This window comes from Dromaius novaehollandiae, chromosome 7, assembly GCF_036370855.1.
Source record: "Dromaius novaehollandiae isolate bDroNov1 chromosome 7, bDroNov1.hap1, whole genome shotgun sequence".
NCBI classification, from domain to species: domain Eukaryota; kingdom Metazoa; phylum Chordata; class Aves; order Casuariiformes; family Dromaiidae; genus Dromaius; species Dromaius novaehollandiae.
In genome coordinates this window covers 21,170,006-21,291,901 of record NC_088104.1, presented here as the reverse complement: position 1 = coordinate 21,291,901, position 121,896 = coordinate 21,170,006, and the positions used below count along the sequence as shown (strand labels likewise).

The window sequence follows — 121,896 nt, the reverse complement described above, 5'->3', positions numbered from 1 at the left end:
CTTTCAACTCCTGTAAACTTTGAGCAGTGATGGTACTGCATGGCAAAGGGTTCTTTGGCTTAATGACACACAGTGCGAAGAACTGCTGCTTTTCTGTTTGTTGTGAGCTTCTACTTGCTACATTAATTTTTATCCTCCCCAATTCTTTTACTGAAAGAGACATTAACTTATCGATCCCCATTTGTGCTCTTTGCGCCACTCATGTCTTTACACAAAGTGAGTGGCTGTACCATTGGCGTTTGAGATGTGTATGCTTTTGCCATTATATCTGTTAGATGTCATCAGGATTCATCAATACAAAGCTGTAGGTCTGAGCATGTCCCATGCTTTGTTTCTCAACATCTTGGGAGGAGGGTATTTTCTCTTACACAGATTTATTTTTTAGATCTGCCTTGCTTGTTTGTTTGTTTCTCTCCAGGTTGTTGCTCCTTTTGGCATGTTCTGTAAATTTTCTACTTTGGCAGGAGTGTCAGCCCACGCAGCACAGCCTTCACATGAGGCTTTTCTTTGTTTGATGAGGGCTGACAACCCGTTTTCCAGGGCAAATAATGAAAGAAGGCTTTTTGTCATGGTAAGCCACCTGCAGGATACACCTATCTTCTGTACAAGATCAACAATTTATGAGAGGAGTTTGTGTGTCATGGTTCTAAAGTACCATATATCCAGCTAACTAGAACCTTGCTAAGTTGTATTTATTCACAGATCATCAGATGATGATTTATTCATCAGATGATCACATCTGATTCACAGATTCACAGCTGATCTTTTGAACTGGCCAGTGAACAGAGTTTAAAAACTTGAGGCTATGATACGTAGGCTGCTCAATTTACTGTGATAATTGTTCATTAGTTTCAATTTATAATAAGATTACTTTGGCAGCTAAAATGCACAAGCTTTACTCTACATGTGAAATTTCAATCCAGTTTTCTGATGGAAATTTCTATTGACCTTATTTCATTCAGTGATGGCAATAACCCACCTTTTGAAATCCACTACCAACATACTATGTTTGATTAGAATAGCTCATCTAATCTAATTCATCCATTAGCAGTCTTCCCAGGAAATCATCAAGGCATAAATATATAAATTTTCTAACAGCGAGAGATGAGAAATGAAGCAGCTTAACAATAACAAAGAAAAGCGTGCCAAGCAAACGTTCATGCTACCTCCCACCGGAGCAGCATGGGCCGGCTGCTGCCTAGGGTACGGCAGGCCAGGACCCAGCACGGTAACGTGGCCGGCAGGGCAGGGCCCTGTCCCACAGCACTGGAGCGAGAGGAGCAGGGCAGGCCTGGAAACAGCAGCCACATTCAGCCAGGAATCTGGATCACCACAGGGATGAGGCAGGTCGGAGGTGAAGCTGGGAAGTCTGTCTGCAGCTCTGGGTCTGGACCAGCGGGGTCCATGGCCAGGCACAGGTATGCCTGCAACACGGCGGGAGCTGTACCTTGGCGAGGGCCAAGCACTGGAGCCTTAGCCTAAGTGCAGCTGCCCGGGAAGTAGGGGCTCAGCCCGGGCTGTGGCGTCCCTGCAGAGCTGTCTGGAAGTGCTTGGCCCAAGGCCATCACCCATAAAAGCCTGGCCCCAAGTGCAGGCAGCCAAACCCGCAGAGGAGGGGGGAAGTGCTCAGGGCTCTGACACTCGGCTGTGATGGGAAGCACACCCATGAGTGGAAGATGACTAGCCAGAGCACTGTGGTTATTGAGATACACAAGTCAGAGTTCATTGCTGGACAACTCTTTTGCTAGCAACTCTGTTGCACGTGAGGCCTAGCAGAGAAAAAAAGTGAAAAATAGGGAGCCATGGGCAAGTTTTTAATATTGCTATGGTTCTCTCATCCCCCTTCAATGAAAAGAGTGCATTGGGCAATCTGGCTGTAATAATATTTTCACTGCATTGAATCACTATACAGAAGATTACTGTAAAGCATCAGTTAAATTAAAACTATATATCTGCATGACGAACGCTTTTACCTATGAATACAACTATCCAGAAATCTAGAACAGGCAGAATCCATTTGCCTTTTTTTCAAGTATTGTTTGTAGTCTGACTTGCAATTAAACAGTGTTTTCTCCTGAATTATTTCTGCTGATTATTAACTTACTTTGTATTTCAATGTTAAATTGAAACATGTTTAACTCTCTTTAAATGAACTACCTTTGTGGTGGTATTTTTAGATGGATCTTTTGATGCCTTTTTAATGGTACATTAAAACTTAATGAACGCTGAGTAAGAGTAGAATCCCTATGGAAGCACATATGGTATCTACATTAATACTGAATGAATGCATAATGATCAGTAAAATTTCTGTGATTTCCACATGAATCAACAGTGATGAGCCACTTAGTGTTACACTCAATTACATCATGTTTAATTTATGTAGCATTGTTTGGACATTATGTTTAAAACGTCTTTAGTAAATCATTGAGACTCTAATTGAGCCTCCATTTCTGTGACAAATTGCACTGTAAACATTAAATTCATTTTTTTACACAACAATTAATTTATGTTGAAGCCTGTTTGCAAAGGGTCAACAATTTGATATATTTTCACTATTACTCCCTGAATAATGGAATCCTAGTATGAAAACAAATTACAGTACCTGTTAAATTATTTCTCTTCCCTTAGTTATGCAGCAGCCGGACATTGGAAAAGCATTAATTCCCTGAGCTCTGGAAACAAGGGCAATACCTCACCTGCTCTGTACGATTGCTGCCAAGCAGTCTTCCACTGAGGGCGCCTCAGGTCAGAACACCTTGCCCATATACACGCAGCAGGCTTGGGAGAGCTCTCCAGAACGCCTGCCTCACCGTGGTGCCACACCACCTCTTGTATATGTGGGAGACCGTATTAGCCCATCTGTGACTCACCTGCACCACACATACAGCACAGCAAACTGGACCAAGAGCTCTAAAAGTGTGACCGTGCCACTGGTTTACCATGCCACCGGTCTGACAGGGGTAGCTGAAAGGGTGGGGAGGGAATATACCCCAAATGCAGACACTGTCTTTTCATTCAGTCTTCGATCTGTTCTCCCAAAACCTGTCTGAGCTTATATCTGATATCCCATATAGGACAAGGAAGCCAACACCTATCCCCTCAGAGTGATCATCTGGCAGCCTGTGCAGATGAAGATAATCTTGCCTTGTTTCCAAAGTACTACAAAAGCCTGAGGGCCCATCTCTCCTGGTCTACCTTGTAATACTCTGAAAATGGGCAGTTGGCTGCCTGCGCCCTGAGATAAAGGCTCTGTGAAAGGCTAATAGCAGCAAGAGGAGTATCTCTAGCTGAAGGTCTCCACTAAAGTCTTCCATAGTAATTGCTGCAGCAACAGAATTTGGACTGAAACAGGGCACAGACTTACCAAAGGAACCTAGGTGAGACTACATCTTTCCAGACTGGCTCTACATCACGACTGGGGCCATGCGGGTATCTGATCACAGTAAAAATAATACAAGTAAATCCACTTTGTATGGGAAAACTGGAAATAAAACAAATACAATTCAAATCCCCCTAGCAACAGCACATGTCCATTTGGCTTTCACATTTCTTGTCAGATAAGCTCCTGACACATCCGTTCAGTGGCCTTTGCTTGAGCTGGCTTTGGAGATGTTCTAAGGTATCTTTCTGCAAAGACTCATTCACAGAAAAAGGTCAGGGTTGCCCGTTTTATTCAATCAGCTCAGTTACCTGAACAACTATCTGAACTGGACTGATTTTTGACAGAGAAGATACGCTCTCCTACTATTCTAGAAGAGATCTCACACTCTCTAGACTCTCTCAGGCTGGTACTTGTCACTGGTACTTCAGGCCCGTAAGGTCTTATCAAGAGTCTTTCTGCCTTTTTCTCCTCCAAATAGCTGCTCAGATTATAGTGAGCTTGAGAGGTCTTGGCTTAGGCAAGTTTTTCATTCTGATAGGGTGTCTAGTCCAGCTGTCTCAACAAGGCGGGGGGGAAGGGGAGAAAACAGGGTTTGGAGACAAAGTCATATCAGCTATTTAAAAAAAATTATTGCTGTATTTTTAGCTTCTGCAAATTTTCTGCAGTAGCTATTCATAAAGAATGAACCAGGCACTGCATCCAGTCAAGTTTACAGAGGAAATATTTATTCCCTGTGAGTATATAAAGTTAACATATTAATTTGCTGCTTTTTTTGATCAGGATCCTATAAGATTATCTGCTAACTTCAAAGGCATCTAGTAAACAGCTGACCAACAACTTTGCTACATCTGTAGACAAAGAACTCTCTAATGATGATGATCATAACAATAGCAGCTCTCATTTCTCTAGATTGCTGAAAAATGCAAATTCAGACCTTTAACAATTGCAGCTCAGGCTTTCATTTCTGACAGCAAAGTGAGAGAGGAAAAAAAATCTTTCCATACTAAGAAGCTGTAAAAGAGGCTATCAGATTCTTTTTTTTTTTTTTTAATTATGATTCACTTCATTCTTATTAGAAGAATTTAATAAATGAAGTAGAAGAGAGGAAAGATACTGATGGAAAACCCTTTCATTTTGTTTTAAAAAGTCCTTTTCTTGGTTTGTGTTGATCATTTTAATGATTCCATTCTCCTGAATCAGGAATTTTATGCTGTGTTAATTTAATTCAGCTTTAATTTGAATTTAGTAAAATATTGGCTAGTTTGCTGGCTATGATGAAAACATGCATACACTACCAAAAACAGAATGTGTTTGATATATAAATATTTTATATGTATTATATATATATATATAAAAATAAAAAAGAAAATCTGAAATACACTTCCATATATGCTTAACTCATTTTAGTGGTGTAATTACTTCTAATTTGTTATGTAGCTATATATATATTTCTAAGCTTGTCATGTAATAATATTTTTTTTAATTAGATGTAATGAGTCCAGATGTAGTCTTTGGAATAACACTAATATAAGAAATAGTACAAGAAAATAATCGAATGTATGCCTTGAGTTACATGATGACTGTACAAACAGAATTCACAGTAAAATAGGTTTCTTTGACTGGTGGTGTGGTTATAGTGATATAGTTCATGTTTCATAACTCTGAAGAAATAATGAAGACATTGTAACTAGAAATGTGTCAATTTGAATAAATTTATTATGAATTGCTTTGGTTTTAAAAGCTCCCAATATGTTATAATAGAAGCCTACATTCTTCCTTGAGAGCCAGCCAAACTATCTTGTAGAAAATTGAATGGGTTTTTAAAGTCTTAACAAATCACTTAACGCTGGGTTTTCCTTTCAAATAAACAAAAGGAAAAATGTTCTGAAGAGACTGGGCTAGTAAAAGAGATTGGAATACACCTTTCTTTTAAAGCTACTTTGAAAGTTGAATGTTTGGGGGCCTCTTATTCCCCACAGAAACTGATGACATTGTGGAAATTGACATCCATTTTTGCCTAAATTTAAGTTGCAATGAAACAGAACCTGGCCTATGCAAAAATTCAACTTGCTTCACCAACTGCTGAACTGGAATTACATTTGGTCTGACTGCAACAAGCAATGGGCTACTTCTAGGTACAGTACAAAACAACTTCTCTAACTACAACCACACAGGTTGGCAGAATGCAAACTGGAATTGAGTTAAGGCATGATCTGACACTCAGACGAAGTATCATAGATATTGTAGCAACCAGGGAGTTTCATGTATCCTTTAATGACACAACCTGGCTTTAGCGAGATTTCTTTCTTTCCTAGCAGCTTGGTATGGCTCTGAGGCCCTGGCTTGACAACATGCTAAAGCTGGCTTGGGGACTTGACCACAGTTGCCACAGCCACAGGATGCAGAGCTCTGAAACTTACTTTGTTGGTTCAAATTTGTTAAGAGATTTTTTTTTGGTGGCTTCAGTTTTTACCATCAGGCTTTCTGCTGGATCAGATAGTCTTTCCTCCCACGTCTTTATCATGTTCTGTGGCTAATTTGACAGAAGTGTGACTGTGTGCCTCTTCTTTATGTGGAATGGGTATGTAATCTTGAGTGATCTAGTAGTACAGAAAATCTAGTAACGAGAAAGAATGCCAACTTTTGAGTCTAACATGGCTTTATAAATACCTGGAATTTCTTTATGAAGAGAGAATTTATCAGTTCAATGGTTCTTCTTGGATAATAGCATGGAAGTTCAAGTAAGTTAGAAGTCTGAAAAATACATTGCTATTATTTTAAAAAGTAAGGTCAAAGAATGTAAAAAAAAATGCATGAGTTGATTTCTCATCTCAGAATTCTCAAACAAGTACAATGGATTGAGCTAAATTCACACAATTGAAGGAGGACATTAAAGGTTGAATTTGAAAGGGTAGAGTGGCTATAATAATCTCCCTAATTTTAGAGGTGATCTTTGTACTCCTGCTTTCTATATGCTTCAGATATATTGGATGTTAAATTTCTTTGAAATCAGGTGCAAATTATTTATGAACTTGTTCAGTAGCCAGCATCTTTTTCAATTCTTCATCCCAAGGGAAAATTTTTGTAAGACTTTTTAAAATAAAGTTTAGAGTGCCACTGTGAGAAAGACAATTGTCTGGAACTATGTTGTATGTTATTATTCATGTCTTGTTTAATGTCGCCTTCATAAATATATAAAAGTGGACTGGAAAGGTTCAGTCTTAGATTTGAATGGTCAGTCTTATGAAATCATTCTATTTCTCGTGGTAAAATCAGCAGTATTAGAAAAAAATCACTTTTAAAATGGAGTGGCTACTAAATGACTTCACAGCACAGCTTTAATAAACATGAAATCAAAGGAAAAGGTACACTTTTTCTCCACGTCATAGGAGAATAAATCACATTTTGGGCCAGATTTAAAGCTGACTCATTGTCAGGAGTACTTCAGTATTAATATCTTTTATCTGTTTTATTTTTAGAAGCAAGGAACCTTCATTATAGCTGCAAAGAAGGATGGCCTGATTGTTAGAGTACTAATTTTGGACTCAGAGTTTACATTTCTTGCTCAGCCACAAATTCCATTAGATCTTGAGAAAATCACTTAGCAAATTAATTGCATTGTCTAATTTTCGACATCTAACTGAGATACTTAAGTCAGAAGGCAGTTCTCCCTAGGTTTCCCATGTAGTCAGAGGAAACAAAGACAAGTTCTTCTGGGACAGTTCTCAGCACTGAAAGCCATATGTGTTTTTAGCTGACCTCTAGAGTCTTCCATCTCTCTTCATGGAAATGTGGGGCCTTTATGTTAAATCACTAATCCAGCTTGGTCTAATGTCTAGAGCTAAGTATTCTGAATACCCATGTAGGGTTAATTTTCAAAGACATTCAGGCACATAAAGATGCAAACATTTACTCATCCGTATGAAGGGAATAAATACATTAAAATGTTAGGTGCACTGATGTTGTGGTAATTAGGTTCATAATAAGTGCTGAGATTGTCATTGTTAGTTAGAAAGGGTTCCTGAATTACAGACATTTGCATTAATAACCTTTTAATATAATAACTTCCAAGTAGTCAGCACTATGCTTTTAAAATATGAACAATAGGTTGCTTTTTCAAAGGTTTATTGAATACTGCATTCCCTGGATATAGATTTCTTGGAAAAACTCTTGAGAAGGAGCAAATGCCCTTTCTCTGTGTGAACTCTGCAGGATTAATTCATTCCAAAGAGTACTAAATGTCCTAAAAGGTGATGTATTAAAATGGTGGCAGATACGTTATCTCATGGTGGTAGTACCTTAGGAATTCCATCTGGCCAGATAAGCCTTTGTTTGTTTTACTTTCCGTTATTTGGGAGGAACATTATGACTCCATCATTAGGGTTCACTGGCGCTTTCCATTTCAGAGCCCATTTTTCAAGGCATTCAACATTTCATATGCACAGGTAGCCTGATTTGGAAATTGCTTTGTTGCATCAGGGCCAGTCCAAGTTTGGGGGTGAAAATATGGGCTGTTATTCTAGTGATTTCAGAAGAGAAAAATTCATCTTCCCCTCACGTGTATGCAGACTTGTATACAATCAGATTTTAATTTTATTATAATTTTTCCCAGAATTAGAGAAAAAATATATGGAGGGATTACTTCCTGTCTTCTTAGATCTGAAATAATGAAAGCTACAAACCCCCAAATTTGCAATGCAATGCGTCTGAAGTTATCAGACTTTAATTTTGTTTTGTAAAGTCACTGAAAGTTTATTGTGAGCTGCATGTTACAGAAGCAAAGAAGAAATTCTGGCACTTAAGTACAGTGCCATTTTAATGTCCAAGGATATCTGAACCATCCACTCTGGGCTGTCAGATAATATGCTGGACCAACAGGAAATGCATGCCCTTCTTTAGGGTGTCTAAACTGGTACTAGATGCCTATGTTTAGGCAACTGAATTGCTCTAGATCAATTTTTCAAAATACAAAATTCATTTTGTCTTTAAATTTCATTTGTCAACTTTACACTGTCTCAGGCAGATACCTGTTGGTAACAAAAGTGGAATCCTATCTTACTGGGGTCTGACCAGATATGTTGTTTACCTTTTCCCAAAATAACTTCACATCTGCCTTCCTCTTTGCTCATATCAGGAGACTCTTACTGTGCTCTGTTACGAGACTACTGCTTTGGCACCCTCTGCGGCAGCTCAGAAAGGACTGAGACTTACGAGTGGCATGGCTGAGTTTGTGAAGTCTCATTTTCACTCTACATTCCTTGTTTTCTTAACTTTTGTATTTTGTTCTCCCCTGCACAAAATGACTCATGTAAAAGGATCTTGAATCTGTCTTCACAACGGCTCACATATTATGGAAACTGAACTTCTATGTTCTGGATGAACACAGGGAGCACTGGATGGCGCAGTCACCTACACTCTCCCCTCCATAATAATGATATGTTTGCGTGCAATATTCTGAACGATGTTCTTTGTATGATATTCTTTGGTGGTGTTCCATAAAAACGGTGGCAAAAGGTATCAGCAGTTCCCTGCTGTTGTGAAACATCACATGTTTTAATTTAATGAGATATTTTATCAGTGACGTGATGTTTCAAGTTATCCACTCTTCATCTTAGTTATTTTGGAGTAACTGATAAAGCATTAATTATCACAAATATTTACAAGGGACTAAGTTGGATTCATGGAAGCTTGTTGCGTTTGAACTACCTAAAAATGCTGGGACTAGAGAAGAATGACACACTGTTGGATCTAATGGTGCTTGTGCACAAGTGTAAGTATTCTGGTGACTTACACACTCAGTATTACCTTCAATGTTTCTCTATGACTTTATGATAGCTTTATCAGGACTGAGTGCAAGTGACTTCAGCTGAGTGCAGACCAAGTGTAGCAAGAGCAGGGAAATGCATTAATTTCCCTCCGCTACAATACCATCATTACAAATATTTGACACTGTTAAGTCAGTTCAAATTCCCTAAGACTTGGCAATGAACTTCCACAAATAACCACAGCAACGTGCAGTTCATCCATCAGAAGACTGCCTCTGGTCTAGTAGATTTAGCCCCATTAGATGAAGACCTAGGCATTGATTAATCCATACATATGTCCATAATCTATCCATAAATATTCACCCTGGACTACAGTAGTTCTCTGTCATCAGGAATGAACTTTATGCCCTAAAGAAGTTCAAGGTTGGCCAATGCAGATCACATCACCCAATATACAGTTCATTATAGATGCTGTCGAATGATCGAGTTCATACAGCCTTTGAGGCAGCAGGAGCCAGTATCTCACACTGCCTGACCTGCATCTCACAGACCTTACATGCCACCCAGTCAACCCTACACTGAACCTAATTATTTGTTTTTAGCTACAAAGACCCCTTTCAGAAATCATAAGCTCTTGTTTTGATTTGATTGGCTCAAAGAGTATCACTCTTATTCTCAAAACCCTGCACAGAATTTCATTCTGTTTTTCTATTAAAGTCCAAGGGAAAATTCCAGCAGGCAGACGTTCCGGTCTGAGGACAAAGCTTTCACAGAGAATCACAAAACTTGCTATGGAAATAGCAATCACTGTTGTCAAAGCTAGTTATAACATCCATCCCTGTATGCACATTTCTTATGAAAGTACACTAAAGTATGCATGCTTTTTGAGGGGAAAAAAAAAATCCAAAACCCAACCCAAAAAACAACAGAAAACACTAGTGCAGTCTGCTTCTTGATAGCAAGTGAAAAAGAGGAAAATTAAGTCACAGGAAGCACCACAGTAGTACTGTGCTGTGGTTTATGCAAATACATGCAGAGGGAGCTTCAGATTAGGTTGAATAGCAGCTTCTGGAAACTACTGAGAGTGGCTGTACTAATTTAATTCCTCAGAAATTTTTCTGTCTCCAATAAAAGACACATTTTAACAGTAATTCCAAACTTATGTTCAGTGTGAGCTATGTTAATACGCAGAACTCCTCATAAAATAACCAGCCGCAAATAATTTTCAAAGAGTTATCCACTACTGCCAAGAAATTAGCTAGTGTATCTCTACTAATGTTCATACGATAAATCTGTCTTTCTTGAAGCACTGCCCAAACAGATGGGTCAGTTTTTAAAGTTAAAAATTGGCTTTTCAAAATGCCCAAGGAGGACCAATGATGTTCACTGTGTTGGGACCATGAAGAAAGTTAATGTGTTCAGCATATTCTAAGCACATTGATTTAGTAAATACATGTAAACTATAAAATGCAAGCCTTTATATTTTGGGGCATGCCTTTTTTACTGGACAAACCATAATTTTTTTTTTAAAGATGATCCTCTGTGTGATTACATTTGATGTAATTTACTTTAGGGTGCTTGTTAGAGAAAATATTGAATTGGGAGAGAAAAGATTTGGGCTGGTTATAGCCTTGTAATGGAGACACTGACTATTTCTGTGCCTTGCTCTATCTAGTACTTCAGTGGTGATAATTCTTTTCTATGTTATTGTGACTATGATATAAAATGATGTAAAGATATGTTATTATTTCTATTAGTGTAACTATCTTTAAAAAATTATAGTGAAGCTTTTTATGATCAAATCATTATACGTACAAAACCCTCTTCAAAAACACCTTGATTAAAATATGGGTGGATGTGTGGAAGGATGAAATAAAACATCAAACAATCCCATCCACCATGGTTTTCAGGAACAATCAGAGATAGTTTGGATTTTTTAAACCTTCATTTTGTCAGTAATAACTGTGAAAGTTTACTCTAATTAAAGGCAGAATCTTGTCACGTTAATCAAATGCTGTGGTTCTAAATAATGCACAGGCTTTTGAGAACTGGAGAGCTTAATTTTTTCTGAAAGTGCAGTGCATACTGAATAGCTTGAATCTGTTGATTTTTTTTGTTAATGTGTATTTTAAATTTTACTTGATAAACATCTGGGCCTGACTAGGATCAATGAAGATTTTAAATTAAAAGAAAAAACAAATCTACTGAGCTGGGGATTGAAGAATGACCAGAAACTTAGTTTTAGGAAAATGTAAGTCTTAGAATGAGGACCTGTGGTGCTGCAGAAGCATAGCAAGTATCAAAAAACAGTCTAGGCAGCTTAGGTGTATTCAAGATAAAAAGGAAGCCAAGTAACAGTTCAACAAATACTTTGATTTCAGGACTTATCAGAAATCCCCTATCCTTCTAATCCCAGAATTTGTAATTGTTCAGAGACTACTGAGAGCTTGTACTGGTTCAAAGAGAGTTTAAAAAGATTACTCTTCAACAGAGTCCAGGTCAAATGCTCTCAGGTATCTCTAGTCAAGCTCAGTCAATCTTTCTTACCCTTTCAGTTGTTTGAAAAGAGAGAGATGGTAGTCGGGTAGTTTCACATTCTCAAATATGCAGTTTCCTATGCTGCACTGCAACAATCACTTAGGTCTTTCTGTGTCTCAGTTTTCTGACTGTGTTTTCTGATACAATGCAACCCCCATACAAGGCACTGTAAGCAACAAGCATCAGGACAGGCTATGAGAAGTCCAAAAAAAAAAAAAAATTTAAGCCAATTCTTTTCTTAAATTTGTTAATTTTCACATTCAACTGAAATTATAATGGCATTCATTATTTTGTTGATCTTCCCTACAAGTGACTCTTCTGCTGTCATGACTCATTAGAATCCTAGCAAAGTTATGTTGAAACATACAAGTACTTAATTTATTTGCTAGTATTCCTACTAAATGTGGTTTTTGCTTGCTTGCCATTTTAAAACAATTACATGACTAAGCTAAAGACATAAAAATGTACCACATATGTGAGGTTACCGCTATGTAACAATTTGCACAGATTGGGTGAAAAGTCAAAATATATTTTCTTCTCAGGGCTGAACTTTTTAATGCTGATCCATATCAGCATACAATTGCCACTTGAGGGTTCTTGTCTGTTCCTCACCATAGTTTTCTACCTAGAACACATACACCATTTTTCCTTCCTTCTATTCTTTTGAAGAAAGTTTAACAAGACAGATTTATGCCAGTGAATCAATTAGACAAAAATCAGTGGTCTGGCCTGTGCAAATGTGTAAAAAGATAGCTATTAGCAAGCAACGAATAAATCTAATCAATCATGAGACACTACAAAATTCCAGATATGTTTGCCAGTCTCTGTAAGAATTCTTAATCAACTCGCTCTCTTCAGCTGTCAGCATAACAGAGAATGAACTGTTTAGAGGACAAGGAATCCTTAGTTTTCATTGAAAATAAATGTCCTGCAAAATCATCTGTAACTCAGCCAAAATTAAAACCGTGCGTGTTGCTTCTATTTTAGAAAAATCTTTCTCCATAATTGAAATTTTGGCTTCTGTGTGAGGATTTCTTCAGTGGGTTCAAGAAAACAGCGAAACACATTTATCCCAAAACATTTTGTATTCTCGATAGCCTAAAATCTCAGTTACTGTCTCTGAGCGCGACGAGTCCTGTCAGAAGGTGTTTACATACGGCTGGGTTCCCCAAGGGCTGGGCTAGGCTTAACTCATTGACTTGCACTGTATTCAGGGACACGCGTGATTTCACCCTCTGCTCGGTGCCATGTAACTGTCCTTCCTACCGTGACTGGCCGTTCGCACCAGGATGGAGAGCGGAGGGACAGCGGCGGAGCTGCCACGCGGCACCTCGGGCTCCCGCGCCCGGGCAGCACCATGGCGCGGGCTGCGCGGAGGAGGCCGAAGTGCCGTGAACCTCCGCGCCTGCCGGTCCGGTGGCAGCTGCGCGCCCAGGCCCTGGCTGCGCTGGCAGCCCAGCGCCTCCACAAGCTGGGCGTTTGGCACACAGCTCTTATTTATTTTCTTCCCCCCATAGCTTTGTTCATTCCTTATTTCTCCAGGGCATAAACATAAATTCCCGGTCGCATGGAGGGATTGGGCAGCTTAGCTAATGATTGGTAAGGCGCTCAGAAAGCTGCGGGTGCCCCTCTTGCTGTGCGCGGTGCTCCACAGGGTAAGAGATGCGCAGGGAGAGGGAAACGTTACCTCTCCTCGCCGGGGCTCAGGGCCGCGCAGGCCGTTACAGCCGTTACGGCCTGCTGCGCGAGCCGCCTGGGAGGGGCGGAAGGGCGGCGCGCGCCCCTCGGGCAGCCCCGGGCCGCCCGCGCAGCCGGCGCGACGCCCCAGGCGGGCCGGTGCCGCCGCCCCAGGCGCGGGCGCAGGAGGGCGCCCCGGGGCCGGCCACCTGCTCGGGCGGGCGGCGAGGGGCCGCCGCGGCGCCCTGCTGCGAGGACGCGGGGCGACGAGGTCGCCCCCTCCCCCCCCCCCGCCCGACGGAGGCAGAGGGAGCCCGCGGCTTCGCCCCCCGCCCGCCCCGCGCTGCCTCGCCGTCGCGGCCCGGCGGCGGCGCCGGGAGGCAGCGCGGAGCCGGCGGGCTCGGCGGCCGCCCGCCCCCGCCGCCCGCGCACGTGCGCCGGGAAGGCGCTCGGTGCCGCTCGCCGCCCGGGCGGCGCTTACGCCCTCCCCGCCGCCTCCCCCCTCCTCCGCAGCGGGAGCGCGAGCAGCCTCCGCCCGGCAGCGCCGTGCCTCCCGTGCGGGCTCCCGCGCAGCCGGCACTTGGCCGCCGCCGATGGCCGCGCCGGTGCCCGGGGCGGCGCGCGGCGCGGGGCGGGCGGCGGAGCCGGCGGGCGGCGGCCCCCAGGGCGCGGCGCGCTGCCCCCGCCCGGCGCCGCCCGCCGCCCAGCCGCCCGGGGGGGCCCTGCCGCCGCCCGACAGGTAAGGCCCGAGCGGGGGCGGCCGCCCGCGACGGCGCCCTGCGCTGCCGTCGAGGTGCGCGACGGCGCCCCGCGGGCTCGGTGCCGGCGCGGCGCGAAGGCGGCTGCGGGGAGGGGGCGCGCGGTCCGCGGCCCGCCGGGGCGGCGGCGGGGCCGGGGGCCGGGCCGGGAGCGGCGAGCGGCGGCGGCGGCCCGGGGCGAAAAGTTGTTTCGCGGGGCGGCAAGTGATGAACTTCGCGTTGAAACACATGGCGCAGCGCGGGGAGGAAAGTTTAGGTCCAAGCTTTTAGCCCCTAAATAATACGTTAAAAAGTTGTTCCGTGGAGTGGTGCCGGTGGAGGGGGTTTTATGTGGAACATCTGCTGTTGCGGATGTGCCTCGCTTTTTTTTTTTTTCCTTCCACCTTTTCATTTTTTTAGTGGTTTCCCAGTTTGAGGGAAAAGAGACGATGTTGCCTGTCCGACCTTGTCAAGCTGCGCCGCTGCCTAGTGCAGGGCTTTCCTGCAGCGCTTGTCAGCTAAGCTGCGGCGCCGTCAGCGGTGCTGCCGTGACCGCTGTGTGCCATCTCCCTTACCTGTTAGGCTATTCTTAAAGGTAGTGGTTGGCTTTTTTTAGTGAAGGAAGCTGTGAGCTAGGCTTTGTATGAAGTGCCTGATCAGTTTTGGTAGACTGAAGTTTAGGAAACGTTAAAATGCTGCACGCAGTATTTTTCACTCCTCCTCAACACTAAATTTCTCCTCAAATGGATGTTCGGTGAGGATTTCCAGGAGGAAAAGCAGCTTCCTTCTGCATCATTACCTTACTCTGAGGTTTCAACACTTTTAGCATACCAATTAGCATGTGAAACCTAGAATGACAATGATGAAGGTAATAAAGTTAAATGTTAACCTTGGAGCCATCAGCTCACACATGGAGAAAAAATTAAAAGTATTTTGGCCGACTGAAATACTTGAGGTGTTTTGGGTGCTGCTCCCTAAATGAAATCCAGTAGACAAAGTGCTGTTTTATATTCTACATATGAGAAAATTGTGCACTGTAATGTACACAGCATCCAAAACGACCACATTATTAATATGGTATTTTAAAACAGTGCCTAACTGAGCTCTTTAGCAAATACGGTGGTGATTATCTTCAGAACTCGTGCAAATGCTGCTTCGTAATATTTGCAACACAGATTTAAGTCGCTGCAGACATCTTATACTGAGACCTTTATTTAATAAAGCAGCTATGGAAGGTCAAGTACAAAAGCAATTAAAGAGATAAATGAGTGGATTGCTTTGCACTGTTTTGGCTTGTCGATCACTTTGACTCCTGATTCGGGGGGAGGGGAGAGTGTGCATTTGATTAACATACAGCTGTGATGTATTTGGGAAGCATTCCTGAAAAATCATATGCATCCACTGTTGTAATATGCATACACAGGAACTGGTTTGAACAGAGGGGCAACAAAATATTTACTAATGTCTTTGAGAGCCAATATAAATATATCCATGCTCTTACTCTGCAAAGACTTGCACATATTCAAACAACTTTATATCCAGAGCTGAATATTTGGATTGCTTTCAAGTAGTATTAAGCACCGTGTGTTAATAGATTCAGGCTACTGATTAAAAAAATAACTGCACAAAAATCTAATTGCTGCAACCGGCAAGTATTGTGGTATTAGTGCATTATAGTTGGTTATTGCAATTTTAACAGCAGTTGTAATTATAACTTGCTATTTGATGTATTTTGTTGAAATAGGAGAAAAAAGAAAGATGCCAATATTTTGGAGATCCCGTCAATTCCAAATCCTTTTCCTGAGCTGTGTTGCTCTCCATTTGCATCAGTTTTGTCAGCCAGCCTGTTGCCCAAGGCAACTTCAAGAAAAAAACAGGTAAGATTTCTAAATTATTATTTGAAAAATACTAAACTGGTTTCACGAAGGCCTGATGAAAGCCTCAGTTACCTATTAAAATATTTTTCTAATAAAAATATACCTTATTTCCATTATTGGGTGAAATTTTCTCTGTAGATCGTCAGTAGTGATGGAAGATGAGGTTTTGAAATCTGTGACTAAAGATGTGACTGTTCTTTCAGAGAGTCTACATGTGACTGTATAACTTGTTCTGATGAAGTGGAACCACAGGCAGGCAGTACCTTGCATCCTTAGATGAAAAATTAATGTATCTTTCTTCCCTTCCTTCCCACCTCCAATTATTGTCATCGGTGCTATTGCACAGAAGGTTTTAACGGTCAGCAAGCAGCTGCTTTTATGTGAAGATCTAATTTTGCTAGTACAGTTGAAGAAAAAAGAAATTATTGGGTAAGGAGCAGATGCTGTATTTTGTATGCATGTGTGTATATAGGTCTACAGCTGATGTTACTATGTTTATATGAAATATAAACAATAAATATATTCAACTATAAGCCAAGGGAAATTCTGAATGGAAAGACAGGCTTAGCAGTATTCTTTCTTAGTTCTGTTCACATGCAGTGTGTTCATTGTCCTGAGCAGGGGTAGAGGTTAAAAAGGGCAAGTTTCCAATTAATGGAAATTACTGTTCTTGAAGATCTGTTTCACTCCTTAAAAGCTGACCTGTCTCATTTCTCTTTTCTTTTTTGAGCCTGTAAAGAATTTTGACAAGGAACACATGTGGGATTAAGGGTACTACCTCCTTCACATTCTTTTTTCTGGTGGTCTGCGAGATCTGTGTTTAAACAGTTTTAAATGTGATATTGGAGGTGTAAGAACTTACAGTGCTGCTGCTTCTTCAGTGTTTAGATTTGCATCCAGAAATTGTGTGGAAGCTGAAGTTTCTTGCAGTTGCATTAACTTTTCTGAATCTGATGAGCTATGGCTGTTCTTCTGCACCTGCTATAAAGAATAGATGCTAGCGGCTTTATTAGCAAATTTCTAGGTGGGTACATTAGTGAGGATTTCCCCCCCCCCCCCCTTCCTGTGGAAAAAGGTACCTATTTGGAAAACTCCACTAAGTTAAGCCTTCTACTTTGCTATATTTTGCATAGTCTCTAAAAATAGCTATGGTGTCTTTCTACTTTGCTATATTTTGCATAGTCTCTAAAAATAGCTATGGTGTCTTTCTGGACTATTACTGTTTTTAGATCTTTCCAGCAAAACTAATTTGAAGTAATTCTGGTCAGTTTGTATCTGAACTCTGCTAATGCAGTGGAGTAGAATCATGCTAATTTCATGCTTAGGGAAGGTAGAAGTATTGATTATCTTTCTTCAGGGGCAGGGAAAACACTGAATTGGTAACATAATCTTTGCAAACCTAAGGGCTAGCAGTCACATTTTAAAATTAGTTTAAATTACTTATTTTGCTTGTTTGAATTGCACTTACTGTTTTAATCTTCATGCTTGCAACTGGAGAACAAATTTCCCAAGCATGATTTAACACACGAATGTCAACTCTTTGCTTTTATGGTCCATTGTGTTTAAAATCACTGACTGATTTGATCAGTTAAGTCAGCTAACTGTAAGCTTCAGTCTCTCAGAAGAAGCTAAAGTTTGTAGCTTCACTGATTTCACTTCTGTGTCTTAATAAAGGCTCTTGTTCTACCCTCTGTGACAACTTCTGCTCCCAATCCTTCCATTTCTTCTGGTTTTCTGTTAAAGAATGTGGTGCTCTTCAGTAAAAGCAGGATCAAAGTTAGTTTAAGAAAAACTGTTTCACCTACTGAAGTGAACTGAAGTAATAATAGTATCAATAGAGGGCCTGATCCAGTTTGCAGAGACCAGAAAAAATTGCGAGGGGTCTTTCTGTTATTTTCAGGAGGCATTTTAACAGGACCGTGTTTTTTGCCCTAAAGTCTTTTTCCTAGCTGTTTATGGCCACTGCTGGAGACATGGTAGCGGGCTAGGTAGATCCTTTGTCAGAGTCAGCATGGCTGTTCTTTTGTTCTTAAAGTTATTAAGGATTAAGGTGAAATGGGCTTAATGGTCTGAGCCAAACTTGTATGTTTTAATATCAGGTTTAAGTCCTCTAATGTTTTTGTAAAATTACTTAGGTTTAAAAAGGAGAATGAGGGAATGTTAAGCAGGTATGCAAAGAAGGGGAGGAATCTGGCTATGACTTCCCATAGTTGGCTATGGAGGCTCTGCTTGGAAATGAGGTATCTCCATGGTACGTTCTTGTTTTGCTTACTTTGTATGAGGTCTGTCTGCAAATACCTAATCCATATACAAACCCTTCTTTGAATATAACCCCGAAGGTAATGGATATTACTGTTGCAGTTTGATAATTTCTTAACTCTTAAGAGAAACAAGCTATACTTAAGCACTCTTTTTTCCTTTTTTTTTTTTTTAAAAGAGTGTTGACAGCTGCCAGAATTTTTTTGTGCTGCATTTTTGATGATCTGCATATGTTTTCAAAGGCTCTTCTAGAGTGCTTTCTTTTTGATTTAGTTTCTTTTTCTGTTGTGCTTTTAACTTCAGGCATAATAAAAAAAAAAATTACAGAATGAGTTTCTATTAAATACAGTGCCCAGTAGATAATTATTATCAAGATAGGTGTTTCTAAAAGAAACAAAAAAGTTTTGCCTCTTCTGTTTTATTTTTATCTACAGAAAACTTTTCTGCTTCCAGGAAAAAAATAAATTGTCAGAAATAGGTACCTTCTATCTGTGACATTACTGCTCATATTCATGGCACTTGTGATGTCTGAAAGGCTGAAGATCTTACTTCAGTACCTTTTTCTGAGTAGAATATTAACAGTATTTTGAACTCTTGGTTTTCTAAGCCGAAGTTCTTACTGTCTTCTGATGATCTTTTATCATAAGCCTCTTGAAACACTGAACATGCTGTTTGAACAGGATGTCTGTTTATGGGGCCAGCTTACTGGAAATGAGTTTATAAAAGCCACTTGGTAGACCATGTGGCAGAATAGTCAGTTGCCTCTGTACTTGGGAAGTAGGACATCAGTGTCTGAACATTGCTCTGTTTGCCTCATCAACACAGCTGTCAGTCTCCTTTTTCCTCCTGCAGCTCAGAAAAGTTTTGTGTTACATCCTCACAGACTCATAATCCTAACATGGAACTAGTGATTTGAACAAACTTTTGTGTAAGAGGCAGCCTTGACTGTTTGTTTTTTTTAATTTAATAAAAGGAGGTGGGGGGAAATTATGGGGATGAAAATGAGAAGTTATAGTATGGAGTCAGTATAATGACAAGTTTTGTTCTCCTAGAGGGAGCACTGGGAGCTGGGAGAAGGGAAAGAAGAAGTAAGCAGTGAGCATATTGAGAGTGTGCAGACTTGCAGCTCAACTGACTTGTTCCCAATGGACGTTTCATGGAGGTGATCCACTGGAGCTCATGTTACAGTATCACACCCATGTTCAGGAAGGTGGAACTTGGAGAAGTATCACAAAGGGGAGTGGGCTTATATATTTAATTTTCTCCACTTTGTGGATTGTATAATTCATTCTGTAAGAAATCATCAAGTTCAATATTCTTGGAAGAAATGTAGGGGGATTGGGTACTTTTGGCATAAATAATATTATACTTATGGATATTCAGATAAACTGGATTATATGCTCCAGGATGAAAGATTTATATCTGAAAAGTCCCCCAAAAGTTCCCCTCATGTCCAACACTGTGCAGTCAAGCAGCTGCATGATGGGAAATGTTGCCTTTCGCTGAAGAATCAATCACTTGCTGTTGTTAAATGTAGTATGTGAACTCATGTGTGGAAAATACAATTATGTTTTGGTGTTTGTGTTCTCAAAGAAGTGACAAAGAACTGAATATATAAAATGCTTAGTGCATTGTTTTAATTTATAAAATGAGTAACTAGTACTTTTGTCTCTAATTACTAACAAAATGGATATTAGTGGAATAATATGCTAATTGTCAGAGAACAGACTCTAATTTTCTTTAGTATAGCTTCCATTTTCTTTAGTCAAATGAACTACATACAGGTTATTGTAGTTTTTAAAGCTTAGTTTTTAACAGTTTTCATGATAATGAAGCAAGAATCATTTGCACTGGAGTGACAGTACTTTCCATGCTCAAGGATTAGCCAAAAAATGTTTCACTACAAAAGTAGTTCAAGGTAATTAGTGCCTTGTTTCTTTAAATCCAATTAGAAGTGCAAAAATAAATCTCAAGTGAATCTCAAGGTGAAGAACACTCAACTCTTTGGAATGTTATCTTTGCTTTTTTGTCTTTGGTGATGTTCTAAACAAGTAGATATTTTTATCATTTAAAATCTAAATATACTCCCACAGTGTTCTTTCCAGGAAATCAGTTGTATAAGGAAACCCGAAATACATATTTGATTGTAGTGGAACTTCTCTTCTTGCCTTAACAAAGATTTTAATGTAAAGCTCTTTGTCAAAGAAGAACTGAGAAGACCTTTATGGCATAGTGCAGACATTTCTGTAAATGTTTATCCTTCAAAATTTATGCTTAATACCGAGCATTGACTGTTATAGTTGGAGTGCCATTTATGTTTGTTACAGCTGTAGTTCAAGGTCTTCTAGCGTACCTACTTGATCATAATTGTACAAATAATCTTATTAGCAGGCATAAATTGCTAAATATCTGATACTTATGACAGATACAAATGACAGATTTTTGATGGAAATACCTGTTTTCTCTTGACTTTTAAACACTGCAAAACTGAAAGGATTTTTATTGAAATTTCAAAATTCATGAATTTCCAAGCAAGTACTTGCTAGTATGTTATTCTGGAATATGCGATTTATAATATTGACTAACCTTGATCATTTAATGCTTTTAGAGCTTATTTTAGGAGTCATGATAAACTTTTGTTTTCTGTTGTTGTGTTAAGTTAAGCTTTATTGTGGGCAAATAAATGAGCGTTTACTAACATAATTACATTGGTATATACAAATCCTGTGTGGACAAGGTCTAACTTGTGGCTGTGTATCCTCTGCATAGCCATTTTCTACTTCCATTTTCAGCTTTTGAAGGACAGGAGCTCTTTCTCATGTTCCTTTTCTGTAGCCTTAGTGGAGCTGTCAAGTGAACGATAATTGAACACACGTTTGTTCTTACAATAAAAAGTATGGCATAGCCTCTAATTTGTTTTGGGCAGTGGAGGGAAAAAATCCATCCTCATAATAAGGGGAGGCAAAGTGGCAGGACCTTTCCATCTCTTCTCCTCTCAGTCTATTCCACCTACCTCACTGTGCACTAACTGTATCTGAACACCCTGAATTGATTAGTTCTGGAAGGTCATGCCTTAGGTACCCATCATTATGTTAATATTTTTGGTTTCAAATGTCTTTATTTGATCTAATGAGGACTAGAAACTTTTGTTTAAATAGCATGACTCTGGGTGTTGTGCTGTTTTTTGACTGCCTCAGGGTTGAAATATCTTTCCCAACCAAAAGATGCATTAGTTAAATTTACTTTATCATTCCAGTCTGCCTGTTTCTTCACAAATTTCTTTCCAGACTTGAGACGATTGCACACCTCCTCATTTATCTGGTCTCAATTTTTTTACATCCAGCTCCTACACATATATCTCTTTCTCTCATGTCTTTCCTCTTTAAATTGCACAAAAAAGACTTTGAGTTTGCGAGAAAGAAGAGAGAGGAAAAAAAGAAACTTTTCTAACAGTCTTTCCAACCAGTTTACAGATAAACAGAAAAAACATCCTGCACAGAACCAACTGGAAGAGCACAAGATTTTTACTTGCAGATTCTAATATGAGTTCAATTACACTGCTTTTTGCAGTGGCTCAGATGGTGGGTTTTTTGCTCTACAAGTAGTTTCCATGCTGTGCTCTTTATTTAAGTGGCTTTTCCCTCCCACCAAGGAAAGATTTATTGCTATTATATTAGATTAAAATTAGAGTCCTATTAATGCTTGCTGTTCTAATGCATGTACCTATATGCTTTGACCAGTCACAATAAAACTATGACAAAAAATCCCAGGTTTACATAGGCGAAAATTGGGAGGCAGAGTTCAACAATTTCTGATTTTTAGCAATAAAGAATGTTACCTGATCCTGGGGCCTAGCAGAAGCTGTCTGAAACATCAACCTGGGGAACTGGTGAAACTTCTGAATAATCACCTTATATGTGTCTTTTTTTTTTTTTTTTTCATTTTACTTTATTTTCTCTACATTAGTTCATTCATTAGTGGCCTTCTTACAGAGAAGACAAATTGATTTCTGTCAGACTTCCCATGAGCCCTGAAAGTTATTACAAATTAACCTTGTACTTTGTTACTGTCCGAAAACAAGCCAAGCAAACAATCCAGACATTCTAACTTTACAAAAATAGCATGTCTTTATTTTTCTTTCTAATGGACAAACAAACAAGGTCACTCTAGCTTTTCTGGTTACTGAGGTATTGCCTCTACAAACTCTTATTTCAATTCATCTACATCAGGCAAACATCAAGCTTAATTTTTTTTCTCTTTGTAGCCATATAAAACTGAAAAAATACCAATGGTGTCAAAGACTCTGGTAGTCTTTTTGTCCGTGTTTGTCAAATAAGAATGTTTTTGGTCATTCTTTTGGTTTTGATTATTCTTTTGGGCTTCATCAGCCTGACAGTCAAAACCATAATATCTTATCTTTTGTATCAGGAATGTTTTTTCAGCACTAGAAGCTGCCTTTTCTATCCCATTTGGGAACTTATATTTGAAAGAAGGAACTTCTGGTACATTGCAGTAGATCAAGTCTTTGTGTAGAAAGCCTCCTCTGTAAATTTGGAAGTCTGGTTCTCTTAAAAAGCAGTGCCTTAGTATTGATCTCTCAAATTCCAAGTTGACTACCTACTATTTTTGTCCCTGGATATCTCTTTGGTGCTATGTAGCTACGAAGTAGCTAAAGCAGTGATAAAAAACAGACTCAATTTCTTTGAATATGCAAGAGACTTCACAGTTGAAGTCAAATGAAAGTGCAGGAAACTTCTGCTCGAAAGTTGCTGAGACACTTCTGACAACTGGGTTTTATTGACTTTGGCTTAAAAGCATTAACCTCTGACCAGTGGAGCCTGAATCTTCATAATTTTCAGGGGGGAAGGAGATGTGATGAATGCTAATGTTGTTCTTGCTTATAATTGTTCCCAGGAATGGGTGCTTTTTTGAAGAATTAGATTGGAGAACTGAGATGTTTAGATCATTTTGTAGCAGCTCCATGACTGCCATAGGCAAGTCCATGATTAGATAAATGCCTTATTGACAGACTTTTTTCCAGGTTTCTTCTGACAGTGTTCTGGTAGTGTTGTCAGTAACTGATACCATTGGGCAGGATGCAAGACTACAGAATTCTAAAAAAAGAATGCTAAAGACATTTCTCTTTATGGATCACTGTCTGAACACTATCAAAGCAGATAATGTTCCCATCTGATTTTGAGGGCCACACAGTCTAGGTTACTAACAAGCAGTGTTTGGTAACATTGGTAGTTTTGTATAATATCTTGGTTTGTTTATTCTAGATTATCATTATTATACATATTGAAAAAAATATGTGGTTTGTTGTTTAAAGGCATTATTAAAACAGAAGACCCCGCTTCCATTGCTTTTTTGAATAGCAATACTACTCCCAAAGTACTGAGAGTTTTTCTATTTCTAGAAAGATTGTTTTTCACAATCTTCAAAGACTCAAATGACTGCATTTTTAAACTTTAATTCTAAACTTGCATGTTTGTGTTTGCATGTGTGTGAGAAATGATGACATCGGTCAACATCCTTTTTTTGTTGCAACAGCAGTTTTCATTTTCAGCCAGATAAAAATGAGGTTGTCCTTTCAGTGTTTGTGTATTTCTTTTGTTTTTCCTCTATTTTTGTTTTTTTGTTTTGTTTTTATAAAAACTTTTGTGTTCCTGTTCTGGTCTGCTTTGTCATCTCATGGACCTGCTGTATTTCATATTCTGCTAATTTTATAACATAAGCAATTTAACTGTTGCTTAATATTGAATGAGATGAAAGTAGTTGGTGATGAATAGTTAAATTACCTGAAATGCTACCAGTTTGGTAAAGCTGGCAACTTAGAAGTTTCTTATTGACTAATCACACGATGATTGTCAAGGTTTACAACTTCTGCCTCATTTGAATTAAAAGCTTTGCAACGAATGGAGAAAGTACCAAATTTTATATATATATATATATATATATATAAATAATATTTTATTGCAAGTTTTATGATATACCAACTGGTATAAGATAACCAGAAATCTTAGGATTTTATCATAATAAAACATTGTTATCCTAGTGTTTGATCTGAGTTTCAGCTCCATTCTTCAGTTAACAGCCAATTGCTATTAGAAGTTTTAGTGTCATTCCTAACGTATCCTTGGGTTCTTGCATTCTGATGTCCTGAAAGTTGTTATTTCTTTTCAAATAAGACCTTGACAGCTGTCAAAACTTAGTTGGGTGATGAAACAAGCCCAGGAATATCCCCATCCTACTACTGGATGTAAATGTTGCCGCAATAAGAATAATTTATATTTTAAGCAAACAAAACATAGCTCCACTTAAATATCAGCATCAAACCTGGTTAGTTTCACCAGCTGAAACTAACTTGATAGTGTGTATAAAATCTTAGTCTTAAATATCTATGAGTGTTAATGCAGTTTTATATTCATTATACAAGTGTATCTTCTTCTCAGCTATTTACAATAGATAGCTGAGAATTTGTTTGTTCTATCATGTGGTTACCCCAGAGCAACTGACACAGTCTATGTGTGGGGTGTGTTAGTTTTTACTTCAGGATCTACTCTTTGCAGTGGTAATCTTTATGCTGTAACTGTGCCAATGCACTTAAGAGAGCTAGGCAGAACTATAATGGAAGACGGCTATGGGAATTATATAGGATATGAGACTAATTACCTGCCTAGTATAGAAAAAGGACACTTCTTTTTTTAGGTTGCCTCCTTCCATTTGTTCTGTGCTTTACTTGCCATTGCTTTCATGACTGAGTTTTCCTTCTGCAAGAAAAAGTATAGGAACTATGAATAAACCTGAGATCTCTCACCCTTCCCACCACCGTATTCCCTACAGTATAGTTAGTCGACATCTGATAACCATGTCTTGTCATCTGCAGATTACTTAAATGAAGATCTTTAGGGTAAGAATAATCTTTTGTTGAATGCCTGTATAGCAGGAACGATGATGCCCAGTCTGTGGAAGGACATCAAAATGGTATGACTGACTAATGATTTTGAGCACTCTTTTGTGTGCAGAGGCAAGAACTGATACCGTTTGTGACTGGGGGTTTCAGGGCTCACAGATTTCAAACTTTTTTAGCAGCTGAACACTTCTATTAAGAAGACAGGATATAACTTTAGTAAGTGGTAAAAACTTGTAATCTTAAGTGTGGGATGACAGTTGACCACTGGCCACATTCTTCTTGCTTGTCTTGGGCATGTTTAAAGCTGTTAGTTCTGAAGGAATTCTTTCCTCCGACTGCCTTCAATTTGGGATTGAAGATAAAGGAAAATCTTCAAGATATCGTATTTAAGTATGCCTGTCATGTTGGAGTCTTGATAGGAGTCAGCTCAAATGAGGAGATTAAAAAAAAAATGCTAATCAGGCCAAAGAAAATTTTGCAAGAAGGGCAGTTGTGGGAGGAGGGATTAAAAGGAAGAGGGAGAAATGAGACCTCTGCTCTAATAACAGCATGAATTTTCTTTGTTTCAGTCACAAGGCATTCATTTGCAGCTAATCAGCTCATATTTTGGCCCAGTAGTGTTCATGATGTTTAATACTTAAGTCTCAAGAGAGAAATGTATATCGGTTATCTTAGGGGTGTGCCTGTGCTTCTAATTAGTATACGGATGGATTGTTCCTGCCTATTTCTGGTATGTAAGCATGTGCTGCATATTGGTATGTCTGTCTGTTTGCTTCTTAACTTGACATAATATCCATCAGCAATACAAGATACAGTAGATTGCCTTATGATCAGAATCAGATTTTTCAGCAAGTGCTTTCTTAGGCTATAAATAGCCTTTTTGTATTAGTTCTGTTATGATAACTCCTATTACTGATTGCATTAAGACCTTGAGTTTGTGAACAGCTGCAAGCACTTGATAATAACACAGAATGGTATCAAATGTTGAGAAAACAGGCTGGAAGTTTGCAAGAATTTCTCATAATCACTAGTATTTACTGCTATACTGAGGGGGAAGCCCATAAAATATGAGGGTTTTCTTATGACTCAGTTGATGGAACTTTGTTATTGGTGTGCTTTTCAATCTGCCTTAAGCCTATTTTGTGAAAATAGGCAGTTGCAAAGTTTTGCAAGGAGTGTATGTAACAAGGATTTAAGATTCTGCAAGTTTGTGAGGAGAATCAGTAAGGATGGAAAGCTGCATTATGCTATCCGATGTTGGGAAATTTAGAGTTGCATTAAAGAACAGTATTTCGCTTTTTCCGTTATCTAAGTTCAGATGTCGCTGCAGTGTTAATCATTTGAGGGAAGATGAATAATCTGGTAAGAGGAGAAGAAAATATTTTTGCCACGCTGGGGTGATTTTTTTATTATTTGGCTTTTCGCTAACATAAACAAGCCCTTCTGTGATTAGCGAGCTGTAGTATTATGATGCAGGAATATTCTCTCCCATTCTGGGAAGCAGACAAGATCGGAAATCCTGACACACTCTGGCACCCAATGTGTACTAGACACCAGGTCTGTCTAGTACAATAATTACTCATTAAGGCTAAAGGGAAAGTGTCCATATCCTGATTTTCGTACTTTAACTTTGTTCCTATAGCTGTAATTTTTGACTGGTATCACTTAATAATACATCTGACTGTTCTCATTAAGCTATATTTTTGAAGTAATTTTTTATTTGAAATTTTCTAATAGGGTTTTTGTATGTGTGTGTGACCTGTCCAGGAGGTAACAGCTATCCTATTTCAGATTGTCTTGGAAAGCTTTTTTACTTCTGCTTTAGATTGGCTTTGTGAAAACAGAATTGTGGTAAGATGTTCATTTTCTGATTAAAACCTGAATTGCTCAGTTAAAGTAGACCTGGGAGAAAGAAAAGTCTTTTGGACTTCTCAAACAGGGAAAAAGACATGCTTTACAGAGTTGAATATTAATGCCCTGGTTTGTGATGTTGAAGATGAAGGATTAAATCCTTTCTTCAATTTGAAACGATCAGGATTGAAACTCCTTGCTTTAAGTTGAGCAGAGCTGTCTCTCTTTAGTGTTTCAGCAACCAACAATTCTGGAAGAAGAAGGGATATTTCACAGCTGAAAACATGAATTTGTAGTATTCTGATGGGCTGTAGTCCAGGATTAGCAACTTTCATAATGGTAAATCACTTTGAGCTTACTGTTTCCAGGTAACTTCAGAGCATGGAGCTTTCAAATGAAGTTTGTGTGTGTTACCTTCTTTGGGCAATGGGATTCATTTTCACCCAAGTGTCCACAAAACTATTTATTAACATGATCCTAGGATAAAATTCTTCTCATTTATGAAAATCAGAAGCAACAAAGAAATGGATGTCCCCTTTTTTCCTTTTTCCTTTTTTCCTTTTTCCTTTTTTCCTTTTTCCTTTTTTCCTTTTTCCTTTTTTCCTTTTTCCTTTTTTCCTTTTTCCTTTTTTCCTTTTCCTTTCTTTTTCTTTTTCCTTTTCTTTTTCTTTTTCTTTTTTTTCTTTTTTCCTTTTTTCCTTTTTTCCTTTTTTCCTTTTTTTTTTCCTTTTTTCCTTTTTTCCTTTTTTCCTTTTTTCCTTTTCCTTTCTTCTTTTTCTTTTCCTTTTTCCTTTTTCTCTTCTCTCTTTTTCTCTTTCTCTTCTCTCTTTTTCTCTTCTCTCTTTTTCTCTTCTCTCTTTTTCTCTTCTCTCTTTTTCTCTTCTCTCTTTTTCTCTTTTCTCTTTTTTCCTTTTCTCTTTTTTCCTTTTCTCTTTTTTCCTTTTCTCTTTTTCCCTTTTCCCTTTTCCCTTTTCCCTTTTCCCTTTTCCCTTTTTTCCTTTTTTCCTTTTTCCTTTTTTCCTTTTTCCTTTTTCCTTTTTCCTTTTTCCTTTTTCCTTTTTTCCTTTTTTCCTTTTTTCCTTTTTTCCTTTTTCCTTTTTCCTTTTTCCTTTTTCCTTTTTTCCTTTTTCCTTTTTCCTTTTTCCTTTTTCCTTTTTCCTTTTTTCCTTTTTCCTTTTTTTTCCTTTTTCCTTTTTTCCTTTTTCCTTTTTTCTTTTTTCCTTTTTTCTTTTTTCCTTTTTTCTTTTTTCCTTTTTTCTTTTTTCCTTTTTTCTTTTTTCCTTTTTTCTTTTTTCCTTTTTTCTTTTTTCCTTTTTCTTTTTTCCTTTTTTCTTTTTTCCTTTTTTCTTTTTCCTTTTTTCTTTTTTCCTTTTTTCTTTTTTCCTTTTTTCTTTTTTCCTTTTTTCCTTTTTCCTTTTTTCCTTTTTCTCTTTTCCTTTTTTCTCTTTTCCTTTTTTCTCTTTTCTTTTCCTTTTTTCTCTTTTCTTTTCCTTTTTTCTCTTTTCTTTTCCTTTTTTCTCTTTTCTTTTCCTTTTTCCTTTTTCCTTTTTTCTTTTTCCTTTTTTCCTTTTTCCCTTTTTCCCTTTTTCCCTTTTTTCCCTTTTTTCCCTTTTTTCCCTTTTTTCCCTTTTTTCCCCTTTTTTCCCCTTTTTTCCCCTTTTTCCCCTTTTTTCCCCTTTTTCCCCTTTTTCCCCTTTTTCCCCTTTTTCCCCTTTTTCCCCTTTTTCCCCTTTTTTCCCCTTTTTTCCCCTTTTTCCCCTTTTTTCCCCTTTTTTCCCTTTTTCCCCTTTTTTCCCCTTTTTTTCCCCTTTTTTCCCCTTTTTTCCCCTTTTTTCCCCTTTTTTCCCTTTTTCTTTTTTCCCCTTAGAACATGATCACAAGTGAGTTGGAAGGATTTTGGAAAAGTGCTCCTTTTCAGTTACTTAGAAAATTTTGTACTTTGTCCTTTGTACTTCTGCTTATGAGGCAATGACCTTATTAAATAATGTTTAAGATTAAACATTAATACATTCTTCAAGTAAGTCAAGTACCCAGTAGGAGTTTTGTAACTTTGTTCTTTTTTTAGTAGGTCGTGAGCAAATAGATAGAAGATTTATAGGTATGAAAGATAATGACCAATCCTGTAATGTTTCTGTTATACTTTGGCACTAGATGGCAAAAACTGATGTAGGGAATGTAAACCTTATGGAAAAATGGATGATACAGTTGCTATGTCAAATCAAGCCCTATAGAAGGCATAAGATTCTGAAGGAATTGGGACTAGTGAATGATAAACTCCTCTTAGTTGGGGTGTTGCTAATCTGGGATGGAGATACCTCAAGTCCTGAATGAGTTTATAAACAGAAACTACTCAGCTTTTCAGGCCTAAAGGGGGAGGATTTGTTGGATAACTGCAAATAAACAACATGTAAGACTATTATTGGGGAGGAGAGGAATGAGTAGCTCTAGGCTTCTTCTAGAGAGGTATTGTGGAAAAGTGGTGAAAAAACACTTCCAACCCGTGTATATGGGGCTTATGCATTGGGTACAAAGCTTGTTTGGCTCTCTGCTGTCCACTTCCAAAACTCTTTCAGCAGTGTTACTGTTTTGAAGTGGGCATTGTGTTTACCCAAGTATCAAAATCATGGCCTGGGAAGTTGCTTGTGCAGACTCCTCTGAATGAGATTGAAGAGGATATCTACTGTTGTGACTCCAAGACAAGGGAAAATGCATTTCTAATTCAGTCCAAGCAGTAGTTTTTCCTGACGGAACAAACAGTGAGGAAAATAGTTCATGGATCTCTCTTGCTTGCTTGACTCTCTGCTATCATTGGTTGATTTCTGTGTACTAGTGACATGAGAGGACCCTCTGTTTCTCAAATGAAACTAGCTCCTTCAGACCTAGGACCTAGTGACCTAGGAGGACATTAAAATTCAAGCCAGTGATTCAGCCATGGGACCAAGAAACTGCTTTGTGTGTCCTTGTCCACTCACTTTCTTCCTGCAACCTGTATTTCTCTTTGCTTTGGCTCCATGTATATTACTGAACACATTTTTCTCTGGTAAATTAAGACCTGATAAAAATTTGTCTTCTAGTACAACCAGCTTGTAAACGTGCTGTCAGAAAATACAGAATCTGAGAATTTCTGTCTGAGAATCTTGTTTTGTGTATGCATAAGGGTCAGTTTGACCCAGTCATATCATACCTATAAATAAGGGAAGAAGGAAGCTGACACTTTGATTAGTTGTTCAGGGATAGCATTAAAACGAACAGGTTCATAGTTCATGTGGTACGTGTACCTTTGGCAGCAAGAGGACAGCAATCCACTGAGAACTAAATGACAAATTTGGAGATGGTTTTTCAGTGCAGGGTTTGGAATCTAAGGTTATCATAGTTTGCCCTTAAACTGCTCTGACATGATGTGTTCTTTGTAATGCATAGCTCATACATGAAAAGGAAGAGCTGAAATTATGAAATGTGCTGTTTCTTTTTTGTGCCACATGATTCTCTTATAATAGAATTTAGTAAGTGGATAATTGTATAGAGAGGCAGAATAAGAGAGATGATCATGGTTCAAACTTCATTGTGAAGACCCTAGATACATATGTTGCTTTACAGATAATGTATTCTATCTTAATGCAACTGTTTCTGCAAAGGAATTAGTTATCAACCCTCTAAGAGGTTGTTGTACTGTATGTTCTGTTGGAGGAATGAGACCTTGTTACATTTCTTTGTATTGGGCTGTGGGAGTAGAGGAACAAGGGTGGTCCTGTTTCAGTTATAAAGAAAATAGTTATTTGGCAGACCTGTGCAACTGCACCTATGTGAAAAATACCCTGTATATGTTTCTGTAGTCACCCTGATAGAATAACTGATTCTTCTTCTAATGGAGACAGACATAACTGACAGAAAGTGTAGATAGTACAACAGGTAACTTACCTGACTTTACGCCACTCTTGTGTAATAATCTTCTGCCTTAGCTTAATGGAAAAACAAGGACAAGAACGAAAAAGCAGAACTTTCCAGCCAGGAGCATCAAAGTTCTTTATTAACCTTAACAAATTTAACTTCTCTAGAATTCCTTTTTCTATCTACAGAGACAAAAGCAGAGTCTGATTTGCCCTTGTTGCCTATAATGCCCACATTCGTGTTGTATCTGGCAGAGCCAGGAATAAAATCAGCTGTTGTGACTGCTTATCCAGTACCTTAAGTACAACACTGACCTTCCTCTATTAGCAGGGTATCTCTATTTCATATGTTGTTACAAAACCCTTAGTTGGAGCTACTAACTTTTACTAAGAGCTTTTCAATTCTTGCCCACATAATTTAGTCACACTTTCTTTAGTAGCATGAAGTATGAAAGGCTTATATTTTGAAGTATCTGAAAAGTATCTACACAGTGTTCCCAGAACTGTAGCTGGTGAACTAGTGACAAAAATAGGAGTGAAAAGCTGCATGAACATACTCATTTTATGGAGCTCTCAAGCAAGTGGGCTGGATCTGTTTTCCTTCCTGTCCACAACCAACAGAACTGTTTGCAAACCTGCTGTGGACAAGCCAGATCTTTTACCTGTAGAGAGTAAACCTTTCAAAGCCTTTGTTTCTCACATTTAGTAATAGAACTCATGTTGACTTTCAGTTGGTGAGACAACTCTTCAGGGTTTGCACTTAGAAGTTGAAAGATGTCTTTTTTTTTTTTTGATTAAATCAGTATTTGTGAAATTTAAGATAGGAAACTATTCCTCAATACCATTTTTAGCATTCCTTGGTGCAGCTGATGGGTACTGTCATTATTATATTTAAATGACTGTGGTGTTTTGCTTAAAATCAAATCAAATCTGAATAATGGCTGTTTGTTACAAAATCAGACATAGTACCTAGGTGTCTGCTTACTTTCCAGACAGGTCTGGCTTGTATATCTGCCTGGAGCAGATAAAATACAGATAGTCTCACTTTGGAAAATAATCCTCTGCTTCACCTTGCAGACAAATAGGTCAATATTATTCATAGAACAGAAAGTTGCACGTGTTCTGCAAGAGACAAGGACCTTCAATACCCATGGAAAAGGTAAAATGGCTTGGGTTATTTTTGTTTCTATCTGAATATAGTCACTAATAAACCAAGATTTACAATTGTTTCCCAAATATTTTTCCATAAGATCCAAAGAAAAAAGATTGTAGAGAGAGCTTTGCTCTGGTGCTGCAGACATGTGCATGTATAACATTATTCCTGGGAGTAAAATGCCTACAGAATCAGTCTGTGGTACCACAGGTTGTTTTCTGAATCTTACAGCAAAATTTTAAAGTCATGTTATAGAATTTTGAAAACATATTCCCATAGGAAATAAAAACTGTGTGCCTGAAAGGTAAAAACCTAATTGCAATCACTTGACATTTATCATAGCTATGTGTAGTAGAAAAGGGTGTTCACTCCTAATGTTACAGAATTAACACTTTAAACTTCATTTCCAGAATAATTTTTTATTCTTCTGATTTCTCGAAACAGTCATAAGGATTTTGGACTTGAGCTTTAGAAGAAAATAAAGTAAATAAGTATAATATCTAATATTTAGAAGAATACATAGTTACTAAGGATTTGTTGCTGCTATAGGCTCAATGTAAAATCAACCAAGGTTAAACCTGCTCATTTATTATAGATCCAAGAAAATGGCTCATATATGCCATATTTTAGCTGGTTTTATGGCTTTATTAATAGCTTCTATTTTAAAGCTAGCTGAACAAGGATCAAATTCCTGTTGCCAAACAAATTCCCTTTATGACTTAGCATCAGTTTCTCATAGCTGTTTTTTTCACCCTATGTGTCATGATCAAGGACAAAAGGTTTTAAAACTGTAGGAAAATATTTGTCTTTACTTCCTATTCCTAGAAGGTATTCTGTTACTCTTTGACAGCTGCAGGTAAAATGCCAACATGTTACAGGCTGTAGTGTTTGTAAAGGAGTCGTAGTTTTTCATTAATGTTGTTTGTTCATCTTGTTCCGCAACAGAATATATTTAAGTCCTACTGATTTTAGGATTTCAGGAAGGTAATTTAGGACAAGAATAGATGCTTTGAATCCATGGAGTCTAAAGCATCTTATTGGTGCCAGTGACTTGTTTTGCCTCTTAAAAAACTCCTGAAACAGCAAATTACATTAAATCACATTATTGTTTATCTTTCGCTTGTCAGTGTATAATTCCTTGTGGCCTGGATTTGAGATTTTTGTTTTCTAGACATTCTGGGATTACTAAAGGATATGTCCATCTTCCAGTTACTCACTGGAGGGAAAAACACTATCAGTAATATGATAAGGTTTATTTTGGCATGGATTATTACAGTATTTGCCAAGTTGGTTATGAATGCTTTCAGAAAATGTACATGAGATATGTGCTAAATAATTTACTTACAGTAACTTTCTGTGAGACTACAGTAGTCTGCATCTATGGTACACCAGTGTTTGAGATATGAATACTTGATACAAGTAAGCTTTGCAGACAATTTACGATCTTCATCTATGGTGAGCAATGTTTCTGATGCTAACTGCTTCATCAAGAGTTGTAAACCAGATTAAAACATCTGTTCTAACATCTGTTTAGTATAACAGGATTCTCGGTACTCATGCTGCTTAAAAACAAGAGAAAACTGTTTTGCCGGCTATTAAGCATGTTAGGAGACATACAACAAGGTTATAGCTTCCCTTATCATGTGCAAAATTTTGCCTTTTTTGAGGGAGAAAGGAAGAAAAAAGCACATTTTTTTCATAGCACCAAATTAATGAAACCAGATTTTTTATGCAAATTCTTGATGCATAAAGTAAATATGAGTGGAGATCATCAACAACTGTAGTTCATGAAGTATTTTTTTTGAAGTTTCAATTGACTATAGCATTTTACATACCTGTTTTTCAGGCCTTTGTTGTGTTGCAAAGATAGAAATCGCATTACTTTACGTAAGAAAGGGATCTTTGCCTCTGCTTTCATAATGGTAGTTAAGAATTATGTAGATTCCATGGATTCAATGCAGCCGTCCTTATGCTCAGTTACCTTCTTGAAATCCTAAGATCAGAAACATTTAAGGATATTTTGTTTGCTGGAAGACTTGAATTTTTCAAAGAGGAAACAAACTTAAACAAACAAACAAACAAACAAATGCTATAACCAGTAAAGGGATAGAATACAGTCTCTATCAATTTGGGACGGGTATTGATAGTGTAGACAGGATTATGAGTGAGTGATATAAATGCATGTTGTTCTGCTTATTACTACATGCAGAAATATCAGTGTGTGCCTTTCCAAGGACAGAAGACAAGTTTTCAAGCTTTGGTTGGTTGATTTCTAGTTAGTCCTACCCGTGTCCTCTGTAATTGGCTTTGAGTAGGACTGAATTCATATAAACAGATTGACATTTACTGCATTCTTACCTTTTTCTCTGCACTGACTCTCAGATACTTGGGTTATGAGAAGTTAGGCTTCAAGGAATACTGCCAAGTATTTTGTTCTGTTTCATGTTAGTGCCTGGGTGAAGGTTGTTGAGCTCTGTGGTAAAACAGACATGAGTTTGTGTTCAAGAAGAGTAACATTACCTACAGTTAAGCCAATAACTCTGCAGAAACGGGTAGGGCATTTATATTAATTTTTGAACTCTCACTTTAGTATAGGGCGATAATGAACTTGCTTAGTGTAAACAAGGTTTTAAATAAACATGACTATATTTATTTTTTTCTTAATATTTTCTTATATCGCTAGTGTAATAGGAGTCTTTGTTTTCTGATAAATGTAGATCTTTTTAATTTCATTAACTGAAATATATGTATATGTAATATAAATATGTATATGTATACATAATTGAATATCTGTTACTGTGCTTTTTTCTCTGTTGTCATTATAATGTACCTTATGGAAGAAATTGATTCTGCTTACAGATTAATGTAGTTTCTAAATATAAAGTGTCATAATTGTATTTCATAATATTGAAATATACCTCTGTAGAAGGCTATGGGTCTGATCCTAATGAAGGATTATTGGGGTCTGCTTCCACACGCTTTGGATTAGTCTTGTATGTGGCATACTTCTTCCTCACCCTCTCTGGCTAACATCTTAACTATCGACAGTTCATCGTATACTTTGGGAATGAAGATAACACTGTACAGTGTTGACCCGCCACTATAGCTTGCCTTTTTTTTGGTTATCTGGCAAGAATGTGGAACTTAGCAAAATCATTTTGCCTGTGTACACTAGGATTGCCTAGCATAACTCTACACAGTGGCAGTATCTATAAACTTAAAAATACACATGGAAGTGAAGTATGGAGGTACTACTGTCTGCTAACCCAGATATATTGATTTCTAAGAAGTTCAAACAAACTATAACTAATTCATTAGTTTGATTTATTTTGTAAATGTGTAGATATTTTTCAAAAATTCATTGCTACATAATGTGTCCAAATCACTGTTAATAGACTTTTTTTGTTACTCAGAGACTTTTAATATACCAGCAGTGTGAAAAATGAAGTTTTACTAAAATATTGCCATGGTATTAAATGGTTCTCCTGAGCAATTTACACAAGACACAGCATATATGTCTTATGGCACAAATCCAGTGGGTCTAAAGTAGTGTATGAATGCATAGTTTTACTGAATTAAAGCTCTGTGGTATTCTTCCAGTATTTCTTCATTATTTCAGTTGGAAGGAAAGCATATCAACACATAATTTTAGTGTCATTGTTTGGTGCAGTTTAGATTATACTGTTGTCTTAATTACAAGATCATATACTACATTTAGTAACTTCCCTTTCAGATTTAGATGTGTACAAGATGCTACTTAATGTGTTCTTATGTGTTTTGTATCCTAATGATTCGGTATCTCTCTTGTTACACTCCACAAAAAATGGTGTTTTAAAAATTTAGTTTGAAGTTTATTTTCTCAGCCCTCATCTTCCCATCCTGTGATTTCTTCCCCCTCTCTCCCCTCAAATCTTCAGCTGCCAAAGTTGTTTTATTTTCAGCTGTTCTTTCATTATCTGTATATTAGGAGATGAAGCTCTTTGTTCTTACAGCCTGTATTTGTACTGGACTCCTTCTGGTATGCACAGAGCAGTACGTGGTGATACGTGGGAGGGGAAAAGTGTGTAACTTTGCTCAGTGTAGCATTCAGAAGGTTAGGAAACTCAGTTTTAACCCAAGTGTGTCTTTTAATGGAGAAAAATAATTCCACTGCAATGGATTGGCCTGTTTTTTTCTTCTCTGTTAAGAGATGAGCATCATGCTCTGTAAAAACTCCAAGGTTTTTCTTTTCTTGACAAACACATGGTGAGTGAGATGGTTTCCTATGCATTCTCTCCTATTTTAAAACACCGATATTTTCACTCTACTACCAAATTGACTGTCAATAGTTATTGGCTTTAGTTCACTTTATAAGCCTGAAAATAAAAATAATGGGGGTGGGAGGAAGAAGCAGCACCTGATGTTGCATTAGATAGACATTGGATTGCACACAGTTGCAAAAATACTCAAATGCATTTATCTTCACTGAGAGTACACTGTATGCCAAATTTAAGTGTCCTGGTTTTGGCTGTGATGTTTATATCTGTGAATGTAGAATTCCTCCTGAAAATATCTCTTGTGTCCATTCAGAAAGTGCTTCTGTTACTTCTGTAGCACTACCTTAATTCTGTCCTGATACAGGAATACTGCAGGAAAGAAAGGCAGCAGGCAAGAAAGGGGCTCCTTTGTAAGGGCTAAAGGGTGTGTGTGCGCATGCGCGCATGTGTAAATTTTGTTTTTGCTTCTCATGGACATTAGAAACCTAGAAATACAATTCAGTTGCAATCTCTTATTTTGATATAGTGCCTTCAAGTCTTATGAACAGTATTTCTTTTAGACACTGAAGGTAAAAATCACCTTTCACTTTTAGTAGTGCAACTTCTATTTTTTGTAATGAATAAGGGCCTAGAAATTGTGTATGTAAAAATGTTATGTTACACTGCACAGTCAAGAGAACTTCACATTCACTCATGAAGTAGTACTTGAGGCTATCATTCCCAATCATTATGTAATTGCTTCTGGCATCACTACTTATGTTCAAAGTCTAGTTTTATTAATTATGGTACTGTAAAAATTGCAATTCTTTTAGTTCTCTCTCCTTCACAAAAGGTAAAATTTTGTATTATTGATGTGATAATCTGACTGTTCTGCCAGTCTCTTCTGAATGCATGTTTTTTCTCATTTTAATTCCAAATATCTCATATGCTGTGTCCAAAATTTGTTCATACTTCTTTTATTTTAAAATCTGATATGAAGTACTTATCATAGTTGATATGTTTTATTCTTAAGTAATATATTTGTAACTAAAGCTGCAAGATCTGATTTAGATTCCAAGGGGTCTTTTAGCAAAGGCAGAAAAATGACTTGCCTAATAGGCATGTGGAATTATGCATATTGAATCCTATTAAAAACAGATTTATATAGAGTAGACATATAATTAGTCCAACACAGAACAAATGTCTTATCTTTTGTATGGGTAACTTTGTACTCCTCTAGAAATATTTTTAGGAAATTAGATTTAAAAGGTCATAATGCCTTCAAAACATTGTTTTACTGTTAGTTTGAAAAGTTCTTCATTCAAGATAAACACCCCAAAAGCTACTAGACTAGTTATGTGATAAACAGAAGAGTACTTACTATGTATATACACCTGATGTTGGACACAAGGTGTAGAAACAACCACATTTGTAGACTTTTTTACAGCAGCTGAGAACTTCATAGAATATTAGGTCACACAGTGTTAAAAGGCCTGGTGTATATATAGGTAGTTCTGTTGGAGCTGAATCACTTCCAGTGATTCTCGAAGAGAAGGCATAGTTTCTTTTAAATGGAATAAATATTGATTAGAAAATGAGGATGTGGTTTAGATTGCTCAAATTTCAGACCGATACAAGCATGCAGTGTGCAAGATTCTCTTGCATCTTTAATCCACCTATTTTTCCAGCCTGAAATCACACACTGCTTTAATCATTCCCCCCACTGCAAAAATGGTCACTTAGGACAATCGTATTGAGAACTAGCAATGACTGTCTGCAAGGCTAAGATCATGAAAGTAATTTATCAGTTTTGCATTTTTGCATTTGGGTTCCCTAAGATGAAAGGTCAATGAGCTAAACAAAGAATTTTATGTGAATTGATACCTTTTATAAAATAACTGGAGGCAGACAAAGTATTCATGTTTGAAACATCTCTTCATGAGGACAGTTTGAAGAGTGGAGTCATTTAAAGATGCGTAAACATCACCTATGCCTTTTGTACAATATCATGAAGAAAAAGTAACATAATGAAAAGATGTGAAGACAGATGGACTCAAGTGTGAAATGGGCTTCAGTGTGTTTGGAAGATTTTAGGAACAAAGTCTTATTTTTAATGGAATATTTTGTTTAGTGACTTTGTCAGGGAGCTTGAGAGAAAATAATGGGAATAAGCAGGTTAAACATAAGATGGGCCTGACCAGGAATTCAGTATAGAATTAGATCTTAGAGTTAAATTACTAGGAAAAAACATCAGGATGTGCCAATATTGGATGTGCAGAGTTTGATAAAAATAGTAAAGGTTTTGAGCCTGAACATGAATTGAGGAAGGTTGATGAGCAAGAGTATTTATGGGAATGGGCAAGGAAGTGAAGTGAACTCAGGAGCCTGACAGTGTATTTTTGAAAGATGTTTATGTTTAAAATTGCCAGAAAGGGGACTGGCTTAATGAAAAGTCTTCCACCTTTGTGTATGTACTAAGATAGCTGCATTTTGTTTGGAGAGGCCTGCTTCCTCTTGATTAATACATAAAAACTTTGTGAAACTATTTTTGCAAGTATCTGTTCTACCTCAATTACTTGTTGGAAGAGGTGTATATAAATTTCATGTTAGCCATGAAGGAATTTGCGAACTGCCTAGGATTCAGTTATTTGTCATACCTTACTTGCAGATACTATGTTATCTGCTCATGGTAGAGGCTGATGTGATGCTAGAGATTCAATTTGTGGATGACAGGAAAGAAGAGTGGCAGACTAGCATTTTCTGACTTTGTGGAAGAGGTCAGGTTAGGTCCAGGAACTGTTTAGGGGAGAGCTACCAGCTACCTCACTGGTGAAGGTGTTCACCAAATAAATCTAGAGCTAATGCCATGCTTTAGAAGGTTTCTGGGACCAATTTTTTGCTTGGAATAGGTACCCTTTATATTCAAGTAGGCTCCTAAAGGTGGATTCTGGTACAATGATCGTATACCATTTGACCAGTCATAGTTACTACTTTTAGAAACATGAAACCAATAAAGCTTCCTGCCATTTTTATTATGTATAAAAATGATCCCACAGCTAATAAATAAAACCAAAACATGACTGATTTCATAAATCCCTATGGTTCTGCTACTGTGTGGGGGAGATTTTTTTTCTGTTCTGTGACACTCCAGTCTCTACAATCAATTGAACTTTACAGAATATTTTGTACATAAAATTGTAAATGATCTTGGTGTGTAAATTGTACCGTGTTATGTTACATAGCTGCTGTGAAATGTAGGTGGGTATATATGTGTGCGTGTATGAGAGAGTGAGTAATAAGTGCAAAGAGCTTTTTTAAGTCTTTTAAAATCTTGATGGTTTGATACACTTGGCCATTACTTGTGCCTTGTATAGTTTGAGAAGGTTTAGTGGCACAATTAATGTTGCACTCTCTCCTCTCTCTCTGTTCAGTTCTTGAACAAATCTTTGATATGTTTTTCAGTTTCTTCTTGCCTTCTTTGAACATCTAACATTCTTCATACAGTAACCAAGGAAATTGGCAGTGTTTAGTGCCCTACTCTGCTCATAATCCTTTTCTGTTGGCAGAAATTCTTTGGAAAAAAACAGCTTTTTCATCAATTGAAGAAAGTGCTTGGCCATTTTCTAGCTCTAGTACTTTAGTTTCCTCTTGAATGAATTAGGCTTCAAGAAGTCAGAACTTGACCTTCAGACTGTGTTATCTAGCCTTGAAGTATATCAAGAGCCATTGCTGAATAGTTGTTTCTACTGGTAGTAAATCCCCTACTTATTATGCTGCATAGCTCTGTACGAAGGGAGAAACTTAACAAACTGTACACAGGATGTTGGTGCTGTTGACAGTCCTATGCTAAAAATCAAAGGTATTTCCCATACTTGTATTATACTGCTTCTGTGTGTTACTTTCAGCATGCTAGGGTACATAAGTAAGTAGATGAAAAATTTGAAGATTTTTATTTTCTTTTGATAAATTGAAGATATGCTAATGTGTACAAAGAAAATTAATCACCTTCCACCAAGGAATTATTTAGACGTAAGCTTTCTTCCTCATTTTCATGCTGTGGATACTGGACTTGCTCCCTACCCTCTCCCCTTGTTTTTCTGCCTTCTAGGTCAGGAACGCAGTCGGGGCCTATCCCAACAAACCACCAGCTGCCATAAGGAGGAAAAAAAAGGTCATGACTACATGATCAAAACTTTTGAACCAATATAAATCTTTCCTAACACTGGAAATTTTACCCTGGTTCTAGTCCATCTTAGTCTCTTTCACTTAGTGGTGTTTTCTTAAAATTTGTTTTCAAAGTTGCCTTTATTCAGTTGCTTTCAATGTTCTATTTATGATTACCTATTTCAGGGCAACTTGGTTTGCATAGTTTTAAGTAGTTACATAAGAAGAGATTTAGTCTGGCACAGTACAGCATATAGTGGCTGTGTAGGAAGCAGTATAAAGCAAGGTGAGTAGTCACACTTCTCAAGATTACACATCCAGTTTACTAAGCCAGAGTTTGTATGTTCTGTTAGCTTAAGAAGCAGAATTTTACTGGAATTAGAGCTCTGAACCCAAACAGACAAGCTGTCTTTTACTTACCTGTATTCTGTCCAGTCACATATTTCATCTCTCCTTTCTGTTTGGCAGGCCCCAGTGGGTGCTGACTAGTAACTAGGACCCAATGCTGACTAGTAACTCTACCACTACATGTACCTGGACATCAAAAATGTTAATTTGATGACTCATCTTTGGTTCCTACTACTTTTTGTTTCTTTGCTAATACCTTTTCCATCTGGCACCCCTGAGATTCTTAAGAAGGACTGAGAAACGGGAGGAAGTTCTCGTTGTGTTCAGCTGACAGCCCTAGTGCTTTTCCTTCATTTTTTACTAGAACCTTCTTTCTTTTTATGTTGCTCAATATGTTTTCTTTGAAGTCTTTTTCATTGTTGCCTGTTTTATAATTTCCACCTCCCACCTTTGCCCTAACATTAACATCATGTTTTCTTTTTAGACTGCTTGGACCGCTTTTCTGAACCAGATAATTCCCCTTCTAGGAGATTAGCAATTAAATGGTATCTAGACTGAATGGCAATTGGAGGCCTCTGCTTGTGTTGTATTAGCTTAACAACCAGAAATAACTAGCTCATCAAATTATTCACTGGCTGCCTACTCAAGCCCTCATTTTTCTTTTGGTCCTACTGATTTTAACTGTTGTTGGACTGGTGTCTGTCACCATCCTGTTGCGCATCTGGTTTGACAAGATTTTTAGGATAATTGTAACAAAAATAAAAAGTACACATTTATGATGATGTGGATACAGTTTATATGTGGTGAAGAGAAGAAGAAACACACAGACCCAGAAAACTTCTGAATGTAGGTTACCATAGCATGTGAAGAGATGAGAATTTACTAGCAACTTCCCTGTTTTTATATATGATTGAAGACTGTTCAGTCTACATACCTCATTTTCTTTTTGGAACAAATTATTAGATGTAAATATCATTCAAATACAGCAATTTTTTAAAATTATACACCTCTCTCTGTATTTCTATTCATCCACTTAAAATTATCTTCTTGTTCAACTTTTTTTAGCGAGTGTCTCATGCATTAGATGACTGTAGCATTTTTGCCTGTAATTGTGGGGCCTAAATTCCATACCCAGGTGGTCCCTGTCTTTTCTGTGTTCCTGTACGGTGTAGATTTTTCAGCAGTTTGTCAACCAGTGCAATAAAGCAACAGTGTCTAATCGAAGGTATTATGTAGTTTGAGAAGACTTACTAGCTTTATTGCTGGATTTACTCTTTATTTGGATTTTATGCCTTGGCTGCAGGGAACACTGCTATGTGAATAAAATGAAAGATGAGTTGAAAGATGCTGAAGGATAAAACATTCTGTCAGAATAACTATTCTATAGCAGTTATGCCTTGCTGTTACATACTACCAGTGACTAGGAGAGTATACCCAGAGATGGTACAGGGCTGGAAGGATACTGTAGTCTGATCCAGCAAAACAGATTTTTGGTCTTATACCAAATGGTAAAGTACTTCAGCATTCTAAAGCAACTATTTATTATGGTGGGTTAACCTACACAACCTTTGTCATGTCTGTTCTGAACATTTCTGGTTCTATTCCAGAAATTCTGTGAAAATTACTAAACTGTATCTCCTTCAGCTTAAATCTAAAACTTGCTTAGTCTTACTGAGTCTGTGTTCTTTTTTCCTCCTTTGACCTCCTTGATAATACAGAGATGATAAAGGCATTTTTACCTTTGAAGCTGTGTTGTAGTTCAACCCAGAATTTCTATAAAATAGTTGACGTGAAAGAATGTTTTAAGAAAAATCATTTGATCTTTTTTTTTTTAAATATACATTTTAGGATTGCTGCAAAGGAAATAGGAAACTAATTGGTCTCTTAATGGTGTTATTCAGAGACTCAGTTTTAGCTTCAGGAAGAGATCTGCTCTACTGAGAAACCAGCAACATGGTGTGAAAAACCTGGTAGAAACAATAGGTACTTCTTTTTATAGCTGATATCTCTTCAGAAACATAGAGTGCAGCCAGAATGTGGCAGTAACAGATTTGCTTTCTCTTGTGCTGGAACACAGCATTCTATTTATCTCTGACAAGCGAAGGATATGTTGGACAAATTGCACTATTAAATACAGAAAGCCTCATTTAAATAATGTTAACACTTTGACACAAATAGGGACAAGCTATTCAAACATAAGGCTGATAACATTCTGCCCTTAACTTCATTGTACACAGAAAACAAAAATTTGTAGTGTCTTTTAGTGGCTTTGTATTTAAATTCTTTTTTAGTCCAGGCTTCACACATGACTTCTTTGGGAAATGCACTAGTACATGGATAATTTCTACTATATTGCTAGTTTAGGGGATAAAGAACACTGGTGCACTGAGAGCTTTTATATTTTCTGTTCATTTTCCTTTTCAAAACTTTTTTTTTTAAATAATGAAATACTGAAGTTCCTCTTGCAAGTCAGATTCTTTGAATCCTCTAGTATGATTTTTGATCCTCTCCCCCTTTTTAAGTCCTGTTCATCTAACTAGATATTTTTCCATCAGTATTATATACATGGTTAGTGCATTTTAAGTGTTGCTATCATATGTGGTAAAATACAAAACTGTGTATTATTATGCAGTACATAAAATATAAAAGCTATATAAAGTTGAGACTTAGCAGACAGTGTGGAAGCAAAGGGTTGAAGATACTGAATTACATGAGTTTAGTAATAGGGCTAATAAGCTGCTCATCTCCACCTATCTAGCTGGTTTTATGAGCACTAAATTAATTTTTGATGAAGAAAAGTAGTGTTGAAAGTACCCTCATATTCACCCTAGCAAAAATCAAGTCAGGTCTGAGTATTTCTCTCTTTAAATTGAAACACAGGGCTTTTAAGCTTCAAAGGGACTAGGTTTGGGGGAAAAATACAGAACACATAGCCACTAGCAAACTGAGTTTCTACCTTGCTAGTTATTTTAGCAATTGTCTGTGGGTTTTGTGAGGAATACTAAGTTAGCTCCCAGTGAGGATAATGGGTCATAGAGCATGTACGTTTAGTCTAAATATCTTCACTATTCTGAATTGTGTTGGTTGGACATACTGAACTATATAAAAGAGCATGGGGATTTTGACACTAAGAGGTGGCGGTGCATAGCTAGAGGGGAGAAGAGCCTACATACAAATGTAGTTGTTCTAAAGTTGGATCATGTTACATTTTCAACTGAGTTTTACAGTTATTTTTCCCTTGTTTAAAGATTTTACCCAAGTTTCACTGGATTTCATTTATGTATTTATTTTTAGTGGATAAGAAGGTGAATCTCTTATCTTCCTAGCTGACATCTATGTTTCTGTGTACTATGTTAGATTAACAAGGGAGTAATGTGCACTGTGTAGTGAGGTTGAGAAGTACCCTCCATTTGATTAGCTGGCCATAAGTAAGTGGTACTTCGAAGACAGGAGTAGGGAGTCTTTTACCCTCCACAGGGCCAAGAGGATTTTCAAATACTTTTGGGTTAGATGTTAATGTACACATTTAGCATTACTCAATAACATAGCAAAACAATCCTGAGACTCACTTTTATCTTGGTCTGTGAGAAGTAAGTTCTCCACTCTGATTTAAAGGTTAGTATGAGTGACAATCTGAATTTATTTAGTTGTAACCAGGTGTTCTAAAAGTGAATCATTCATTCCAAGTTTATTTTAGAGTCTTTCACTCCATTACTATTTAATCTCCATAATAGTTCTTCTTCTGAAGGACTTTGATTTGTATCAACAACTTTTCCAATATGAACTGTATTACCCTGCTGAGATTTTTCAGAAGCATGATGTTTACTGTAAACCATCCTAGTAAGTGCTATGAACAAGATGGGGAAAACTTCACTTTTATGAATGTAAGACTGGATTTTTGCTAGGATGAGAAAGATTAAAGTAATGTTAGTTAGATTCTTACCCATCTGCCTGGGAGCGGTGACTCACAAATTCACAATGCAACACCCCAAAATTAATCTGCCACAATAGCCCTGTGAAGCAGATGGGCTCTTCCTCTTTCTCAGGCCTGAACAGAAGCCTATACTCTATGCACATGAGATGAGGGAATAGACTGAGCCTCAGCCTCCATTTCTGCATATATATTCTTTTTTTAAACTATTTGTTGTTTTTGCTTTTCATTTTCAGTCTCCCTTGTTTTTAAAGTAGCAGTTTTATCTCAACTGTAAAAAGTAGATCTGGGAACATATTCTTCCATATCTTGTATGAATAATTAATGCAAATAAATCATTTAGCTACTCTGCAGTGTGTTTATCTTGTATAAGTGATCCTTTGACTGCTTCATCATCTAGCAAACCTGCTAATTTTCTTTCATTCCTGCTATTCGATAGAATTCTATTATTTGAAATTTTTGTTAATGCTGTTTTGTCTGTTCTTTAAATTTCCTCACAGCTTTCTTAGTTTTTCATACACATCTTAGCAGTTGTATTTGAAATGCCTCTTTACCTGCTTTTGTTTTGAATCTCCATTGTCTGAAAAAATCTCTGGCAAGATAGAATAATTTGAGACTTTGTATTTAAATAAATTGTTCCTTCCCCCCCCCCCCCCCCTTTGCTTTCCTTACAAAATATCTATTCTTTTTAAAGGCCTGATTGTGATTTCTGCTTTTATGGATCCCTTTGCATTTCTTACACCTGGTTTGATCCTTTGTTGTGATAATGGCTGCTGATGGTGATAAATCTTTCACTTCCTAGGTTTAGTGTGCATTTCATTTATTACTGCAATTCTTTCTTAAATTATGTTGCACTTCACAATGTACTTGTTGTTATTCAATTGTGCAATTATAGTAACTTTCTGAGCAAAGTATTATTTATCATATAGTTAAGAATAACTTCACTTTTTCTTCAAAAAAGAGATGTACTATGAGCTAATTGTCCAAAGTGTGGAAGCTGCTTTCTCTAGACCTTTCCTTTTGTTCAGTTTTATACAGAAAACTAAAATGATTTGTAACTGTTTTACTAGTCTTTTTTGCTTCTGCTGACCAATATTGAAAAAACACATGTATCAACTTGAGGATTAATAATGATATTTATATTTTAACTATCTTGTTTTCTTTCAAGCGTTGTTTCTCTTCAGTTACACTGACATCTTTAAGATGATTACATGTCAGCATTGTCCTCATTCTGCCATTTTTTAACATCATAATGTGATTGTCATAACCTTCATTTGAAAGAACTTTGCTAGTATATTTTTGTACATAGCTTAGTATAATTTGGAGATCTGCATAATTTAACCTCCCTTTTTATAATACAACATATTTACACATCTAAAGCACTAGTCATACAAAGAAGTCTAAGTGCTTTACAAATCTTAATGAGTTCAATCTGTTATCCTGCTGTACAGAAGCAGATTTCAATTCCCCTGCCCCATTTTACAAAAGGAACCTGAGGGACTAATATGGACTTTCTCAAAGTCAGGTGGGAAATACATATTTTAAACCTGCAGATCAGGCCTTTTTTAGCCTACGGGTAATCTCAGATTTTTTTTTTTTTGTTACCTGACCCACTTTATTATTTTTTTCAGCTTTCCATTCATGGAATGGTCAGTCTTGTGGTGGATTAAGCAGGACCATTCTAAGAGTTGGGAGGGGGCTGGCTACATGGACTATACAGCATAGACTGTTGTATGCTGGTGCTAAAGAAAATAACCAGAAATTGTTCCATTTGATAATATGCCCATACTGTTACTGTGAATTTAGAATTCAGAACATATTCATAAAATGTTTAACAGAATATTAGTTTGGTTTATCTAGAAAAATTCCTTGTGTTTTGAGGCAACAAATTCATGAATTGCTAGAGAAATCTAGCTTGTCAGTGGTCTTATATTTGAATAAAAGCTGGAAATTGATGTTAATTCTGCTCTTTGAAATGTCATGTTTAAAATGATTTGATTCTGGAAGAAAGATGAGACTTTTCTAGGTCGTGGCAGGAAAAATAGCCAATTTTCCTAGACTTTGCTTTTCCTTTCTTGGCACTTTATTTTCATTGCAAGGCAGAGACATAATTGATTATTATTGATTTTACATCTTCTAATGCTTCTTGTGGGACCATAACTCAATCTATCAATAATAGGTAAGTATATATAAAATTTACACTATTGGTCGCTTGAAAGAATGGTTCCCTCTTACTTCAGGCAACTGCTTCATTCTTTCACATTTGCTGTCCTTTTAATCAGTGACTGGAGTATGAGGTTTTTGTTTTGTTTTTTTTTAACTGATCTCCCAAGTCTTTAATATATGTCTTCACAAAACATACAAGGTTCTTAACTTCTCCCAACAATCTTGATGGTTCTATTGAAAAAGATGACAGGTTCTTTTCAGAAAAATGTGTGGCCAATCTGGCCATTTTGGCTGGTCTTGATCAATTTTCTATTTTGTACCTTGGGAAGAAATCAAAGCATTCTGATCAGATCTTGCATAGAAATCTGAGCTAGAGAATCTTGCTGGCAATAGGATCTTAAAATTCCCCATCTGGAGATTGATAGGGATATAGGCAGTCCATGCATGACAGAGATTTATAGTCACCATTATGGATTTGGGTACCTAAACTATGGAGAGGTCTTAATGAATTCTGTGTTGTTTTGTGCCTGTGCTTTAGTTCTCTGTTTTCATTCCTCACAGAGATATTTACAGGACAAATTTCGGAAAGGTCCTATGTGTTTAACTATTGCAGTGATGGAGAGAATAATTGCTTTACAGTGAATAGCTAGATTTTGTCATTGTGCACTATTTTTTTTTTTTTTTTTGGACAGATATAGTTTTCTGCAAACTGTGAGAATCCTTTCTGCCTGGAAATCTTCCCTTTGGAGGAAATATTGGAAGCTGGCATTTTACCTACAGACTGGGATATCTAAAGGGAAATTTCTGCATTCATGCTTGATAATGAAGACAGTACACTGGCCAACACTTTTTTGTTAATATTTTTTTTGCTAGTCTTAAGTAAACATGTCCTTAAATATTTTTGTGAATGTAGGATTTCCCTGTTTCTCATAAAATGATCCTTAAAAACATTCCGGTTACTGCTAGAAGTCATAAAACAGTTCAAAATGCTAGAAATTTCCAAGTGCTTCCATTGTAGTTCAAATACACTCCAAATTCCATTTCTCTCTGCCAGTATCAATAAGTAAAAAACTTTGTCAGGCAGGGGACAAGGTTGGAAGTTGGAGAACAAATGCTCCAGGCAAATAGCCTGTTAGTTAACACTAAAGACAGAGGTTAGCACTGTATCAAGCAGGATCTCAGGGGAAGTAAGGCACCCTGGAGTGTAAGACTTTCTAAGCCTTGGTTTTGCATACAATAACTGTGCATTTAACATAAATGTGACTGAAATTGTAATATAAGTACAAAATGTGCAATGTTTTATTCATGGGGGAAAAATAATTGTAGAAATGATAAGCTAAAGTTAGATACCTATATCCTTATAAATAAAAGTGGCCTGGTTTTCAGAGGTGCAGATCATCCACTGTCTTCATGGATGTGCAGCTGCTGTAAGAGTCATCTAAATGTCAGGTCATTTTGATGGATACAGGCACCTAAATATGGACTCTATGTGCTGAGCTTAGGCAAAGCAATTTTGCTTTTTCTTTTGGTTCTACCTGGCTTTTTTCACACTTCAGGACTTAGTTTGAAATTTGAAACTCTTCAGGGCAGGGTATGGTCTTTCCATATGTTTGTATAGTTTTTGCAGATTGGAGCTTCCAAAACAGATGGCTTGAAAATTCTGAAGAATCAGACTTGGACACTCTCTCTTAAAAGTCTACGAAATGCATTATTTAATTATTGTAGTGGAGATGATGTTTGAGTATGGCAGGCTCAAGGGAGCACGGTCCAACCTTCTCTTGCTCTTCCCTCCTCCCATACTGATTACCTTATGCTTTCATTTAGTTTTCTCGTTTTACAGACTTTCTGATTTTTTTTCTGATTATTTTTAGTGTCATAGCTAGTGCCTGCTTTCCCTTTTTTGTCTTAAATACTAGATTATATTTGTCCATCTTGATTTTACATTCTGAGTTAAGGTGATTAGTGAAATACAAACAATATACAAACAAATTTATTTTGAAGTAAGATTTCTTAGCAAATTAATTTCTGGAGTGATAAGGATGAATTGCACATACTGACTTTTAATATGTTGAAAAATGGATAGAGGATGCATAGGAAGGACGTACCTCCTTACCTGGCCCCATTGGCAGTGAAAATGCTTAATACCAGTCATGGTCAACTTGGCGCTTTCCTCTTATAAGAAGATCCTGGAGTTACTAATTTCTTATTTCCATTGGCTTAAAATGGAAGTTACTGAGATGTTTATTTTTCTGGCCTTGGGAAGAACTAAAGTCTCTGTATTTATAAACTAAGGCAGGAAAGAAGATTTGAACACTACTGAGGCAACTTTTTCTAACAGTCTACTAACAGGTATAGTCAAGGCAATTACATAGTTTGCTCTAGGACAAAGCTTGAGAGTGTATGCTAATGAAAACAGTAATGACAGCTTGTTCTCAACTAGCAGCTCTTTTCTGGTGTGCTATTTCTGAGACAATTTTTCAAGAAAAAAATGGAAGTGGGTGGGGATGACTGGGCAGCATAAGGAGTAGTGATAGCTGAAAAAAAAAAAGAGAGAAAGAAAGGGAGAGAAAGAAAAAAAGTGGTCTGGTCACTCAGGCATTCTCATCCTTATAGGAGGCCAGTATAACTGCATCTTTAACATAATCCTGCCACCCTTTAACTCTTAGAGCATCTTCTGCTTTTGGTAGGAGGAGTATTTATTGCCACACACTTCCAGGCACTGAGCCTCCTTCATGCAATCCACTTCCCTTAGAACAAATACATTGCCAGCAAATCCTGCCTGAGACTCTGCTTGAAACACAAACCAGAAAGTGCAGACTGAACAGCTTTTTCTAATTAAAAAAACTCTCAAAGGTCACTCTAACCTGATGAGATTTACACTATCATACTTAATTCATTAAACTAAAACTCTAATAAAAGTTCAGAAGGGTCTATTAGGTGACTGCCTCTCTGTTGTCTCTTGCTGTATTTGGATCACTTGAAAGGAACAGAAAAAGGGCACAGCATTTTTGTGTTTTATAAGGTAGCACATGTCATAGCTGTGAGCTGGGGTAATCAGTTGTCCTAGCCTGTGCAGGATTTATTTCCCTATCCTGAGAAAGCCAAGTGAGAAAACTCACAGAGAATACAAACTCTGCTTTTTTTTGTTGTTTGTTTGTTTTGTTTTAGCCATACTGGTTTAGTCCAAGGCCACCTTCAAGGTTTCCCTCTCCCCAAGTCGAATGGCCGCAGGCAGCTCATTATCATGACTTGTGTTGCTGTCTTCAGCATTTTAAACAGTCTATTTCTATTTCTTCGGCAATAAGAGCCTAGTCATCTGCACTGCAACTCTTAACCCTTTTAAAAAGAATTTCTGTAAAAGTCTTCCGTCAAGGGCCTCAGCACGGGCTGTACGTGCTCTTGCTGTAAAACAAGCACAACACCTAACTTGATGAGTACCTGGAGAAAACTGTAGCTGCTAGTACATGCTGGTGATGTCCTCAGCCAGGGCACTGATGTGGGAAAGCTGGATTCTCATCCTGGCTCTACTGCAAGAATGTTGAGAAATACTAGGAAAGTCACTGTACTTCTCTCTGCTTCTTTTCCCCTTCTATAATTTCCCTCTCTTTTCCAGCACTTTACACTGCACTTACTGGAGAGGCTGATGAGACTGTCCCTGCCCCTTAGTACTGCCCAGAGTAGGATATATTTTAAGGTCATGGGGTGCTGTTTTGTCTATTCAACTGTATAACCCATTCACAATGCACCATGCCAGCCACCTCTTCTCATGTTATCTTTGAATCCTTGTAAATACTGCAGGAATGTAAAAAATTAATGCCAGTTTATTCTGAACTGCAGAAGATCATTTTTGTGTGACTGGGGCAGGGGTTTGGTAAGTAAGTTGTTGTGTATGGAACAAGACCATACGGCAAGCAGACTGCTTTGCTACCAGCCTAACTTGTTTAACACTGGGAACACTGCCAAAGAGGATAAATCTTTTAAAACCAACTGTAGAAGTCACCCATTGTTGTTTCACCAGTATTGATCATTTATTTCACTATTGATGTGGTATCCTTTCCTTTTATATTAAATACAAGTACTTGGCTGTAGCATATCATAGGCTTGTGGAGACTTTGGACTGCCTTTCTGCTAGACCTGCCTGCTTTACATAGAAGGCTCTGCTTTGAGGGTGTTCATTCACGAACAAAGAGAGATTTTCACCACTCAGAAGTCTGGTGTTAATGTTTGCTGTATCCTCGCGATTGGTGCTGTTGTAGCAAGGGTGGCTGAACCTCACTGGAAACTCCTGAGCTGTCACTGTTTATGAGCTGACATATTAAAGGAAATCATCATGGATTTCATGCTGATTTAATATGCTGGACCGAATACTGAAATAGAACTGCTGTATATGTAGTTCCCTAGAGAAATGCAATCTCTTGGAAAGGAGTGAGGTCATCAATGCTTTAATCTGTATGTGTTTACAAACGGAGTCCATTTTCCTTGTTCTGGTGTTAAGACAGCATGGGAGAGCTGGCCTGAGCTTTGTTTTTTTGCCTTTTTGTGGGAGGTAAGCAGGCTACAGGAGATGCAGTTGCAAATCCTTGCTGACCTTCTGATCAGCTTTGGCACAAAACAGCAAAGGAGCTGTTCTAACCAATTAGGACAATAATGCATTGTTGACTGTTCACTGGATGCTCGAAATGAGCATTAGTTTAGTGTGACAGCAATTGAGAGCAGACTTAAAATAACATGCTTGTTTGTCTTTAAAGTAGGAACTTATGTCTTGCTGTTTAATGAAGGGTTTACAGTGGTATGGAGGTTTGGTAGGTAAATTTCAGGTGAGGTGTGTAGTGTACACTGGATGTGCGTTCCAGCATAAACTGAGTAAACGAAGAGGACGATTTATGGAATGAATTAAGAACATCCTATCTGGAGGCCCTTTGTCATCAGGATGTTTGTGCTTTGTTGGTAGGGTAATTTAACCTATGTTGAGCTCCCTGCTACTGTGGCTAGACTATTACTAGCCAGTGAACTGCTTTGTGTTGCACACTGACACAGTACACTGCAGGCACTGCTCTACATTCAGACTAACAGTTCTGGTAGAGAAGCAAGATGGTGTGTTGCTCAGTCTAGTGCTACTTCAAACTACTAGAAACTAAATATTGCAGAGTAAGTCCTGTTCTTAGAAATCAATTAATGCATTCATGTCCCTATCTCAAAGACTTTTAACTGGCTTTCAGGTGAAAATGCTTGCTTGGAAATAGAAAATAAGAGTAAAAAAGATGCATTCTGGACTCCATCACTTGCCGTGTTTCTGAGTACGTGGAAGACTTTTATGATAAGTTTAATGTTGCATCAAATTCTCTACACCTACTTCATATGTTTACCTGCCTGTTTTTGTTCACAATAAAATTTCAAACATCTGTTTTATTTTAGGGACTACATCACTATTTCAACGTATAGTACAACAGATGACAGTTGATCCTAGTGCCAGGAGCCTCTGTATTTTTTACTGTTTGTGTTTTGTACATTTTTTTTAAATGAGAAAGGAAAAAGCATAACAGAGAACTGAATTTCTTGACTTGGGAGGAATATGAAATTATTTTCTACTGTTATATCAAAAAAGTTTTTGTGCTGACTTTAATGAGATTAGTCATTGTGCAGAACTTAATGCAGATAGAGCAACAGTGAATTTTATCAGTACTGTCCAAGTCACTGAATGTCTTTGATCCTTCAGAAAACAAAATAAAACAAAAAATATCTAAATTGACATGTCTTCTTTCCAACAGTCCGGACACAATAAAACTTCTTGGTTAAAATTGAAGCATAAACAGATTTAGCTTCAAGAACTTAATGCATACCCATTTCTCAGGACTCTAAAATGTGTACCAATGTTGAAAAATATGAATTTTTAGTGAAATTTGAAAGTTAAAATGTCAAAGGTGTAAGTCACGAAAGTTTATATTGCTTCCTTTCCCCTGCCCTCCACCCAACATCCTTAATACGATAAAGAAACTTGGAAAAACTACTGAGATAAAACATTACAAAAAACTTCGTACAAAGTAGATAATTTTTGTCTATACATTCTCTGCAACATTGTATTTACTTTCCTGGTCCTACATATTATGGTAATTCTTTTCCATGTATGACCTTCTGGTTCTGTGTATGTGTGTCTGTATATCCATATATATTATATATTTTTTTACTCATACCCCTTGTCAAAATTTGAAGTAGCTCTGTAGAATCTCATGTTGTCTATGGAATTATGAGTATCTTGAATTTGATTGCTGTTCTCTGAACTATATCAAATCTTTCCATCATTTTGCATTAATAAAGTTATTGAACTTTACTGTTTATCCTCTGTGGTTTTATATTTAACTTATATAAGGATATGGAGTTTCACTGTATTTATCTACCTCTCCATTACAGCTTCTTTTTAAAGTGGATGCACTAATCTGTCCCATGTCCTGTGACAAAAGATGTCCAGTAGCCAAATTTAGAAGGAATATGCTTTGCTCAGCTGTCTTGTTCTCAATTACATCATTGCTCTAGGGAGAAACAGCTGTCTTTAGTAATGCATCTTACGCGTCTTAGTTCTTGTCTCAGTCATGAAATTGGGAGAGGAATATATTTGGACTAACTGAACTGAAGATTAATGTTATGGTTATTTCAGCTTTTCTATTTATTGCAGATAATTAAAGTGTATAGTGAAGATGATACTAGCAGAGCTCTGGAAGTACCAAGTGATATAACAGCCAGGGATGTATGTCAGCTGTTGATATTGAAGAACCACTATATTGATGACCACAGCTGGACTCTGTTTGAACAACTTACTCACACAGGTTTAGGTAAGACTAATGCCATCCAATGGCATGGCAATAATCTTTTTTTTTATATATATATAGAAGTAAAATTCTAATAGAAAGTCTTGGAAGCAAAGCCTCATCAAGTTTTGTCTCTTCCACAGTAGAGAGAGGAGAAAGTGGTGGGAGGGTTTGTGTGAAGGTTTTAATGTTTTGGAGGTTTTGTTGTTTTTGTTTTAAAAGCCTAGCTGTAAAGTACATTCTGTCAGTGCTCACACACTACTTGACCTGCATCTGTAAGAGTGATTTGGAAGACACCCGTCATTAAGGTTCCTACTGCAAATTCTTTCTGGCTCTTGCTTGCTTTTTCTTTGGTATTTTTTCCTCTTTTGCCTGTATCTCCTACTTATCTCTAGCAAAGGTTGGAATATTTTCATTGCAAATAAAATCTTTGTTATTCCCAACACATCTGACATCAAGGACAGAAAGCGGTCACATAGTGCTATCCTATCTGGACAATAGGGCTCTGTTTTCAGAAACAACATTGGAGTAAGTTGTCAGTATTCTCTTTCAGTACCATCGGTTTGGCTAGATTTATTGTACGCTCTGGGACAGGGCTACTTAAAGCAAAACATAACCATTTTTCTAAACTTCCAGTTATGCATCAATACAATTGTATTGAAGTGATTTTATGCTTAGTATGTCAAGTTGCTAAAAATGAAACTCTGAGCTCCTTCTGTAACATCAATGTTTTCCTAGTGTAGTAAAATTCTCTACTTCTATTACACAGTATAAAAGTTCTAATTTGTGGCTTCAGATTACAAGTATAATTTTGAATTCTGGTCTCTATTCCTTTTTGTAATGTACAGACATAACTTTGCAGTATAAAAGCATGTTAAGGCAAATAATAACTAAAGCATGTTAAATACAGGAGGAAAGGGGATATGTTTGCAGAGACATAAAAAAAAATGCAGAACACAGAAAAGACTGCATTCAGCAAATGATAGTTTAGGTGCCTACTTGCAGGATGTGGTATTTAACTATTACTCTAATTGGACAATCTTGTTTCCTTTTACAGCACTACTTTTCAGTATTCTATTTTATTTGTTTTTGATTGGAGATTATATCAGAAAAATCTTCCAAAAGACAGATAAAAAAGTATCTGTTTTTAATTTCTGATCACTCAAAGTTTCCATATTATTCTTAAACTATGGAACTGTATTAGAGGAGTTACCAAAGCTGATGCTTCTCCTTCTGCAGCATTCTTAGCTGCCAGTGCAGAAGTGTGTGGCTTGAGAAAGAGGAAGTTTTGGGGGTCTTCCTGCATTCTAAAAGTATATAGAAAGCTTCTCTGATGCCCTCTCAGAAGAGACAAGGCTGGTACATGGTTACTCCAATACTGTGGACGCAAAAATAGGGTTGAAAGTTATTTTCATACTACCTCTGTTTATATTCATCTAGGGAATCTGGACTCATGTATTTTTGTAAAATAAGCTTGACTGTGCAGCTCAGACTGTATTATGTTTAACAGCAGTATTTTAAAGATGAACTACAAAAGCTAAAATGGTTTGCTGCCCTTTTCTACTCCTTTATCCTATGAAGGCAGCCACAAATGTTTTTCAAAAAAAATTTTCTTGCTTTGTAACATTTGAAAGATATTTATAACCTTTTGTACTGAATGTATCAGTCGTAAGATGCTTCCAGCTCAGAGTAAGGTCAGAGTTAAATCTGGGTCGAGACTGTAAATGACTGACTGCTACAGAAGAGGAGGTATAAAATGGCTTCAGACAATACTACTATATAAATAGTAGAAGTGTTTTCTGTATTTTATAGTGTGGCTAATGTTTAAATAGTTAAGTAATTACTGAAGAAAACAGTTCTGACAAACTATGCCTGAACAATTGCAGTATTGTTTCTTCAGGTTTATTTATTTGCACACTATACATCCTGTCAAAGAGTGTGTGTCAATCTAAATGATTTCTTGGAGGATTTCAGTATCAAATCATTAGTGAAGATGCTTTTTCATATAATTCTAAAATTCTTAAAATTGGTTGTATGTTCTCTTAGTGTCATACTGTTAAAGAGTTTCTTCAATATATCTTATGAACTATAATGTTAAAAAGCACGTCTGTTTCGTTTAGTAAACAAATTACAACTTTATGTTGTTTCATGCAGGCCTACTGTTTGGTTTTGTCAGTAGGGACATCTGAACTTGCTATGTGTCCTATTTAGATTTGAACCAACAATCTGAAGACCTGAATTCTTCATACAGTCTTCTGATCAGTCCAGCTCTCTTTTGGGTATAATTTTAGAGAAAGACAAAATGTTCATTTTAAAAATAAATGGTTTCTTAGATGACGAGGACTGGAAATCAACTTACTAGCCAAGGAAAGAAGCAACTTGAGATGGCTTATAGTTTCTTTTTGTAATACTTAATAATAATGGATTTATTGTTATGATACTGTTGGATCTTTTTTTGTGTGAAAGGTTTAACATATTGATCCTGATTTCCATTAAGTATATTCTTAAGCACTGGATGAATAACCTGAAAAAATACTTTTCAAATAATGATTTAGTTTTGAACTGTTTGCTATTTATAATTTTGTTGTGTGGTTTATCCATGGAAATCTGGACACTCTTTTTCTGTTCTCAAGTTAAATGAATGAATACTGAAAGGAGAAATACCCTGAGTGTGTGTGTCTGTGTAAATTCCAGTATGATGGTGATTAATAATTCATTCATCAATTAGTGAACATTTTCTTTACTATCTAATAGCTGTCTGAATACTGCTGAATTAGATATGATTGCATGAATCTTAGTGAGCTGAGCACAGTGTTCCGGTTTTAATCAAGACGGACATTAATGACATCACTGGAGTTTGCCCTCATTGCTGCGTAGGGCTATCTGCACGTGAAAGCTTAAAACAAAAAAAAAAAAAAACCCCACACCAAAACAAAACACATTTAATTCCTGTCAGAAATTGCCATAAGCCTATATACCTCTTCATGTCGAACCGTCTGGAAGCCGTGAAACGGCGTGACGTTCCCGCTGCCGCCGGCAGACGCAGAGCGGGGCCGCCGTTACCCGGCCGTTAGGGCCGTTTCCCGGGGGCGGCGGAGGCCCGCGCGCTCTCGCGCAGGCGCCCTGCGGCCGGCGGTGTCGCGCCGCGCTGCGCCACCGGGGGCCGCTGTTGCTCCTCGCAGGCGGCCGCCGCGCTGCTTTCGGCAGGCGCCGGTTCGGCGGTAACGGCCGAGCCGCCGCTGCCGGGGTACGGGCTGGGTTTGTGCGTTGCTGCAGTAAGGGCGTTACTGTAGCGCTCTTAATCACGGTGTATTTCAGGACTGTGTGCTTATGGTACACATCACTTCAGTGCCAAGTTATTTCAAATAAATTCTTGGATGTTTTCAGATGTTGGGTTCCTCCACCTTGTCTGCAGTCACTGGAGGCAACTGCTCTGTGTGTCTAGATTTGCCTACCTGCCATCCTGCTCCCGGTTTCTTTGGTCTGGTGGGGGTGTGCCTGGGTGAGTTGCAGTTAGAGCCCCGTGCTGCCGCCACACGGCCCCTGCGCGGGTCGGGCTGTGAGGAAAGAGCAGTCGTCCCTTGCTCTTTCTCTTTTCCAGGAAAATGCTTTCTTTCACTTCAAAATCTTCCTTTTCTGCAGAGCGATTTTTGAATGTTGGTTATAACCCGCTTTCCATACGCCTCTTCAGCATAATAGACTTGCACGGTGAAACTTTGTTCTGACGTCCCTCGCCAGGTTGGTAACGGTCCCCCGGCCGGGCCCGTCGTTGGGTTTCCATCTCCTCCGGCGTTCAGGCCTGGGTACTTTTGTGAAGCTGCGGGAAGGCTGCTGCTCCCTGAGATGAGAAACCCCACAAAGCACCGCGTACACAGTCGTACCGGACAGTGGATTCCCCCACCACCCTTTTTTTAATGCTTTCCCTGGGTGGCTAGAGAGGAGGCTATTGGAAGTGTGTTTTGTCATGCGCTTCACTATTAAATCTTTCATGTGCTCCAGGTACTTTCCCTAGTTAAGGAAACTTGTTTCGGACTGTGGCAGGTGCTCATCAGAGTAAAGATAGTATCAATAAGGCAAGGATAGAGGGGAAGGCTGGAACTTTCCAGATCTAGCTGGAAGAAAAAAAAATGATCTAGTTAAGAAAAAGGTGAAGCTTTCTCATAACAACTTTTAGTGATTTGACTACAGGACTGTGTTTTGGAGTGCACTAATTCAGTGTTTCAGTTCCTGGGAGAAATAAGTTGAATCAATTGTAAAATGTTCTATTGTGTGACACTTTAAAACAAACAAACAAACAAAAAAAACCACACAGAGAGAAATATCAGCATCCTTACCCATCCATTGGGGTGATGCAGAATGTCTTATTTTTGTTCCAAGAATTCTTGAGGAAATGGTATTTTCTTAAATGTCACAATGCCAACCATTCAGGAGTTTCAAATGTCATCCCAGAGGAGAGCTTTCTCTCTGTAAAACTGGATGGAAAAAAAATGCTTCTTTTGAGTAAGTACTTCAGTTCTTTAGTGTCTCTTTTCCCCTACAATTGAAGAATGTGTTCAGGAGCAGAACAGTCTGCCCACGCTTTACAAATATTTTGAGGTTTTTTTGAATTTTTTTAATCCCTTTATGTTTTTATTTGCTTCATTTGATCCAGTTACAAAATGTACATTTTGTGCAGAACCCCTAACGTCTGTCTTTATGGACTCAAGAATGAATTAAACTCGATGAGAGTTTAACTTTTCCCTACTCAATTATGGTCACAGGAGTGCTTTGTCTTCTGTGAGCAATCAGCTTGATATTTTCACACTGTGGTGGATTTACTGTACAAGCATATTGTCTCTAGGTTTGCTGGCAGGAAGCTTCCTGAAGAACAACTGTATAGGTTTGCAGCTAGAATGAGGCCATTACCCATCAGACTGGACAGTATGGAAGCGGTGATTGATGAAAAAGGTAGCATACAAAGATCAATAAAAGCAAGCTGCAGTTCTAAAGAGGCTTGAATTATTTCAAATTTGAGGTTTGATTTTTGCTGCTTAGTAGGTTGGGCATGCAACCTTTCTAAGGGTTGAAAGTTGGGCTCTCTGCCTAGGCAGGGACACCAGCAAAAATCTTATCATTTATGTTAATTGAATGGTATGCCTAATTTAAGTTGAAAAAAATCTAGTTTTATTGTATACATTACACTACTTTTTATGTGTTATGATATTTTTAAAAGTTCCTAATATCAGGCAGTTACATGAGAACATTAGCGTTCACTTCAAGTATCAAACCCTTACGATAGTGCGGTGGAGTCTAAAAATGTGATCAGAAAATTGCGTGAGTTACAGGGTTTTATAATATGTTTTTAATTGCCATTTTCCATTTAAAAGCATGATCAGAGTAGGATGTTAAAACCCCATAATTTGCAGGGACACCTACTCTTAGCCTGTAATTCATTTGTTGGAGTGTAATTTAAATTTGGAAGTGCTGGTGACCATTTAAATAAAGCCTACATCTTTGTTAAATTCCATCTTGTTCTCGTTAGTTCAAGTCCATAACAAAGTAGAAGTGGCCACCAAAGTTGTATACTTATTTGGTAACATGTTTTTCTTTTTTCATGACATGATGATTTCACAATTTCTGAGGTTTATTAAAAAAAGAAAAAGAAAAGGTAGTATAAATTGTATTGTACAGAAGTTATCCTCAGTCTTCCAGGATTCATGCTTAACTTCTTGCACTATGAATAGTCTCACTGAAATCTAGCATTACTCAGAGTATGCAACACTTAAGCATGCATGACATCTGCAGGAAAGCTCCTAAATTCTTTATCTTTCCTATAAATGCATTTGATATCTTTCAAGACACTGAGCTGCAGGAGGAGTCTAAAGCAGTGAGAATGTTGGTTCTAAACTTGAGTGCTAGAGTATAAATACCTGGATACTTTCTTTTCTTCCCCTCTCCCCTTTGCAAAACCAAGCTATCCATTAGGACTGACTTTGCAGGAGTTTTTTATTTTTTTGTAGCTTACTTTTACTGTTCTTTTTATATATGCTAGTGATTTAACTACTAAAATTCTCAGTTTCCTTGGTATGTGCAAGAGCATTACAACTCTGAAGTGCCCTATCTTCATCTGCTGTTTTAGAGATGCTTCAGAACATAGTAGGGGCTTGGGGAAAAGAAGACAAAGTAATGCTTTTTTATATTGGGACAACTCATGTTTTATGAATGATGCATTAGAAAAAGAAGAGTCAGACAGACATTCCTGACATCCCAGACAGGCTGTGTGCAGGTGAATTGTTGGAGTAGTCTGCTTTCTGCTGCTTTGCATCACTCAGTGGGAACTGCCTGGCTTTTGACTTGTGGTGCATATGATCATGTAATGGAGTAAAGCCTCTGGGTGCCCCTATAGGAAACTGTGTGTACTACCTCAGAAGTTGGGCTCCACTGAAGTGAAACACTAATTTAGCATAACATGAACTGTGTTCAGCTTGCTTGTCTCATGTTTTGTAAATACACATTGCTTTAATTATCTGATCCCTGTGCTTTCATATTTTGCTGTTAATAACTTGAGTGCAGGTTATGTGTCTTCTTTTACAGGAAGAGCTATAGAGGACCATGAATTAGTGATGGAAGTCCAGTCAAACTGGGGAATGGAAGAAGACAACAGACTGTATTTTAGAAAATATTATGCCAAATATGAATTTTTTAAGAATCCAGTGGTAAGTTGCAACACCATCTCTGTGAAGTGGTACAATTGCTGCAATACAAAGTGAAATAGCCTCAATGCAGATGGGCAAGTGTAAAGCTGTAGGTGTAATATGGGTCAGAATGAATAATTGAGAGGGGATATAGGAATATATTGTAGTGTGTGTAGTTTTTGTTTGGTCCCTCTGATTTCTAAACATCCACATTCATACCTTTTGACAGGGGGCAGGGGTGGATTTAACTTGAAATTTGCACACAGACCTATAAGAAAATGAGAAATTTTTGAGGTTGAGTGCTCTAAATGAGGTTTCCATAAACTGACAACAAAATATAAAATGAAGTTGTGTGGGGAGGGGCATCTGTAGCAAAGATGACTTTATTGTTAAGTGAAAACTGAATGTTATGGCCCAGCTGTGCCCAATAGCAGCTTCTCACAGCTGCTGCTAAATGACAGCTGACACAAAAGGCCATAAGCAGCAATAACCTACTAGGAACAAGCAAAAGTGAAGTCAAAGTTGGTGTATGTAAGCAGTGGAAAGAGAGCAGAGACAACTAGTAACTCCTGGATGTTGCCAAAGGTTAATGCTGCTGATTCAAATCTTTGCTGATGGCAAAGGCCATGGAAGAAGTACTGGCTCAGCAGGAGAAGCTCACTATCTGGTTACTCAAATGCACTGTGCATTTGGATCACTCCTAATGCTGTCTCTTCTAATGCCAGCTAGCTTCAGATGTCAGGGAGAGAAATAGCAGAAATGTATGAGGGCTTGAAAGGTGAAAAGTGGAAGGGAACTCATCTATCTGTGAAAAGGACAGAAAGGTAGATATTAAGACACCAAAAGACATAGGAGATCTGATTTTTTTTCCTTGCTCCACATGTGTTTCTCTGGTCAAATCATGTAGATGTTACTGTGTATTGGTTGACTAGTGGGTGGAAACAGCTATGGGCTGTGGTAGATGTGCAGCTGTGAATAACATCAACTGTTGCGGCTAATCAGAGTCCTTATTATTCCTGTTGAGTTATTCTTCTGGGTACTGTGGTCCTTAGAAAAGGTGTAATTAGAAAGCTTTGTCAGAAAAGGGTGAATATTAATTAATCCTACTAATAGTTCAGCATTACTAAAAATGGAGGTCAGTGGGCATTGGATGGTCAAGGGAATATTTAGCTTGGAAATTGTCCAAGCCTTGAGAAAACTTTATTAGTAATGGTCAAACTCTTTGCTGATTCATGTCTGCATAGCTATACTGAGTTCACCAGCTGCAGACCTATCCCATAAATTACCCCTTGAGCTTTCCTTGACAATGAAATTGGCACTTTAAATATGGAATTTTTAGCCACATCATGTTGGCATAGTCACATTTTGGTGATTAATTCATATTCATGTTATATCAAATCAGGAAAAACTGAGAAGAATTGTTCTCTATTAGTGGAAGGTATGAAATATTTTCCTGAGATTCTTGTGTAATAAAAACAATAGAAAACATTATATTTTTCAATGTATTGGTGTATATCCTCCCTACTTTGTAGCATATTGAAGCCCGGGGCAAAGTTTGTATGTCAACAGTAATAGAAATTACTACTAGGAAAACAACACTAACGGCTAGGTACTTTGATTTGACTTGCATTGCTGCATGAAATTCTCTTACTTCCGGAGTCCATTGATGTTTTCTCAAAATTCTAAGTTTTTCAGCAGATAATATTTAAAATAATAATATTAAAAGCACAAATTTAGGAAGAGAAAGATTAAGATAAACTAGAATTATCGGATCACAGAAACAGCAATGTTTTACACAGCATTGAGAATTTTAATTTTATGTCCCAAAGAGATATGAAGTTTTATATTTATTTTTACAGAATTTTGATACAAATTATTATCTTTACAGAGTTTTTTTCCAGATCATATGATGTCTTTTTCAAGTGAGACCAATGCAGCTATAAGCCACTCTGGGATACTACAGGTGTGTAATCTTTACATGAAGATGAGCCAGTATAGATCAGAACTTCCAAATATCTATATTATGTAATGTAGCTCTCTCTCAAATCTGTCATTAGTTTTTGAACGACTCAAAACATGACTAGTAACTTTTTTCCTTGTGAAATGTGAAGTGTTGTCTCCCTTCCAGAAAGTTACTGTATGACCACACTTAGAAAATTGCATACTCTTTCAGGATCCAGGAGAACAGAAAAGAAAAAATTCAGGAAACATGGTTAACACCTTTGTTGGGTATTTCACATGAAAGATTGTGTTTCCTTAAACTGTGGAGTGCTGTATTATCAGCACATACTTAACAGCAGGCCTTGGTAGAATTATTGAGGAACCCGTAAGTGATATGAATGAATATAAAAAAAGAGTTAAACAGTTGAACTTAATAAGTAGAAAATTTAGACTGACTAGTGTGATTTGTTAGTTTGAAGGCTACTGTAGTCTTCCAAAAAAATGGTAGGTCACTCAGTGTTAGTCATCTTTTAAGTGGACACAAGATTCTAATTTACAGTGGGAATAATTTTACGGATGACCATATCAGGGATCATCATCTTACTTCTCAAAGAGGGGAAAAATGAGTAATAAAGGTGGAAATGTACACATCACTCTTGTTTGCTTGTCACTGGAAAAATTAATTAATAGAAGAACTTTCACTGGTCTTAAGACAACAACCTAATGTGTGAATTCTGGGGATAAAGAATGATTGGAAAGGCAATATAATAAGACTTTCATGGTAGAACTAGAAGAAATACAGATATTACAAAATATTTTTTTCCATTTATATCATGAATTCTACCTTAGCATCTACCAGAAGATGAAAAACATTAAAGAACTAACTTCAAAAGCACTTTTCTGTATCAAACAGTTCTATCGTTATAGAAGAGGATGTTGAAGTCAGGAGGTTTAGGTGCCCCAAATATGGCAAAAATGTTCCAAATTGAATTTAATTGACACATACTAGATTCCATAAATCATTTTTTCAAATAAAATTGTTGTAATAAAAATGTTGTAACTTTAAAAGATGCTACACATCTAATGAAAATTAGTTCACTTTTGCTACCTAAATATAGATCATGCAGTTTAATTTAGGCATTTAATTTTGAAAACATTGTCTCTTTTGTTAATAGAATTTAGTATTTTTTCTCTCAAAAGTAATCTGGTAGTTTGAAAAACATAATAAAGACTTTTGCAATGAAGCTGTTTGCCATGTACCCTTGTATAGAAGCTATTCTCCATGTACTGCTAGAAGCTCCTTAAACCTTTGAAATAGAACATATGTGATACGGAGAATATATGCAGAGCTTGTGGGTAAGATTGAGAATCATTCTAAATACATATAGTTACATCTGATTTTGATTGCTTGAAAAATTTGTTACGAACTGTCCTCTGTTGCTGTTTTCTGTTTTATTGTCTGTTTAACTGTATGTGATCTAATAAGACTCACTAGACACAAAGTACAGAATACCCTTGTGGCTTGTGCAGCCATCACGCACATTTCAGCAGGAGCTGTTCAGTAGGTTGTTTACAGTGTGTCGCTATTTCCTTGGAAACTTTCATTAAGACAAGTTAATGGGCTTGCATTATTATTTGTGATGTGCTTGGTCAAGTATCAAGAGAGACATTAGTTTTAACAACTCAGTGCTTACAAGTGATTAAAAAGATCACTTCTGATACTTTTACAGCTTTATGTGGATTGAGCTGTAAGGAAGAAAAATGCTTTTCAAGTGTATTTTTCTTGACTTTCCTTGAAAGAGATAGAATAAGTACTTTGACTGATGTCTTTAAATCAGATCACCAAAACTGCCTAAGAACCAAAAAAATTTACATGTCCCCCATCCATTTAGCGAGTGTTAAGTAAAATCACTGTCTGAAGTATACCAAATCTCTCTTTTTACCAAAGAGAGAGAAGGTTTGATCTCTGCCATGAAGATCTTTAATGTAAAAAAGTAAAGTAGTATATCACTATATTGATTGGGGTATGGCTGTTCTGAGAGACAATACTGTATGCGTACATATAGAGGTAGTCAGTATGGGTCAATTGTCACTGTTTTTTTCTTTTCCAAATTGGATGTTTTAAGATATGTTAAAAATTAATGTAGTACATAGATTTTAATCTGAGGCCTCTCCAGTAGCAAAGAAATATTCTATTATTTTCAGTTTTATATATATTTTTTTCTTTGAGAATTAGTAACTCTCATAGGTGGGCCACAAATTAAATCACTCAGTCTAATTAGATGTGAAACTGATGTTGTCAACTGTAATTTAAGATGGAACTTGTCGCTTGTGTAAAACACGGTCTGTTTATTGGAACAGCACTTACTTTGGATGAATTGATGTACACACCAGATCTGTTGGTATTCTCATTCATAACAGTATTCTCAATGCATAGACTGCACTAGGTAGAAGGGCTCAAATCTGTCAGCCCTGAGCTAGTGGATGAAATTCCAGCCTCCCTGAAGTTGATGAATTTTTTTTTTTAAATGGGTCAAAATTTTATCCTATTTTTTTTTTTGTCTGTGTGTAACATTACTCTGCTTTGCTACTCTGATTTTTTTTGGAACTTTTAGTTGTACTTGTACCAGACTCTTTTTTCACCATGCAGAATATAAGCCACTGTTTTAACAGTCACACACCTTCAAAATAAAGATCAAAATTACTTGGTCAATTATGCTTTTTCTGGTATACTTTAGCAGTAGCCCTATTTCTCCCTTCCTCCTGCCCCCATCCATGCTGTTCAATAGATGTGATTGATATGCAGGTTCTGTAGGTGCACTTGAAGTTCAGAGTACAAGTTTTATTTTGAGCAACTTAGCTGCTGCTTTCTAATAGCTTTTTAAGTATAATATGAATACATTAAAAAAACTATTGTAGATAGCATATGTCCAAGCCATCTTCCAGAGCAATGAAAAAACCTTTCACCTGGTAGAGAATATATTAGAGAAAAGAGCATACATCTTTCGTAGATAAATATAAAAAATAAATGTCATGTGTGCAAAAATTAGACAGGATAGGATTAAAAAGACAAGCCCCATGGATGTTAGGAAAGGTAGAATTATTGATACAGTCTTTCTCTTCTGCTCCCTCCTCTTATATCCTTCTCTACTCCCTTCCCCCCAGTATTCTTAGTTGTTCCCATTCTCTACTTTCAGAGATTTAAGATTCCAGCTGCCTTCGCCTTAACCTCTGTGCCACAGCAAATCCCTTTTTCACTGCCCAGTTTATCATCTGACTCCATTTCAGTTCCTGTTCCATGTTGGTTTGGGCTGAAATTTCCATGCACCGAATTTCAGTCTCATACCAGTCTCCTGGACATGTCCTATCTGGCCTCATTCCCTTTCCTCATCTCCCCCAGTGGGTTTTGCTGGCCTTTCTCCCAGGCTGATTCAGATTGACTGGTATGGAGAAAGAACCAAGAATCGGTATCAGTTCCTGACTGGAATCCCTTGCTGCCACAAAAACTCAGTCACTGGTTCAGAAGAAAATCCTGCTTATGCCCAGTAGCGTTGGGATGGATCATGGCCTGATCTCAATCACATCTTTGAAGAAATTAGCCATCAAATTCAAACTTGATTCATGGAGCCTTAAGAAAATGGCAGCTGCTCCGACTTAACTCTCCAGAACAGAATAGCTCTGCTCAAGAGGCATCCACCTTGGAAAATGCTATTCTCTCCACCTAGTGCAGCCATTGTTTCAGTGCAAATAAATGTTGAAGGTGCAGACAAGTAAGTTGTATATTTGGGAGTGCAACTTTCAGTCTTTATGTTCCATTCAGGATCATCTAGTATTTCTGCTTCTTTTACTATTATAGTAATCCCAGACTGTGGAATGTTCTTCCTGTTCAGTTGGACTTTTGCTTGTTTTTTTTTTTCCCTCCAGTTTGCTTTGTTGTAGTTGGTTTGAAATTGGTTGGTTTTACAGCTATTGAAATCATAATACAGCCATTGGTAGTCATATATTAGTATCTGAAGGACATGGTGGCATTTGACACCACTCTACATATCATGTAGAGTGCATATCATGTAGCATGCATTTCACTGCACTGCACTGTACAAGCTTATTTCTACACATTGCATGACTGGCAACCCCTGTTTGCAGCATACTGTCCTTTAACTCTCTCCTCTTTTACCTACGTCAAGGGCTTTTCTTATTTTTGTCCTACTTCAATTAACTTTTCCCTGTACAAATATGGAAATAAACTTATAATAAACTTTAGTCTTCCATATACTTCCATTAAGAAGTTCTCTTTTCTACCATCTTTAATGGTAGGTTTGTTTAAAGAAGTTTGATTCTCACTCTGAAATATTTTTCATGCTCATTTGCTGTGACAGTTAATGGCTTTGACTACAGCTTGTTCATGCTGTATTTTCTCACATAGTCCTCAGCTGTGTTAGAGAAAATAGGTGGATCTAGGATTACCTTTTTCCTAGTATTATTTCTACTTTATTTAATTGATAACTTGGGTACAACACTGATTGTTGAAGCTGAGCTTTGTATTACTCATCCAGTTTGGCCTGCTGGGTAAGAAATGTGTTTTTCATGAGTGCCCTTTCTGTTGGAAGCTCTCATGGCAGGAATCCTGGGCAAGATACTTGTGCAGGCCAGGAGCCAGCGTTTCATTGCATCTTCAGCAGAGGTACTAAAGCCCAAAGAGATGCTCTTTTTGTTTTACAGATATTGACTCTTTTAGATTATCCTAAAGCTTCTATTTGACTTTGTTTATGGTGTTAAAATACTTTTTCAATGCAGCCTTTTATATTCACTGCCAGTGAACCTGTTAATACATGGCAAATGGTAAGATTAACAGACTGGAACATATACGAGGACCTACCTGTCTACTTCAGTATGGCTGAAATAGCTTAAACTGCGTTTGTACACAGGATGTGACAGCAGCACATGTAGATGGATAAACCTACTCTTGCTGTAATGTAGAACTGCTCAGGTTTGAATAGCAGTGAAGCTCTCATAATGCATTCTTAGTTGTGGGCTAGATATGCCAGGCACTACCCCGTCAGGCGTAGGCAGCCCATATTACTGCACTCAAACCAGCTAAATTTAATTAGCTCGGGATGGTCTGCATGTGCTACAGTCATGTAGCTGACATGCAACAATAAGAGTGAAAATAACGTTATCTTAGTTGGGCTCCATTAATTAGTGGCCAAAGAACTTGGTGTTCGTCCAAGATCATGTTCGCTTTATCATTTGCTGCAGCCAGGCGCCGGCCAGTCTGTCTCCTTGGCGTGGAATCTGCTGCTTCATGTCCTCATCTTTCCCAGCGGGGCAAGCAGTGCTTGTCCTGCGCGGAGATAGAGGTACCTGAGAATGTCAGGAAGGGGCAGTGGATGGGATGAAACTGCAGCAGTGAGAGCTGCAGAAATCAGCAAGCAAACCCCTTGTACCCTACCCACATAGGAGCCTCGATAGTATTCATGGTACTGCAGACCAGTCTGGGGCTGGATTGCTTGACAAGCTCAGTAATAAAGCCTGTGTTCTCAGATGAAAGCAAAAAATCATATATAGGGATGAACACTGTGTGTGTGTATATACAAACATGCGTGTGCAAACACACACACAAATATACACACAGCCTTCTTTGCATTTATAGAAATTGAAGTATGTTGGGTTAGTATTTTTAAATATGAGCCATAGTTCTGAGTAGTTTTATTGGAAGAAGAGGAAGAGAAATTAATGTATTGCATGGAATTAGAATACTCGCTTAACACTGTTGCCAGATTTTAGTAGGTGATTTTGCAGATTGACTGAAACTATATGTGTACCTGGTCTTAGTAAGATAGCAGCTGTGTTGCACTCTGAACAAGGTCTGTTTGAAATGGCTAAACAGAAGCCATCGAATATATATATATATATATATATATATATATATATATATATATATATTTTCAAGGCTATAACTAGCCTTAGTGCGTGAGTTAACTTTTCTGTCTACCTCTGTCGTTCTGCTGATAGGCATTTCCATGGTTTGTGAGGGTACTTACCTGTTTCTTGCAGTTCTGGAGGCAAAATGGCTGATACCTATTTGACTTTTAAGTCCCCTTACCTTCCTACTGGTATAGCTTTTTTCACCTAAATACTCTCTATGACACAAGTGGAGCCAGTAAGTTTCTTGGAGGCAGGCCCAACCTCTCCTGTACTTGAGTCAGCCAAACCTGCTATCTAAGCGCCACTTTAGATCTTAAGACATTTGTTCCCTCCTTTGGGAATGGTAAGATCTTGGTCAGGCCAAGAAGAGAACTTCTGGTCTGTATGGTTTTGTGATTTGTTTGCCGAATTAATTTAAATTCAGGTCTGTTCCCTTGTCTGGCTTGTAACACAGGGAAGGGGATGCTATTTTTTCCTCTGTTTGTAACACTGATTTGCAGTTTACATAAAAATAGGGTCTGAGGCATGGGATCAGAACTTCTGAAACTGGTTTCACTGCTGAAGTCAATGTATTGCATAGCTAATGCTCTCATTTCAAACCATATGTTCCATGTAAATATGTAACTTACTCGGCATACCTTGGAGTTATGTAACGTCCTGCATGCCTTAAATCAGAGGTAATTTTAATGGGATTAGGCATAATGGTAACTGAATCAATGTGGTGTGATAGTGGGTTTAGGGGTTTATTCCCCATAGTCCTGTGTGAGTATGTTAATAAAACAGAAAGCTGATTTCAGATTAAAAAAAAAAAAAGCATATCTGATTTTCTTTCAGATGTTTCTAAACTCCAGCACGTATCCTGAAATTCATGGTTATTTGCATGCAAAGGAGCAGGGAAAAAAGTCATGGAAAAAGCTGTACTTTCTTTTGCGAAGATCTGGTCTTTATTTTTCCACTAAAGGTACATCAAAGGTAAGAAAAAAGGAAAGAAAAAAAAAAAAAAGAGAGAGAGAGAGAGAGAGAGAAATACAAACTTACAGCAAATGTTTATGATTTGCTGTAATATTAACCTAAATTTAAATTTCAACCTATAGTGTTTAAAAGGCACAACTTTTCCATTTGCTATAGATACAATATATAGAGATACTGTGGTATAAAACTGGGAAAACATAGTCTCAGGAAAAGTAGTTTCTTTTTGCCTGATTAGTTTGCTTCATTCTGGTTATATGTAGTTAATATTTTTCCAATGAGTTAGCACTGTATATTTTTAAAATGAGTTTTCAAATGGTAGTTAAAAATTTTGACGTTTTAGCAGGTGCTCTGAAAGATGCACACAATAGTTCATTATCAAAAGTAAACCAAATTAAAAGTAAAGTATAAAAAGACTTTATAGGAACATTTTTAGAGTTCTCAAATTTTATCACAGTTCAGTTTTTCATTTTACTAGTTCAATTTTCTGGTGGCAATACTGTTAATCTGATTATGGCAAAGAACATACGATGCAGGTGAGACATCTTTTATGTAAACCGCTTAAAACAAAGTTTTTTATGTTCTGAATTTTCTGTGTTAACTGCCACGGTGTTCCCTGAGCTGTTTTTGTATCCTTCAGCAGATATCTTTTGTTTGCTTCCTTGACTTTACTAACCTTGGAGGCTGGAGGTAATGCTTAGAAATAGTGCTGTACAGTAATTATTACAGTATGTTGTTTTCTCAGATTCTGAAAATATATTTTATTTTGCTGTTTGAAATGCATAGTGAACTAAAAACTCACAAAGTTACTTTTCAGTCACACTCTAATATTACTGTGGCTTCCATGTAGTGGATGTTTTCCTAGAAATCAAATCACTTGCACTGTGTTTTTTCTCTCTGTGGGAGAAGGATTTCTTTGACTAGTTTGAGGAGTTTTTTCTCTGTATTAGAAAGTGAATTTTGAGTTGCAACATCTAGATTTCATGAGACAACATTATAGTTAAAACTGGTGTATGTAAGACCATACTTTGGAACAGGACAACTACTATACTGTTCTCAGTTTCTTATCTGGAGAGGCTGGCTAAAAATAGTCTAATTGTATTATATCATTCTTCTTTTTAGGAACCAAGGCATCTGCAGTTTTTCTGTGAATTCAGCAATAGCGATATGTACATGTCTTTGACAGGCAAAAAGATATCTGGAGCACCAACAAACTACGGATTCTGCTTTAAGGTACAAGCTTATTATTCTTATATGTATTAAAGCAAGCCACAGATTTTAGGTAAGCATAAGTTTCCTTAAAATTTCTGCAAATAATATTCAGCTGTCTGTTATAAAATAGGAGAATTAGTGGCTTTTATTTCAACAGGTATTATCTTCAAGATATGCATTAATGATAAAAAAATGTGCTGTGGCCTTCTAGCCTAACAAATCAGGAGGAACCAGAGACCTGAAACAGCTTTGTGCAGATGATGAGCAAAGTAGGACCTGTTGGATGACAGCAGTTAGGTTGCTTAAGGTAATTTTTTTTGTGGAGTTAACTTCTTGTTTGAAGTTTACCATATGGAAATACTGATATAGTGAAATAGAGAGGTAACATTAATTGTAGGTTCTCATGCAATACCAATTAATTTTGTATGCTGAAGGCTTCTTTTCCTTCATCTCAGAGAGACGGAATCCGGGAATCATAGTACGGGATGGAACAATATCTTGACGCTTCAATCCTGCAAACACACTTAACATTACACACATGCTTTTTATGTAACTCTGCTGAATTTAGTGAGATTGCTGATGAATAAGGTTGAACGAAGCTACAAGTATATACAAGACTGGGACTTTAAAATGTTTCTAGAATATATCTATTTGTGATAAGATATGAACAGGTCAGTTGGTGTATTGAATGTTTAGAATCTAATGCAGATGTATACATTTAAAAAAAGCAAGAACAGTTTCCTTATTTTAACAGCATCTGTCCCTGTTTTTTAATTGCTTGTAAAGAAAAGCAGTACAAGTGTTATCTTTTACACCTGGAAAAAGTTTACTTGGCTTGAGATTGTCATTTAAAATGCTAACCATGTTATTTTCTGGTTTTAGTATGGGATACAGCTGTATCAGAATTACATGCAGCCTTATCAAGGTAGAAGTGGCTGCAGCCCTCTGAATATAACACCTATGGTATGTCCTACAGTATGTCCATGACTGAATACATTGTTTCTGCCATCATGCTATTTTTAAGTAACTTTTGTCAGTTACACTGCTGACCTGATCCTGCAAATCTCTGTATGTGTGAATGCTTGTTGAAATCTTTAGGGATGTCAGGGTAGACTAGACAGCTAATTAATTAATTTACTTAATTAATACAAATCTGGTAGTTCAGACCAGTTAACAGGCTTTTTCCCGTTGTCAAATCTGCAGTATTTTGAGAGTCCATTGGCTTATTATCACTGTCAAAGAGAATGGAAAGAGGATTTTAAGAGCAGAGCAGCAGAACTATAAATGAATTAAAAAAGAAGCACAGTGTTTAAGGTTGCACATGCTGTAAATTATTAATAAGTGAGCTTTAATAAATGCTTTTCAGTGTACAGTAATACTTCCCTTCTATTTCTTAAGAATGGTTAAGTACCTAAGATGAATTTCAGCTAATATAATACTGCCTGGACTTCAGAGGGACACCATAATTTGGCAGAACTGGATTTTGGAGGAACACCAGCCTGTAACAGAGCATGTTTGTCTCCAGAGTCAGATAGCTGGGATTGGATCAGTTTGTCTGTTTATTTAATACCTTGCCTTTCTCATCTTAGTCCTTTTCGAGTCATTTAACTTCAGTTTTTTTCTTAGGTGACTTATATCTCTTTATGTTTTTTGGTTGGTTAATTTAGGTAAGAATTATTTGTTGCCAGGACTTGTGATGATGATCTTAGCTCTTGCTGTTAAAATGCCTAAAATATGTAACTGCTTTTATGGATATTCATGAGAAAATTAATTTCCATAGTATTGCTAGTAAGCATGGCTTCAATATTGTGCCTAATGCAGTGACTGTGTTCTTACTTGCTGTTATGTGTAGCTGTAACAATAGCCAGCTGCTTCTTTTACAATGGATCTGGGAGCCATTATTGATTTTTTCCTCTCCTCTTATATTGCGATGTGCATTTCAGTTCATGTAGATTTTAACACAGGCTGCACCTATAACCAGTATTAAGCGTGGCACTGCATTATACTTGTGTGTAATTGATGAACTGAACAGCAAATTTGAAAAACTCAAGAATTAAGTACTGAAGTAATCAAATGTACTTCATAGAGGAATCAATTCAGTGCTTCACATTCCTGAATAATTCACAACTATCTCAGCTGCAAGGCGTTCCCTACACTGTCCTAAAGAGACACAAATGTCTCCTCTTATTTTGCCCTTGTTTTTCACTTTTGCAAAGTTCTTGGCAGGTTACAGTTATTCAGGCAGACCTTTAGCTTAGACTACAGTGTCAAGAGTTCCAGTGAACAACAGAATTACCCTCTTCCATTTCTGGTTATCTTAGAGGAATCTATCTGTATCCAAACAGGAACAAAGCAACTCTTTTGGTTTTCTGAATCAGGAAGCTTTGTGAACTCTACAGAAATCTGTGAATCTTACATTGTGGATATTTCTTTAATTTATAGAATGATAAAACGCTTGTAAATTATTTGATATCCCAGTGCCTGTCAGCGTTTAAGCCATTACAATCAGCATCAAACTTAATTGTATAAACCTGTGTTTCTGTATAATATATTGGTGAACTTGAAGGTTGTTTTGTCAAACTTTAATACTTTTTGTTCTATTGTTGTAAACTTGATCTTCACTTGGTGAAAAACAAAAAAACCCCTCTTTTTTAATAGTAGGTCCTATAGTTGTTGAATCTATGTCTGTTCCTTGATAGGATTTTGAAGGAAAATATTAAAATAGATCTTAAAATCTATAGAAATGGATGTTTTTTATGCTTAAATCTGGTAAACTTTGATTGAAAGTTTATGTAGAGAATGTATAAACTTATACCATATTTATAGCAAAATATTTCAAATCTTTATTTATCTGATGGTTCTATTCAAGTATTTTATTATTTTTGTGTCTGTTACTTGGACAGCTTAATATCAGCTTCCTGACTTGTTTTGACATGCAAAGGGATAGTTATAGTCAAATATATAAGTAGTGTTTATGGTAAAGCGATGTATTCATCATTCATCACAATGATGCAGAAAGATGATCTGTCCTGCTAAATTGTAAAATTGAGCTTTGCAGGAATGTACGAGAATTACAAATGTTCCCCAGAGTAAAAACAAATTTGGCTCTGATAGGAAACATTGCAGATATTTGAAACACAATTTAAAAAAAAATAGTTTTCTCAGAAGCTCTGTTTTAAAAGATAGAGCTTTGAAAAAAAACAAATGATTTTTTTTTTCCAGAGAAGCATTTCAGAAAATTCCTTAGTAGCAATGGATTTCTCAGGACACAGAAGCAGAATTATAGAAAATCCAACAGAAGCCCTTTCAGTTGCAGTTGAAGAAGGATTAGCATGGCGGGTATAAACACCTTTTCTTTATCACAATACTATTTCTGATTTTTTTTTCCTTACAAAAAAAGCTTTGAAATCATCTTTTTTCTGCTCTCCCACACAGAGGAGAGGGTGTCTACGGCTCAATTCACACAGTAGTCCTACTGCCATGTCTAACATAGGTATGTGTGAGTTAATTCATTGCAAGAGGAATGCAATAGTTGATAGTTTCAATAAAAGCAACATGATTTTTAAGGATCTTTATTTCTCCAGCTATACACAGATCTCAGTCATGGTTTCATCATAAAATCTCTAGAGATGAAGCTCAGAGACTTATTTTGCAGCATGGACTTGTAGATGGGTAAGTTAATTCTTTACATAACTCTTCTGAGGCACATTTCTAGTCAACAACTGCTATTTTCATGTACTTTTTATTGTGGGGGGAGTGGGGGGAAGGAAGATTTTGCACTTACATAATAGAAATAATTTTTTTTATATATAGGGCTATCTGGGGATCAGTTGGTTGCTGTTTTATATCTTCTCCCAGCAATAAAGCGGTGATCTAACACTTTGATACTGTCACTGACAGATTACTTATGTCTGCTCAGAGCCAGGCATTTGAGCTCTTTATTTGCACAATATTCTCTGTGAACCATCAACTTTGGCACCAGGGCCTTTTGTATCTCTTATTAGTGATGAAAGAATGAAAGCAAGTCTGAAAACATTGCTTAACCTTATTCCAGGATGAACTGTGCAGAGACAGCAATTGAAAAAAGTACACTTTTACTCAGGAAATGAGTAAAAATCTTACTATCCCTTAATGGTAAACAGTAAGCATCAGGGTAAGACTGTTCACTTTTATTTTTCTTCCACTTAAATATTCATTCAGAAAAAAATTACTAAGTATGTATTTCCTGTTCAAATCCTCCTATTTTTCACTTAAATATTTTTATCCTTCCTCATGTAATAAATGTAGACTTGGGCCTCCTTCATTCAAAGAGTTACTCTGTGAAACCTAAAGTTTCTCTTGATCTGTTTCTGGTTAGGTACCTGTAACATTAGACCACTGGTTACATTCCTTCAGTTTTAGATCAAGTATATTGCAATATTATTTCCTACATCTGCAGAAAGAGCTCTTGAAAAAAAAAAGGGGGGGTGTAGGGAAGAAAGGGGAGGCAAAAATAGTCTTACTCAGCAAGTTAGAAAATTTGCACTTTTTTTTTTTTTTTTTTAATTACAGGGGTCCCATTTTTAAGCCTCGCCAATCATTGTGAAACTATTACTGTACTCTGCATTGATTTCTGCATTTGTTACAAGAGAGGGACATGGGATAAATCCAACATGTATTTCTGAGGAGTATGCAGTTCTAGATCTGATGAATTTTCTGGTGTATTTCTGTGGCCACACACAGATACTGTTAAATGAGACCCAGGAAACTTGGGGAATAAAGAGCAAAAACATTTGAAATGAGAAAGTGAAAACCTTGCAAACATTAGCTTAGTACGATGTTTTTTATGTAGTATTCTTGGGCCTATTCATAGATATGCATTGTGGTTTTGGTGAAGATGATCCTCTTGAGAAGACTGTCTAGAACTGATTGGAATATGGTAGTGTAAGGAATCATGTGCTGATAGGCATGTATTCATGAATTGCAATGAAGACATGAATATATTAGAGCATTTGACAAATGCATTGCATTTTGAAGGGCTGAAAGAGTGAATTGTCACCAGAAATACAGAGGTTTTTCATGGGAATGAGAAGATTTAATTCGTTGCTGGGGAGAAAAAAAAACATATTGAGCTTGAGGTGCTTCAAAGATAAAACTGATTCCAAGCCAGAGATCTGCATATATAACAGCAGGTGGTAGGGCCCTCTGTAATAATAGATGAATAATATATGTACCAACAAATAGACTGTTCATAATGGCAAAGGACTATTATATAAAGTATCTACAGTAGTCTTGGTATTTGAATAACCCAATAACAGGTTAGAGCATGCTATGAGGGGATGATGATTTGGGATATACTGTTCTGGTGTGAAACAGCATTTTAAAAGCAGTCTGTGCAGCAACATTGCAGGTTTGATATTTGACCCCCCTAAAGGAATTTGAAGACCTTTCAATGATAAATGATTGACAGGTTTGCAAACCAGTCAGCTTGTGATGAGTTAATGGGGTAATAGCATTACCAAAATTCCCATGTCAAAATGCAATTGGTTCTTCAGAGAATTACGTATACATTTATGAAGGAATAGTTCTTAGGAGTCATCCAGTCTGTCTGAAAAGCTCCCTTCCAACCAGCATTTCTAGGATTCTATGAACTGGAGCCCTTTCTACATAATAAAGTAAGTGAGATTTTAAAGGTTCTTTGGCAAGTAAAGTAGGGCTGTTGTGATAAAGTTAGGAAAGAGTAAAGATCTTTATGTGTGAAGGAGAACAAATCTTGCTTGTCTTTACCGTTAAAACCAAAAAAAAAAGGTAAGAAAGTGGGCTTTAAAGGAATTTATGAATGGGAACAGAGTGGAACATTCACCTGTATTTTCTTTCCTATCCGATGTGATTACTTCGTGTGTTGTTTAATATGGATCCCAGTATTTGGTTGTAGAGACCTCATTTTGGATATCTGGAAAGTGCCACATTCTCACAATGCCATTTTTCTGAATTAAAAAAAAAAATCTGTCTGACCCTAATGACAGATATATGAAAGATTCAGGTTCATGCAAAGGATCTAACTGTGCTCTGAAAAATTTATTTTATGGCCATAGGCGGGGTGAAAGACCACTAGATGGTGAGAGAGAGCTTATTAGGAAAGCCTGAGTGTATGGAGAACTTTGTTCTTAAACTTGCCATGTGCTCTTCCTAGCTATATGCTGAGTTGGCAGCTATTCCCCATGAAAGAGGTAAAAACTGAATCAGAGTTTTGAATTAGTCTGAACAGAGGATTTAATGTTAATGATTAGGGACTCTGAATTTGTTAATTCCAGGTATTTTCTTCCTTTTTTTGTAAGAACAGGACTCTGAAAGCTTTGAGGATAAAAATAGTGTCTAACAGTTTGGATCCATGCCTTAGTCAGTGAAAGGCCACTATAAACCTTTGTTGTCCTCTTTCTTCTGCTGAAATCCTTTCTCATCATATAATAGCAGTGCCTGCATTCCTGATAAGCTGTTGGGGAAAAGTAGGTGGCTAGTTCTCGCTTGGCTGATAACTGCAAATCCATCTTGCCCATTATTTTTTGTATCCTGAAAGAGGCTAACGCTTGCCAATGACTATCCTTACATTTCCCTTCTTTGACATTTGATAGCTGTATCTATTCCACGCCTGCACAGTACAAGCAGTTCAGACTTTCTTCACTATAGAGCTGCACACCAGGTACTTCCCTCTGTCCTGCAGGTTCTTCTCTGCTGATATTCCAAACTCAGTGATTCAGTTAAAGCTGTCTCCTATTGGTATTCATCCGTTGCCCATACCAGATAATCTTGCCAGGATTTTGGCAAAATTCTGTCTGTCAGTAAGCTGGCTGGAACAAATTATCAGTGGACTAGTTACAGTGACACTGTTAGCAGGTGAGAGTGTTTTGATTTGAATAATGATGCCAGAAAATGAACAGCCTGTGGCTCAGTCTCAGTGAGAATTTTGCTGATGTGCAGATGTGAGCATGCATTTATGAATATTGGCCAGATGTGAAAATCATTCTGGAATAATGTATTGCATTACCTTTTTTGTAGACTTTCTGTTGAACTGCCTTGCAAATTGTCCCCAAGAAGATTGTAATTTAGGTAACTGTCAGAGTCCAAGGAAAAGCTTTGTTCAAAGCACAGACTTTGAGGGTGTTTTTCTATCTGTCTGAAGAGAAGCATTGTAATTCTATGCAGTGTAAAAACTAACACCTATGGTGTCATTCATTCTGAGAATGCATATTTTTCACATAATAGACAAGAAGATGAAGAAGAATAAAAAAGTATTTCCAGTGACACATTTTCAAAGAAATAATGATTATGAGCATAATTTTTGTAATTAACATTATTTTTGGTTTTCATTAATACTTATTGTAATGAATTTACAATGGTTTTAACTGAATGTTCACAGAAACTTTCCAGAGTGACCTTATTGTGAAAATTTTCAATTTCTTCTAGGGTATTCTTGGTACGTGATAGTCAAAGTAACCCCAAAACATTTGTATTGTCATTGAGTCATGGATTAAAAATAAAGCATTTTCAAATTGTACCAGTAAGTAAAATTTTCAGTTTTTATATATATTATATATACACAGTTGTAAAATAATATAATCATAATTGTAGAATATTAATGGATTGTTTGCATTTTACTGTTATATGGAATATGGTAGACATAATACCTCTATCACTAAGAATCATAAATATTCTCAGGTAGAACCGAACATTTCTGAGCTTTGCTTTGTGATTTGTTATGAAACTTGACTGGTGTCATGAAATCCTATGTTTTGGTTTACCTAAAAAGTGTCTTGAAACAAGGGACAAATCTATTTCAACTGGAACATAAGCAACCCTGCTGGCATGAAAATCATATTAAAATAAAGGTCATACTGTCTTTTTTCATTTTTTCAATCTGTGCACAATTTCTTTTTAGTCCTCAGTTTAGGTGGACTGCCTAAAACCAAAACGTGTGTGTGTGCTCGTGTTTCTCTCAGTATTTGAAGTCAAACATTTTTTGCTGACCTCCTTTCTTGATTAATGTTTTTGTGGTAAATCCATGTCCAAGTCTGTTTCAGGGGGACAGTTTTTGCTAAAACTGATATGCTTATTTAGCCCAGTTATTTACAGGTAACCTGAAATTTCCTATGTTGAAGTTGTATTTCCATCAGTTTTCATTGATAATATCATCTGATTCTTCTGCCAAAACTGCCAGCTTTTCCCATCGTTTCCACTTCCTCCAAAGGTGGTTTATACTGTTTTCTTTCCAGACTGCTTCTGTTGAGATGAGAAATACTTTAGCATTATGTGTTTTAACCACAGATGCTTTACATAGCTGAGGAGGCCTGTATCTTTTTCTTTTCTCTTCATAAGAGAATCTTCCTTCTGGGCCATATAATACTATAGTCTCTGTGTTTCTTCCTACTGAAGCTTCTAGGCCATTCTGCTAGACTGTTTCTTGGTAGAAATGAGCACTGTGGGATTTTTTCTTTTCTGATGGCATCCTGTGAGCATTCAGCACCATTCTGTATGCCTTATCCAGTGCTTCTAGCTGATTCCCTAAAAACCTTCCTATAGAATAAGACTGAAGGTTATTTGGGAAGAGGAAAGGAATGAGATTAATGGCAGGTAAAAGAATTGCCCAGGATTTTTATTGTGCAAATGATGCAGGATCCTCTAATGCAAAGGTGGTACCTATGCCCTCGATCCTATGTCAGCATCACCATATGCTCTGTGATGAGATCCTGGGTGTAAGAACTTCTGTGTGTTGACTCCTGTTGCTTCTAGTATTTGCTTTGGGATAGATGTTGTGTGGTTTAGAAAACCTTTTGAACTCTGTACAAATACTGTATGATTCTACTTTATTGGGATGTTGTTTAACTCTCAAATTTGAGAGACAGCTTTTTCTTTCCCTATCAGAAAATGGATCCTTTCTTCTCTAAGAGCAGATGGGGCAGGAAGCTGCAGTTATCTTCAGTTTCCTCTGACCTGGATGATTCTCCTCTTCCCTTAAAAAAAAAAAAAAAAAAAAAAAAAAACCACACACACACACACACAAAAAAACCAAAAACCAACAACAACAAAAAAAACTATCCAGTCAATTCTAATGCTCTTCTGCAAACTGTGTTTCCACAGAAATTGGGAAAATGCAAGCAGTGCCTTTTAGGAATTAATCATATACATGGATGCTAAAACTTTGCTCTCTTATGGTAGGATCTTTAGTCAAAAAAAGGAAATCTGTTTTGACATGAATTATATACAGGTTTGGTTCAACTTCTCCATGATTTAGAAGACCTGTATTGCTTCAGTGCAAAACTGGTCATCTTTGAAGGATTTTTTTTTGATGTTCTCTAAAGTAAAGCAATTTATCCTATGCTAGTTACCAGGGGGTGGGGGTGCGTGGGAGTTTATAATGAGAATAACATAATCCAGAGAGAGAGGATGTAAATATGGAAATTGGCAATATCCCAAGCATACGCGTATTGCAACTCCCTGAAGTCAATCGGTTTTCAGTCCCCTTCAGTCCCCTTCTGCACTGCCCAAACTCTGACTTGCTGCATGCTCTGGTTTTGCTAGAACAAGAGTTTTCAAGGAGTTCAAAAATATTTTTGGAGAAAAGAGTTTTGCTTCCAATTCATGCTCATCGTCTCTCTCAATGAAGTTACCATTTGCTAAGAAAGAAGGCATTTTGTGTTAGTGCAATAAGTTGGAAGCTTATTAGTTGGAGATCAAGGTTACGTTTTTGAACTTCAAGTCCTACTGTTCTTCCAAAGTCTCATCTTTTTTCAGCTATCAGGAAGAGAAGATAAACCTTTCTACTCCATGTAAATAAATACATGACACTCTAAAGGTCTCTTTTACAGATTAAAAAAAATCATTCAGCTTCTAAATGAATTATTTTTTTTTTCTTACATTTTAGGTTGCTTCAGATTATACTGCATTTAAATTATCCCTTTACAGATAGGGGATGTACTCTGCCAGTCTGAGTTTCTTGCACATTAACAAGTGCAACATGTTAACATTGGTAACATGTGCAACAGATATTGCAGGTGGGTGGCAGGAAATTGCTTGCAAGAAGTTAAAAGAAAACCTTTGGGATACACTTGGGATCCCACACTGTGAAAATTAGAGAACTCCATAACATAAATATATTCTTCATCCCTATTACTCTGGGCTGATACAAATTAACCTCAGTGTAGTCTATTCTGAGATTAGTTATTCTGTAGTCCAGGTGAAGAAAGAAAGATTGATACGCATGTATTTCTGGGACTGCTCTTTTTCTAGTAAATGGAAGATACTAGGTTCCTGGGCAGCATAACTTCTGTATGAGTTCTTACTTTGCAAAATATTGATCACTTTCTTCAAGGCATGGAATAACTTTAAGGGGTGTAAAAAACAAACAAACAAACCTAAAACTGAAGTCCCAGTCAACAGACATCTGAAATGTCAACTCTTCCTTGTCTTTAGTGTGTTGGCAGGAAAATTGCATGCATAAGAAAAGTCCAATGGCTGATAATCCATTTTCTGGTTTTTGGCTGAAGAACAGGAATTTACACATGCACACACTGATAATTCCTTAACTAGCAGTGTTTGACCTGGATTGACCAAAGTCAATCAAAGTAGTAAAAACTACTTCCAGACATGGTAGAAAGGGGTAGAATAACCAGGCGTCATAAGCAGTCCAAAAGCTGCTTCAGATGAGAAATCTTAATTAAAGATAAGAGAGCTAATTACTCCCTTCCCCTATACCCCAAGTAGGATAGTGGCATCTTTCTCTAGCACAGCATATGGTGCTCTGCGCTAACCCTACTTCAGGAAGTTCTTTTTTCACTACCTACATCTTAAAAACTATCCTTTCCCCCCCTTTTCTCTTTAAAAAAACCTTCCCCTTCTCCTTTATTTACATTAATAGTAATTGGTCACTATTGTGTTGAAGCTTTTTGATATTAGATATATCAGCAGAGGAGGAAATCCATCGAGAAAGTATATGGGCAGAATTAGCAGTGCAATTCAAATTGCATGAGAGTTAATTTTAAGTAACACAGAATAGGGAAATACTTGTTTTAACTTTTCAAGCTTCTGAAAGAGTAATTTTTCAAGGGATATTTTGCAGTTTCTTCTTTCTCTTGTGTGGTTATCTGTGCTAACACATGCATTTGGAGCAGCAGCAGTTCTTTTTTATAACATATTAACTACGTCAAGAATGTTACTTTTTTGGTGGGCAGTTCCTTGTACAGCAAGTACCATTCAGTATGCTAGTGTGTAGCCACATCGCACTCTACAAAATCAGTGATGCAAAATATATCAGTTATACAGACTATTGAATGGAACAAGGGTTGATGAGTAAGTCTATGAGTAGGCTGAAAATTGACAGTTCACTGTTACTCCGTAAAAACTCCATGTTTGTGTAGGCTCCAGCTTTGATTCTAAATCAAAGGCATAAAACAATATTATTAGTCCAGAAAGAATGCTGATATTTGAATACTTACTTAGCTTTCTTTCCTTTTAGGCACTTACCTAACATAGACGGAAAGTTAAAGAATGCATTATTTTTCTGTTGGTTGTTTCTGATCTTGCTGTGAATGATCACTGTATTTCTCCTTCTCTCCCTAGTCATAAGATTATGAATATCTTGGTCTACAAGAAGACTTCTCAAACAAGTCTTTCAATCAGGAAGAAATACCATAGCAAAAGAGGATTTTATTCTATCTTGTTTTTCCATTTTTACAGTTGGAAGATGATGGGAAGCTATTCTATACCCTTGATGATGGTCATACCAGATTTACTGATCTCATCCAGCTAGTGGAGTTCTACCAACTTAATAAAGGAGTACTGCCTTGCAAGTTAAAACACTATTGTGCGCGAATTGCTGTTTAACCAAAGCATCTGTTGTTTCATCAGAGGGAAAGGAAGATACTAGAATACTTTTTCCCATGCAAGGCAATTTCTGTAGTAAAAAGGGAAAAAGAATTACATTGAAAAGATTCTAAATTTCAGCTGCAAAAAGAGTTTATATGCTCCATAGATTAAGTACTTTGCATTGTGATTGTCACTGCAAAATAACTTTATGGTTTTAAAAGAAAGAAGCATTATTTCATATGTAATTATTTAGTGTTGTCTTGGACTTCTCTTCTTTTCAACTGAAAACTTTTTTTTAAATAATATTGTGTAACTACATCTACAAAAATAAAACCGAAGGGAAGTTCTTTGTTCTTAGCTTTAAAATGAATTAGTTGCCTTTTCAAATGTTTCTCATAATTTCTGTTCATCAGATGGAATAACAACTTTTACTTTGGTGAGAATTAGAAGCTAAACTGTGCATTTTATTTGTAAATAAAATGAAAAGTATTTTGCACTATATTTTTGAATGCTACTTTGAGGATTATCACATATAAAAGTGAAAATAATTGAAACTACTTATAACTGATTAGCCATATTGAGTTGTGCTATTACTACTGTAGTATTTTAAAAAGTTTTTTTTCTAATCTAATGAATAGATCTATACCTTTATACAGACCTGGAATGTCATTACTTGGCTATGATATGTATAAACATGCATAATGTATGATGTAGTGCATAACATGGTTTAATGTACACCTACACACACACTCCTCTCTCTCTCTCTCTCTCGCGCGCGCTCTCTCTCTCTCTCTCTGACACACACACACACACACACAGACAGAGCTGTTAAAGACTATTGTTTCAGAGTTGGGGAGAGAGTCAACTTCTATGCCCCTTAAAATAAACAAATAGAGGTGAATGCAGTGAACTTCACGGTTTGCTTAAAACCTTCTTAGAGTGTATCTGCAATCAGTTCTTGGCTTATTTTCTTAATTTAAAACAGAATAACAAGCTTAAACATAGCTACCAGTCAACAAGTCTTTAAAGATTAGTGAAGAGCTAACATTCCAACTAAAGAGAGCTGTTATGGTAGAGTGAATTGAATTTTGGACCATAGCATTAGAAATAGTTTTGGTATCTGTATTTTGAAAGAGAGGTGATACTGTTGCATCTTTGAACAGAGTCAGGTGGAGTGGGGCTTGGATGGAAAGAGGTGTTCCTGTGTTAATGCTTTGCTGGCCAGTAGGTTTGATCTTGTTGTGAGGGTTCAGGACCTGACCCTGGGGAACTACACGCTGGGTAAAGGCTGTAGCGCAAGGTCATGCTTGGAGATGGACCACCTCTCTGAATCCAGCCCCTCTCCCCCGTGCTTTCTCCTTGGAGTCTCTGGCCACCAGATGTATCAGCTGTTCTGCTGCAGGAGTTGTTGGGGAGAAGAGGCAAAGGAGGCCTGGATGAGGGACAGAGTAGGAGGCAGCAGAGGCACAGCAGAGCCCGTGCGCGGCAGCTTACCAGGCCACATAGAGCAAGTCACTGCAGCACAGTTGTGGAATGACGGTAACTGCAGCCTGTACGTTTGGTATCATATGCCTGTGGAAGGCAATCATAATAACATAATACTGTGATACTTAATTTACTAACTTCATCCACACATCACTGACCTTTTCCTCTGGTATGCAAATACAGTTTTTAAAGCTCATTAAAAAAGCAGCTCTTCATAACATGTACCAAAGATGCAACATATGTGGTGCCTGAGCTCATTACATTAGAAATGCCTTGTAAAACTCTCCACAGTCTAATAAATTTAACTCTTAAACCTTGAAAATAATTTCAAATTTTAATCACAAAAAAGTAGATTTAATTAAAACCTCTCCAGATCTAGTTAAACAACTTGATTACTTTTGAGGTCTACTGTTATTTCAGAGATTGGTATAGAATAAGGAGAAACTTTCTCCTCTGCATCCATGTGTTTTTGGTTGTCAACTGACACATTTAATGAGTTGTCTATTGCATTGTATTTCTACTTGGGTATGTTATAGCTTCACCATCATTTCTATTTGTATTTATTTTTTTGCCAGCGCACTTGATAGAAAAGTTAACTGCTCAGTAAGTGAGTACTTTTTCACCTTTAGACCTATTGGAAAAAGAATGAGAATATGTGGATTATGTCATATAGTGGAGAGACATCAACAGTTTTTGCCTGCTGTTTCAACTGTTTTTCACAAGTGAAACTGGAAAACAAAACAACCAAACCCCAAGCAGTGTTTAATGAGCATTTGAAACAGTGTTTAACCGACAAGTATTCAAAGCATCCTTACTCTGTAAAATGTTGCCTTTTTCATTTTATCAGGTCTTTTGATTAAAAATCTAAACTGAAATTTTGCTGACAGTACAAATTTTCCTTTTTTACAACTCTGCATAACTTTCCTGAACTGTACGGTTGTCCATGACCATGCAATAAAAAGCAAAACCGTAAAATTAATAAATCTAGGTTGATGTTTAAATAGCTTACTGGCTACCTCTTTGTTTAAATGTTACTGAAGGAAGAAGCATGAAAGACTTAGTCTTAATTTTTAAACATGCTAAATGGTACAGGTGGTTGATACATGATTTGCAAGATCCTTGGTGGCTACAAGTATTTTCTTGTCAGAAAAATGGAAAAATGGGTATGTTTGATCATAAACTTCCTGGAGGGTGTCAGCAATGCTGTTTAAACAAAATTTCAGCGTGCTACTGTAGCTCCAGAATACATATACTACACTCCCTTGGTGCACATCTTCACAAAGGAAATCGGGTAATTAGGAGTTGTTAACAACAGCTCTGTGAGAAATCAGTATTATTTTGGGCAAGCCAGTCTTTCTCCAAGTTTGCTTCTCTGCAAAATGATGACATTTTTGTATTACCTTAAAGAGGATATAAAGACTGATTTTTTTAAAGTATAATTACTATTAGTGTTGTTTGCAGAGGCTTTTTTTGTACGGAAGGTGGTAAGTGTTCGCTTTTGGGAGGTCAGAATCTACAGTCTTTAACTTCTTGGGGGGAAAAGTAGTTTCTAAGCACCTTTGGTGTGAAGCATCATAATTGACAAGCACTTTGGCTTTTCTTCAGATTTAAAATTTTAGTCTTTTGTGAGTATATCTGTATAGTACAGTGCAGTGTCGGGAAGAGAGAGCTAAGCTTGCCACGCAGAGGTACCAGAAGCCGTGTAACTGTTACAAGCCCATCTTTCTATCTGGGGTAATTAGCCCTGCAGGGGTAGGCTGTGCAAGATGTGAGCTAGTTCAGAGATTGCTATAAAGCTCAGCATTGTATTTGTTGGCATATGGCCTTTGTGCCTTAGTTTCCAATCTTAAAATCTTTTAGGCTCAAAGGAGATTAAAAGTTAATTCACTGGTGTTTCATAATGCATACACATATAGGGCCAGAATTAAGGTCGCACGGGCTGCATTAAATGACATTTTTAGACTTCCGAGTGTTTTTACTTAACAATCTTATTAAGTCACTTAATGAATTTTTTGACATGTAGCAAGTCTTCAGTTCATCAAACTAAATGTTTTGAATGAGAGCTTTAACCCATTAAATAAAAGAGGATTACATATGTAACTAACTACAAGTGGGATCTTTCAAGGATAATTGAATTTCTGTCAAATGTTGTCTGTTACATCCTAGTTTAAGAATTGTAGCATTTTGTGCTTCCCTGGGGGTAGAATTATTCTGTAGTGTGTGAGGCATTAGGGTTTCTATTTTTAAGACACAAACCAGCTTATTTCAAGAGAATGGCCTTTTTTTTTTTTTTTTTTTTTTTGTTAAATCATTTAAACATCATCCTCATCTAAACAGAAGCCACTCGGCCACCAATTAATTTGTCTTTTAACTGTTAAACATATTTAGTGTAATTGGAGCTTAGGTATCAGTCTAGTATTTGTTAGTAAGAAATCTTATGTGATTTTTTACTACCTTCATTATGTTATTTTAGAAAAATACAAGGCAACCAACAACTTACATCAGGTTTTCTATTTGGTTAGTACAATAATTGTTTTTATTACCGTTCTGATATTTCAAACTACTCCTTCTTTAGCACTGTAACTCATTTTATTTATTTTTTTTATTTCACCTGAAGACTTATTTAGCTGAAGGTTTCACTCGAAATCGTCGCAGACGGGACATGCAGCGTTCCTCCAGCGCACTCGCACGCTCTCCGAGGTTAAACACTTACGGCCCATGCATAATCAATGTGTGCGGTAGCCCAATTAATGTTAACTTTAATGAAATGCATGAATATTTAAAGGCGAGCGGCTGTGGCCGGGGAGCGCGCAGTGGTGCCGGGCGGCCTCTGGATGTCAGCAGCGCCCCGCGCAACGCCGCGCCCGGCCCGCGCCGCCGCCGCCTCCGCCCGCCGCCCCGCGCTTTTTCCGCCCATAAATTATTCACTTGCTCTGTACCAATTAGTTCTACCAGTTGCTAGGTTTGTTATCGAGTTAAGCTTCAAGACAAGAACCTGAACTCAATGAGTGATTAAAAATTTATTAGCAGAGATGATTAAATATGCAGATAGTCTGTGAAGCTTGTTCTTGAAACCATTATATTACCTTTTTAATACTAATGATTTGTATAATTAATTTTTTTTAAAAAGCCTGAAAGTCTTAAAAAAAAAATCAGAGTAGGACATAAAAGGGAAGAGATTAAATGCAAAGGAAGCAGTGAACCTGAGTATTAAAACAGCTCGTTCGCGTGCACAGGCAATAAAGTGATTTCCTTATAAGACTAGTTTGTGTTTTTTCCCTCTGCTAAGTTGATTATTTTATTAATCTCTTAAGCAGTCTGGGAAAACTCTACCCACCAGTGAGCCGTATTTCCAAAACAGCACTTTATGCGATTAACGCTGATAATACAGACTATCCCACTAAACTTCACAGCTAAGAAGCAGGTTGCGCTTTCCATATTAAGACGCATTTTCAGGGAGCTTTAAGCGTACGCCGGGTTTTTAGGCGTGCGAGTAATCCCGGAGTTTCCATGGGAACTACTCCAGGTACACGAACGCTCTCCCGAGCGGGCAGCCCCGCTGTCTGACCGCGCGCCCTAACGACGGCCCGGGGCCCCCTTCCTGCCCGGCACCCGCCGCCTCGCGGCGCGGCCGTTAGCGGCGCGCGGGGGTGGTTCCGCCTCTAAGGCCCCGCGGGGGAGGGAGGGGGGCGGCCCGGAGCCGCCCGCGCGGGAGGGTGGGAGATGGCCGCCCTGCCCCGAGGGAGCGTGGCGGGGGTGCCGTGGGGCCGGCTGCGGCGGAGGCAGGCCTGTGCTCCCGCCAAAAGTGGGCATGAATGACTTCTGTGACAATTAAGAGACTAGTTAGTGCGCAGGACAGACCCCTGCGGGCAGAGGGCCCGACTTTATGCATTGTGTTGTCCTAAGAGATGTGAACCCTAAAACACGGGGAAGGAGCTGTGGGTAACTGATGATTGTGCCCAGGTGTGGGTACTGAGGGAGCCCTTACCTGTGTTTGTAGGAAACGCTGGCAGTTCTGCTCAGCTGTGGAGCATGTTCTCGTCTTTGGGCACGTCTGATGCCTTAGACGAGTCTGGTGCCTCAGCGTGAGGGGCAGGAGGCCTGAAGACCTAGCTGCATGCTGATGGCTGCAGTGGGGTGGGAGAGGCCTGGGGGTGAGCTGTGCCGCAGCCCTTCTGCGTGGTGGTCCAGGGGGTGAGTGGCAGCAGCCCTCCAGGCTTGGTCCTGTCCCCCAGGAGGGCTGGGATGGCCTTTGGGGTGGGGGGAGCAGAGGGAGTGCGCTGCTCCAGGGCTGTGCTATGCAGCTGGGAGAGGGCAAGGCAGTGGTGGCTCATGTTTCGCTTCCTTTTCCTTCCAGCTCGCCCTCCCGGCTGTAAGGCCTCGCAGCTCCCGAAGCCTGTGGCCCATAGCTTGCTCTGGATGGACAGGGAATGGGAGGGAGCCTGCTGCAGCAGCGAGGCTCTGTGCAAGGTGAGGGCCTGCCCTAGCTCCTTGCGCTGGGCCTGGGGTCCCTCTTTCAGAGCACCTTGCTGTAAAGGAGGGCTGAGCAGCCCTGGAGGCGCTCCTGTCTCCTCTGTCTCTGGGAAGGGGCAGCAGCTGCCCCTAAGTGGGGGCTGCTCACCCTGGCTAACAGATACAGGAGAGAGGGCAGTTGGTGAGCATGTCCATGATAAATGTGTGTGTTTTGGGTTACACTAGTAGATATGTGCATGGGGTAGACAAATTGTGCATCAGATTGAGTGCAGCACAAATAGTGAGTTAAGCAAAGTAAAACCTGTGACAAAGTGTTTGTTTTTTGGGAGGTTTGGGTGATTTGTGATTGATACATGCTGGTCTCTTTCTGTTATGGTTATAAATTAAAGTGCTTTTGTTTTCCAGTGCTGAACTCTATGCAGTTTACTTACTTCAGGCTCCACATACCAAGTATGGTGTGTGTTTCTAGGCCTAGCCATAGTACACAGCAGAATTAGAGCATAGTCTTTTTTTAGAGTGAGAATTGAAGAAGATATTTGTATCACTGTCATTACTGAATTCGCACAACTAGGATCTCACAGTGGAGAATAAGTCTAAGTAAAAGTAATTGTTCTTTATCCAAAATACCTCTTTGATGGTGTGGAACTAGACTGTGACCTAGGAAGTTCTCAAGTCCTTGAGGCATTCCACTAGTCCACTGGGAGATGCTGTGACTCAGATGTACAACTTTCTTTTCTTGCTTCCTCCTTGCTCTGAGCCAAGTTGAAACACCACTTTTTGTAAACTTATTACAGCTTTTCCTTCCATTATGCCAGCTAGCTACTTGGGGAGAGAGAGGGGGCAAAGCAAAGAGCATTCCCTTGGGTAAGCAAGCTGGTGGAAAAAATTGGGAAGGTATTCCTTGAATAAGGTGCTTCTTCCCCTCCTTCTTGTGGCTGAATCTGAGCAAGACAGTGAGTCCTTACTCTTAATACTTGAATATTGGGTCGGTTGTCATGTTCCCAAGTGGGATCAGAAGTTTGGATTGGTATTTAATGTCAGTAAACAATTTATAATGTAAAGAAAAATTCTTAAATGGAGGAAAAAGAAATGAATAATTTTAAATGCTTTTTACAATGCAATAGGGTGGAGGTGTGAAAAAATATGTATAAAGTTTTGACAGAATTTTCACTAAACTCTCATTCTATTAAATCTTACAAAACTTTGCAATTGCCAAATCTGCAGTCTAAATGTTTAAGTTTTGGGAAATAACTTGTGAGAAAATCTTTTCTGATGATGGATGTGAGGTCAGTTATTCAAAACTAAAATACTGTCTCCCCAGTTACATGGTATAGGGCTGTGGTGCTCAGACCATATGCATAGTTAGTTATTTTTAGGCATGTAAGGAGAATGTAAAGGAGGTGAGATGTGTAGGAGGGTGGAAGGGTAAGGAAAGAATTTTAAAAGAGATATTAACATTTGGAACAACAATAGATTATGCCATTGGAGTGGTTTTCATAACATGTATGCATCATATTCAAAGGGGCTTGCTTCTGTGCCGAACAATTAATGAAGTCCTCACTTCTGAAACGATGCATGCATTTGTTTGTGTGCTGTGCATAATGCTATGGATTTCAGTATGCTTAAGATAATGTGTGTAAGTGTTGGCAGGATCAGAGTCAAAGACGTCAAAAATAACTTGGAGGGCTTGTGGAAATTTGCGAAGTGTAATAAGGTGATACTTCAGTTACTGTTGAAGTGGAAATTGTAGCTGATATTATATTTAATGATGGACTGTGGTCACTGGGTTCACTGTGACTGAACAATACCCATCTCTATTTTTGAGATAAATGAAGAGAAGTAGATGAAGTTGAACTAAAAATTAGGGAGGTTTTTTCTCTTTAGTACTTATGCATTGTTAGTGTTATTTGCACTTATTATCCTGTATTGTATGTGCTTAAAAACACACACAAAACCCCCAAAGCCTTCTTTACAAGAAATTTTTCCAGTAGGAATCATATATTTGAAACAGCCCCGGCCTTGTGAAAATGTAAGATGCATGATACTTCTTTTAAAGAAGTAGTTCCTCATTCCTCACCACTGCAGAGGTGGGAATTAAAATCATAGTGGGAATGTTCTAATTGTTTCTTCCATTTCTAACTATAAATAAAACTAGCAGGCCAATCCAGAGAATCTCAGCAGTATAGGTGGCCCTTAAAAGAATATCGCAGCAGTATGAAATAAAGTAAAGCTGAATTGAGTTACCCCTTTGCTTAAGATATAAAACATACAATAAATGAATTCAAGATTGTCATCTGATGAAATGATATCACCTATTTCTCTGCAGAAATGTGTGTTCTGCTACTTCCATTTTGCCATAAAGCTAAATCACTCTATATGCACTTAGAAATATAGGAAAGAATGATCACACTGTTGCCATCATGTTGATCTAAGAAGCTTTGAGAACTAACTGCTGATATTCTTCTAGGTTTTCATCTTTTTTGCTCCCTAGATTATCTTTTTACTCCACAAATTCATCTTTTTCTCTCTGAAGTATTTCGTTTGTTGGTTATTTATTTTCCTATAATTTGTTCTAGAGAAAAGAGGAAAATATCCTCATTTTCTGAAAGTATTGTTGGTTTGCAGTTCTTTTAAAAAGTTTTTGATGTAATCCTGGAAGCGGTGTGATTTCTATATCTACAGTTAAGAAATCTGGCGCTGAAAAACATGATAATGAATGAATTAATACACATGTACTGTTCAAGATGCCTTCAAAGTCATAACAGTAGGAGAAAAATATATCTGATGTTATGCAGGCTCCTCAGAAAGAAATGTAGTGGAGGAGAAATTTTACTATACTAGGTTGTGCAGATAAAGAAATCAGACTTGAGGTAATTGGACATCTTTATAGAGGAGTGGTTTGCCTTTATAGCAAATCTGCCTGGTTGTGAGTAGTTGAAGATAAGAAAAATGAAACAAACAGAGAGCTCTTGAGGAAGAGAACTGTGATGATGAAGAGGCTGGAGGAACTGACTCCCAAGCAAAAGCTAGGGATCTACTACAGTTTAGCCAAAGGTACTGTGACAGTTTCAGCCCTGAAAAGTTACATTAAAAAGGGAAAGAATAACTGGGGAGATGAAGATGAAACAGAAGGGAGGAGGAGAGAAGAACAACAGCTAGCTATTCAAAAAAAGTCTTAATCTGTTTGACCCATGATTCTGAGGCATTCTTGCAGGGATGTGTATAAATTTGAAAACTATCACCTACTTCTCTCAGTGACCTGTGGAGTCTTATGGAGAAATTGTGAGCTAGTGAAACGCCAATATTTTTACTAAATAACTCTGAACCTATAACTCGGCAGTCTGATGTTGCAGGGCTAGTTTTGTTCTGAGATGTGTGTTGAATCTAATCTTGAGATTTGCCTAATACTCTGTTGCCAGATAAAGAACACTAGCATAATCTGGAGATTAAGTATCTGCCTGGTGAGATGGGAAGAAATGGGGTAGAGGGAATGAGGCGCTCTACGTACCAGAATTAGGAGGATTGACCAAAGACAGCAAGATGGGATAGTGAAGCATCTTATTTCTGCTTTGTAATATGGCACCATTTGGTGATGGTATGTAGCTGTAATAACTAAAATGCAGTTTTGTGACTTTTTCTAGCTAAACTTTCTTATGCTGAAGATGAGACTCTACAGATTTTAAGGACTAGTTATAACAATTGTTGCTTGGACGTTTCATTAGAAGCTACATGACTTTGAAGTGCGAAAGTAGTTAAATACGCTAAAGTTTTAAACTAAACTTCACTGTAATCTCTCTGCTAAGGAGTAGCATTCATGTGATATAAAAAAGTGAAAAGGTGGAAACCAGATAAGTAAGCACTGTGAACTTTTAATAAAAAGAAACCATTCCAGGAGACCTCATTAAGCCAGGACTATATTCTAAAAGTGAATATACATGTTGACAGCTACACCCATAAATTTGAAAACTGCAAACATGTTCAGCATAAAAGCCATTTTAGAAAAAAGCTGTTGCTCTGCCCTTGTACTAATTTAAGAATTGTTCTTTCGTTTTGATTTTTATAGTTTCTCTTCACGTATATAACTAGGACGCTTTAAAAAATACTTTAAAAAATCTTTCATGATGTCACAAACTTTAATGCAGGGATTATTTTTGAAAGTGCGTGCTTTATGTAATGACTTGAAGGGTCAGATAAGCTTAATAATACCTTTGTCTTCCTTTTTAAAGAAATAAAATTACCTGTTCTTAGGCTGTACTTCTGTACAGTATTCTTGCATGGAACCTCTCTTTCCCAGGAACAGTGATAGTTTAAACATCGTGGCTCCAGTGTTAGTCTTTGGGAAGAGGTTCTCTTCTTCTATTAACACTACCTGGGTACATAAAGAAGTCTTTACAGTGAACAGAAGAAGACCTTAGAAGATCTTTTTTTTCAGTGCTATTGTGTTAGAGTACAGTTGAGGTACATGCACATTTAATTTGGTTTCAGTAAAGCAGGGACTTAATATTAGCCCAATATTATGTTTGGAGAAGTGTAGTTGGTACAAAGAAAACTATTATTCTGCCTATGGACAGAGGCTCTGTTGAGGGACCAGCAACAACCAGTGGTGACCTCAGCTTTTTTTTTTTTTTTTCTCATCTGCGTGGCAAGAAGGAGGAGGAACAATTCATTTTGTCCCTTGTGTGGAGTGAAGGGAAAATGATATTCAGAAGTTAGAAAAACTTTAAATGAAATGAGAAATCCTGCCACAAAGAGTGCATGAATACTTCTGACAAATGGCCAGTTGCTGTGTTGTTTCCCTGTGCAAACAAGTGTGAAAATATCCTTGAATTTAAACACTTTGATAGGAAAATATATTCCTCTCACTTTCTGAGTGATGATGTAATAGAGAATTGGAGATGCGTAAAGTACTGTTGATGAAAATCATTAGATGAGCTATGGCAGTTGAGATAATTCAGTAACTTACGAATAGAAACAGTGCTTGTGATACAGATTCTGATATGTTGACCCAACTGTTATTCAACATAGTATATAGGATGAAAATTTTTGGTAGGCAGAGAGTATATTTACTCTGATAATAAATGGAGGACTGAGGTAGAACTATAATGTAAATTCTGTAGGATTTACATTAAAGTCGCTATGTTCAAATGTTGGCAGGATTCCATTTAAGACTTTGACTTACCAGAAAAAAATATAATTTTTTTCTACTGAAAGGTTGTCAGGTATGTTGCACTGCAGAAACAAAACCAGTAGAGAGTCAAATAAGTTGTAAAAGCTATAGAGTTCTGGGACAAAATTGACATAGACTCTTTCTAATGAAGTTAATTGCTGACGTAATTGTACTCTTTCTGGCCTCTTTCAGTGTAACTGAACTTAAGCTTCTTAATCAGGCTCTTTATTAGTGAACGCTAGTGGAAACCATCTGGTAAAGGAGAATCTGTTTGTTCAGAGCACCCCTTTGTGTGAGACCCCTAAGTAGAAATAGATTTTCATTCTCCTGGTAATATATTGGCTGTGTTATTTGTGCGTAGTGGGAAGAGGAATAAGAGTAAATTTCATATCTAAATCAAGTGAGTTAGTCAGCAGTAGTCCTCTGTCTGTCCCAAGGCAGTCCTATTTTCCTGTGTATTGAATTAGACTCCTGCTTTAGTTATATGTTTTGTAACACATTCTGCTCTGGTATTTTTGCCATAAGGAGGTGCAGGAAACAACCCCCAATTTGAGTGCATAAAAATAAAACTCTTTTTTAGGTGACAAATCACATTAAAAACAACTTATGCATCTAAGCCAAAGGATTAATATATGCCTAGGAGGTGATTTGTATAGTAGAAACTCAAGAAAAATGCAAGGCTTCAGGGCGTTGGCACATTCTCTACAGCTGAAACTCTCAAAGTGATAGAGCAACCTACACCATAGACTTCCAACAGGAAATCTTGCCTGTAACTATTCAAGGTTTTTGAACTTGGAACAGAGTCAGTAACAGACCGAGACAAAGACAACCAACAACCAGGGCAAGGAAAGGACTAGTGTGATCCTACGTGGGGATAACACCTGCATTGAAGAAGAAAAAGAAAACAACGTAGGCTACAGTTGGTTAACTGCATTACTCAGACTTATCCACATCTACATTGTCCAGCATTTGTACTGAAAAACATCTTTAGGAAGAGAAAGAGTGATAAAGGCTCATGATATCATGTTGCTAAATGTGGTATAAATGTAGTGACTGACATATACTTGTGTAAGAACTTCAGTTTTCCTCTGCTGACTGAACAGCATTAGAGGTTACTGCTGAGATAAGAGAGAGCAAGAGGTAGCAACACACGAAGCCATGGAAGAAAGGACCACAGAACTAGGTGCCTGATATTGAAGGTGTTTTCCACTTCTAAATTGAGATATCTGCCAGTCTACTCATTGCTGAGCCTGGTGACAGGAGGAAAAGAATTGTGCTTATGCAATACTTTGGGGTCAGATAAGGAGGTGTGTGTTGGGTTTTTTGCTTTTTACTGAAAATCAGCTAAATTGTTTTTGAGATGGCAGACTCAAAATAATTGCACAGAACTTGAACATATAATTACAACTGATATGTTACTGGTACTCAACAGTGAATATTCTTAAGTATAACCTCTGTATACTGTGTACGTAGAAATGGTGAATAGCAGTGTACCAAACGTATCAATGTACTATTAATATATTTAATGGCATTCAGCTGTGACTGTTCTTGCATTTTTTTTTTTTAATGCGAAAGCATATTATGTTTTTGGGTAAATAGCTACATTCTGTTTTTATGCCAGGTAGTGGTGTTATCAGTCAAATAGGTAAACTGTGAGATTTATAGCTGGACAAGCAGATTTTAAATAATGCATTACATCTAGAAGAACACCTTTTTATAAAATGTTAAGTTTTTGCAAAATAAAAGCTGCTTTTGTACTGGAGGAGAAAATAGATGGAGCTGGGCAACTGAGCAGATATGACCATATGGCGGGAGCCAGCATATCATTCCAGGTTCTGCTGTTGCAGCAATAGCAGTAAGACTCCGGTGTTACAAAAATAGTTTCTATATTCAGATCTCAGATCTTCAGACCCAAACTCACAGGACTAATTTCGTTATATAGTCAAACCTGCCTACACGTGTACGGTTCCTTGTTAAACCTTCTTCTGCAGTCAGCATACTTTCATCGTTCAGTTCCTAAATACTTCAGCCTGTAACTGGAGGTATGGGCCCATGCAGCTTGCTTGAAGGACATATTTTTCTTGGATTTGAGGAATGATTTGGATGTATTCTCTTTGAGACATAAAGTTTCACAGGAAAGATCCTACAAGTCCTAATACTTGTCAGAGATGGAAATGCAGGCCGACTGGTTCTCTGAATGATAGAGAAAGCAAAACAGAGCATCAAAGAAAATGAGAATTTGAAACGTAGTCTTTTTCACTCTAAAACAGCTACTTTAATATTAAAAATTTCTCTCGCCCTCCCCCCCCCCCCCCCCCCCCCCCCCATGCTGAGCAGGGTGGAGGAATAAGTTTGATATGTTCATTACTGTTTTTGGTAGTACCTCAAAATGATAACAAGTCAAGCCCGGGGGTAAGAGTGCAGGAAATGGGACCTGCATGGAGAGATCCTCCCTGTGGCAGTTCCACTCTTCTGCAGTCAGTCTGTCGTTAGAGAACTTCCTTACTGCAGGCTGCATCTGGTCCCTTGTTTTTAATTAAGTCATTACGGGGCCATGCATTGTTTTCAACTGTTTAGTCCCATTTGTAGTCTTGACTTCCACCACCACCTCCCAAGCAAAGAGTTTCACAGTTTTGTTTCTCATTACGTGGCTCATTACGTGGAAGAAGTTTTTGGGGGAGGGGTTTCAAATATGCTCTACCAGATGTATACCAGATGTTGTCTAACTTTTAAAATGTGGTTAGTAGTGAGCAGGCAATTCATGGTCACCTTTATCATTTATTACTTTATAGACATGGGTGTAACGTTCCTCATTTGGGAAAGAGTAGTTGAAGAGTCCTGGCATATTTAATCTCTTTCTTTTGGAAGTTTTGTATATTCCTGGTTGTTGTTGTGCTTTTCTGAACTTTTTTTTTTTTTGATGAGGTTATCAGAGCTGCACTTAGAGTGAAAGATCTGTGTGTATTTGGATTTAAAAAGATGCATAATGTTTTGATTTTTGTTCTCATTTTCTTTCTTAACTATTTCTTATGTTCTCTGTGCTGTTCTGACCTCTGCTGAGCATTGAACTGACTTTTTTGGAATGGTAGTATCTAACTTGTGGCCCTTCATTGCCTAAGTGTGCATGTGCATACTTTAGGTTATTTTTTCCAATGCCCATTACTTTGAATTTAATGACACTGATTTTTATCTTTTTATTTTTTATCTGCTGTGAGAGCAGCATGTGTGTATATATGAGAGAGAGATGATGTGGCCCTGCCCGATGTGGACAGTGAGGTTAAAAGAGATCCCTAACAGCAGTTAGAGGCAGACGGAGTGGGTAGGTTATGTTCGTTCTTGTCCAATGAGACTTGAAAAATGTATTTTAGAAGGAAAAAAAATTGAGGATTTCAGTTTTCTGAAGAGTTTTAGTGAGCCAGTAAAGATAAAGCCTGCTGGGCCAGTAAAGATAAAGACTGTTGGGCAACAGCTGGCTAGAACTTGAATGAAGAAGCAAGAGTGGCATGAATGGAACTGCATGGCTGGATTGAAAGTGGAGCATGAGATGTCTTGGTTACTGAGAACTCTGAAAGTAGAAACTTTTTTTCTAATTTGTTTCATAGAATCATTTGTGTACACTTTTACAAATGACCAGTAAATTAAACTTCTAAAAATTGCCATTTGTAACTATTCCAGACTGCCAGTTTGAATGGACTGCAAAGATATCTTTCCATCCACTCCACTTCTCCTGCCACTTTCAGTTAAGATTGGATCCTGATGGAGAGCATCATTTTGTCACATTGTGGCACTTTATAAATAACATAATGCAGTGATGTACAGTGCACTGACAATTGCAGTTTTAGTAGCTATTGGAAAAGCTAAAAATGAACATTTTCTATAATCTGGATCGTTTACTTTGGCTGTCGGGCTTTCTGCACATCTCCGCCTGTATTCCCATAAGATATTAAAAAGGATGTATATATTTTTATTATATTGTGTATACACTTTGGTAGGTGTAAAATAAGTTTACATTTTAAATGCATTTATGCTGCTATCAGAGAAAAGCAAAACAAAATAAATTGATGCCAGGGGAAATGTCAGGCATGCAACACAGATTTGTTAAATAAACATTACTGTGTGGCATTAGCTAATGTTATTACTTTGTGTCCCTAGTGGCTCTTTTTTTGATTATCTGCATTTCTAAAGACTGTGCACATTTTATACACACTAGGAACAGAGCGCAAGGATTCTGCTTACATGAAGGGCCTTGCAAAAAATAAATAAAAATGTCATCGTATTCTTTGCAACTCTCCAGAAATATGTCTATTTTTTTGGTGTAGAAGAGATAATGTGAAGAAAACTGTTGTAAACTTTAATGTTTTTTTTTTTTAACTCTATGGGAACTATACGTAGAAAAATTAAAAAGCAAAATGGAATTCCAAGGATTTTATAATGGGCAAACGCATATCATGCTTTTCCTGAATACCTTCCAAAAGCCATACCAAAACAAAAGGCTCATTTAGAAGTTGTTTAAAGCATTGGACACATGATAGCAGAGATTCTTGTAATTGAGGAAGATTATTTCATACCTTCCACTCAAATCTTTAGAGATAGATGCTTCTTATTCATAAATGTCTGTTGAAGCCAATCTGCAAGGTAGATGTATATACATAGTGTAAATTTGGGAAATCTTACGAAGATGGAAAATGCATTTGTTGTCTCAAATTTTTCTTCTCCATGGCCACTTCAAATTCAATACCCAAGAGCAGAGATTGGGGTATCTGCCTCTAAATCACTGCGTGATTTATTAACACAAGCTGAATTTATTAGCAACGATTCATAACAATGCCAGCTGAGTGCTGGTCTGTTTTTAGATGAGTGGCTGCAGCATTAGATTGGATAGCGTATATTGTAGTATACACTATTGCAGTATTGTAATATTTAATATTGTAGTATTGTAGATAGTGTATATATTTTTATTTGAAGAGTATAAAACAGGTGCTCACTTTCAGGGTTTGTGTAATCAGCATATTTCAAATCTGACTGGGGTAAGTAACAATATCAAAACGAAATGATGTTACCATCTGTTCAATTTATTTCACATACCATGTTGCTGGTCTTAGTCCAAGTCCAAATAGACTTGTATCCATACTACAGCTGACATCAGTTGGTCTGCCTTTTGGCTGTTGCTAGAGGAAGGCAAAGGCCTAGGTAAGAGTACTGATCCACGTGCTCTTGAACGTCGTTAAGACACGTTGGCAAGAGTATTTGGGGGGGAAACATTGCACTGCAATTGCCTTTTTGAGGAAGACAACTTTATTTAAACTCAAAACAGCAGGTAGCTTAGACACGTGCTTACTTGTCCATGTTTGTTTAAGGGAGCATTCTCTGTTTGTTGAATGTTTGACTTTGCAACCTAGATGTTATTTCAGTATAACTTTTTGGTTTCAGTTATAAAATTGGGGAAAAATAGAAATCTCATACTTAAGGAAAAATGTCAACTTCTTTCTTGGCCCATGAGTATATCCTACAATATGAATCTTCACTTAATGGAACAACTCGTACATAAAGAAGTAACTTAGAGAATACCAGTAATCTGTGCTGATGAACAAGAACGTAGAACCTGGGTTTCAAGGGTTTTTAGTTTATATTTCTGACCTCTGTGTGATTTGCCTTTTTTAATTCATGGTCTGACTTTCTCTCCCTTCTACCTTCATCTAGCCATCTCAGTCTTTTAGCTACTGTCTCCTTCTCCTTAAGGCAAGAGGACTGACAAGGCATCAGCTTCAACTCTGACAGACTCCTTTCGTTTTTTTTCTGACTGTTGTATTGTTCCCATCCCTAAAAATCATGTCATTTCAGATGGATACAAAACAAACAACAGTCTTTCTGGTTTCCTCTCTAGAGCCTGTAATACCTTAGGAATTTCCTGCTGCCGAGAAAAACAGCCTGGCTCAGGTGTGACTGTTCCAGACCATGGCATGTTCAGTGCAAATATATTTTCTTAGGATTCTGACTGCTAAAATCTGGCAATGGTCATTTTAGTACATGTAAACTAGATATAATCAAAAGTCCTTTAGCATTGCCATGACAGGTGAAATTTCTGTTTGCGTTAGGGGAACTCTTTTACACAAATTTCGTGTTTCTTTTCCAAAGCATAGAAGGATTAGAGCACTCTCATAACATCATCAGAGACTTTTGTCATGAGAAAATTCATGTGTTTCTCCTAGTAATCTAATTTGGAAATATTCGAAAAATTTTTTTTACCTCTGAATCACAAGATATTCAAGCTATAAATGATCATTCTGAAAAATGTAACTTTAGGAAAATTATGATCTGCTGAGAATATGGTTTTATTGTGGAGAATGAGAGACATGTTTAACCACTAACTTTATTTGTCTGTATTAAATAAGTTATATGTCGTATGCACGGTGGTGACCTGCTGAAGAGAAACCCTCTTTGTTAGGGAATGTGGTATGTCTTGATGGACAGCTGTGTAAAAAGTTCATTGTGCATCATACTGAACCTGTATTAGAGTATTTCAAAATGAAAACTTAAAAACACTCCTGAGCCTGATCCAACTGAAGATGATGGTTGGTATACCATGCATTTCAGTAGGTGCTGGATCAGCTCCTAAATTATTCTTCCTTTGTTACATACAACTGAGAAGGAAAAAATTCAATGAGTTTTGCTGCAGGTAGAAAACTAATTGTCACAACTCTAATTTCTAGGCTAGTGTTCAACTCTCTTTTAAAATATGAACTGTAAAAATAACCCTTCTTTTTTGTTACTGTTAACCCTATTAATGGATTCTATCACCTAGTGGTAGGACTTTAATCCTAGCACCCACCCTTTCCCATAATTTTCCTGAAATCTATCATTTGCAGCATGTGGCAATGGAGACTCTTAAATAGTGACATATTTATCCTTAAGAAGCAGGTTTAGCTGGGGTTCATGCTTGAGTCCGTTTTTCTTATCTTTCTCAAATGGCCAAAGTTAACTGATTTGAAAGGGCCTCATTTTAAATTACATTCATTCAGTGAAAACAGAAATTAACACTTAGAGACATCTATATGCTAATGATTGTAGCTCAGGGAATACCCTTCTAACCTTTTCAAAAGGAGTTGGTAAAAAGCCATTTCACTTGAAAGCAACTTAGTAAAAATGGTAGATTAATTAAATACAATAAAATTTCCCTAAAATCTTTATCCCATTTATCACTTATCATTATTTTTCCTTTTTACATATAGTACCTTAGGTCCAAACTGAATGTTCCAGGATGCATTTATTAAAACTGTTTTGCTGGTGACATCTATTAGATGCTGAAAACAGAGGTTAATAATGTCATGAGTTTTAGGGATGGCATGCAAACAGAGGTGAAAAAGCAGCTTCATCCGTCACCATCCATAAGATACTAAGTGTATGAATTTTGGCAAAAGGGTCAAGAATGGAGTAGGGGAAAGATTTCCCACAACCCTTCAAATGCCAAGCAGTGAACTGAACAAGATCTCAAGCATTCAGACCTTTTAAGTGCTGTATATCTGCATCCATTAGCAAGTTTACTGTAAATGCAAAACATGAGTATTGCTGTATATAGGCATGTTTACTGCAGGCTTTTTCCTGACTCTGTGGGTCAGAACTCCTGAAGAGCAGAAATGGAGTATTGCACATATTAAGCTGTGTGTCCAGACTGGTATTATACCTGGTAGTACCTGCGTCAGTGCTGTATGTATAGCGTATCTTAGATAAGGCCACTGTAGTGGACAAAGGACTTGCAGGTCTTTGCATCTCGCATTCGTGCCTCTGGAAACAGTTGCCCTGTTGTTCTCGTACTGACTACTGTTCGTTTTGTGGTTCTAAGAGGAATAATTTCTACGGAAAAGGCCTAGAAAGCTAATGCCTGAAGTCTCTTTGAAGCCACTTGTCTGATTAGTCTTGTAGATCCTGATATGAAGTCAAACTAGGGTCAAATAAAGTATTAAGCCCTGGAGTAAGATGTGTCTGCCCTAGGCTAGAAGCAATTTGCAACTCATACTTGGTTTAAATTTAATAGCAGTAAAAATCCTATTGAAACAAAATGTGGCAATTATTGCACTTGAAGTTCCAGTAGAGGAGAGACTGGAGGAAGGTCACACATCTGCACTTGGTTTACTGAGAAAAATCTGTGAAAGTGATGTGAAGATCCAAAAGGATCATAAGCTGTAGTAATACTTACTTAAGCAGGTGTGATGGAGCAAATTCCTTTCCACTGAGCAGAAGAGGCCTAGGAAGCTTCCAGGTTGGCTGAGCCATGTGTCTGCAAGCCCTAAGGAGGCAGCTGTAAAAGGCTGCACTTAGCTGTATGTTAAGAGAGCGAAACAAATATGTTAGGCAACCAGACGAGAGAAGATAGGCGGTGATGGTCCCTGAACAGAGAGGGGTGCTTGTGACTCGAGGACTGGAGGGTGAGAGTTTTCTGCAGGAACTGGGGGAGAAAGTTAAAAGACTGGGTGATAGCTGCCTCCTACACAGCAAAGAAAGAGAGGCTGAGAATCTTTTGATGAAGAGCTGCTAACAGGTAATATATGATTAAAAAAGAATAACTGTGCCTTGAAGACACACCAGAAGAGTATGTGGGGTGTGAGAAAATGGCTTTTGCAGGCTTTATTAGCGGCTCAACTGTACCCTAGGTTTTTTAGTGTTGTCAGAAAAGTAATGATCTGCACTGCTGTGTTTTTGTCCCCTGGACTGCAGAAAGACAGTTTTTAAGCAGCTGTTGCCTAATACCACAAAAAGCTAACGTGACCTGGATCAGAGCAGTTACGAACAACAGAATCTTTGTTTTCCCCTGTTCTAAGCAGGAGCTCTTCCCTCTGCTCTTACAATTTCAACTTTCCCTTGGGTTTTAATCAAAATGGTGTCTCTTTCAAAATCCTTCAAAAAGGGGAAAACATCCCATTTGGGCTGGCAGCCTTTAGTTGGGGTGTGTGTGTGTGTGTGTGTGTGTGTGTGTGTGTGTGTGTGTGTGTGTGTGTGTGTAATGCTGAGACATTTACATGGCTAACATGTCTATCAAGTCCCCCCTGCCTCCCCCCAGAAGATAAGACTACTGTTAAAATTGCAGTTCTTTACCTAATTGGTTTTGGAAGCATTACTCATTTCGTTCTGGCAGACACTGAATTCTGAATTGCTTTTCTCCACTGCTTCAGCTCCAGATAAAACATGATGGTTCAATTTATTTTCTTAGTTTAACATGAGATGGGGTTTTTTTGTTGTTGTTTGTTTTTTTGCCAGTTAGTACTGTAGGTTCTAGGTTAGTCTACCTAAATAAAAGCCCTGCTGTCTTGGCTGTTATATGGGGCATTCCAGAACTGTTTGAGCTAGACAGCTGCAGCTGTGTCCTTGTTCTCTTACACTTCTCATATCAGTGTGTTGAGCACAGCAGGGAACTGTAACATACTGCTGCTCTACACTCTGAGGCTGGCTACGGGCTCTCAGTGCTCTTCTTGCAAAAGGTGAACTGAGAAACCAACCATTCGTAACCTAAACTAGTTGATATGTTATAAAGCAATGACAAGAAGCTTGTGCAGTCCATGACTAAACAATATCCACATGTTCAGAGTTCAGCATACTACTTATAATAATTCCTCTGATTTTGTAGCAATGGTTAGTATAACTTTCGATAACCTGAGTATATTATTTGTGATTTGTCAGTACCTTGTAAGCATTAGGGGCTAAACTATATGCAGCCATTTTGGATATTTCAATCATGGTATTTGTGCAAACACATGGAATGAAAGAAATGTAAATTGTTTAAACAACTGAATGAGAAAAGAATGAATTATTTTTAATGCATGGTGTTCTAAGTTAATATAACTATTTTAACTACTTTTTTCTGTGGCTTGAAATGAGGGCTGCTATGCAGTTGTGGTGGTGCTGAGAACCTTCTGTAATGAAGGGTACGTGGCTCCCAAGGTGGTTAGTTGGGGGGGTGGGGGGGGGTGTATATGTGTGACCACTCCAAATGAAAAACCCATTTGTTGATCCTGTGCGCAAAAATAGTGACAAGGTTCGTAAAATACGACAGTGAGGAAAAAGTATTCTCTGAAGAGAGAGCAAATAAAACTGCTGCTTTCACTGTGCCTCCTGTGACATGATCTCTGATACTTGCACAATGTTGATCAAATTCTGCGCATCTATGCACTGATCGTCTTGATTCCTGTAAGTGCAAATACTGTGCTTTGGGCATGCTATCAGACTACAGCTTGGCCCTCAGTTTGTGAACTTTCTGATTGTATGATTTCTATCGGGAACCAAGTGTATTGTGTGTGTTATGTACATCTTTTTGTTTGTTTGTTTTTCTTTAATGGAAAAAACTTGTTTAAACTTCATTGGCCAGATGCTATAGTTGATTACTATAGTGTTGGTGGTTTTATTGCTTAGTTACCTGAGCATCAGTATGACTGTACTTGGTTTTCTTTGTTTCTAGACTTAAATGTGTATATTATGTGTTTTGATTCCCCCACATCCCATTTCTTCTGCTAACAGAGCCAACTACCAAACTAAAATTGGTTCTTTTGGGACACTTCACATCTGCAATGCTTTGATTTTGGTTGACTTTTGCAGAATCCAAGTGTTAGCAGCTTTAAGCTTCTTGTTCATAAACAACTTGTCTGAGAGCTGACTGTTGAAAGACTACTAAGGACCACCGGTTCTTTTCTCTCCTCCTGGGAAACAAGAACAGAATTGATAGGGAGCATGGGGGAGAGAGGGTGTGTGTGCCTCTTTGATCCAAGGCCTGAGTGACTCCTTTTTGCAGATAGGTACTGATTTGGAGAGTGAACTGAATTCCTAAGAGACATCCCTGATGGAGCAGAGCAGGGCTCCTTGCGCAGTTGCAGTGGGAGGTAGGGGAGCTGATGGAAGTCAAGAGCTTCCAGAGCAGCTTTCTGGGTTTATAGATTTTTCTTCTCCTTTACCACACAGCACGTGAGTACTGTGGGTCTGTGACCATGGAGCTTTGAGCTCCCCGGAGGAGGTGGGGTGTGCGACTGATTATAGCTCCGCGCACCCTGAGAAAGGTTCCTCGTGTCTGTCAGTAAATCTGCCCACTTCTGATTCGCAGCTGTCAGTGCGCCAGACTGGGCTGCTTTCTTGGAGGTGTCAAACATTGCTTGGAATCTGTCTTCAGCTTGTGGTTTTTAAAAGCAAAACCACATATAGACCCCTCTGGCGCTGTAATAGAACTGGATTTGTGGGAGTTTAGCAAGCTAAAGAAGATCCTGCAAATTGGACAGGTATAGATTTTAAAAATGGAAAAAAATGGAAAAATCTGACTGAGAAACTCTGCAAATCCTGTTTGTTGAATACATCAGTAATGTTTGGTTTACTATGACATGAAAATATAGTTAGCTGAGACAGTTATCAATCTTTGAGGGTTGTACTCCCTGCAGCAAGATCAAAACTGACTGATGTTGATACCGTTTATGTTAATGAAGATATTTTTAAAGGGATAGCTATATTTCAGCTAGCAATTGTCATGGTTACAAGAACAGGAAGAAAAGCCTATCAGGAACCTTTCGGGTGAAGATAAATATAAAAATTCAATTGCTTAATAGTTTATTATAAAAATAAAACAAGTCTGTCATAATGAGTTCTTATTTTCTGTTGGTGATGCTCTGTTTTACTGTACTAGAACACAGACTCTTGCTTGATAGGAAGAAAAATGTTCAATGGTAGTTAACTGTCAGCTGAAGTTACTAGTTTTTAAAAATTAGCAATTTAATGTAAGGGTTTTGTTCAGGCTTATTTGAACAGTGTCAGTAGAATAAGACTGTATCATATCCACCTGTGTCACTGGCATGGTCTGGAAAATAGTGGTTAATGTACTCCACCTTTGCCCTTTATCTTTTTGAGTTGATATTCAAACTGGTACTTCAGCTGTAATGCTTAGAATCTGCTATGTCTAGGTAGATAGTTAAGCTACTGAAAAAAATAATCTCTTAAATTCACCTCTTTTGGATGCAGCACCTAAGCACTCGTGTGTCCTGTTATACGTAGGTGAAGTGTTAATTGCTCTCTGATAGATTCTTTCATTACTTGAGTTAATTTAGATATGAATGAAAAATTTATCATGGTAATGTTTAACAGTATATAATAATAGTACAAGTTTAACTAGCATCAGATTTCAACTGCATCCAAAGAAACAAAAAAGAAGCTATATGGGTTTTGCTTGATACTGCTTCTAAGCAAGTTTAAGAATTTGGCTTTTTTTCCTATGTGCATCTTGGTTAAAGAAGCATCAATGTTAAATTACACGTAATTTCAGCTGATTCACTCAAAGAGGAAACCAATTAATTCTCTTCACTGTTTCACTCTGTGTAGAACTATAAAATCTAAAAAATTGCCTACTATAAGCTAGTCATTTAGAATATTAGTGGCATGGAAAGCAGCTTGGGCAGGGTGATGTGTGTTGGACCAAAAACTGAGCAAACAGTTATCAAAACAAGGAGGGAAAAGATTTCCTGCATGCATAAGCAATGCATTTGCATTATATAGTGTAAGTGCAGGATGATGCGAGTTTAATGTTAATGGACTTTAAAAAAGATATGTTGCCTGATTAGTTAATTCCTACTTTGTCACTGGCTGATAGAGATTTGCCTTTGCATTACATTTTAGGTATTCTATTGCTATAATAAGAGTACAGCAGAGCCATGTAAGGACAAGGAGAAACACTCTCAGGAGGGAAGAAGGACACAAGGCCAGCTTTGAAGGTTTGGGTCTCCCATGCTGTAACCAGGCACAGAGCCAAACATCCAACTGATACATCCAGTGTTTCACATGTAGGGGTGACAATAGGTTTGTAATCCAGCCACAATAACATTGGTTAATGACACTGAATTAGAGCAATCTCTAGTTTTAATAAGGACTTCATAGAAATGGATCCTTTGCCAAAGTTCAAGGGATTTAGGATTTTCATACAGGAGAATCTGATGAGTCACTTAGAAAAGCACAAACACCCGTAGGTTTTGTTTATAATTGTGCTGTTTATCATTGTGTAATAGTATGGATATTCTTATTAGCTTTGTCTGACTCCATATCATGGATACTTGGATCTTGAGGCCCTTTTGCCAAGCGGTATTTGTATCTTTGGAGTCCTCATTCCCCCCCAATCTTCTCTCTGAATGAACCTTACAGTTACAGGCTTTACATCTAAACCTCTGAGAAGACATGTCATGCTGACACTGCTTGTGGTAAAGCTTGCTTACCAGGAATTAAATGCCTTTAGAGAAGGGGGCAGATTACAGCGAACATAAATTGCCCTTTTTCACTCCATCCTCTTTGATCCAGCCTTTAGTCTCTGTCAACCAGAATGGAATTACTATTTATACAAAGCTTTTGAGACCTGCCTCCTTCCCCCTCTTCCCCCTCTGCCTAACTGATTGCAATTTTATGACTATTTGGAGATTATCTAATGTAGTCCATTCATCTCTCATCTCTCCAAGCCTTCATGACTGAACAGTACAGGACCGAAAGTAGGCACTGGCCATAGGATCTATTAACATAATCCTTTCTGCTATCCATGCAAGCCTTCCGAGATCCACCAGCAAATCAAATATTCACGTCCTTCTTCTGTTTAACCTTAATCCCAGTTGTAATCCTAGCCTAACAGGTAACCTGCCAATGTCTTGGGTGTCCAAAAGTAACCCCACCTCTTAAGACTGCTGATATCTGTCTGCATTCTGCTAGCTCCGTGCTTCACAAGATGAAGTTAAAACCAGAGCTATTTTGGGCTTCTTTTCTCAAAAAAATCCAAGCCTTTAGCCTTGTCCCATCCATGTCTTTAGCCTTCAGGCTGATATAAGCCTTTGTCCAAAGAGGATGGAGAGGAAGAGCATTGCCAGCAGGTTGAGGGAGGTAATCCTCCCCCTCTACTCAGCTCTGGTGAGGCTGCATCTGGAGTGCTGTATCCAGTTCTGGGATCCCCAATACAAGAGAGACATGGAGCTATTGGAGAGAGTCCAGCGAAGGGCTACTAAGATGATGAAGGGACTGGAGCATCTCATGAGGAAAGGCTGAGAGAGCTGGGGCTGTTCAGCCTGGAGAAGAGAAGATGGATACACATATCAATGTGTATAAATATCTGAAGGGAGGATGTAAAGAGGGTGAGGCCAGACTCTTTTCAGTGGTGCCCAGCAATAGGATGAGAAGCAACGGGCACAAACTGGAACACCGGAAGCTCTGTCTGATCATGAGGAAAAACTTCTTTACTATAAGGGTGCCTAAGCACTGGAAGAGGTTGCTCAGAGAGGTTGTGGAGTCTCCATCCTTGGAGATATTCAGAAACTGTCTGGACAAAGTCCTGGGCAATATGCTCTAGGTGACTCTGCAGGGACACTGGACTAGATGATCTCCAGAGGTCCCTTCTGACCTCAACCGTTCTGTGATTCTGTAATACAATCAGCAGTACTGCTTGTAAAAACTGCTTCTAGATGAGCCACTCCAGGATACAGTAATAACCATGAACATGTCTTTGATACTCAAAAGTAATACAGAATATATTTTAATATACTTGCTGTTCTTTCCTTGGTACTAGTTGTATGGAGGAAATCTGATACTATTGTATACATTATGTATTGCAGCATACTCTGCCAAGGATCTGGGAGTTCCCTCTATGGCATATTTAGAAAGTATTATTGACTTTACGTCCCCGGGTGTTACTGGTGAATGACATGTCAATGCATTGATGTCTGCTGTTCATTATTCATAACCTACCATTCCATGGTGCTTAGATCGTACTATCTATGCTGACATATAAAATACACTAAATGGCATTACTATACTTTGGAAGGAGGTGAAAAGAACCATCTCGTGCTAGAACTGAGAGGAAGAAAACAGGACCATACATAGTCACAAAAAGGCACTATAAAGACTACTGGTCTTGTGAACTGTGCTGGTGGCACAGTTTACAGAGAGATGACACCGATATTACCATTTGGTTAGAAAGATCACACAATATAATGTTACTAACAGCATATTTCCTGTTCTAATAATAATGGGAGAAATTGCTCTTCAACATCTCTACAGTATCTTTTGGAAACTTCTTTGTGCTTTTCAGAATAAGCAATGCAGGTTGTAATTTTCTCATCTCGGTGTAGAATCTGGAGAAAATATAGCAACAGATCCACTCAAGCAATGTTTTTTGTGAACAGTCTACAATTAAATATATAAAATGAAAAGAGAATATCGAAGACGATTGAAGCTTCACTACTGTGTAACAGTTTTGAGAACTATTGATGGTTTTGTGTCATTTTACGAAGTGTGGGAACTGGCAGTATGATGCAGACACTTCCAGAAAGGTGATAGATGTTTTTTATTAAAAAAATAAATCCAATATTAAGTATTTTTCTTTGTCCAGTCTTTGCATGTGACTTGTGTTAATTAAAAAAAAAAAAAAGGTCTGCTCAGAGGTTAGTCAATGAGATTTCGTTGTCAAGTCTTATTAAAACTGAACCCTTCCCCCCAAAAACACATTTATGAAATTCCGGTACTTTCTTTACATCTATTTTTGTGCTAACTTTTAAGTCCTTTTCTGAAGTTTTTAGTGCATGCCTCTGAAGAAAACAGTAGTTCCAAATTAACTTTGTTTAAAATGCAATAGAAACCTGGATTGCTGTCATGTTATATGGCTTACCAACTGTAGTTGAAACCTTCCAGGACTTAAAATTCCTAGTTTGGTTGACAGAAAAAGGCCCTATGTATTTGAATGGAAGAGAAATCTCTGGACTGAAACAGTCAGTTCAGTCCTGAGGCTGGAAAGCTTTAGAGGACAGGCTAGTCCTCTGCTCAACTCAGCAGCTGAAGGTGTGTTATTGCATGTTACAGCATTTACCAGGATGCTCAGAGTATTAAGACTCAGGTGTGGTGTTGTATCTTAATATGACTTTATTGGTATGGCCAGTGTGGTAGCAAGTACTCTGTTTATTCTTGAGCTCTGCAATTCTTAAATAAATATTTGTGGCCAAAATGTAACTACTTTTAGGACTTGCTTATATTAAAATTGACTGGATCAGGTAGACTTTGGCATCCCCATAAATGCATGTCAGTATTCATGCTGATGTGATCAAATCTGAATCTAGACAACAATGTTTAATGTGATTGTTTTATTTGAATAGAGAGACGCCAATAGGAATTTTTCTCTCTTCATTTTTGTTTTCTTTCTCAGATTTCCTTTACTACTATTCTACTTGGGACTTACTGAAATACTTGGAAAATGTTTTCCCTTTGTAGCATTTTGGGTAAATGTGCACAGAAAATGATGTGGTAGGGAGGTAAGTGGAAGGAGTCTTGCTTGTTCCCTGCTCTAGTATGTTAGGGTTGTATTAAATGTTTGCAAAATATTTGGTGATCAGGTTTGAAAGAATTTAGCCTATACGTCATCTAACTGTTTTTCCTGTGTACTGCCTGTGGTATTAAAACTAGGAACTCAAATGTTTTTGGCCTACACAGAAAGGCCAAAGAATTATTTTTCCTGTGGAAACCCTCAGCCATTTGGGTTGTAATGACAGGCTATCTTAAAATCGGTTCTCCTTTCCGACCTTCTAGGATGACTTATGGTACCAGATCTGTCTACCTGCTTTCCTTCAGTCAGCTGTAAGGCTTTCTTAAGGGGGAAGATGCTAGTCTTTAGATTCATCCTAGACCATGTTTCTGTATTACTGCGGGCAGGAAGTCCAGTGCTGAATTCCAAAATGTGAAAATAGGTGTGCATTTAGGAGAAAAACTCTGATGCATCGCATAGTATATTTTTGTAACACAAATAAAATATATATATGTTTTTCTTTTCCCAAACCAAAGGAAAGTTCATTGGAAAATACTCCATATATTCGGCGTATGATAGCTAGGAGTGCAAACTTTAATTAGTTTGTAGGGTTTTTTTATTATTATTTTATCTTTGTTCATTATTTTTTGCTTAGTCTCTATGGATGTTCTGCATTTTCATCATCAAATAACTTGCTGGCTATTTTTGTCAAACAAGAACCCTGAAACCATCACACTGGAGTGCTGAGCCTATCTGCCCATTCTGTCAACAGGATGAAAGTGAATCTCAAGCTTTTTTAATTACAAGGATAACATGTTCGCTCATCTAATAATGAAGATGGTTAGCAATTTTAATTTTTAATAATCAATTACTGAAAGTAATTCTCCATTAAACCACAAGAGAGCCATTAAATCTCAAAAGATGGAACATGCTGTATGTAACAGTAGCAAAATTTCTATTTTTAAATATCATTAGGGAATATCTGATTTTCATTTCTCTGCTTTTCTTTTACCTTTTTCCTCATGCAGACCATCTCATTTTCAGCAGGAAGACAGCACATGATCTTATAAATAATAAAAGAAAACCCTTGCAAGACGTGATCCAATGTGTGAAATATGTGCTAAGAATCTAATTTGTTTCAATCCAGCGTATTTTGACTGAATAATAAGGAAAGTGACTAATTAATATCTTAATATGCTGAGGGCTAGGTGGCATGGTGGGCTTGATACACTCGCCTTTCACCTCAGGAGACCTGAGTTCAGATCTTATTAGTATCACAGAGTTTGGTGGTTTCTGCCTCGCTGCTGATATAGCTGCCACTGAAAACCACCACAAGATTCAAGTGGCAGCTTCAGCTCTAAGCACCCTGAGACCTGGAAAGCAGGGATACCGCAGGGACACCGCAGGGACACTGCAGGTCTGAGGTAGACTGGTGTGCTTGTGTGAGGATGCCTGTTCAGTGACAAGCAAGTTGGCAAACACAGATCAACTGTTGCTTCCAGCAGAAATAAAATAACCCCCAAGTACTGAGGACATAGGGAAGAAATAGGTCTTGCCTTAGTTGCAAAACAGCTGTTTTTCTTTCCAGGCCGTGTAAAATTGTGGAGGGCAACCCTCCCAAATCAGAAACAGGTACAATGAATAATCTCAAAATGAGACTTACTGTCTTCAGTGGTGTACTCCCCCCTCCCCGCTCCCCTGTTACAGCGTGCACTTGTCTTGCCAGCAGACAGCAGAGACAATAGTGTGTGTTAGCACTTGCACTAGCCCAGCTTGACCTCGGACCTCCTCACTGAGTTATCCTGTCCCGATACGCCTGTTGGCCCAACATCAGAACAATATGCGGTTGAGGGTCTCTTAATGTTAATTGGCATCAGATCAGTATAGTCAGAACAGATGCAATTGTAGCTCTGATGCCTTGCAACAGCTTACAGCAGAATCTGGTTACATCAACAGAAACTTTATCAGTCTTTTCCGAGGAACCTAGACACCTTAGGAGCCTATGTTTTGTTGGAAGCCAGGTGGAATAAGGCTTAAAATTTTTTTGAAGCCATACCTGCGTACTGCTGACAACATCTGGAAAATTCCGCATTTTGCTCAGAATAAAAACCTGCTGCTGCAGCCATGATAAGTCTGAGTTAGAGACAGAGGGAGGGAATTGTCTTAACATAAGACTAGACTGTTTTTATTGCATTGGATATATCTTGTTCCTAGTTTTTTATTTATTTATATTTAATCTAGGAAAAAGAATGACAGAAAATTGTCCCATCTCTTCCTCCAGAATTTCAGTTTATTGATATAAATTGACTCTTTAGATAAAGTTTCTGTATATCTGAAGGCCTAAGTAAAGTAATAAGATGTCTTTTAGCTTTTTGATTAGTTTGAACAAATTGTATTCTCTCTCTCAAACTCTTTGATAAGACTGATAAGAAAACAACTGATATAGCTGCAGGGTTGGAGGGGGGAAGCAAGTAAGGTTTCGAACACAAAGCCATTCTTCATATCTGAAATAGAAGCAAAGAAACCTTCAAAACTAAATACAGGTTGAGAACAATTGCTCTGAGTTTAACTTGATTATGTTCATCAATTAGGCAATTTGAAAGAAAAGGTGATTGGACCTGTGGAATGAGGGGGAAGTATTAACAAGGGGAGGGGTGACGAGGTCACTAACCTCTATGGCATGGAGAAAGAGATGGATAATTATCATTTGTGGAGGATTGGTGAGGAAATTGTAATATTCCACAAAACTGTTGTTGCTTTCATTTGTCACTAGAGTTGTCACTGTAAAGTTATGAATTTTAGTTCCAGTCTTGTCTCTTACTGTTTCTTTTGGTGGTCTTTACATCAGGGCTGAGAAATTAGAAATGGAATGGTTCTTTTGTGGAAAAAATATTCTGCTGTAAAAACGGGTCTTTAAGTCCTTTTTATGAGTTGCCTATTCACATTCTGGTTCATAGCAGTGGCTTAAATCATGGATAGGTGTGTATGAGATACATAAATGCTTTTCTCATGGTAGCTGTAGCAATGAATCGCCAGCTTTTGTCTTGGTTGCTCTGTGATTGTCTGTGTCCATTTGGTAAAAGTTGCCTTCTGGGTTATTTGCTTCCAGTGATGGGTTTTGCTTTGGACTTAAGGGGGTTGAAGACTAAAAGCAAAATCTGCCATTGTGGATGAGTTTCTTTCCTGTGATCACTGTGTGATCTTCCCCAGTATAATTTGTAATGGCTTAATGAGATTTCAAGGAAGGCTGGTAGATGACAATCTGGGATAAAGATGCGGTGGCCACTTTATGCATCGTGTTAAGTATGCATGTAGTACTTAGCATGTGTGTCCTGGAGGAGTCAGGAAACTCCCAGGAGTCTGGGTTCATGGGGTGCCTGGAAGTTGGCCTTGGACTGGTCAAGGTGTTCTGAGAGCAAGTGAGGTGCTCGCAAACCACCATGTTTGAGAGCCTGTCCTTGTCCCGTGGCACTTTTTGGATGTGTTTTGGAGGCCTGCTGCTTTTGTGGAGTAGGTCTAAAAGTTTCTTATATTTTGTAGCTTGGGGGGACTGCCCTTTTGGCACTGTTGTTTCAGAAATTGTCATTGGAGAGAAACAGGAATAGTCTATTAGAGGGATTAGATCACCTCCTCTTCCAAAATAAACTAAACTTGGAACAGTTGTTCTCAGTTTAGAAGCAACAACTCTCAAAACAATTTCAGGCCTGAAGAAGGACTTGTGTACTTGGAAATTTGTCTGTCTTCGCATTATTACTGAAAATTTATTTTTTTGTAGTTTGACTGAAGCTAAGCTATCAAGGAAGGGCCATCTATTTTAATTATAACTATAGAACATCGTGAGTACAAGCACATCACTACCACAACAGAGGTGCCTGAGTATATTTGGAAAGTTGGATCTTCTGTGTATTTGCGCATGAACCCAGGGAAACTTGCTTCTGGATACCTTGACTTTAACTGGAAATGCTGTGATGCTATTAGGGTCCCTTGAAAAATGCTGTGTATGAAGAAAACTTCACTACTTTGTTCCCCACAGCCTTTATTGTTTAACTCTTCTCATTTTGTCCTTTCTGAGGTTTGTCCCCCACTCTGTGGTGCATTGGCTTTTTTCTTTTTCTCTTTTTTGTTTTTCTTTTTCTCAAACTGAACCTTTTCTGTCTGATTTTGAATTTTTCAAAATTTGAAATTCATTATGTCTAATGCCATCTATCCTCTATGCAGCTTCCCTGCTGGCTCTGCTAACCTGACTGGTAACACAACTGTTGCTCCTTTGATATCCCCAACCCTGTCCTGCTGTGCTTCCAGGGCTTTGGGCTGTTTTCTGCTCAGTGTAGAGTGCATGTAGTTTTTCAGAGTACAGAGAAAAGCTTTTAAGCGGAGGCTTGCATGTTGCAATGACAGGAACCCAAGAAATACTTAGATATCACACAGATAGAAACACCACGAAGTTTAGTATAGCTACGCATCAATAAGCATTGCCCAACCCTTGGCCGTGCAATCATAACATTTCCCCAGAGTTATTGGTTGTGCAAGCTGCCTTCTGGCAGGCTGCATAAGGGAATGATTAAATGCTTGTTTAATGATGTCTGAAAGAAGAGATAACTATTGACCAAGCAAATCAGCTGCTGCCTAGGACTGCACATGAGCTATAGTGTAGAAGGGTTTTCTCAAGTGATAGGTAGATAGTGCAAAGTAAATTTAGTTGCAGCTAAATGCAGTGTTGTGTAAGTACAGAAAAAAAACACTATTAAGGCAATAATTTAACCTGCTGCTGCCAGCTAAGCAGGAACAAATTTTTGGTTTAAGTTTGACTAGAAAGTCTTCCACTATGAAGAAATAAATTTTCCTCTTCTGTTTGATTTCTCTGACTGTTCAAAAAAAAAAGAAAAAAAAAGAAAAAAAAAAGATTATGTTCTGTGTAAATAAGGTGGGCAGCTGCAAGGAAAAAATATGACCAGACATCTTCAGAAAGAGAAGAAAAAGAAGTTATCTTCAAGAACCTAGGAATTATCTAATTGCTTAGGCCAAAGTAGTGATAAAATCTATCTATCCTTGCCATCCAATCCTGGTCACTTACAGTAACAAATTGAGAGGAGTTTGGACAAAGAAGAAATCTTGTTGGGGATACAGTGTGGGAGGAACCGATTTATGAAGATGAGTTAATCTATTGCAACCACATTTGGTTTGGCTATGTGAATGAAATATCAGACTTGTCAAGGGCTTAAAAAATAACAAAGTGTAAGGAGTAGGTGGAAAAGGGAATCTTTAGCATTAGCAAAAGGCTGAAATTAAGCAAATGGAGAATTTCCATAAATGAAAGCTTGCAGTGAGACTGTTCCACTGAGGAAGTGATGGAAACTCTGTAACCTGGAACACTTGAAACGAAACTGCTGAAAACATTTGCGAAGGTGCTGTAGGGAACAAGGGTGCTGAGCTGAACTGGGTGACCTACCTAATAGATCTCTTCCATCCCTAGCACCCATGATTCAGTACCAAAATAGCATGTCAAGGGGAAGAAGAAGATGGAGGTTGCAGAACATCATCCTGCCTGACTTTAGAATGGCTTCTTTAAGTCCTCTTTAAAGTTGCTCATTGTATTTAAACTCAGTGAGATGCAGGAAGGGCTTGTGAAACAGTGCAGCCTTTCCCTTGCAGGTTCCAGTGCGAGGGTGGTTGCCGCTTCACTGTAGGCTTTGTAGCAGCCATACGGCTGCTGTATCACCACGCTTGGAGGGTTGCCCTGTGCTGGACAGTAACATGAGATGGGAGGGGAAGAGTGTTGTCATTTACCCTCCTGAAATCTGTGCTGCACTATGCCTGGGGGTGCCCTCTGTCTTCTGAAGTTCATACTTGTACTAACCTTTTCCCATGGAAATTCATGTATGTTCTTTGCATATTGCTTAAACCTCCTGCTCTGCATCCTGCTGCTATCACTGTTCTGTTTCCTTGATGCACCTCTCAACTCAGATACTCCTTAGTGCAACAGAGATACCGTCAGCCTGTGCTCTGCTCTGCTCCACTGTTCTGCAGCCTAAAACAAAGTCTCCTAACCTAATTATCTGCCTTATTGCTGCTTTCCATGGGCTGTTGCTTTAACTGAATTTTGGTGACATAGAATCATTATTTTTTCCTATCTTTATCCAATTGTTTACTTTTGTTTTCAAATTATTCCTTAGAAAAATGCATGTATTTGCTCTGGTGTAGTGTAAAAAGCAGAGAGTATCTGCCTGCATTGCTACAATTTTTGTTTCTGTGAGGAAAAATCATGGACATATGCATGGAAAACACAGCAAAGAGTTGTTAGAACTTTTGCATGAAATATAAGGTGATGGACTCAGTAATGTTACATCCTAATTCTATATGATAAAGTGGAAGTTGCATGTGTATTTAATTGCAGGCGCTTTTTAAAAGTCCTGCTGAACACTGGATGCTATAGATGTTCAGCTGACAGAAGACTTCTTGGTGGTATAAGAAGAATTTAATTTTTGGTGATGGCAGGACATATCTGAAGGAAAGTGGGGTAGAGGGGCTAGGTCTTAGAGGCCTGAGGTTGGAGACGGTTCTTGGGGGGACAGATTTCTCCCCTCACCATCATCCTCCCAGGACATGTAAATTCACCCCTCACCCTTTTCCCCAGAATGTGTATGAGTTATCTTTTCACCAGGCACCTGCCTATCTCCATTCCCACCTCCTCTTGGTAAGTAGTAGCTCTGGCACCTCCCTGTGATGCTAAGGAAGAGGAGATGGGCAGGTCTGGCTCTTACTACAGGGAGAGGAAGGGATGAACTCAAAGGCAGCTGTGGAGTAGAAAGTTTCCTTGTCCCTACTGCTGCCAGTATTTGGGGGCTGCAATTGCTTTGGTGCAGGACAGCTGCTCCAAGAGGAAACAAGAGGCAACAAGAGGCAACGACTGTTGGGGAGTGACCTAGAAGTGCTGACAGTTATATTCTCCAGTGCAAATAAACTGAGAGCTGTGCAGGGTGGTGACCCATACCTGTCATGCTTTCAGGCTGCACTGGGGCAACAGAGTCTTTGCTCAAGTCTGATTGCAAGCTGCTTGTCTGAAAGACTGCAGTGACCACCTACGACTCAATACTCTGGTGTACTAGAAAACAGTGAAAATATCTTCCAGGTGACGCAGGAAAAACAGGTTAAGGATCAGTCTTACTCTTGTATGAAAATCTTCGAGGGTTTGGAATCCCTTCTCTCCACCCTGTCTGAGTCTCACGCGCCTTGGTCAGCAGGCCGGATTGTTTTATCATTTAGAGGTTGACTGGGCATTGCAATGATGTGTCATGCTCAGTTACACATTTCTGTGATTTGTTGAATAAAGCAACTGAAAAATCTTACAGCTTCTCCCTCCCACTGCCCCAAGTGAATGGCTCTGAGTATAAAAATAAATTATCATCAGCACCATCAACTGTCTTTCTCTTCCCACCTCGTAGTATATAAGGCCTCAAGTGGTGCACAGTGTTCCCTCTGTTTCTTGCTCTCTTGCTCCCTCTGTTTTTTCCCTCCAAGTTCCAAGATTCTGGGCTTAATACATTCCTGGTGTTCTTGGACCTTCATCAGAATAAAGGAAGCTGCCTGCTGTAATAGCATGTAAAATTTCTGTGACATCCAAGTAAAACTGTTTTTTTAATTTGGTTTTGTTTACTCCTTTTACTGTCCTAATGAAGAGTGCCTTGGGGTTATACATGGAGTTTGGAGGTTCAGGGATCAGCCTGTGTTAGGCTTCTAAGTCTTTCTTGACATTAAATTTAACTAGAAGAATTACCCTTTTGACAGCTCAAGACTTTCTTTTTCTGTGCATGCTAGTGTAACACACTGCAGGTCTTTCAGACAAGATGCAAATTCAAGGTCCTGACCACCTGTGGTCATTAAAGACTTCTTGGCACTTTTTGCAAGAGGAGGAATGTTAACACCAATGACCTGGCCAAATTCCAGCTTCAGTAATTACATCCTGCCTTCCTAAAAATCTCTCTGCTGTTTTCAAATGGAAAAGCTACTCTTCATTTTCTTTTCAGAAATACTGCTTGATGGCGCTGAGTGCTGTAAAGAACGTTAGCGTGAAATAGGCAGGTTTCAGTACAGACTCGGGCAGTCACCACTTCCATGGCTGTCTCTGCAGAATTAATGACCAGTGCACTCCCTTGTGCTAAACGCTTGTGCACACCCAAATAACTAAAAGGTATTCTGGGTAATTTATAGTTGAAGTGTGAATCTTAGTGTATAATATCTTCTTTCAAGATCGAAGGATTTCATTCCTCAAAGGACTTTTATTATTTGTTTCTTGTTTCTTTATGAAAAATTTGAAGTTCCTTTAAGAACGTTTAGTGCTTTTTTCTGTAAAGTTTCCTCTTTTTTTGTGACCAGAAAAGGAGGAAAAGAATATTTAGAAATAATTTCTAGAAATCTAATACTGCTATTCAGTTTGTTTCTTCCCGTTCTTCGTCCCATGAACAACCAGCAAAGTATAATCACAGGGCACCAGATGCCACTCTTGGTTGGCTCTTGCATTCACCAATGTTAAAATAAAAAATTGTTCTTCAGTGTTTCTCATCATTGCACTGCCTTTTACCACCCTGTGGCTATTTGGTATATGTGTATGTTGATAAGGCATTTTCTGGAGGCTTGCATGTGGTTGGGAGAGGATAAAGGCGAAGAGTGGTGATAAGATCATTCTGTTAGGTTTTGCATTTATAGACAGGCCTAACTAAAGGCCAGAAACATATCTTAAAATTATTTTTAAATAATATATTGAATCTCTTTTCAGTGCTACATTAGACTGCACAAGAGTATAGCTGTCCTGGGCAGGGAGTTGGGAAAGCCAACATGGTGTGCTGGGATGCTGCTGTGGGAGTACGGCTCATCTGAAGAACTTGGTAAATGTTCCAGCACTTCTCTAACCTGGCTGGTCTAGTTTGCTTTGCTGTTTTGCTAATGAATTCCCTGTACACTGTAGCCTTATAAAACTAACTTCACCATAAGCTGAAACTCGCTTTCTCCTTAAACTACACATTATCATAAAAATCACAAGTATTATAACAGAAATAATTGCAAAGTTTGTACAGCATGTGTGTAATCAGCAGAACCTACTGGAATGTGTGAAGACTGCATCTATTTCACTGTTTAAAAAACCCTCAGTCTAAAAATATAAGAAAAGCAAAGTTGTATTCTGTGATGTTGGTATGATTATTAAACATAGCTGTACACTCACCAATTCTTAATATGGTCATGGGAAGATATAATTTCTCACTTGCATGAATGCAATTTTGTTAACTAAAACTTGCAAAACACAACACTGCAATCTTTGAAAATGCAGTTTTAGCATTGTTCTGTGTTGAATAATGAAATACAAAATGCAAGAAATTGCCTTCTTGCCTTTCAGATCATACTTCCACCACATCCAAAATGAAACACAACTGCAGGGTGCTAATAAAAGTAGGCATGACTAGGCAAGGTAATTTCCTCCTGCATTAATCTTAAATTCTTTAAGAGTCATCAGAGTTTTATTTCACTGGTTCCAGTTTAAGTGGCTGAATTTAACAACACATTAAAACTTACGCTGGGAGATCAATTTCAGACAAATGCTCCTTTTGCAATTGTGCCTGTATGAAGAAAAACAGTGATCAGTTGACCAGAAATTCAGAGTAATTTAAACAGGGTTTGAAGGAGTCAAGTGACTCATGCCTATGTTTTAATAGGGCTGGATGCTTGATGTCCAGTTTTTTGTTAAGAGCAATTTAATTTCAACAGCGAGCACTCAGGGCAGCGTTTCCTTCTGCTCTGAGACTCACTGAGCAGAGAATGGATGAGTAGCTGTCAGGAAGCAGGTTGTAAGTAACCACAACCAAAGTCCTGCTGGGCAGTAGATCACTCATAGGCATTTTTTTTTCCTTCATAGTGACAGTGTCTAGCTCAGATCCCTAAGAAATCAAACATCATTTTAATCATCTCTGCGAATTTATCATTCTTCTTCCCTTCTGTGCTCCCTTTTGCAGAAGGGCCATGGGGCAGCAATAGCCCCAGTTTTATTCCCTGAGGTAAGGAAAACTCTTAAATGGGCTTTCTCCATTTCCAGTCTCTGTGTTACAGAGAAGATGACGACCCTATTCCTCTAAACTACCACTGGAAAAATGGGACAAGACAAGACTGTGTCATGTAATCCTTGCTCATTTCTATAATCCTAATGTGGATAAATGCATATACCAGTCACTGGGAAGGAGAGTGAGGCAACTTTGTTGTGTCACTGTGGGCATCTTCTTGTGCCTTGGTATCTGGAGATTATTTAGGTAGTGAAAGCACTAGGTAAGACTGAATTACTGTAACAGCAGTTACCCTTTCATTTGAGTAGTCCTAGAGAAATCTTTGCAGCTACTATATGGGTAATAACTTCAGAATCTAGACTTCCTAGTTTCTGAACTGTGTTATCTGATGTCTAGAAGCAATATTTGACCCAGCAGCCAAATATGTTTTTAAACTTGACTTCTATTACTTAGCAGCACATAAATGACTTCACATTTATGTTTACTTTCCAGTGATGTTAGCTGACATCAGCACTGCGGTACTCTGGTATTTGGGGGGAGACTAAAATAGCTCTTGCTGAGCTCTGTGTTGCTGTTTGGCCTTGACCAAGCTAATCTGATGGCTGGTCGTGTCTACATGGCAGGTACTTTTGTGACAACAGTGTAGATATGCTGTCATCATTGGAGATATTTTTGCTCAAAAGGGATGTGGAAAGCTTTATACAGCTCTCTTCCTTGGGAGGAGCTTTTAGTTCTGTCTGGGAGGCAGGATTTTTTTTCCTTTTTTTTTCTTTTTTCTTTTCTTTCTGGATTGTAGGCCCTCTATGGGATCAGAATGTCTTCAGGTTTGTGTTTCATGGATTAGTCTCTCTGCTCCAGGGCTTACAAGTGTTGTACATTTTATCAATCTCTCGTATCCCTGTTCACCTCATGCATTCAGTTGACTATGGGCAAAAGTCTGTTTATTCCATCTGGTTTCTCATCGGATGGTACAGGGCCTGTTTTGCAAGCAACAATTAGGTGGTCTTATGTTCCTCTTGGTTTTCTCACCATGTTAGATGTACCAGTTTTTTCTTTCTAATTTGGAAGGAGCAGAATTAAAGGAAGGGAGAACATGATGTTGTTCAGGGTCCACCAAATACTTTTCCTAGGTATTATCCCCTATTGAAGCTGACTGTTTACAGGCCATCTGCGCCAGACATCTGAGTAATAATTCTACCTTAGTTAACCAAAACGTGCCTGTGTTCCCATGAGCTTCTGTCCCCATACTAGCAGCAGCGGGCATTCCCTACGCCAGCCTCTAACATCCTTAGCAGTTGGACCTGCTAATTTTTCAGTGACCACGATAAGTCGCCAGTGGTTATTTTCAGGTAACTTTCAAATATGTATATTAGGTAATTAAATTTGCAGTAAGTGTCACTCTGTTATGCTACTGTTAAACACCCATCCCTTTCCCTGTCCTTCTCTATTAAGCTTTTTCTAAACTGATGTGTCAATAACTGATTTTTTCCAGCTGTTCTAGATCAACAGTTATTTTCTGAGCTGTAATGTAAAAAATGCACTCACCTCACTTACGCTCTATGCAAATAAAACATAGCATCTTTAGAAGTCACTTCATTGCATTCAGGTTTCATAGTCTAAGTTGGAAAATTATTTTTCTCCTTTAGTACCATGTAAAGCTTAAAGATGAAAGGTATATGTATTGCTTCTGGTTTGGGCCATTTAAATCTGTCAGGATGAAGACAAGCAAACCTTCAACATAGGAGGGAGTCTGAGGGTATTAAGAGAATATCCAGTACACAGAAAATATACTAATTGCAAGTAATAAAGTTTCAAAAATACAAAAATCTTCCCTTTAACTAGCTGTCCCTTTTTCCCTTCAAATAATTTCCTGAGAAAGAAACCATTCTTGTTGTGGGAGAGAGAAAAATCTCAATCCTTTCAAAAGGCTGTTTCTGTTTTGCTTTTTAGGTTTACTGGAAAAGAAGGATTCTGAATTATTCTTACTTAATTCTGGGGTCTTGTCTCCCAAATGCAAGAATTTAACATTTGTCCTGGCGGAGAACCAGACTATTCATAGATCAGCATTCACCAGGATTTTTGTGGCCCCCTCTGCCCAGTTCTGCCATACCCCCTTAACTGTCACAGTAGGAGCGATAATGCAACATTATTCAAAATTTTTTTCCTTCAGCCCTTCTGACTACAGAAGAAAGGTCATA

The 121,896-nt window shown here is 37.9% G+C and overlaps 1 protein-coding gene across 1 annotated transcript; it reads left to right on the top strand.

The window, feature by feature from the left end:
- The first annotated feature begins 13,955 nt into the window (after positions 1-13,955).
- GRB14 (growth factor receptor bound protein 14) lies at positions 13,956-84,734 on the top strand. The gene is made up of 14 exons (XM_064514861.1): positions 13,956-14,101; positions 15,844-15,976; positions 53,557-53,713; positions 60,263-60,384; positions 62,252-62,326; positions 69,064-69,201; positions 70,321-70,431; positions 70,622-70,717; positions 71,293-71,373; positions 73,633-73,749; positions 73,846-73,903; positions 73,995-74,082; positions 77,854-77,947; positions 82,120-84,734. Exons 1-14 carry the CDS (start codon positions 13,956-13,958, stop codon positions 82,264-82,266), a joined length of 1,563 nt encoding a protein of 520 aa, XP_064370931.1. The 3' UTR covers positions 82,267-84,734.
- Positions 84,735-121,896: the final 37,162 nt, after the last annotated feature.

Bases quoted from the DNA above. Each gene is read 5' to 3' on its own strand.
- GRB14 (XM_064514861.1), top strand. From the start codon at position 13,956: ATGGCCGCGCCGGTGCCCGGGGCGGCGCGCGGCGCGGGGCGGGCGGCG. The intron at 73,904-73,994 runs GTATGTGTGAGT...TTATTTCTCCAG, and splicing joins TACTGCCATGTCTAACATAG to CTATACACAGATCTCAGTCA. The intron at 74,083-77,853 runs GTAAGTTAATTC...AATTTCTTCTAG, and splicing joins CAGCATGGACTTGTAGATGG to GGTATTCTTGGTACGTGATA.